Below are 144,179 nucleotides of genomic sequence, written 5' to 3' on the forward strand. Positions count from 1 at the left end.
AATAATGAAAATTCTCTAATTATTGGTATGTAAGGAATTATGTCGTTACGTAGCAAGAAGGTAATTTGTAAAAATGATAAAATTGAAATGTTCCACAATATGAATTTAAATTTAAAAAAAAATTTTGTTTGTATGAATGCTTTAATAAAAATCTTTGAAAATATTGAAGCTCTACAAGTATACTGAAAAGTTCCGTTTCTAATTTCGCACGATCCCTTACAACAGGGAAGGCTTTTAGTAGGGCAGTCTTGAAATTTTCGTAAGTATAGGTGGGACTTCCTGCTTGACTCAAGAGACTTCTGCCTTATACACTTGAACCAGTTAAGCGCTTGGCCCCTCAAAGCGCTGGTAGCTAAGGTAACTTTTTGAAATTCGTGCACGGGGTAGAGCATGAAGTGGTCATCCAATTTTTCCAAAAAACTGGTTACCGGTGAGTTTCCATTAAATGTTGCTTCTGGTTTCATCGAAGCGCGCATGGTCTGAACGATGTAACCAAATCCTTCCAGGGCGGCAGCTGGCATTTCTGGATTCTGAGCCGCTTCTGCAGGCAGCACAGGTTATTCTTGAAACTCGTCCATGGTTATTCTTCTTCGTTGGGCGCCACTATCAGGTTCAATGTTCCGTCTTACTTTCTTCGGGAACATGCAAGGACCTGACTCGGAACAGAGAGCTTACTAAAGCTATGTTCAATAACTGTGGGAAGTAGACAGGATACACAAGAAGGGTATACAAAACCCTTTATTTTTTCTCTATTTACAATAACTTCCGTACTTCGGAATACAAAGACCCACTACTTGTGGTCTAAACGTAAAAATATAAAAATAAAACTAAACTCTAATTTAACTTTAAAATAATAAACGTGGAAGATTGGCCTTATATTAACAGGAAGCCGTATGTAGTACAGAGAACTGTGAACACTACAATACGTTTAAAAATTATCAAGAGGATTAAACCTCTGGCCTGGAAGGCAACCAGCAACTGAGTAAAACTTCTAAGGTAAGCGGCCTGCTTCGACTAACTGCTTCCTCTCTTTCGCTTGGCAAAAAGCCACAACTTAAGTACTTGGCGTTCGCCAGACAAACTTTGCATAAATACATTAACGCTTATAATTCTAGCCGGAAGTAGAAAATAAGAAGTGATAGTAAAGATTTAAAATAAAATAAACTTTAGTAAAACTTAAGATCCTTACAAAATGTTACAAATGTAAATTAAAAGTAAAGAATTTGATATTAATTTACAATAATAAACAATTTGTTATTGCTATTTTTAAGAGAAAATAGAAAGTACGCGTAGTGTAAATGCGAGACTACATTGTGACGTCACAAGCTTACTGAACTTTGTTGATGCAGCCTATTCTGCGCTTTTACCAAACCATTAAAGCCCTTTGTGAAGTTAGCTCTTATAGGAGAGCATTTTTTAACAAGTAATTATATTTTCAGAATAATAGGTAATTCAAAATAACGTACCTTTAATATCACGTCATACGGTCACCATGTTACAAAACTCTATCTAAAATTTTGTTCATTCAGTCGGTACTCCATTAAAAGAAACGTAAATAGAGATTGTGATTAAGTAATACGGGCAATCCACCCAATTAATGCAAAATACCCCCTTAATGCAAAATTATGGTGCATTTTTGCTTTTATTCTAAAACATAAAAACGATACAGTGTTTCCAAACCGTAAAATTTAACCTTTAAAGAAATTACACTTATACAACCGTTGAGTGTCTCGCGACATCTTATTCTATTGTTAGTATTATCAACGACCTTTCTCGAAAATTGTACTACCATAATTCTGAGCAACAGTAAGTTATTCAGTGTGATGAGATGCAAGTAAGACATTTCACCTGTGATTTCAAGCGTTGTCCCGGTGAGTCAACATATTTCTGTCATAATTTTAGCGGATATATGTATCTTTGAAATAAATTTTGCACTTCCAAATCAGATGATGGTGGTTAAGTGAGTTTACACATTTTAACATTTTTAACAATATTTTAATTCATTATATACAGAGCGTATGCTTAGGCCACCGCCTTCAACATGAACAAACTTTATTCCTTCTGTTGTGAAATGAACTGATGTAATAACCGGCGCGAGGCGCTGCTGTTTGTAACGTCAGCATACGTGCTGAGTGTTTCGAATGTTTTGCTTGTAGACGGAACGACAACTGATCTCGGAAGAGTGATACTGTTTTGATGGAAATAAAGAATGACTTATTAAGAATTTTTTTGTCTTTATTCATAATGCACCTAGCCTCGGGTAGAGGCAGGCCCGCAACTGAACGAACTGTTTTGAATATATTTGATTTATATATTTTCTGTGTTCTTCGTAACACCTTCAACTATGCGAGCAACAGTGCCCTCTAGCCTTTTCCTTCAAATTACACAACACTCCCCAACTGAACTCGGTGGAGAGTTCATCTTTTAATAATATATTCTATAATATTCAATTAATATTTCAACAATCAATTCTAGAGAAATGGTTAAATATAACAAACATGCATACATAACTATAAGCATATAAATTTTACAAAACATTAAATGATACCTATCAGCAAGGTAAGGAGCATCAAACCTAAAAATGCAAAATACAAACATTAGTTAAGTTCCATATTACATAATAACTGTATAGGCCTTTTTAAGGTACCAGTAGCTGTTTTAATTATGCAAGATCTTATTTTACCATCTCTGCCTGGCATTAATTCCAAAATTTTCTCTACCAGAGATTTATGGGATGTTTATCGTCATGAATCAAGACAATATCGTTGATTTTAAACTGAGATGCGTTAGAGTGTGGAGGACAAATATTGGCAGATCTCAGATTAAAAAGGTACTCTGACCTCCAACGCTTCCAAAAATGATTTAAAATATCTTGATGGTATTATATCGTTTAATAATTGAATTTCTTGATTCAAATTATTTGATGTTATTTTAGTAGCAGGCAGAGATAGTAATTGTCTACCAACCAGAAAATGAGAAGGTGTTAGTGGAGAAGGTTCACTGGGATCAGTAAACACGTAGGTAATTGGTCTACAATTAATCATTGCCTCGATTTCAATGGACACTGTTTCAAGCTCTTTCAGAGTAAGGGATGATCGACCAATAATTTTGCGTAAGCTGGATTTTATGGTTCGTAACATACGCTCCCAAAACCCTCCCCACCATGGACCCCTCTCAATACTAAATTTTCAATTTATGCCTCTAGCAGAAAATAATTCTTTCACAGATGAGTCACTCAAAGTTTTGAAAATATGTTTTAGTTCTTTGTCAGCTCTTTTAAAAGTCTTGGCATTATCGGAGTACACGGTGGTACACAGTCCTCGGCGAGCTAAAAATCTTCGGAAAGCTAGCAAAAAACTTTCAGTGCTGAGATCAGTTACTATCTCTATGTAAGGCACGAGTGACCGCACACGTTAACAACAGCATGTAAACATTACCTTGCCTGTCTTTCGTAAAAAAATGGACCGGCGAAGTCCAACCCGGTCACAGCAAATGGAGGCGACTCTTGGATTCTGTCTGGAGGAAGTGGAGCGATATCCTGTACTTCTGTAACACGATTGGCGATAAATGGTTTCCAATTATTTGGCGAACCTTTAATCCAAGTAATAGCGATTTCGGAATCACTTCAAAAATAAACATTCTCAATTAAATCGCCAAACAATTTTCTCAAATATTTATACATTCGAACAGCCACGAGTGTTCCCATTAACTCTAAACGAGGAAGTGTGATTGATCTTAAAGGTGCAACCCTGCATTTCGACATGATAAAGGAAGTTTTAATTTCTGAATCGCTCGTACGGTATCTGAAATATGCGATAGCCCCATATGCTTTAAGACTAGCGTCCGAAAATAGGTGAAGGCTTATATTCATTGGATCGTCATCAGAGAAATTTCGCTGTATCGATATTTCAGTTAAATCACTAAGTTCCTCTCGCCTGTGTCCTTAATGTGTCCTTAATCTCTGCAGGAAGGACCTCATCCCAGTCAGAACCGGAACACCAGATTTCTCGTATAATAATTTTTGCCCGAATAACAAAGGTTGCAATAAATCCAAATGGATCGTATATTTGGGCGATACTTTGCAAAAGATTTCTTTTTGTAGCAAAATTGTTTCCAGTAGAAAAGTCAATTAATTTTTTTTTAATTTAACTTTATATTGTCCTCAATGGAATTCCAAATCATGCCTAAGAAATCCGATTCACTAGTTAATTTGTTATCTGATTCCTTAATCCCATTTGAGACCCATAAATCGTTTAATGCTTTAGAATTAGTTCTTAATTTTCTGAAATTCATCCCAGCATCCTTAAATATGTTAACCGCATCTACAGATAACCGATATGCATCTTCAACCGTTCCTGCTCCAAAATATAGGTCGTCGACATAGACAGAAGAATTCAACATTTGGAAACTGTCCGGAATTTTATCTTTATATTTCCGAATGTGATATTTTATAGTGGCGACCAAAATGAAAGGAGATATAGTCAAACCGAAAGTTACGCAACACATTTGCATAATCTTAAAGGAGTCATTATTTTCATTAAACCAAAGAAATTTTAGAAATTGTCTATCACCTTCAGCAATTCCTATCATCAAAAAGGCTTTTTCAACGTCTCCACAAAACGCTATCTTAAACTTACGAAAATTTAACATAATGTCTAGTATATTTGGATTTAGATTAGGTCCCGATTCAAGGCAGTCATTTAACGAATTCGTGTCCTCTGTCCTTGAGCTAGCATCGTACACAATTCTTACCTTAGTAGTTTCACTAGGTCGTATCACTGCTCGGTGCGGCATAAAATAACCCAAATTTGTATCATTATTCGGACATTCCTCCACAATTCCTTCTAATATCTGGTTCTCAATTATTTTTTTATATTCCTGAAGTTACTTAGTTTATTGTGAAGGTTTGCGAATCGTTTCTTAGCTACCTTAAAATTATTTCCTAGATTATTCGGACTGTATTTCTAGATTAAATTTGCCTCACATCTTCCGTTTTTAAACTGCAAATTTCTTTCAAACTGGTCTATTATTTCGCAGTCGATATCGGAATAATCATCAGAATCATAAATTCCCATATGTTCTAATTCCCAAAAACCTCTTAAATCTTTCAACACAACTTACCGCTAAATTTTCAGAACAATTTTTATTTGTTTTATTTTTTCGATTCCTGCAGCAACCCAACCAAACACAGAACTGACTGTGTACAACCCTTCAGATATTTTAATTCTTTCTGAATAAACTACATTCCAGAATTCATCCCCGCCTATCTCAACATCTGTGTTATTTTTCCTTGAGCAATCGGCGATCTGCAACCCCAGATGCTCCATGAAGTCTGCAATTTGTTTACTAGGCACACTGATGGGCGCCGAGGAAATAACATCGGAGATGAAACATTCAATTTTTATTTTATTATTTGTTTCAAATTCTGAATTTCGATTTCAACGACCGGATAGGAATGACTCATTGCCTTGGTCGCACCAAATGAATAAACGGAAAGTCTTTCATAACGGGTTGGAGTAAGTTTTAAATAGTCGGCCAATTTTTTCGTTATAAAGGATCTGTGACTGCCTTGATCAAGAATTAATCTAGTTAATGTTGATTTATACTTAGCATAAACTGTACAAGTTTGTAATAATATTTCCCTGGCATTACAGTCATTATTATTATCACCTTGAGGAACAGAAGCAATCAATTTTAAGTTTTTAACTTTATTTTTTTCCTCAGAATTCAAAGTCAGAGATTCAGTTTCATTTTCGGAATAACCTTGTTTCGACTTTTTGTTTACAGGAAATTTTTTAGTGCAAATCGATTCATTGTGATACATATCGCCACATTTATTACATTTAGTTTTATTTCTACATTTTTTTGATGTATGAAATGTTTTAAAACAAGAATAGCAGCGGTTTTCGGATCTTAGTTTCTTTAATTTATCAGAAACATTCACTTCGCATTTAAATGACTCGTGCAAATTACCACAAAAGATGCATTTTCAGTTAACTGCAGTATGAAATGCAGCGTGGGTGTATTTTTTACGTATTTTCTAGTTTCATATTTTAATTGATCGACTCGCGGAGGCACAGGATTTTTCCTTTCATTTAATACTAGATTTGAAACTTCCCTGCATTCTATTTCCGTTTTAATAAATTGTGTTAATTCCGAAACTTCAACGTTATCTTTCGATCCTCTTTGCCGATTAAATTCCAAAACTAAATCGTCTGGAATTAATTTTAATAATATTGGAATTAGTAAATGTCCATATGAGCCAGAAGTTACTTCTAAAGTTTCCAAATTACGGATCGAAACTTCTAATTCGTCATACAATTTACGTAAAGCCTTTGCGTTAGCAGAATTTTTAACGGCTTCTAAATTGAGAATTTTATTCATGAATGAATTAATGATCAGGTCTTTTCGACCATATCTGTCCTTTAGTGATGCTATCATAATTACTTTCTGTTAATTCAAAGCTGACACAACATTCGAAGCTTGTCCCGTTAAGAATGTTTTTAAGTAAGCAAATTTTTGTATTTTTGAAAGCGTTTCGTTTTCATCTATCGAATTTTCGAAACTATTCCAAAATTCATTCCATTGTTTGGGGTCTCCCCAAAATTTATCAATCATTAATTTTGGTAATTTCAGCGTACTACTCCCACTAGAACTGGAACTTACATGCAAAATTCCATTACCACTAGACTGGTTTAAATCAAAACTTTGGGGATTCCTCGCTGGCGGTACTGCGATAACCGCACCTAGAAACTGCTTAATTTGACTACAAGCAATTATACATTTGTCATTGTATTCTTCGCTTATACTATAATCTTCTTCAATTAAGTTAACATCAATTAACTCTTGTATTTCATCATCAAGCGTTCTCAAATTATTTTTCTTTTCGGTTAATAATTCAAATAATTCCCGTAATTCTTTAATCGAATTTTCCTTCCCTTCAATTTTTAATTTATCTTCAATCACTTTAATTAACCTAGTAACAGACAATCTCAATGTGGAACGTTTACGTTTTAACTTATCTAACTTATCTTCCATTTTATTTAATTTGAATACACCCATGACAGCAAAAATAAATACTTACTAATTTACTACAAATAATCACTAAATAATTAATTTAAGATTTCCTACCTTTATTTGGAATTCCATTGTCCCTTGAATATGAAATATCCATTGTTAAATTCAAATCAAAACACTTATATCGAACACCTAAAATCTTTACAAAGCCTTAATTTATGCCGCATGCACCATGAAATAATTTTTCATTTCCAAATCAGATGATGGTGGTTCAGTGAGTTTACTCATTTTAACACTTTTACATTTTTAACAATATTTTAATTCACTATATACAGAGCGTATTCTTAGGCCGTCGCCTTCAACATGAACAAACTTTATTCCTTTAACTATGCGAGCAACAACGCCCTCTAGCCTTTTCCTTCAAATTACACAATAATCGTCTGCTGCGTTTGAGCCGCCAATTTCTCTGATTTCAAGTACCAAGAAACTGTGTCACTATATACATATTATTTTATACATATTATTATTATGCATATTCTATACATATTATTATTGTACATATTCTATATATATTATTATTGTGCATATTCTATATATATTATTATTGTGCATATTTGATTGATCTAAAATGTTTGACAACGATGCTGCTTCACAATTGGCGCGAGTGGCAGTTAAGCCACCGCCTTTTTGTCGCCGAGACCCATCGTTATGGTTCATTCAAAATTGGATGCGCAGTTTAAATTGAGTCACATTACTGCCGACGAAACTCAATTTTATACAGCGTTCGCCGCGTTAGAATCAGAGGTGCAGCAATTAGCTCGTGAAATAATTTTGAATCCACCGGCGACGGACAAATACAAATCTTTAAAAAAATTAATTTCTGTTTGTGAAGAATCCGAGACACTTAAAATCAAGCAGCTGTTTCACGATTTACAGTTGGGTTATATCAGGCCTTCTCAATTGCTGTCTAAAATGTCAGACATAGCGGCCGGTAACCTAACGGATAACATTCTTAAAACATTACGGATGAATAGACCCCCATCTAACATGCAAGCAATTTTAGCGGCCAGTAGCTGGCCACTTAAAAATCTTCCCGAAATCGCTAATAAAATTCACGAGCTGGCCATTCCAGCGCAAATAAACGCAGTGCAGGCTCCTGGTCCAGGTATTGTGGCGTTACAGGTTTAAATTGATGATTTGTGTAAACAGGTTGCTCAGTTAGTAGCCATCCAAGCTGAACATTTTCAGCGCAACCGCTCCACATCACGTGGTCGAAATACACGTCATAGCCCACTGAGAAAACGTTGTGAAACGAACGGGGATTTGTACTCCTCGGATGCACCTCCGGGTATTTAATAACAAAATAATTTAATAACCACCACAAATTTGAAAACAAGGCAAACAAATGCCGCCCACTGTCTCATTATAACAACCAGGGAAACGAGAAGGGCCGTCCCTCGAAGTCGTGAACGACAGCGTCCGGAATTTTGCACGCCTTTCCGTCATCGATAAGAATTCGGCTTAAGGGTTCTTGTAGCCCATGAGGATGAGGGCCCTTGGACCATGGATATCTCAACTCTATATGGGCTCTTGGATCATAGATATCTCATCTACTCTGTATGAGTAGATATCTCAACAAGTTGGACCTGGGCCGGAGATCTATGTTGTCTGGTGTGTCTGTAGACACCGGAGCTGATGTTGCTTTCGTTCCCCCCCCCATTTTCAAGAAAACAAAAGAGCCTTACCAAGTTACGATTTTATGCAGCAAATGAAACTCCTATTCAAACTTTTGGTGAACGCCTGATATCTGTTGATTTAGGATTGCGCCGAAACTTCCAGTGGCCATTCATTATTGCTACTGTTTCAAGTCCTGTTATTGGCGCTGACTTTTTACAAAAATTTTCTTTGCTTGTCGATCTTAAGAATCGCCGTTAGATAGATTCCACAACCAACTTAACTTATCCGGGAGTAATTCGCAATGGTCAAGATTTGAGCATTAAACTGATTTCGGGTAATTCCTCATGCCATCAACTTCTCAGAGGATTCTCTACAATCACACGCCCAGTTATGGGTATTTCCGAGCCCAAGCACGATGTACTACATTATATTGAAACTACAGAATTTACAATTGCCGCGAAACCAAGACTCTTACCTCCAGACAAGCTTAAAGCCGCTAAAGAGAATTTCAGTACATGATGGAACAGGGAATTTGCCGTCCTTCGAAAAGTTCATGGACCAGTCCGCTCCATCTAGTTCGGAAACTGGCGCCCGTATGGCGATTATCGTCGGTTAAATGCGCCTACAATTCCTGATCGTTACCCAGTCCCTCATATTCAAGACCGTACGCACGTTTTAGAGGGAAAAGCTATTTTTACAACCCTTGATCTTAAGAGGGCGTATCACCAAGTGCCAGTTAACCCAGCTGATATTCCAAAAACTGCGGTTATTACGCCTTTTGGACTATTTGAGTTTCCGGTCATGACTTTTGGCTTATGAAATGCTGCTCAAACGTTCCAACGCTTCATGAATCAGGCGTTAATCGACCTCGATTTTTGTGTACCTTATTTTGATGACGTCTTAATCGCAACCTCTTCAGAGCAAGAACACCTATCACATTTGAGAACAGTTTTTGAACGTTTTCAAAGGCACGGTGTCAGTCTTAAATCCTTCCAAATGCGTTTTTGGCCAACCAAGAACATGAAATTTCCGCTGATGGCATTCGACCCCTTCCAGATAGAGTCACCGCTATCCGCGATATGCCTGAACCATCTACAGTGAAGGAATTAAGAAGATTTCTTGCTATGGTCAATTTTTATCGACGTTTTTTACCTCATGCAGTGACCATACAAGCACATCTATATTCTTTTTTTGGTTGGAAGTAAAAAAAAAAAAAAAAAAAAAAAAAAAAACGATAAACGTGTTATAACATGGACCACAGAATCTCGCGAAGCGTTCCAATAATGCAAAAATGATTTAATTTCGACAACAAATTTGCAGTATCACTCTAACTTGACGCATCAACAACAGGTATAGGAGCAGTTTTACAACAGAAAAATTAAGAATTATGGAGCCCACTTTCATATTTTTCTAAAAAGCTCTCACCAGCACAAACCAGATACAGCACTTAGGATCGCGAATTATTAGGAATTTATGAAGCTGTCAAATACTATTTTCGACATATGCTTTTATTAGGGACGCGTTTTCATGATCTTCACAGATCACAAACCCTTAACCTATGCTTTTCAACAGCGTTCGGATGAAGCTTCTCCTCGTCAAATGAAACACCTAGACTTCATAGGGCAATTTTCAGTATTCAATATCCGTTATATTGAGGGTTCGAAGACTATTGTTTCAGACATTTTGTCTCGTATTGAAGAACTAGCGTTCCTTCGCCAATAAACTTTGTTGTCCTTGCGGATGAACAACACCGGGATTCAGAACTCCAAACCATCTTGAAAAGCAAATCTTCCACCAATCTCAACTTGCAGCCTATGAAGCTATCAGTTGGAAAATAACTTTATTGTGATGTTCAGGATTCAAGATTTCGACCTTATGTTCCCTCCGGGTTTCGCCATGACATTTTTAGTCCGTTACATCGTCTGTCACATCCTGGCATCAAGGCTTCAAGGAAATTGATACAGCAACGTATCATATGGCCTAGCATGCAAAATGACATAGCCAACTGGACATGTTCGTGCTTGGAGTGCTGTCAGACACACCACCAGCGAACTTAAAAATTTTAATTTGCCCTCATCTCGCTTCAGTCACGTGCACCTCGACTTAGTCGGGCCATTGCCGCATTCTAATGGATATTCCTATATTCTTACTTGCATTGATTGATTTACTCGCTGGCCCGAAGCCGTTCCTTTGATAGATATTTCAGCTGATACGGTGGCAAAGGCATTTTACACCGTTTGGATTTCTCGATTTAGAGTTCCGGAGCAGATTTCTACTGACCAGGGGCGTCAGTTCGAGTCTCAACTCTTCGCGTCCCTAATTAAGTATTTGGACACTTACAAAGTGAGAACCAGCACTTACCATCCAAGTTCCAATGGAATTGTCGAGAGATTTCATCGCTCCTTAAAACAATCAATTCGATGCCACACTGCATTACAGTGGACTGGTGTGTTACCTACTGTACTTCTAGGTCTTCGATCATCGTTAAATAGGATCTGTATGCCTCTTCTGCCGAACTGGTATATGGTACTAATCTCCGTTTGCCTGGGGATTTCGTACATTTAGTCAATCCATCTACCTGCAACGTAGATCCTATTTCATTCGTGCATCAGAAACTGCATGTCAAAATTGCGACCAGTGCCTGCCAGCGCTTATTGTAAACAAACTGTGTTCGTGCATAAAGAACATAGAAACTCATGTTTTTCTCAATTGTGATGCTTTAAAGCCTTCTCTCTCACCACAATTTTCAGGGCCGTATCAAGTGCTAGGTCGAAATGAAAAAATATTTAAAATTTTGGTCAACGAAAAAAGTCGTCGTTAGTATCGACTGTCTTAAGCCGGCATTTATCTGGACACCAGAAGCCACTGGAGTGAATGCGTCTTCATCATCGCAAATTCCTTCTCAAGAACACATCTATCTCCAACGGACTTCAGTGCAAGCTGTTCCAAGCCTTCGACGGAAACCACAACTTCAGACTTATCAGATGCTACGACAAGAACACGCTCGGGTCATCGAGTTCGCATCAACCCAAAGTATTTGTAAGATATGATTAGCACTGGAGGGGGAGGACTGTGGCAACTTGCCTACTACAACTCAACGCTGACAGTCTGGTCACCCATAGCAACCAAAAACAAAATAATATTTATTCTATTGCTAGTATTATCAAAGATCTGTCTCAAAAATTGTACTACCATATATGCATTAAATTATAATGTTTTATTTATGTTTTTGTTTATTTAAATTTTCCCCACAAAAAATTTTGAAAATTACATAATAGGAATTTAAAGCTTGCTCCCTGTACATATATATATATATACTATTTTCGTTTCACTTTTATGTGAATGTACATACATGTGCTCAGACTTTATTTCCAGCTCTAAACCTTCACTACCAATTAACATGAGACAATATTAATGCCCTAAATATATTTTTTTAAAACTTTCTATAATAATTGCTTTTAAATTCAGTCCTCTCCAGCTGAAGCAGAAGAATTAATTAATTAAGTATTTCCATTTTCATTACCTAATGTGCGTATATATACATAAACAGAAAAGGCTTATTTTGATAACTTCTATAAAAAGAGATATGAATTAAAATATTTTCAATTAAAAATAATATTTTATGCATTATGCATAAAATATAACTGCGCATAGTGCATTTTAAAACAAACGAGATTTCTAATAAATTATCCATATATGACGCTGAAGAAATTAAAAATGAAGAAATAGATGCTAAAATTGGTACTTACGTATTAACGCCACCGCAGTTGCAGATTTGGCGGTTTTTTAAGTGCTGCCAACCTAAAATTTTTTCGAGAAATCATAAATTAAAACACCTTATTTAAAATCAAAGAAGTCAATCGGATTTCGGTGGAAAATGGGCCGATATAGAGTTTGACATAGATTCAAAACAGTCTCTATTTTCTTTGACCTGATGCTGTCACCATATGAACTCTGCTAAATAAGATTCTAACCGATGTCTCGCTGTCCCCCTATGTCTCTTCTTCCTCCATTTAGCACTGCCCCACATTCTCTCAACTGTTTCTGTATGAACTCCTGTATCACGAGCAATAAAATTGTATTTATGATTAACTTCAGCATGTAGGAATCCTTCTTTTTCTATTCTATTTGTTTCTTAACCTTTCCAACTGTCCGAATAAATTGTGCTACCGTCTGCAAAGTCTTCAATAATTTTATTAAGAAGGGTACAGCCAGTTCTATTAGCAACAGTGACAACAAACGAATCTTTTGTTTCTTTACATATACCACCAAACACCCACTGTTCGTACAATACTCGACCACATTTATTTTTACGCTTAGTAAACAAATTTTAATCAATTTCCACAATACAATCTGGTCCACCAACCTTCTTATTTGGTTTATTCTCCAAAACCAAGACACATAATTAATGCATGTAATTGTTCCAATCTATAACAGTTTTATCTGATAAATCAAATTGCTTTGCACAAAATTTAATCGACGTTAACTCCTCAGACCAGCAGTATATGAATCTCAAAGCTGAATAAAATGGAATTCTGCTTTCTTCAAACCATTTGTCTTTTCTAAGTCCCACTTGCTGATCACAGTGTCTTAAATTACATTTCCAAAACGTACGTTTACCAAAATAAAGTTTCATATCATGTGAATTAGTACATTTTCGTTTTTTTTTTTTTTTTTTTTTTTTTTTTTGGTAAAATATTTCGCTCCTGGAAAAATAAAATTGCATCTTCTTTGGCAAATCCTAAAGAGGCATTTTCGTAGCACTAAAAAATGGGGTAAAAAATGAGCAAAGAACAAGGCAAAAAAGAATCCAAAAGATAACTGCATGCGAACAAGATTGCTCTTTATTGGCGCATTAGAGCAACTTCTGCTGCGGTGGCGTTAAGTACCCTAATATTTTAATATTACCTGCTTTCTCCCTAAATTTGGGCATATTTAAAAATTATACAATTATATGTAACGAAAGTTCTAGATCAAAGTCGAATCACTCATAATCCAAAAGACGAAATGCATGGCCTGGAGGGTTTTCCATAAATTTTAATTAAGCTTAATATTTACATATATACAATGTTGGCTTAAATGCCTGAATCGAATATTTAAGGCTCAAAAGGCAATAACTGAATAGTTCCAGCTAATATCTAAATCGAATTCTATTGCGTAGTGCATCGAAATTCTACCTTCAAGAAGAAGGATATTTTTTAAGTCACGTGTTCAGAAGGGGAAAGGTCAAGTAAGCCAATAGATGGACTCCTAACACCATCTCTTGGCGATATCAAAGAATATTCCTTAACACACTCCCCACCTGAACTCTGACAAGAGTTCATCTAACTCAGTTATACATACAATCAAGTACATAAATCACTATTCTATAAAAATATTAAAAAATACTAATTAGTCAAACACTTCAATTCCAATACAGGTATCAAATAATAAATGTTATAACTAATAAATGAACTAAATTTTAAAATATTTTCCACTTAACTGAACAAACTTAACTAACGATACTAGACTAGAAGAGAAACACGCTAATGTGACAATCAAAATCGTAAAAAACAACCTTAAATTTAGCGTAGGTATAATGAAACACTCAATCGATTTCGAGGGCAGCTAAAGGTCCCTCCTCATCAGGAGAAAGAAATACATAATAGGAATCACAGAAACACGTGGTGCTTATCAGCACTGCACGTGGTTATAACTAGATTTTTAATCAGAGTTACACTGGCCGCCTACTTTTACTGAGCCAGGCTGTCTGATCAAGCATAAAGAAATATTAGCGAAGTTAAAATAGGGAGCGAGGGGCAAATGCACATTACGCTCAAAATCTGAACTTCAAATAATGGAAAGCAACCACTGAACGGATTTTTATACCCTCTGGTAGTACCAAGTGCGAGGAGGTAACGCCATCTATCGGCAAAAATAATTGAATTAAGGCAGTAGAATTTTAAAGGCATTAGGAAGGACTGGATTGGACTTCAAATCATTAACTAAACTTTCTAAATCTTTGTGAATGTGAAAAGACTCAAGAAAATCCAATTCGCCTATGGAAGAAGCCTTTTGGATGATTTTTGCAGACCCAAAATCAAAATTATGGTTAAAAGTCCAGCTATGATACGCTATTGAAGACTTGTTAATTTCCCCTTTTTTGACATAAGATTCATGTTCCTTGATACGAAACTTCAACGCTCTTTTTGTTTGGCCAATATATCTTAAACCACACTGACATGATATACTATAAGGTTGTTTTTTACGATTTTGATTAACTAACGATATTCAATTTAATCATTAATAGACAAAAAAAAGGAAAAAAGCATAACTAAATCGTTAAAGTTTAAAATATCTAAAGTTCAAGAGGATATAGATGTTGAACAGTACGTTTTAAAATCCCATTACCAGTTTTTAATTCGAATGATCGGACTTTACCATCACGTCCAGGAATAATTTTTATGATTCTACCAAGTTTCCATAAGAGTTTGTTTTTATTATCTCCTTCGACTAAAACAACATCTCCTACTTTTAGTTCTGGTTGAAGTTGCGGATTCTTCAAGAAATGGGCAGTTCTAAGATCTAATAAATATTGTTGCTTCCATTTCCACCACAACTGTTTTAACAGCAATTCTTGATAACGCTTTCTTTTTAACACCGTTTCTCTTGTCGTTTCGCTACCGATGATTCTAGCAAAGGTCAGAGGATACTTCAAATCAGTTTTTCCAATGTTTAAGAAGTGCATTGGAGTCAACGGTTGCGGCTCGTCATTGTCGTTGTAAACGTAACTTAAAGGTCGTGAATTAAGAACTGACTCCACTTCGACAAGTAGTGTAGACATTTCTTCGAAAGTCAACAATGCTTTTCCTAAGATTTTTCTTAAACATTCTTTAACAGATCTAACAAGTCTCTCATAAAACCCTCCCCACCATGGGGCTCGTTCGATTATAAATTTCCAATGGATTCTTTCTTTGGCAATGAAATTCTTGAATTTGTCATCTTTTAAAACTTTTGAAAAATTCTCAAGTTCATTCTTTGTCCTCTTAAAGGTCTTAGCGTTGTCAGAGTAGATGATTACGCAGTTTCCTCTTCTGCTCAAAAATCTGAGAAATGCAAGTAAAAAGGATTCTGTTGACATATTTGATACAAGTTATAAGTGTACAGCTCGGGTTACTGCACAAACGAACAAAACAATATAGGATTTTCGAGTGTCTTTAGAATTCTTTACGTAAACTGGTCCGGCGAAATCAATTCCACAGACTGCAAATGAAGGCGATTCTTGGATTCTATCCTTTGGTAAGGGTGCTGTCATCTGGTCTGCTGGTTTAGCTAAATACTTTTGGCAAATTATACAACCTTTTAATGCTTTTTTGACTAACTGTCGTCCTTTAGGAATCCAGAAGCGTGATTTGCTTTAGCTAAAGTTGCAGCAATTCCTCCATGCACTATCTTCTCATGTTCTTTGCATACAATCAGAATCGTTAGTCGAGAATTTTTAAGTAAGATTATTGGATGTTTATTATCTAGTGAGAAGTCAGAAAATTCCAGTCTTCCTCTCAACCTCATGATTTCCTTTTCATCAATGTAAGGAAGAAAATTGTACAAAGGAGAATTTTTTCCAACTAAATTACCTTCTTTGAGGGATTTATATTCTTCGGGAAAAAACTTCTTTTGCTCTGATCTTATCCAGAAATCTTCTGCTTCTTGTAACTCTTCAGCTGTGAGAGTTCCTTGAATGTCGCTAGTTTTTCTTAATTTTCTAATGAAACGTGTTGTCCAAGCAGTGACTCTTAACAGCTTCTCTAATTTGCTATATTTTGATATGTCGAAATCATCATCTGCACCTTTTTCGATTGTACATTCAAGTTGATGTATATCACCGGATCCCTTTCGGTATTCCAGCTCGTTTTCATCTATTGTTTCTTTAATATCTAATCTTGGCCAAAGTTCGTGAGGGAGTTGAAGCCATTGGGGACCTTGCGTCCAAATGGTCTCATTTATTAACTTGGAAATCTTCGTTCCCCGAGATACGAGATCGGCAGGGTTGTCGACACCTGGGCAATAATGCCAATCTTGAGGTGAACTCAATTTTTGTATTTCTTCGACACGATTCCTGACAAAGGGTTTGAAGGCTTCAGGTTGTTTCTGGATCCAAAAATAAGTAATTGTTGAGTCTGTCCAAAAATAGCACGGAATTCTCAATTTCAGTGCTTTCAGAATATTGCTGACTAACTTAACTGATAACAATGACCCCATTAATTCTAACCTCGGTAAAGTAAGGGATTTTAGTGGGGCTACCCTATTTTTAGAAGAGACAAAGGCCGTTTTGATTTCTTTATTTTCTGTCGTGAAACATAAATATGCGACTGTACCATAGGCTTTGACACTTGCATCTGAAAAGCAATGTAGTTCGAGATTTTCGACATTAATGTTCGAGTGCATGAAAGGTAACGAGAGATGGAGAATTCAGCCATTTGAGGCAGCTCTTCACACCACTTTCTCCATTCAGAGGACAAATCTTCAGGTAACGGTTCATCCCAATCTATTTGTGACAACCAAATCTTCTGTATTAAGCACTTTATTCTAACAGTGAAAGGTCCTAAAATTCCAATCGGATCAAATATCCAACCCAACACTTGTAGAAGAAATCGTTTTGTTTCTATTGGTTTAGATGTGAAAGACAATAAGTTCCGAACATCAAAATACAGTAAGTCCTTTGAATTATCCCATGCCATACCTAAGACTTTAAATGGGAAATTTTCTCTATTAAAATCTTCAGGATTTTCATCTGGAACGATACCCTTTTTTACCCACAATTCATGTAATTGTCTCGAGTTACTATGCCATTTGTGAAGCTGCATGCTTGCTTCCTTAAATATTTGGACCGATTCTAGACTCGTAGTTAATGCTTCATTGATCGTTGGTTGGCTTCCAATCACATCATCTACATATATGTTCTCATTCAAAAAGTTAACCGTTGTAGGATAAAGTTTATTATATTTTTTCAGATGATGTTTAATGGTAGCGGCTAATAGAAATGGACTACTATTTATTCCGAATAAAACTCTAGTGAACCTATATATGTCAGGAGAAATGGTTTCATCATTAGGGAAATCGGAAAACAGAAACCTGGTTGCATCTCGATCTTTTTCATGTATGAGAATCTGTAAAAAGGCTTGTTTTATATCTACGGTGAAGGCTATTAGATTATCCCGAAATCTTAACAATATTTCGAATATTTCAGGGTATAAATTTGGCCCAACATGTAGACAGTCATTTAAAGAAATGGATCCTGGGGCATGCGATGATGCATCATAAACAATAAGTAATTTACTTGTAGCTCGATCCTCGCGTATAACTTCCCTATGTGGCAAGTAAAACACGACATCCTCTTCATTTGAAATTTCTGAAACTGGTTCGATAATATTTTGTTTTAACTGATCTCTTAATACGTTCCTGTATTCGGAAAATAGATTAGGATCTTTTTTAAATCGTTTTCTAAGTCGATGAAATCTTTGTTCTGCGATTTCCCTATTATTATTTAGATTTGATGTGTCATGTTTCCAAGGCAATCTAACTTTATAGCGAGAATTTTCATATGTTATATTTGATTCGAAATATTCGACGACTTCATTTTCAGTTGAATCGAAGTTTTCGCTCTTATCAATAAGTCCTGAGTTTTCCAAGTCCCAAAACTTTGTTATTTGTTTGGAAATCAAATCTTCCCCTACAACTACATTGAAAGCTAAAGAGACATCATCATCACCTTTTCGTCCATGTAGGCACCAGCCGAAAATAGTTTCCACTGCAACAAGATTTTTGCTTAAGTATTTAACGTGTCCCATTACTATGTTGTAATAATAATCTGCACCAATTAGAATGGCAATGAGTTTTTTACAATCGGGAAAATCTGCGAGCAGGAAATTTTTTAATTGTCTGTTTTGCTTAATTTCTTCTGATTTAGGAGGAGGAATATCTGCACCTGATATATGATCAGTTACTAATAATTCAACTTCTATTCTAGAATCGGGAGAACTTCTATGTTCTAAAGTTAATTTAACTACGTCATAATTTTTTTGGATGGGAGAAGTATTCCCAAAAGTGTAGACAGTCAATTTTTCTTTTCTTATGACTTCGAGGTTTAATCTGTCCGCTAACTCGCGAGCACAAAAACATTTCATACTTCCACTATCCAAGAGAAGTCTGGCAAACACCTTTTCCTTAGCTGTTTTAACTTTTATCGTGCAAGTCTGTTAAAAGAATTGTATTATTTGCATTATGTGAAACGGCCGAAACAATTTCTTCTTTCTGTTCCTTAGTTTGTGTATAATTTTTCGAAATTGATATACTATCCTTTTTATCACTTGGTGTATTTTTAACTATCGAATTGGATTTAAAACATATGGCTTCTGAATGTTTACCTTTGCAAATTTTACAAACTTTAGTTTGGCGTTGCCGGCACTGTGAGATTTTGTGTTTAGGGGCCAAACAAAGAAAATAACGCGCTTGTTTTTTCAAAATATCTCTCTTCTCATTAACTGTAAGGCATAAACAGGACTCTGAGTCATGGTTTTGGAAACAAAAAATGCAGTTTCGATTTGATGACGCGGTTGCCATAAATTCATGTGTGGTGACAGTTTGTTTATGTTTCGGCGTCGATGGATATCTGTTAATACATTTCATTTCCGGGTTTGACTTGCGTGGAAAGGATAACGAGTTAATCTTTTCTCGCGATTCTATTTCTAATCGGAGAAAGTCTAGAAATTTGTTTAAATCATAGGTTGAAGGATTTTCAGTATTTGTACGATGAAATTCTAGTTATATCGTTCGGGACAATTTTCGTCAAAATTGGAATAAACATGTTGGAATATGTTTCTGGTTTAACACCGAATGCTAAAAGACTTCTGACTTGAACGTTAATTGTATCATAAAGTTTTCGCAATTTTGCCACTTCACTTGAACTTTGAACAGGATTTAAATTTAAGAGATTAGAAATGTGTGTATTGATAATAAGGTCACTTTGACCGAATCTATTTTTAAGAATGTCTATAGCAGAGTCATAATTAGCCTCTGAAATTGAGAGACCTTCTATGGCTGATGCTGCGTTTCCACATAAATAAGTTCTCAAATAATTAAATTTTTCTATCTTCGAAAGTGTAACATTATCATGAATAGTGACCTTGAATGAATTCCAAAAATTCATCCAATCGTTATAGTCTCCGGAAAATTTGTGAATTAAGAGTTTGGCCAATTTCACATTGCCTTCTATCTGTCTTTTGGTTTCAACTTCTGTAGATGAATTATTTAAATTCGTGTTGATATTTTGAGTATTGTATTTCCTTAAATAGCGGTTGATTTTAGACTTCGCTATTATTATTTTATCGTTATATTCCATAGAAGTGTTAATATCTGAATCTAATTTTGATTCATCTTCAATCAAATTTTGTATTTTTTCATTTAAATCATGTAGTTCCGTTTCTTTACTATTTAACAATTCCAAACAATTTTCTAACTCTTCTTGATTTTCTTCTTTTAAATACTCATCTACATTTTTAATAATTTGAGTTACAGAAGCACGTATATGTGCTCGATTCTTAATTAGTGTCTTCTGTTCCATTTTAATAAATTATCAAAGGAGACTTACCGTGAGAAGTCTTCGCTTACAAAGCTAATCCAAAAGGCGAAAAACACAAATTTTCAAATTAATCAGATTCTTTTCTGGAGCCGAGGCACCATTATATGTAACGAAAGTTCTAGATCAAAGTCGAATCACTCATAATCCAAAAGACGAAATGCATGGCCTGGAGGGTTTTCCATAAATTTTAATTAAGCTTAATATTTACATATATACAATGTTGGCTTAAATGCCTGAATCGAATATTTAAGGCTCAAAAGGCAATAACTGAATAGTTCCAGCTAATATCTAAATCGAATTCTATTGCGTAATGCATCGAAATTCTACCTTCAAGAAGAAGAATATTTTTCAAGTCACGTGTTCAGAAGGGGAAAGGTCAAGTAAGCCAATAAGATGGACTCCTAACACCATCTCTTGGCGATATCAAAGAATATTCCTTAACACAATCTCACATGGTAGTCAACGGTATTACACGCATAGAAAATTTTGTGTAAATATTGTGAACCTTTCTTTACAGTTGCTCTGTATTTTTAAAGTAACAACTATTTTTTAATTCGTTTGACTTTTTTTATTTTTTTATTACTATTATTATTATTTTTTTTTCAGTAACAGTACATTTTAGTTTTAATAATATATGTATTATTTCATTAATATTTAAGGCTTCTAGAAACGCAAAGAAATTTTTAAAATTTACTTCACCTTCTAAGCAATTAGTGATGATCATAATATGCATTATAACCTTACTTATCTAAAAATTGCTAACGTACTTTACTTTCACAGTTCATAAGCAGAAATAAAAATTTCAAAAAACGTGGAATTAAATATCTTAAGAGTCCTAATTTCGTAAGTTAAATACAGAGACATCTGGTGGCAATAAATGCAATTAACCACCGAACTTCCGTACGCATAAATACAACGCAATAGTTTAAAAGGTCTTTCGTCTGTGTTTCTCCCAATGACGCTACGCGTTCGCAACGCACTAATGGATATGGTTCTTTTAGCCTAATTGGGGCCCGAAGCAAAGACTTGTTTGTGGGCCCCCCTCTGCTTTACTAATGAAGATCGAATTTTATGGAGGCATTTGAATTTTTATAATAATAAACTTTCTATTCAATTTGGGGGACCGGGGCAACTGCCCCATATGGCCTTAGTCAATCTCTACTTGAACTCTTGACTAGTGAGACCCACCATCAACAGATCCTGACATAACGAGGACAGTAAGCTTACCTACATTAACTATTCTATATTTTCCATATTATTGTAAATATGTAAGAGAGCAGTGACGACGAACCTATGGCTCTGCGTGCCACCAGTGGCGTAACTAGTGTTTCTAGCGCCCGGTGACAACTGAAGAATTTGCGCCCCTTTCTGTGTGCCAAGAATGGAAAACATTTCTTTAAAAAATTTTGTAGCATCAATTTGTCGCCCCTTGGAAGCTGCGCCCGGGGACAGATGCCCCCTCTTGCCCCACCCTAGCTACGCCACTGCGTGCCACAGTCGGCACGCAGAGCCTCATCAGCCGGCACGCGACTAAAATATTACTTCCTTAATCAATAATCACAATACAATGATGCTATGTAATTTTAAAAAGTGTTTCTCCGTTCTTGAACGTTTCACTTACTTACTTATCGCATAATGCCACTGGTATAGCTAGTCTAGATCTAAGATTTTCATACATCGCCATAGAAATGATATACTTATTTATTGACCCAATTTATGACGTTTCAATTGTTTGAGTCAATCATATTACTTGTTACTTGGCAAAGAATACGCGAAAGTCGAAGCAGTTAATGTTTGCTAAACGAATTCAGAGTTGTTACAGACTGCCGGTGAGATTTAATACTTTCCTTGTTAAATAGATTCCAGCTTTCAGATCTAAGCATTTTGAAGTAACTTATAATTCTCGTTTAATATCTTAAACGGAATGTACAAATATAATGTAAAAACATGCAATTTGATAATATAGGAAAACATGAAAGCTTAGTAGGGAAACCAATCTTTACATGCGCTCAGCCAAAATAAGCCGAAAAGAAGCATATGAAATCTAAATTTAGTAATTTAGCAAAGAAAAGAAAAGTTACCAGAAAGTTGGTTTTTGCAATTATCTTTCTAAAACAAACCATCTAAAAACGGCCAGCTTTCAAAATTCACTGTGCCTGGCAAAGCATGGTAAACCGCTTTCCTATGGGGATTTAATCAAAGAGGTCATGTTACCTGGGAGCAATTCCCGTTTTCATGACTTCCCAAATAAGGACCAAATTAAACAACGCATCGCTGAGATGCCCGATTAGCAGAAATACTGTTTAAGATCGAGTGCTGCAGATGACAAGTGATACTAGTCAGCAGCTCACCACTGACTTACAAAAGGCAGCCTGTTACTCAATGTGCTTGGATGAAAGCACAGATACAAATAACCATGCAAGGTTAGTAATCATTTTGCGCTATTCTCTTGGCGATACGATGAGAGAAGAGCTGGTTAAATTGGCATCTTTGCCCGAAAGAATACAAGGAATAGATATTTACAATGCTTTGGTGGAAGTTTTATTTTAACAAGACATAAGACAAGAAAAAGTAGTTTCAATTACTGGTGAAGGTGCGCCTTGCATTCTGGGAACATCTGGTTTCATACAGTTCCTTTGCTGAAGAAGCAAAACATCCAGTTATTCAGTTTCATTGTCTCATTCACCAAGAAGCTCGATGTGCCAGAGACAGCTGCGAAATAATAGACGATGTTCCCAAAGATGTCAACAAAATGATGAATTACATCATGGCTCGAGCTCTTAATTGTCCACAGTTTCAAGCACTTCTTGATGAGGTTCAAGAACAGTATAACACTTTGCTTATGTATAATAATGTCCGATGGTTAAGCAGAGGACAGGTTTTAGAGAGATATATAAGCTGCTTGGATGAAATTAGTCTACTTTTGAATGAAAAACGCCAGGATTATCCACAGCTTACTGATATGGTCTGGCTTAACAACACTAGGTTTTTAACAGATTTTACACAACACTTCAATGTACTGAACAAGCAACTTCAAGCCTTGGTAAAAACGGCAGAAGGGATGTTTTGCAATATAAAAACACTGCATGTTTTTGAAAGAGATCTTCTAAGTGGACAGACGAAATATTTTCCAAATCTAAAGATGCATCTAGAAAATTCTACACAATTTGCACACAATCCTTCAAGTCATGAAGAAATCTACATGGAATTTTTTAGCATCGTAGCAGCTGCAAAGGAGAATTTTAATGGCATATTTCTACAGTTCTGTCAAATGGAAACAACCATGTGTTTTCTTACTTCTCCAGATAAATCTAAGTTTGAAGAACTTAATCTTTCTTGCTTAGAATGGTTAGATTTTGAAAATCTGGAAATGGAGCTATTGGAATTTCAAGAAAGCTCTACGTGGAAAAGAAAATTATCTGATCTGCATGCAACACTCTAGAAGATGGAGTGTAAAGAGATCACACAGGACAGCACAATTGATAGTTATAAAAATGAAATCCTTAAAGTATGGAATTCTCGGCCAAATAAGTTTAAATCAATGAAAATACTCGGGTTTCCTATTCTTAGTTTGTTTGGATCATCTTATGCATGTGAACAGCTGTTTTCAGCTTTGAATTATATCAAATGTGACACACGAAAGAGACTGACAGATAACCTGAGTGCTGCATGTGTTGCACTCAAATTAATGAAGTATGAGCCAAGGTTTGACGAATTATAAGTATGTATACAACAGAAAAAAATCCCATTAATAACGCAAAACCAATCTATTTCAGGTAATGTACAGTTTTTTGTCTCGTTGAAAACTACCTTCTTGTTTTTTCTCTTTAAGTCTTAAAACAAGCGTGTGTTCTTTTGCTAAGCCAAACACCTATTTTCAGGTTCAATTGGAGTGTTGGCACTTTGCTGGTATAACTTTGCTATAAGTATGTTTTGGTTGAATTTTGGGCACGCGGCCCCAAAAAGGTTCGCCACCACTTGTAATAGATCTTGTCATAATTTGTAATAAATATGTTTTGCATTCAAAAAATGCAGTATGTATTACACAATCTCACAAATGTACTAATCGTTACATAGAGTCATCAGTGCAACCTGCCACCAGTTACCACAAACTATTTCCTAATAAGCACCTTCGTGAAAAGACCTTTTAAGGAAAAGTGGGTTGTACATACATATGCATTGGCAAAAACCACATAAAGTTCCAAGTAGCTATCATATTCCCTGGAATTTCAACCCAAATTGAACTCCCAACATTTAGCAATTTCACTTCTCAGTCACTGGTGGGTCCCACACTTGAAAGAGGAGCTTACCTCTTTGAAGTGCAAGACAATAAATTACACAAGAATAAGACATTTTTTACAGGGTTCGCACACACTTCTGCACACGTAAATTAAGTGCTTTTAAGGACCATAAATGAACAAAATTAAGGATCTATATCTATGAGCAAATGGGAACTGAATAAATCCAATTAAAAATATTATCTATGCCTGAACTTCACTTTTGTAATACCATCCTAAATATAAAATAGATCTGTGAGTAGGATGTATTATCATTAAACATGAATTAACATAATTAGTTTGAGAATAAAATAAACTTTATGAAATTTATCAAGTATAATTAAATATTTTACACTTACAATAATTGGGCATATTTGAAAGAAGGTAAGTGACAATGATGTTTTACTAATAGTTAGCTTTATGTTGATTTTTTTTAATGCCTCATTTTGTCACATACTTGCTCAGTCTAGAGGTTTATTAAATAGCAGGTAGATTTTATGTCAAGCGGCATAGGTTAAAATGAGAAGTAAGATCATAATTAGCATGATTCATAACAAAAGACTGGATGTTGTCATCACTGCTGCTTGCCTAGAAAGAGACTTGCTGATTAGAACAAACCTAAAAAGCCTGATATAGGCACAAGTTCGCTGGGATATGTCCGACACAGTTAGTGTCGTAGCTTCATGTAGAGTTTCAGGGATTGTAACCCAGTTAATGTATTTTAAGGTTCCAATAAGCCGCTAAAGCACCAGAGGTGATAAGATGTTTTGTATTATTTTAAGTCTTACTGGATGCAAAGAATAAGTTTTACATGAATTTTTACATTTTTGTGTTTTATCTTGTGGCTATGGTAAGGATTAATGAAAGGCAATAACTCGCTTTAATAATAATTAAATATCACTTTAATTTTAAATAATAATCGCTTTAATTTAATAATATTGCTTTAATATTTAATAATTTAAGATAATTTTTACGGGTAAGCAGTTAGTTATAAATAATTAAATTAGGTAGATAACCTTAGTCATTATGGATTTACATGGCCACTATTAAATTTTATTCATTTTTTAATAATATTTGTTAAAAAAGCCCTATTAAAATTACAATTTAATAAAATTTCAGAGTTTAAAATACATGTAATTTATGCCATTGATTCTTAAATGATAACAGGAGGATAAATGATAACACATTAAAAGCTACAAAACATTTATGTTTTGTAGCAACAACACTCAATAAAATATTTATGTGTCATTTTAATTTGAAGCCTTCCCAGACTATATCAATTTCCTTCTCTTTAAGCATCTTTTCTAACAATCAGAAATTTGTCTCAATATGCAAACATGTTCTCACTAATTTCTGCATGCTTTATCTTCTAACTCATCAACCTCTCCACAATGTACCTATGATGGTTTACTTGATTTGGTAAAAGTTAAGTAGTCCAAAATCCCCCTGACAGACGTGAAGCAAATTATCACTATGTTTGAAAGTAACTAAAAAGTCACACAAAGGTTTAAAAAAGTCTCTTATTTAAAAGGAACTTCGAATATAAAGTCTCGTTCCGATGATAACAAAATCAATTACAGCTTGTAGCAATGATTAAAAAAGAACAGTCATATTCAAACCAAAAATGTGACCTAGTTGTCAAAGACTATACAATTTAATTTAAATTTAAGCTGGTTTAGTAACTCTATCATATGAGGAAACCAAAATGAAAATTATAGACAACTGGGTAATTTACATAATAATAACTGTACATATCTTTGAAGAATAATTTTCTTTTATGTCTTCAGTTTCTTTCTTCAACATGTTCCTTTTTCATTTCAGAATTTTTGGATTTAATTAAAGATTTCTGTTATTCTCAAAAAACTAAATACATTTAGAATGTATACAAAAAGCTGCTAATTTTATTTCTTTAGTAATATGAACATTTAGAGGAAATATTAAACATATATGATAAGGGCTGGTTAATCTAGAAATGGCCAAACTTTAGAATTTAGAGCAGGCATTGGAAGATGAATTTAGAAAGGCACCAGGCAGCAGAATTTTATTGCATCAGGTGGGAAAATGCCTAGTGCCAGCCCTTTGTATTAAGACATATTAGATAAATCTTTCAAATTGTCAGCTTTCAATTTCTTTATTAATAAAAATTCCTCTCTATACTGCCTGTCCATGTAACAAGATTAGAAGCATTTTTGATATTTTCCATGCTTGTGTCTAGTGAAAAGTAAAAAAAAAAAAAAAAAAAAAAAAGGCAAGGTAAACAAGCTAAGAAAAAGATTCTAGTGTCAGAAGTAAAACATTCAAATATTATGTTTTCCATTGGTCTTCCAGACGTTCTCCAAGAAGTAAGAAATTCATCGCAAGCTTTCTGTAAAATACATCTACAATGTGTTAATACCATAAAGACATTTTTCATTTTGTCATATTTTTCTGGAATCTTCTACAATCATGGGTCTATAAATCTTGCCTTCAAATCCTTCTAAACTTTACAAGCTGCAATGCCTAAAATTCCAAAGAAAAATTATTCCTACCAATTCTGTAACAGCAAAAAGCCAGAAATATTTAGGGGGAACAGAGAAAAAAAGTGTAAAATTAATTTTACAGGAAAAAAACTGAAGCATATTCTGAGAATTTTGAATATTCTGAGACAATTACATAAGAAAAACTTTAACCATGAAAACATTAAAAAGAAGACATTTTTAATTAATTACATAGCTAATTTTGCTTTTGCTAAGAATTGTTTCATAAATTGTGTTTTGCAGTACTATATCTTGTTTGTTTTTCAGATTCAAAATATTCTATACAGTACAAAGTCCAAGATCCGGACTCTTTGAGACTTCGAGAATTCCAAATTTAGGATTTTTCCGGATATTAGATCAGCAGTTTAAATCTAGTAAGATAGCATTGCAGAGACATTAGGTATTTTTTTGGAAGCAGGCAAGATGAAAAATGAGCAATCACCTTCACCGGGAATCAAACCACAGACCTCTGGAATACCGGCCCAGCGTGCAGAACCACTACACCACATTAGGAGGGCAGGAGAAATACTTTATAGCATGTAGAAATTATAAAATTAAAAATCTGAAATCATGATTTATGAAATAATGAAGCATTTATGATGTAAACAATAACAAAATTTACAAAAGAAAAGCTAAATATTTGTTTACTTTATTAAACATTTCTTTCAATGCAAATTGTTTAAGTTGCTTCGCTTTCTGTGCTAATGTTTTCTCTTTAATTCTATACACAGATATAATTTCTTGTTTGGTCACAGAGTTCTATAGTTCAAGCCCTGTTATTTCTGTGTCAAGCATTCCGAGTAAGTTGTCAATCGAATTTTTTTTGTTTCCATTAACCTCTTTGTCACTTTCTTCATTATTGGTAGTGGTATTTTCTGGATTTAGAAACATACTACAAATTTCACCATCTGTTACTTGATTCATGATTGGGGTTTCATTGCAATAAAACAAGGTAGAGAAACAGTAATAATCTTCATTTATTACCATTTCTCTACATTTCTTTACGAAATCCATTAACTGAAAAATTTCACCTTTGGTTTGCAATATCTGAAAACCTTCAAATTCTTGGTTATCATCTTCATCATCCTACCATGAAATATGGTAGCTGGCCATAAATTATGACAAGCACTTTTAAAAATATCTGGAAACACATCCTTCCGCAGTCTTACGATGCTCAACACAGCAGATTTTAAGCTAAAATATTCTTGAATAGTCTTGCCATCATTTAAGAAATTTAACATGGATTTTTAAAATGCTACGTTATATTTGTATTTCAGCGCACACACTATTCTGATACCCATAGGCTGAATGATGGACATACAGTTTGGAGAAAAGAATAATATGGATACATTATCTTTTACAAAAACATAATTGAAGTGAGAGCTGAACAGTTATTATACATTCAGGGCAAATTTTGCGTCATTAGTGCTCAAGGTCGTTTATTTTTTCCGATCATGGAAAGTTTACACTTGTGCATTCCTGCAGCATTTACGCATGTTAAAATAGTTGGTTTGACTTTGGTTAGGTTAGGTTATCTAATTATGGCAAAGCCTCGAGGGCTATCTGCCTAAAGGGAGGGATGCCTTCGTGGAGGACTTTCTAAGGGAAACTGGCTCGTATGCACGGTTTCACTTTGGAATCTTTGATACCAGTTAGAGCCTTTTCTGTTTTGTGGTACCAGTTCACGACCAGAAAAAACCAGTTTCATCAGGCTTTCGCCATTAATGAAATAAATGAATTCATCTGCAAATAGTTCAGCAACTTCAGCTGAAATTTTTAATTTCCTTTTACCATGTCGATTTTTAAATTTGGTTAACCAACCTGGCAAATGTTTCTTCATAAAATATTTCGACTTCAGTCATTAGCATTGGACCCGTCAATGGCAAGCCCTAGCTGCGATGCTGTCTGACCATCACTTTTAGCATAATGAATCATTTTTCCATTTTTAAAATTTTTCCCGTTTTCATTGCGAGTGGGATGTCAGAATCTCCCAAAAAATTCAAAAAGTTCTTTTTTTTTTTTTTTTTTTTTTTTTTTTTTTGTTTTCTTATGTCATATACAGTTGATTTCCCCTTGCCATACTCCTCAAGATTTTGAGACGATTTTTTTGCATTTTTCTCCATTTTTTTGCAGCAATTCCACTTTTTGTTTAATGAACATTGAAACATGCTGTCGCTTTGTAGATTCTGTTGCAGCTCCAGAATTATTTCGGCGTAATTGAAAGTTCAAACTTTAATTTTCATAAAAATGCTGTAATAATAACAACCTGCAAAAAATTATGAGCTGGATCAATTCAGAAAGCTACGAAACAATATCCTCTATATTAACTTAAATCAATCCTCTATATTAACTGAAATTCCTTGGAATCAGTTAAGTATAATTTTAGCCTAGCTATACATTATTGGCTATGTAATAATGAGATTGGCGACAGAAGACAAGTTGTTCCGCTTCCATCACGCACTCAAACAATTAAGCTTGCACTGCATTAGTTTAGTTTTTTTATTATACTTACGTCTATTTCTTGCACATGCTTAAGGCTTATTCGAGTCCCGAATAAATATATTTCCACATATACATAAGGCTTATTGAGGGCCGGCGCCAGATATTCTACAACCTGATGCAGTCTCTACGAGTTCTAAATTCTGCTACTAAGTTCTAAATTTTTGCTGCCTCTATATTTCGGGTTCCAGTGCTTTCCCTAAATTCTAAAAATATTTTCACTTTTTAATTTTGTTGCTCGGTGCTTCTCTAAATTCCAAAAATTTTGTCTTCCTTAAATTTGACGATACGAACTCTGGCGCTGGTTCTAGGTTTATCTGAAAATAAATCAGTTATTCTAAATTCAAACAGCACTAAATGTAATCTTTTGGTTTATGAGTATCGTAAATAAAATCTATTTTTAGCATATAGGAAGAAATTTTTTTTTAATTTTCCACGTCAACATTTCTTAGAGCATTTAACTTTAATCACTGCCAAGTATAATGTCAACATAAAAGGTTACCATACTCTTTGTTATTCAATTACTAATATAAAAAAAATTGTTTAGGCATCACTGCATGAGTCATTACTCAAGTTTTTATATACGGATAAACATGCGCTGATGGAAGCAAAATATAACAAATAATGATTTACCAGTTGGCATCAGGAATATAAAATATTAGTAATGTAAAATCAGCGATGTTTCTACGTAGAATGTTTCAGTTTGAGATGTATGCCAAGCAAATACGCAACTACAGAGCCAAATTATTGATCACACAAATTTATGCTATAATAATTGTTTCATCAATAACGAGGCATTTTATTTAATGCTGAAGTGAAATTAAGAATCGGAACTCTCCTTATGTTTCATTGTGGGAGGAAAAAAATCAAGTGCGTATGCATAAAGCATACAAAATAAACAAAAGGCTGTTGGTGGCTTTGAGGTCCGGATTTTAGATCATTCCGGATCTCGGACTTTGTACAGTAATATGTTGCCAAAACAGAACTTAATAATATGACAGTGAAAAATAAAAAAATGCTTAATTTTAATGTTAATTTTTAAATATAATTTCAGAATACAGTACAAAGTCCGTAATCCGGACGTCCATTATCCGAAATGATCTATAATCCAGACCTCAAAGCCACACACACTTTTTTTTTATGCTTTACGCATTCGCGTAATGAATTTTATGTATAACTGATGATATAAGCTAGGCTAAAATTATCTTTACTGATTCCAAGACATTGTAGTTAATGTTGCAGATTCTGTTGTTCCTTAATCTTTTTTATTGGATCCAGCTTATTATTTTGTGCAGACTTTTAGAGCAATTTTATAAAAATTAAGCTTGAACTTTCGATTATGTCAAAAAGAGTTTCCATTTCTGGAGCTGCCAAAGGATCTACAAAGTGAAAGCATGTTTCGATGCCTATCAAACAAAAAGTGGAATTGCTGCAAAAAATGGATAAAGGCATATCTATCTCAGAATTATGCAAGTAGTATGACATTGGAAAGTATGTGACATAAGCAGAAAGAAAAAGGAATTTTTTGTGAATTCCGACACCCCACTTGTAATGAATAACAAAAAGAGGGTTTGTTATGCTAAATATGACAAATATTACAAAGTGATGATTGAATGGGTCAGATAGCGTTGCAGCGAGGACGTGCCATTGGCGGGTCCAATGCTAATGGCTCAAGCCAAAATATTTCATGAAGAAATTGACTTAAACACTGAGTGCACGTATTCGACAGGTTGGTTAAGCAAATTTAAAAATCGCCATGGTATAAGACAAAAATTTCAGGTGAAAATGCTTCAGCTAACACTGAAGGCTGAACAATTTGTAGATGAATTCGTTGAACTCATTACTAGTGAACAATTATCTTCAGAACAAATTTACAATGCTGATGAAACTGGTCTTTTCTGGCAATATGTACCACAAAATACCTTGGCAACCTCTAGAGAAAAGGCTCCAACTGGTGTCAAAGATTCCAAAGCGAGACTAACAATTTTAGCGTGCGCAAATGCTGCAGGAATGCACAAGTGCAAACTTTTTGTAATTAGAAAACATGCACGACCTCGAGCATTTAAAGGAGTAATGATTTTGCCCGCTATATAACACGCAAATAAAAGAGCATGGATGACACAAGCGTTGATGAATGATTGGTTTGAAAATCATTTTATACCTGACGCTCGGCGACGTTTGAATTCAGTTGGTTTACCTGATGACTCAAAAATAGTCCTGATTGTCGACAACTGTTTGGCACATACTTAAAGTTTTAGTGAAAGGTAATGTATCCATATTATTCTTCCCTCCAAATTGTACTTATATCATTCAGCCTATGGATATGGAATAGTGCATGCGCTGAAATGCAAATATAAAGTAGCATTTTTAAAATCTATGTTAAATTTCTTGAACAATGGCAAGACTATTCAAGACTTGAAATTTTTTAGCATAAAATCTGCTGTGTGGAACATCGCAAGATCGTGGGAGGATGTGCCTCCATATATGTTAAAAAATGCTTGGCATAATTTATGGCAAGCTACCATATTTCATGGTGAGGATGAAAGCCGCGAATTTGAAAGTTTTTGGACATCGCAAATTAAAGGTGAAATTTTCCAGTTATTGGATTTTGTAAAGAAATTTGGAGAAGCGGTAATAAATGAAGATGATATAACAGAAGTTTTTCATTGCAACGACAATGCCTCAATCATCAATCAATTAATGGACAGCGAAATCTATAGTATGGTTCTAGATCCAGAAAATACCACTTCCGATAGTGACGAAAGTGACAGAGAAGTTAATGAAAACAAAGAAATTTCAATTGACAAGTTAGTCGGTATTCTCAACACAGCAATTACAGGACTTGAACAGTGGAACCTTGTAGCTGAACAAGAAATTATGTCTGTTTATAGAATTAAAGAGAAAGTATTAGCACAAAAAACGACGCAACTTAAACAACTTACATTGAAAGAAATGTTTAATAAAGTAAACAAATAAATATTAAGCTTTTTTTGGAAATTTTGATACCCTTTAGATCATAATTGCTCTTTATTTCATGAATTATGGTTTCATTTTTTTAATTGTATAATTTCTGCATGTCCTCTTACCAGATTTAAGTTGATGATCTATAATCTGGGAAAACCCCTAATCTGGAATCGCCGAAGTCCCGACGAGTCCAGATACGGACTTTGTACTGTATTACAGTTATTTTAATGAAGTTTCTCAATGTTACACTTCTGATCTTAAAATCGTCAAAATGCTGATAAGTCAGCATATTTAAAACTGCATAATAAAAGAATACACATCCCCAAAAGTGAAAAACTGTTTAAGAGCTCTTCATTAGAAAAAATTAAATAATTTTGAAATGGTTATGTTTCATTTCTTGCTTCGAAATTCAAGTATTCCACCACATATTTGAAACAAGAACAAATTATATCCCATAAATGCATTCAAAAGATAACCATATATGTCAGTGAATCGCCAAAAATATTCCTCCAAAATGCTAATTCACACTCAAAATGGTAGTCGTAAAAACAGACAAATTTCAGATGATTAAAATTAAGGACCTTCTACCAATTTCTGCCGAAATTAAGGAGATTCCAAAAAACCCTAAGGACTTTTAAGGACTCTTAAGAACTATATGAACCCTATTTTAATTACAGAGTTTTAAAATCATTTTATTTCTGATACCCACTGTATGTAACAGTACTTGTTGTTACGAAGTTTAGCCTAGTTCTTTCAGTAAACTCTTTTTCAGAGTCAACTTAACATCAGAATAATAATGCTTATAGTTTTCCTATAATACAGTCCAATATCAAAAACAGATAGTGACTTCTCTCTTTTGTTCTAATTTCCAGAAAAAATCATTTTATAGATTTCAGGTATCTGATTTTTCAATCAACCTGCATACATGCATGTGAGCATATATATAATATATATATATATATATATATATATATATACACTAACCAGACTGATCATTGATATTTAAAAAAAAATTTATCCTACATGGCTAAGCACCAATCATTCAGATACGTGAAGTTCTACTTTAATAGGTTCAATACGTAATAATTGTATATCACCACCCTAACTGTTACTACTAAATTCCAGGAAAAAAAACCTAGCAAATGATGTGATTTCATGTATATAGCAGAAACGTACAAGAAAATTGTTAAATTGAAAATATGATTTATTGCCTTAAATCAGTTGGAAAAGTATGATCCATTTGCATACAATACAGTATATGATGCTTTTACATACTACACATTTTAAATCCTACACAGGCTTTCACTTTAAAGTATTTCTTTACAAGGAACTACTCACTTTGTAATCATAATGGACAAATGCAATTATTGTAAACTTCAAATAATTTCTCATGACTGCTGTAAGGAGCAATTTCTACAGAATAAATTTAACTAGAGAGAGATATGTTAAGCAAACATTTGAATTATAATCCATGAGCTACGAATACAACTATTATATGATTATTTCAGAAAATAAAGTATTCAGTGATTAATTAGGTAAAAATACATTTTATATTTGTTCTCAATACTTCAAAATTAATCCATGCAAGTTGTATGTGACTCTGACACAGGGGGAGATAAAGCAATATGTGTTTACAGATTTCGGAATTTGAAATACGTATTTAACCTACTTAATTACATGTGAAAATATCAACAGCAGGCAAGAACAATGAAAATTTGTCCTTCAAATTGTGTAATTTTATCATCAATTATTGCTTATACATACAAATTTAAAAGTTATTTAAAATGAAGTTCACAAGAAGTACTCATCAAATTCTTTTGAAATTATATTTAATTTATACATATTAAATTTTAAAGACACATAAATCCAATGAATACAATTTGCAATTAATGAAATGATATATATCATAAAAACATTTTTGAAATGATAGAAATGCTGGCAATATTTTTGCCTTTAACTGTAACATTTAATAAAAATAATGACACATCACCATCTCTGGAACATAAAATGGTCCCAAGCTTTATGCCAACAGAAGTAATACTATATATGTGCATGTACTGCTTCGTACTTTAGATGAAAAGGGGGGAAAAGGCAATAAAAAAGGTAAAAAAATGCACAATTTATTATTTTTAGAAAGAAAAATTAATAAAATTCAAAGAATAAACAGAAATATAGCTTGACTTGAACGTAAGTATAATTAATTTTTGGAAGCACCACAATATAACAACCTGCATATATCATGACAATCAATAGAGTTGCACAGTGCACAACTTGATTCTAAATACACCCATCCACACTTCAGTAGTTCCCAGATTTGAGAGAAAAATAAGCAGAAAAAGTATAATAAAGTTAATCACAAATGTCCACTAATTTCTATATCCGCCTCTGCTGCTGCGGTTGTTACTTGTTCCTCTTGCTGCATTACTGCCTCTTGCACCTAAAATTGGATATTTTATTTAATTAGCATATTTTACCTATGTATCTTCTAATTAAAAAAATAATTTAAATGAAACACCATGCCATTAGCCAAGTATACCTGCATTTAAAAAATAGAAGTTAATGATGTTAAAAATATCTATAACTTAATCATTCTATTTTCCGTCACATTACGCTACTGAAGTGTTTAATATTCCAGAACACATAACTCTTTTAATGTATGACTCATACCGCATGGCAAATTGACAATTTACAGATGTGTTTATTGTCAATCAACATGACATACTATCTGAGCTATTTAAGAGCAACATGTCTATTTTTTAATACTTTTTATCTATTTTACTTTTTAACATTTGTGATTGATGTAATTTACAAGAGACTAATTCACATGATTTTTAACATATTACCATAGCAGTGGTTCAAATTCTGGCAAAGGTACAGTTACTTTTCATGTTTCTTGGCTTTGAAAATCTTAGTGGTCTCTACAATAATTTAAAAACATTTGCACAATTACTGTAATTAATAGAAGGTGTTTCTACTGCTAACATTGTGCACCTTGGCACAAACTGTAAAAACTTATTAATATAGTACTTTGTGAGCCATCTCAAAAAAATTTCATAACATTTCAGTTTCGAAATTTATTCAGTTGTATGACATTTTAACGAGAAAATTTCACTAACAACAAAGCAACGATGATTACAAATGCAAGAATATATTATAAAGTACATACCATATTACCAAATAACAATTTGTTCTTATAAAAAACTTACTATACTCTAACATTTTGCAAAATTGTTAAATTAAGCAAGACTTTTACTACAGGGTGTTTATAAAGTCACAGACCCATTTTGATGTTTAATTACTCATAAAATAATAAAGATAGATTAAAATTAATAACATAAATGGTTAGATAGACTCAACAAGTTTCATGACCCTTGTCAATGAACTTCCATGCGTGCCCCCTTCGTCGCACGGAGAATATTAAGTCGATATTCAATTTCACACCAGGTACCGGCAAGCATGTCGGCATCCACAGAGGCTATTGCAGTTGTAATTCTGCCTTTTAGGTCATCAATGTTTGACACTCTCCTCCTGTAAACATTGTCCTTTACAAATCCCCAAAGGAAAAAGTCCATAACATTGCAATAGTTGCCACAAACAAAAGAGAGAAAAATGCAATTAATAAGCAGACGATATTTAGAAAAGTACAGATATTTAGAATGGAAAATGAAATTATCTGAAATTAACCACACGCACAGGCGATATTTACAAAAGTAAAGATATTCAAACCTGAAAAGGAAAATATATAAGTTATTCTATCAATAAATGCCATGGGTCCGGGACTTTATAAACACCCTGTATATTCATTTAATGAAGAAAATTTTAAATATAAATATTAAGGATTTACACTTAAAAAATCAATAAACAATCACAAAAGTAGCATATTCCAAAATACCCTTAATGTACATACATTTATGCTTATAAAGGTATAAATGAAAATAACATACCTCCCCTAGAATTTAATCCTCTCTTCAAATTGCTACTGTAGCTTGAAGTATCAGAAAAATTTTCCCTATTCATATAAGCTTGACTATTGTTTGTACTTTGGTATGCAGCTAAAATATCATTTTTTTTCAATTTAGTAAAGATCTTGCCAATACAAATTATTTAATATATTTGCTTTTCCAGCAATGAAAAATATACAAGTTCTCATGCAGTAAACAAATCTGCATTAAAAATATTATTTCAATATTAATTTTTATTTGCTTACTAAAGTTTAAAGTAAATCTGTGAATTAAAAATAACACAAATCCTCCACTACATACCAAAGCTAATAAATATCTATTATGTATCATGTTATGAAGGAATCTTTTAATTTTTTAACTTAATAAATTAGATTTTGCAAAACCTATCACATTCTCATAAATTCTCATTTTTAATTCCTGATTTTGATTCCAATCCTCACTTACTCTTACAAACAATAATAAAAGGTCAAGATGATCATGTTACCACATCTGAATACTTAAAAATCTTGGTGTCCCAATCTGTTGGCCTCAATATCCTGTTTGCTCGATGAAAGTCAGCATTACAAACCCCACTGTAGACTTCAACACATTACTAGAAGCAAAATCTTTTGCCATTCCTGTTTACAAGCTTTCCGTGAGTAGTGTTATGACATGAGTAAGGCACTAAGAGCTCAACTGTCCTCAAAAGACCAAAGCAACAGATATCCGAGACTACGTTAGGTCCCAAAATACAGCAGCCTTGATTAAATGGTTATTTTTATTAGTTGTCATAATCTAATTATAATTTTGGAAGTATATGATGAGGTTTATCAGAATGCTAGCAGACCTAATTTACAGGCAGTTCCATAGGACAAGGCAAGTCCGTCTAAGTAGCTCAATGGTCTCAAATTCAAATTGCATGTAGATTCATATTCAACCACTTAAACTAAAAATAAACAAATTAAGAAATATTTTTAAGTGAAACTAAACTTGAGAATAAAAATCACAGAGCATTTCCTTTATTTTTCCCCTGGCATGTATAACAAAGATATATGTTTGTACATACACTCAAACAAATTGATAACTTCTTTAATTGTGTTCCAATTTGATTAAAATTTTCATATACTGCACAAAAAAATTACACAAAAAAAGATCGGACAAAAACAGGTTTGAGTGTAATTATAAACTTTACCGTGTCTTATAAAAACTTTCAGCTATGACACCTGAAAGCATTTTGATATTCATATGTTTGCAACCTAGGGGCAAAAGAAAACCTAGAAATTATATTCATCAGGGATTGTGGATTTGACAGATGAGTCAATCTGTTTCTTTTCTTATTAATTTTCAAGTGTGGAAAAATCTGTTTACATATAAATGTACTCTCCAGCAAAGTGAAAATTCTATTCAAATAAAACTTGATCAAACCTGCATCTTTAAATTTTTGTAGATTTATATCACAGTATAAATTAATTAGTTCCATTTGTAGATTTTCTGGAAAGTTAGTCACATCTGTTTTTAATGGTAATGAAAATTATGTATAACTAGACTCCAAATCATTAAAATCTTTAACATGTTCATCAAGCTTTTGTCATAATAATTTATCTGAATAATGCTATTTAATTGAAAGAGAAACAAATTTGTAAGCCATGCAAAACTGCTTTGGAGCCACTAGTTTGTAATTACAGTGCATATTTATGCACATGAATATTGAAATGTTTCCCTGGGTACTTACATGTTACCTTAATCACAACTACCTTCCAAATTTTTAGAATATGCCAAACTTTGGCAACCATGCACATAACCATTTTTCAGTCAACCATACTCATAACAATACTTCAGTCAAGTAAGGTTGCCATTTTCATACGTCTGGTTTTTACTCAAATGATTTACAATGACTTTTTAAAGAAATCATAAAATGTTTTGTCTTTAACTTAATTATAATGTATGAGCTAGTGGAATTTCCAAGCAATGGAAGAAACTATGGCAAAATTTCTGCACAGAAATTTTGCCATATAATCCTGTCAGAACTGAAAGATGCCATAAAAACGTGGACTTATAAAGATTCCTCTTGTGACGTGACACTCGTCATTGTTGTCGACAATCTCCTGCATGCAATGTATTATAGTTTGAGAATGTGGGCACGTTGAAAACTTTTAATTCTAATACAAACCCCACCCTCTCCTCTCTTATATTATCATGGGCCCTTTACAGTGAGTGCTCTTTGCAAATATTATATGCTGGCAATTTTTGGCACAAGTATATCACTGCCATTATGATTTATGATTTTTCAATAAATTGATCAATTTATGCAGGAAAAAAACACGCTGCCATTAAAAAATGTTCAATTTTTTTCACTGTAGCCATAACTGTGAGAGCTCTATTGTTTTAAATCATTCCAATCTCAAGCACATAATATTCAAATAACAATAACTCAAAATTCCATTTTAATTAGTTGAACAGATAGGCCACAGATACATCAAAGAAGTTTTTTTTTATGACTACCCTGTATATTTCTCACATGATGCAGTTGGATTGCTTATAGGGACATGTGCAATTGCAGTATTACTTAATGCCCCATCTGCCTCTTCATAGTAGGCCTAAACGGAAGGCTACTATGGAGGTTTTTTCTTTGACTTTGTTGCAGGCCAATGGTAAATAAAAAGGAGTATAAGCATTTTTCTTAATTGGTGTTATAAAATGTCAAAAAGGAGAATGTGCATTATCCTTAAGTGCAGTCATTACTTGTCAAGAAAGCTTCAGGAAGGCTTTGCTTGCTTAAAAGTTGAGAGCATTTTTCTATTGCGGAAATAGTATTTTGTAACAGAAGTCAGTTTTTCCCGATGAAGATACTGATTATTAAAATTATTATTATCATTCCAATACTGCTGAGCAGTTACTTGAATCATCACATTAAAATATCTGAGGAACAAACTTTTTTATACATTCTTATTTTAAATATACCTGTATGTCAGTATATTTAGTAATGATGAAAAGTCAATATGTCATATTTCACATGTTCAGAGCTGGTGCCAAAGCTGGTAAAGTTATATGAGGATGCAAAATTTTTTACATTAATGGAGATAACAGTAGAATTTAACAGCTGTTGAGACTGTGCCAAGTAACATTACATTTAACACCAGCCCTGTATTGCACTTTATGTAAAGAAACTTGCAATAGCTATTGCACAAATCAAAAAGAGAAGAAAAACTAATAGATTACATAAGACAATAAAAGTAGATGTAAAGGAGCCACAATTTTTTTCTCAGCTACAGTTCTCAAAAATTTAAGTGGCATATACAAGAAGACAAAAAGTTTCAAAATATTATAATTTTTATTAGTACTACAAATAAATCTTTATATTTCAGAAATATATAATACATGAAATTTTAGTAATTAATGTTAAAGACTGATTTGTAAGGTATTTGTAGCTTTTTGACAGATATAAGTAAAAATTTTAAATTTACCTCTATCACTTCCATATCCAACTTGGTTAGAGTTTCTTGAATATTCGTTACTATCACTTCTTGATCGAGTTTCCCTAGCACCACTCCGAGTATCACGACAGTTACCAAATGTGGCACTTGCATTTTTTACTATATTACCTATAAATTCCCAAATTATAACTCCATATCGAAACAAAATAAAAAATTCTAAACTAAGTATTGATATATTAACTTGACAGCATGGACACAGTAACAATGCAAGAAAATTTGATACATCCTTAGAAATAATATAAGTTATTACGTTTGTAGAAGAAGAATACATTAAATATAGGAATTAAATTTTGGCTTTTCAGCATCAAACGACCTTTAAGATTTTAGATCATGATTAAACAATAATTTTTCCTTACAGCTACACAAAACATGAATATTCTTTTATAAACAAACATAAAAGAGTAACAAATCTAGTCGACCATTTTAGTAACATTAATAAACTGATTCTTTATGCAAAACACACATATCTCGAAGATTTGTGTCAGATATACAAAGCGTTAAGACGACTTAAAATTCATAACTGTTTGTCAATGCTTAGAAACAGACAGCATTTCTGATATGTGAATTCTGATGATGTTCTAACTTGTATGTGGTATGTATCCTTACGTGTGTGTATAATAATTTATGTGTATGCATGTAATAATTTAGAATTTGATGACACAGTGGAAACCCATAATTATGGAATGATGGAGACTAGTGCATTTCTTGAAAAGCACATTCTTAACTTCACAGTGCAAACGTGCCCAATCAATAAACCCAATCTTGGACTCATCTGAACCTTTCTACATCTTTATAACAATTACTTTAAAAGCAGGAAAAAGCAACAGGTAGCAGACGAGTTGACAAGACAGAGGCAGATGTAGTTTAGAATGATTTATTATCAGGAGTTATTATTTTAAGGATGTAAGGAAGAAATTATTTTTCTTCTTCAGTTGTACTCCAGCCAGGCCAAGGCCCATGCCCAACCTACAGGAACAGTTCACTGATATAATCCCCAGGGATATGTCAGGCTATACCCTCCTGATGCTGGGTACCCATTTTAGCCACCTTTGATGACACGCATGGATGGGAAGGGGAAAATACCAATATTAAAATGGAGAGCCAAGAAAATGTTGCAAAATTACAGTTAATATTTAGATTTACAGATTTTTTGCTTTACATATATACATACAAGTTTTAGATTTTTACATTTAATAATTCTGCAACTTGCCTCTCTAAGCATATATTTTAAAATAATTTTCTGTGCAAACCACAAAACAATTTTTTCTGCTTTACATGAAATATATACATTTAAAAAAAATAAATTCAATTTTCTATTCAATTTCTCCTATTTTTTAATTTAAAAATTTAATTTTTTTAACATTTTAAATATGCACTGAAATAAATTTAAAGTTTTTAAATATTTCAAGTTTACTAAAAAATAATTCTGCTTCAAACAATTATATATATACTGAAGTGACAAAAGTCATGGGATAGCAATATGCAAATATACAGATGGCAGTAGTATCGCGTAGAAAATGTATAAATGCAAAGTGCTTTGGCAGGGCTTTCATTTGTGTTCAAGTTATTCATGTGAAGAGGCTTTGACGTGATTATGGCCGCACGACGAGAATTAACAGACTTTGAACGCGGAATGGTAGTTGGAGCTAGACGCATGGGTCATTCCATTTCGGATATCGTTAGGGAATTCAACATTCCGAGATCCACAGTGTCAAGAGTGTGCCGAGAGTATCTAATTTCAGGCATAACATCCCATCATGGACAGCGCAGTGGCCGACCACCTGCATTTACTGACCGAGACCAGCGACGTCTGCATAGAGTTGTCAATGTTCACAGACAAGCAACACTGCGTCAAATAACCACAGAAATCAATGTGGGACGTACGAGGGACGTGTCCGATAGGGCAGTGCAGCGAAATTTGTCTTACTTGGGCTATGCCAGCAGAAGGCCGACTCGAGTGCCTTTACTAACAGCACGACATCGCCTGCAACGACTCTCATAGGCTCGTGAGCATATCGGTTGGTCCCTAAACGAATGGAAAACCGTGGCTTGGTCAGATGAGTCACGATCTCAGTTTGTAAGAGCTGATGATAGGGTTCGAGTGTGGCGCAGACCTCACAAAGCCATGGAACCAAGTTGTCAACAAGGCACTGTTCAAGCTGGTGGTGGTTCCATAATGGTCTGGGCTGTTTTTACATGGTATGGACTTGGTCCTCTGGTGCAACTGAACCAATCATTGACTGGAAATGGATACCTTCAGCTACTTGGAGATCACTTACAGCCATTCATGGACTTCACGTACTCAAACAACGATGGGATTTTTATGGATGACAATGCGCCATGTCACCGGGCAACAATTGTTCACGATTGGTTAGAAGAACATTCTGGACAATTCCAGCAAATGATCTGGCCACCTAAATCGCCCGACATGAATCCCATCGAACATTTATGGGACATCATCGAGAGGTCAGTTCGTGCCCTAAACCCTGCACCGTCAACACGTTCACAATTATGGGAGTCTATAGAGGCAGCATGGCTCAATATTCCTTCAGGGGACTTCCAACGACTTGTTGAGTCCATGCCACGTCGAGTTGCTGCACTTCGCTGGGCAAAAGGAGGACTGACAAAATATTAGGAGGTAGCCCATGACTTTTGTCACTTCAGTGTATACATGCAGTATTAACATACAATAATAATCCAATAATAACAATCAAAATGTTGCCAAAATTGGATTAAATATAGCAGAATATATGGCAGCAGAATTTCTCAGAATTGCATTTCCCTATGGTAACTGGACACAGTTTAAGGCTCAAGCACTAGCTACAAGCAAAAAATATTAGTGTTGTAAATTTCTATAAATATTTGCCTCTTTTTCACTGCATTCCTGTTTTTGTATATTGTTGTAATGTATTGTTTTAATTACTCATACTATTTTTTTTTTCATTTATGGTAATAATTATAGAATTTATTTTGTGCATAACTGTAATTGTACCCACATGTTTCTTATATGAGTGATAATTGCTTGTACAGAATTGCAGATCTTTATCTAACAATGTTTAGGTAAAATAATTTATCTAAAATACAACATATCGGTAAAAATATTTTTGACAGGACTTGGTGATCCTTTTTATCAATTTAGTAACTTTCAAAAAATCTATGAAAAAGAAATTTGTAAAGCTCTCAGAGTGATTTTTCAAACTTCTGAAATCCCATACACCTTATAAATATGGTTCCAATAGCTAGAATGAGTCAGTTGTTAATCTGAATTTCAGATCAATCAATCAGCTGAATTATGATTTAGAATTTATTCTGTAAGTGACATTGGGAATTTACAGATATTGCTTGGATGAAGAGAATATGCCTATTATCTGTGCTTTCCTTGATTTATTTACAGTTATTTATTTTGCTACATGTCACTATTATTTACAACAAATTATCAATTTCTTCCAGTTTTATCAAGAATAGTTACTTAGAGAGGCATCCATGAACCGGTAGCTTGCAACAATTATTTTCCTATATAACACAATCAGGGTTCAGTATTTTATTTTTCAAAAAGTATTTACGATTATACAAAACACAATTTAATTACCCAAACTTCAGTACACAAAACTAAATATCATAATATGGAGTTATAATTTAATGTTGACTTTTCTCAACAAGTTGAACTTGACTCAAAATTTTTTCTTGCTTTGTTGTGCACATTTTTCACCCATTTGATACAATAAAATTATTAACTACTACTTTCAAATTTCACTTCATTCAACACATGGCAATAAAGAGCAGTTACTTTTTAAACAAACAATGCAGATAATGAAGAATGACGAACACAGGGATTTTTATGTTACTTTATTGATCTAAAATCCATCATGTTTTTCCACTTGTTATTTTACTAATTACTCTTGCAAAACTGCTCGAAAGATCAGGAGGAAAACCATCTACATTACCCACAATGGACTTATAAACAGATAATTCAATAAACAGCTATCAAACTGAATAACAGTTCCTCAATGTCTCATTGAATGCAGTTTTTCAAGGAATATCTGCTTCCAAGAACAAACATGGCTCTGGGATTCATCCTTCCTTCCTTTAGATTCGTTGATCTGCATAAAACACAGCATCAAAAGAAACTTCTCACAATTATCATAAAAAATTCGAGACTATAAATTTTTTTTGGAAGGGGAAGGATTCACTTCTACAAAAAGTTGCCTATTCTGTTTCATGTGACACCAGCTTTTGATTCTGATAATTTCAAAGCAAGGTTTCTAATGCAATTCCATCAAAATTATTGTATTCAACGTATGACAGTCTAAAGAATATAAAGTAAAACATAAAGCAATAATGCTTTTATAAATATTAAGATATTCTATTTGTAATACACAAAGGTTTTACCACACACTGACTAAATCACAGATTATTTTCAAAACACTCTAGCAAATTTATTTTTAAATATAAACTTACTTTCCTGAATTTCATTACATTCATATTGGGAAGCAGGTGCACAAGCAGGTTGAGCGATTTCTGTATTAAGTTGCTGTGAAAGTGATTATAAAAATTAGCTGTTTAATATAAACTTGCTGTAAATATGCAATAACTCTAAATATACTAAATTTATACATAATACAGTATTTGCACTTCCAAAAGAACCTTAACTTACAAAAAACAAATTTTTTAAGTTGGCAATTAAATAGTGCAGGATAGGATTAAAGTCTATGTTGGCCCTTTTGGATTTTAAGGTTATTGACTATGTTTTGTAAACAGCAGTATAATAATACAACAATACATAAATGTGTTTGGTATTTACTGAATGGATATTTATGGACATCCCCCTAATATTTGGAGCATTAATATTACTAAGGAAATATTAAGCATATTTAATACAATATAAATTACTGAAACACTAATTTTACATTTCAGAAAACTTTCTTCATAATTCAAAATACACATGGACACCCTGTTTAAGTGCACACCATCTTGGGATATATTGAGGATATCCTGAGTATCTTGATTCTCAGATGTTCTGAGAATTTCATTATTTACCATCCCAAGGATATCTTGTTTAACTCTGTTGTCAAGTATTCTGATAATATTTATTATCAGCTTTTCTAACAATCCCCCCCCCCAAATTTTTTTGAGGATGTTCTGGGAATATACTGCGATGTAGTACTAAGTAACCAAGAAGATGTGCTCAAGGAGATATTCCAAGATGTCTCAAAAATATATGCTAGCAAATTTATTGCTGAATAATATAGAATAGTAACAATGCACTGCATTAGGAATTTAAATCCTCACAACATCCCCTACCTTATTGAAAGGAATTAGCAAGGGGGAACAAATTAATTTTTTTAAGTTTTGTGTACTTATTTATTAATGACATACAAAATGTACAAAATGATAAATAGCAACTATGCACTTGTGCTTGCTATACTTTCAAGCTGTAAGAATCCTGAAGTTAGTAACTGTATCAAAATAAACAATCATTCAAATTTTATACTTCAAACAAATATCTCTTTGTAAAAGTCTGTTAATTTTTAAGCATCAAAATTTAGATCCAGTGTAGTAAACATCATTGAATGTGATCAAAGTTAATGTAATTCAGATATTGTTATCAAATTGCTGAATTCCTGCCCATTTGTACATTCGAACATGGAAAATACATCACTTATTGTGATCAACAATTTGGTTAATATTATCAAAATAATATCGAAAAAACATTTTACTGAAGTAAAGTTACCAAATAAGGTCAAACCGGATTATAATAATTAAATTGTTAAGTGTCAGAACTAATTTGCCAAGTAAGCGGTTATGTCACCAAACAGCTTGGTTCCGATTTTAGTCAACGATTTAAAATTTAAAAAAAAGGCAACCTCAGTTTGGCTTAGATTTTGAATAACTCTATCGATTTTGTGGATGATAACAAATAGATCCATCTTCTCCAGGAGCAAAAATAATTTGCAGAATTCCCCCCCCCTCTTTAAAAAAATTGCCTCAAAACATCAATGCCAAGCTAAAGTAGTATTTTTGACCATTTTAATTTAATTTGCCTACATTGGCACATTCTCTTCCTATAAATGGGTGATGCCCTCCAAGTATTAACCCTTTGCACTCAGGTGGTGAGACCTGACTCAAGAGGTGATTCTCGGTCACCACTTAATTTGATGCGATAACTTGAGAGGTGATTCTCGATCACCACTAGATTTAATGCGATAATTTGGGTGGTAATGATATTTATTTAGGTTTGGTTTGAGCGATATCACTTCATGACTGTATTCAACAATACATAAGTATAAAATAACTGCCAATCTTAAATAGGTTTTTCAGATTTATTGTTATATGCGTCTTCAACATTAGTTCAAACTCGACATTCAAGGTAACAGGAAAAGTATTTTCAAAGTTACGGAGCTCAATAAGCATGGAATATGATGAAGAAATCACTTTAAGTGAAAATGAATTCTATTTTTCGCTGATGAAGAATAAAATTACATATATGAATAGACTACTTGACGAGAGAGAGAAGGAAAGCAGTGATGAAGATAGCAATGAAGTAAAAGGTGTAAGAAGGCGAAATTTCGATGTAATAAAATAGTGAAAATGAAAGCAACGATTCAGCAGAAAAGAAAGAACATTCAGAATGGATAATGTGCACAGAAATTGAAGAAATAATGTAGAGCAGGGCTTAATTTCTAAGATTAGAAGAGCCGGAGCCCTATGGAAGACAGTCAGCAAAGAGGAACAAGAGTAAATAAATAAATAAAATGACTATTAAACTCATTAATAATTTTAAAATTAAATAGTTAATTATTATCAAATTAATAATGATTATAAATTGTTATTTAATCAATAATTATTAGATAATTAATTATTATTTATTGAAATAATTAAAGATTGAAGTAAATAAATAGTTAAAATTAAATAAAATGTAAAGAGATAAATTGAAATTTAATAAGCAATTTTTAATATAATTTTATTGTTAAAATAAAATTTTCGAAATAAAATTTCTACTGAAATTGTTATTCAGTTATATAAAAGAAGTGCCGCAGCCTTCTTATTCAGGGCTCCGGTGCGTTCCAACTAGAATTATAATTTATTACAAAAACTAAGAAGCACTGGAGCCGAGATCCGGTGGGCTCCAGCCCAATTTAAGCTCTGATCGTAGGGGGGGGGGAGAACTTCTTTTATCATCACAAAAATTAAATATACTTACAGCTGATAAAAATTTCAGGGCGAAACAGAATGAGGGTATGAACGGGTGGAAACAAAAAATGAGGGGAATCTTGGTGTGAGAGAACGTTCTTTTTGACCACGGCTCTCTGTTGATATAATTATAGCCATCAAGCAGATGGGTGTCAAGGGTAAATGAGTCTTGAATCGAACTCCTAAATGTAAAGTTGCTGATTACGCTTCCCCCCCCCCATTAGTGGATACTGTGGGAGGACGATGTTATAGGACATGTTTGAGCAGTTTTATCTCAGTTTATCACTCTTATTGTATTCGCTGTCACTTAACACACATTTCAGAACACAAACTTTCCTTCCTGCCAGGATAACTAACTGTAAGCATCGATAACAATACGCTAGATACAATGGCATGGTGAGAAATTTAGGCGTTCCTAAACAAACTCACCCAAATTTATTACTTTCCTTAAAGGGAAAGTGTTCCTCATGTGAGTGAGGGGACTTTACTTGAACGTCTCATGTTCTCATGAGTTTGTATTTCTAGGGAAACAGAGTATTGCAAAGTCTGCTTATTGTTAAACTAAAACGTTGGGAATTCTAAATTTTTTTCCCTTTAAATTGTGGTTCAATTTTATAAAAAGAAGTACCGGAGCTCATCTTATTTAGGGCTCCGGTGTTCTCCAGCTAGAATTGTAATTTATCTTAAAAATTTAGAAGTACTGGAGCCGGGCTCAGGTGCAATTTAAGCACTGATGTAGAGAATACCATTTGTATCCCGCAAAATAACCACAAGATTGCAAGTATCTTCAGACATAAAAGAACTATTATATTTCTTGCAATTGTGTGTGAATTAACTTTAAATTAGTTGTAAGAAATTTATTTAATATGCGAACACCATCTTAAGTTGCTGATTCGTCCAAGTGAAAAAGGCCTAAGTGCAAAGGGTTAAGATTACAGGTCAGTCAAACAATTTCCAAAATTCTAATGAAGTATCACATTAAAGACATTATGAATAGAACATAAACAAATTTTTTGCATTTCCTTAGCTAAAATTTTGTGAAAGTACTTATTTATATGTTTCTCCCTGGTTTTATATTAAACTAGTTAAATTCCATTACTTTTTCGAAGGATATTTTTCTCATCGTTTAATGTTATTAAAATACCCATGGACAAAACTGATCACATTAAGTGGTGCCTACTGTAGTTTATTAGGTATTTCAAACAAGCACTTTTGCATATATAAAAGTCACCCAAATGAAAGTGGGACTGTGGTTCTAGCAGCATTATTCCATACAGTAGAACTTCCAGAGGTGTGCAGTGTTAATGACAGTGAGTCACTGTGTGATGCAGAAGCCATATAACGAGTAATGCCATATTGATTTTCCTAGCTAAGCACTTGGTAATCCAATTTTTGGTCATAACAGAACCAATATTTACAGTCAAATGAAGACTTGTACAGTTTCCCAATGGTACACTGATCTTAATTATGGATATATGAATACATCTAACATGCTATGATCAGATCAAACACACTTAATCATAACTAAGGAATCAACTGCAACAATGAACTCCCTTGCAAAGAAGAATCGTTGAATAACTGCCCAGAAGACTGCAGTCAGGTTGTCACTAAACCTCCATCTAAACAAGGAGACAATACCTCAGAACAAGCCTCGATCATAGATATATTGCCTGACAGCATTTCGTCTACGCAGGGAGATTTTGTATCTAAGTTGCTCTGAATTACTAAGCCAATCAGAGCAGTCAAAGCAGATGATGTGATTTATATCCAATAACAGACAAGACCACTATCGATCTCACAACATAATAATTTGCAAAGCTTCCAATTCCTTTATTTTTCAAGGCTTAATTTTTTAAACAAGTTGTAATTTTAATAAAAATCATAATAAATACAAGGCTTAATAGCAGACAGAAAGTAACAGTGAATAAAAATGTCGGTGAAAAATGCAAAATAGAAACTGTAAAAGAGCTAAATTATTTGAAATCAGTTGCCACTGATAGTCAATTTTCTGCCATGTTATTCATAAAGCCTTTAAAAAACTTTATCTTTCCATCTTACAGTATACTGCTGCTTAAAACAACATTAATAACCTTGTCTTCTTCCATTTCATCCTTCTATCAGTTATAAAATTTCATGAATTCTCCAGAAGTTCAAGGTCATTTTCTCATTATTAGTAAAATCAATTGATTCTTGATGTTTCCACTTCTGGCTTTAATTCTAGGGGAATTTATAACATATCTTGTCTATATAGTTTGAGATTAATGGGCCAAACTAAAACAGCATTAAAACTTTGCATCAAGGAACATGTATCGCATGTCCAAAAAAGAAGATATACACAAATCTTCAAAAGTTCATCATAGTTGGATATTACATCACATCATTAACTTTGGATCTGAAAAATTATCCAAAACTTCTTCACTTGGTGAATTGGGTTTTATTGAAGCTTTTCACTTCACAATAATTTATCTTGTTTAGTTAATGACTTTAGTTCCAATCTAGCTCTTCCTAACACTTAAATTCCTATTAATTTTTCCCATTTTGTTACTATTTCTGTGGACAGTGCTACCTTCTTACTCATTTTACTATTTTGCTTTTCTGGTATAAATAAATCTCCCTTCCTTCTCCTGATGATGAAGGACCTACACCTGTTGCCCTAGACATTGATAGAGTCACAGTTAAAACATACAACAAACAGAAGTTTGCTTTTGCCTAAGTTTAATCTTACAATATATTCAACATATAGCACCAAAATGGCTCATTACTATAAATGGTTTCCCTTTATAAAAAAGAAATAATTCTGAGGAAATATCACAATTCTCAGAATTTTCTTGCTATGCTTCAGAGAAAAAGCATAATTTTCTTTCCCATTACAAAATTGTACATTTAAATCAAACTTAAGTGAAGCTCCTTAGTAAAATGATAACATTATTTCAAATGAAAAATTTGGGGGTATGAAAATTTAAATATAACAACAAAAAATAAATAATCAAAAACCTAAATGATATCTTGCCATATTTGCAAAATGCAGCATTTTTATGATAATAACTGTCAAGTGAACTCTAAAATTTGTTTCTTTTTTATGTTGAACACAAAATTCTTTTAAAACAATTTTTAATGGTACATATTCTGTATATATCTTTTAAGATTATTTATTGTATTCAATATATTTTTATATTATATAAATCTATATAGATTTTAAGTCAAAATGTTTTGATACTCCCTAACATATCAGATAAAAAAATCATTAAAAACAAATCTAAAACTAATACATGAAATTCAACTGAAGTCAAATTTATGGATTTAATTAGTAATCTATCACATTAAAGCCTGAAGTCGGATGAGGAACAATATTTTCTACACTTATTATTTCTTTTATTCTCATAAAGTGTTTTTTTCATAGCATTTAGTTACTTGAAAGGAAAATTATCTTCTAATTACTAATATAATCTTCTAATAACACTAATTTATATTATATATCACAATAAGTGAGAGTCACCTTTAGTAAAGAACATTTTTATTAGTGAAATAACTTAATCACAACAGAAGCAATTTTTAAAATTTATGTAATTTTAAGCTTAATAAATATACTGCTTTCATATTTTTTGTTCTTTAATTGGCCTAAAATAAATTTGTGCAATGCATGTGATTAGCTCATTAATTAAAAAAAACTATTTTGAAAAATATAATTACTCTAACTTACAACTACTTTCATAAAAATTACCAAAATAAATGAATGTGAAATATATATATATATATATACATAAAGATATTAAAAAATATTCAAACTTCTAAACTGGAATGATACCAAAACTAACAGAGCTGAAATCATAGATTGATCGAGGTGTACAAAATGAGGAGGAAACTAACATAAATACAATAGCAACTCATCTACAAAGACTAATTCTACACAGAATTATATGCTAAGTAATTAAACACAAAGAGGTAAATGACTAATTATATATATATATATATATATATATATATATATATTGTTTCAATATATATGAGAAAACTGAAAATTTTTATCCACATTAAAACTTTAGAATTTATATTACTGGTTTATATAACAAAATTTTACTGCTATTTTTAATAACTTATTTAATAAAAAAAACTAAAAATCATCCTCACATTCATTTTTAGGCAAAGCGAATAGATGTTCGCCTGTTGAGAGAGTGCTGACGCAAGTCCACTCACCGAAGTGTGTGTTGGTGTCATCGGTAAAGTATTAGGATTTGACGCCATGGATGACACAGTGCTTCTAGGAGGCAAAGGCTGTACAACTATATTTGATGGTAGAACATGCTGTGGTGGAATTCCATGAGACAGAGTCACGGGAACATAGTTCTGAGACACTGCAGCAGCCATCATTGGATGGATTGCTGACGAAAAACTTTGATTAGTATATGTTTGAGTAGGTATAGGACGAGCAGGATCAAAATCAATAGCCTGGCTCGTTGGCTGCATTGGAACAGAGGCTGGAATATTCTGTGCAACTTGCTGCGGCTGTAAAGATGCTGAGTTAGGCAGTACTAAGTTTCCAGTTCCAGGAGGTGGGTGACTGGACATTGCTGCTGCTTCTTCACTAGGCCTTCTTGTGCGATGTTGAGATGTCAGGCCAGAAGATGTTATTGGCTGAGATGCTATTGAAAGTCGTATGAGAATATATTTTCATAATTTATTCAATACAAAAACGTTCGTACTTTAGAAAAATATAGGATTAATGCTAAATGGTACATAATAAATATTACAGAAATTTAATCTGTGTATAATTTTACTGGCAGTATTGGGAGTACAAATGCCGTGTATATAGATATATATATACTCATAAATAATTTGAAAATTTTAAGGAAAAAAATCAAACATCAGAGTACAGGTCGACTTATATGCAGAACCTAAAAAAAGATGGGCTGATGTAGGCATTCATGAAATCTCTCTCATTGCCTTCTGTAAAAATAAAATGGATCAGAAGAATTAGAAACTTGGGTGGGTTGCAAAAATTCTGCAGGGAGACGAATAGCCTGCCATTCTGCAGGGAGACGAATAAACCATTTTTGAGCAAGTTCCTCTCAGATCATCTATGCATGTTGCTTGAAGACAGAGGATAACTGGAAGGCTCATTTCCACTGGACATTATTATGGCACATTAACACTTGTTTTAGTGAATGATGGATTCTCTCAAGTAATCCATTAGCTGCAGAGTGGTATGGAGAAGTCCGACTTGGGTAAACACCAAGAATAACAACCTTGCATTTGGTGTACATATATTAAAACACTCAATTGATTTCGAGGGCAGCTTAAGGTCTCTCCTCATCAGAAGAACAAAATTACTAGAAAGGGGAAAAAGAAGAAAAATAAAGCATTGGCAAAGGAGTCTCAGAAACAGGGTCATTCGAGGTTCAGACTTGGTGCGTGAAGCTGCAGTTGCCCCCTCGCTCCCTATTTTTTGACTTCCTTGATTTGTTTGCGTTTTAGTCTCTGTGTTATATGTTTGATCAGATAGCCTGGCTCAGTAAAAGTAGGCGGCCAGTGTAAATCCGATTTAAAATCCCGTTACTACCACGTGTGTGCTGATAACGACCAAGTGTTTCCGAGACTCCTTTGCCAATGCTTTACTTTCCTTCTTTTTCCCCTTTCTAGTAATTTCGTTCTCCTGATGAGGAGGGACTTTTAGCTGCCCTCGAAATCGATTGTTTTAATATATGTATACCAAATACAAGGTTGTTATTGCGATTTTAATTGTCACATTGGCGTGTTTCTTTTCTATTCTAAACACCAAGAATTTAATTAAGAGTAGTGAAAATGCATGACTCGAATTATCAGCCTTGATCGGTACTTATGGTAGTGGGAGCAATTCAATGTGTAAAAAATGCCTGAGCAACAGTTTTTACTGAAATATCTTTGATTGATATTGCTTTTGGCCAAAAGGAGAATCGGTCGATGAGGCTTACAAGGAGTATCCTTTTGAAGGTGGCAAGGGCCTGACTATGTCCAAATGCACATGCCCAAAATGTTGACTGGGTACAGTGAAGGGCTACAATGAACTGTGAGCATACCGTATGACTAGCAGTCGATGCAAAGAGATTCCAAGCAACACAGTCTTTTGACACAGAAGGCCACACAAAATAAAAGAGAATGAGACTTTTTGGTGACCATATGCCTGTATAGTCCATGGAAAGAAGTAAACACAGCCTTTTGAAACTGGTTCAAAACAAAAAGACAGATCTTGTCTCCACTTACATCACAGTATATATTTAACCAGGGGAAAGTTCCATCTTTTGTAGTTTTAATGATCTACTTTCTGTAGGCAGTAACTGACTCAGTTCAGAATCATTCTGTTGAGACTGAGCAATCTGTACAAAGCTTGTTATATCTAGCTTACTGATAGCAGAGCTGTCCATTACAATGCAACTTGCCATGACATTTTCTGGTCCAGGAATGTGTAGCATATCGGTACTGAATTGGGCAATATAATTCATATATCTTATCTGCGTGGGGGAAGCAGAATCTGAATTTTTTGTAAATAAAAATATTAAAGGGCGATGATCTGTGTATATTGTAAAATGTTGTCCCTTGAGATTATGTTGAAAATACAGTGCGACAGATAGTGAGTAATTTTCTATCATATGTGTTTTACTTAGTTTCAGCTAGAGTCAGTTTTCGAGGGGGGGAGGGAGCTAGTGGTTGACAATGTTTATCGCGTAGCGAGTGCAAAGCAGCTCCAATACCCACATCTGAGACATCAACCATTAATGACAGCCGCTGAGCAGGGACATGGTAGCCAAGTGGCACTGCATTTGCCAGATCAGTTCTACATTTTTCAAAGGCCATACTTGTTTCTGCTGTCCAAAGAATAGGATGTTTATCATTTTTCTTAGAATCTTTCAAAAGCACATGAAGTGGCACTTGGGTAGTTGTTGCTTTAGACAAAAACAGCCAATAAAAATTCAACATTGCCAAAAATCTCTTTAGTTCAGACATTGTTACAGGTTTAGGGAAGTTATAAATGATTGCAATTTTTTCAGGAGGTGGCCAAATACCAGAAGGGATAATTAAACAACCACGAAATGATAACAATGACATTTCAAGAACACATTTAGCAGGATTCAATTTATATTTCTTTAGTCTGTCAAAAATTTTAAAAAGTGGTTTTCATCCACTGAAGCCACAAGTTGATCATAGAAGTAAGGAATACAAAAATCTAAACCAGAAAATACTTGATGAATAAATCTTTGGAATGTTTGAACCGCATTTTAATACCCAAACAGCATTTTAAAAAACTCAAATAATCCAAATGGGATGATTACAGCTGTTTTGGGCATATCCTCTGGATTAACAGGGATTTGATGGTATGCCCTAGCCAAATCGATTGTTGAGAAAATATTTTTCAAAAAATATCAGTGCACAATCTTGAATATGCAGTACAGGACATCAGCCGGGAAAATAGGACATCATATTTTCCAGTAGCGGGAGGTTTTAAAATGATATCCCCAACAGAATTAAGTACCAGAGTCTACAGCAGCACGTTTAAATTTTGTTAAATCTGAAGTTATGTCAGAAAGCGAAAACTGCAACTCCAATCTGACAAACCATAAGGCAGAGCTTCTTTTCCAAAAAGACGATGATTTTATGGAAACATGCGACTCATGTGTAGCTGCTGCACTTTCAGTCGCATAATAAAAATTCATCAGCAGAATTTTCATGAAATCATAAAATATCCACTACATAAAAGAATACTGTACACATTGATAAGGAAGGAAAAATCAACTCCCAAGAACCAGTCCTACCTGCACTACGAAACACACGACAACCTGGGGAAAAATTATCCAATATCATCATCAACACATTAAGTAATAAATACTTTCATTAAACTATTCCTGATTTATAGCTCCACAATGGAATCATTTGCAGATATTGCTGCCATGGAATCTCAATATTCAGCTTCTTCGAGCACTTCACTCTGGTCCAGCATAACTGGAGCATTCTTCTTGGATCACCAAATATGGCAATGGTTTAATGCCACAATACTCCAAACTTGTCAGAAGGTTCATTAAAAGGAAAGCCAAAGACTAGTAAAGCATAAAATTAACTTTATTTAAAATTAAAAGGTAAAATATGAAATTGAAATACATGATGATAAGCTGACTCCAAATGTCAACTAAGAACAAGCAGGAACAGTGAAGTACAAGTGCAAGCGAGTCTCTCGGCAAAAAGTTTAAGTCTTTATATTCACATTATAATTAGTGCACACAGGTAAAGCGCAGCAAACATGGATACTGCATGCAAATGTTAAAAATATGAATATGCTCGTTGGAATCCAAATACTCCACACAACAGCATATCCGTCAGGTGTTCTTGCTCATGGCCAGAAAAATGGTTGGATGGATTTAACCATTTTTCTGGCCACGAGCAACTGGTTAAACCAGTTGCCTTAAACATTAACTGGTTTTTAAATGTGTATGGTGCAAAAAAAAAAAAAAAAAGTGTACTTTTGGGGGAACCTTCCCTTTCGGTTTGGGATATGTTTCAACCACATTGTTCAGAAGTGGTAAAAAAGCATGCAGGAAGTTCAAAAATTAAACTTTCTGTTATTCTAGGAGGGCTGAGATCCATTTTACAAGCACTGGATATACACTATTATATAACTGGATGTCAGCATAAGTAAGCCATTCAAGGTCAATATGTGTAAGTATTCGTCCGAATGCATACAATCTGATTTGCCTACTAAAACCAAAGGTAAGAATATTAGAAGACTGAGCCTAACTTTAATTGCACAATGGGTGAAAGACACTTGGACATGATTCCAGCTAAATTATAATCAAATCACTCAGAAAGTGTTGCATTTCCAATAACTTGGATGGCCCAGAAGATGATGCAATCTATCCAAGTGACGATAATGAGACTAGCTACCGATGAATCAAGTTATGAAATTTATGATGACTCGCGAACGACTGAAAAAGAATTTCAGAGTTTATGTGGTAATTCTGACTCTGAATCAGAATTTGAATAAAATTCTTCGAAAATTTTGTTTATATTTAAAAATTGAATCATGGACTAAAATCGAAATAAAAAAAAATTGCTAAATCGCAGATGAAATTTTATTAAGAACATCAGCATGCTGTTGTATCGGCGTCACTTATGAGAGAAGTTTGTTTATCTGAAATTTTTTCTAGAACATGGGGGCGGGGCAGAGGCAACTTACATATGGATATACGGTAAGTCTCCGCTGTTTGACAAAAAATGGCACTCCAGTTAGTTATGGTTAAAATTGTCTAATGTTAAACACCATATCATTAGGCTGGACATCTGCTAACAATATAACCTTGAAATATTAACAATTCTGCTACAGGAAAAAATCTGTTGCAGCAGCAGCAATTAATGTATATAATTAAATAAATGTATTAAAACTATTTTCTTATAAGACAGAATACTGCATACTTTTAATTTAAAAAAAAAATATTCCTTACAAAGAGGACAAAAATAAAATGTATTAAACTATTTTCTTATAAAACAGAATACTGTATACTTTTGACTTCAAAAAAATATTCCTTACAATTAATTTCTATTTGCGACTCTTGCAAAAAATTTAAATTGCCTTGCACAGATAAAACTTCTTGAATAGGATGATTCTGCTCAGTATATAAGGACGAACTTTCTATTTGGTAATATGACCTTTCAGTAGGGGCAGTTGGTAATCCACTTTGTTGAGGCAACACAGAATCTTCAACCTAAATATTAAATACAGAGGACAAAACTCGAAATTTAAAAAATAAATTATAAACTGTAATATTCATAACTGTATGTTAATTTAAATACTACAGGAAACAAATTTATAACCTTTATTATATATATTTTATAATTACAAAAATTTAAAATATATATATATATATATATAAACATGCTTAGTATTTTTGCATATTAAGCCACTGAAAAATTATCAGTAAAAACACAAAGTAAGAAATTTTAGAAGTAATATTTCACCAAGACCAAAATTGAAATTCATAGTTAATAAATTTCAAATAATCCTATAAATGCAAAGAATTTAAAAAAAGTTAAAACCAAAACTTTAGCAATATCCCAATTAAAAAAATTAATTAAATGAAAAACAGAACATAACAGAAAAGGAATCCAATCAACATTAATGTCACTTTGTCAAGGGGGAGGAGCACTGAAATAAATTGAAATCTCTCTTCTACAAAAATCCTTGCTTTTCTGTATCCAGAATTAGCTGATGAACCATTTCAATGTATTTTAATTAAAATAGTTCATGCGAAAATTCTGGCACTTCCCCAAAGCAAGGAAGAAACAAAGTAAATTCTAATTAGAATAAAGCGATTAAATAATAAATCGCTTTATTCTAATTAGAATTTACTTTGTTGAGAAATGAATTGCTTTTTTATTCAAAGAATTGAAACCGAAAGTGAAAAAATACCTCAGTGAAAAATATAAATCAAAATTTTACTTTTAAACATACACCACATAATCCAAAGAATATAAACTTTTAGAGAAATTATAGAACTTAGGTAAAAAGAGTTAAATTAAAACACACAAACAATAATTAAAAACTTTGAGCACTTTCATTAGACCTCAATCGAAATTAGGAATATCGCAACCGTAATGAGTACAGGCTTGCCATTTTGGCTTCATTGGTGAAACTAAAAATCCTTGACGAGAAAGTAATCACTCAAAAGGCTAAAATTTGGAACAAAAGATGGAATTTTGAAAACAAAAGGAAAACTTTTAAATACTTCATTGATGTTCTTTATTCCCAGTTTTGTTTTAAAAGAGTCAGAATTTACTTTAATTTCATTCAATTAATAAAGTAATCTTTTTCTTTGTCAAAAAAAATTTTCATTGAAGTATTTAAAGGTATTTAATTTCGCATCCCTGTAAATCTCCAAACTACTTACAAATTTAATCATTTTGTCTTCATACTGTTCATGTACACTAAATATCTTTTTTTTTTTTGCATTTGCTTTCATTCACGGTGTTACAATTTTAATGGCCAGCATTGTATCATATGGAAGGAAATACTTGTTTGCAGGAATGGGTTGTTTGAAAAGGCAACAAAAATTTAATAGCTTTATTCGAAATGCATTAAAAAAAAAATCCCCCCCCCAGTTCAGGCAAATTTAACTTTTTTTTTTTTTAAATCTTCATTTAGAGCTCGATCACAGGAAATTTCTATCAACTGTTCTTTTTCTTCACAAGATAAAATTTCAGGCACATTTGAACAAAACTGATTTCTAATTCAATTTTCTTTTTCATAGTCCTTGGGGAATTACACGTTCAAATTATTTATCAAATAAAAACAGATTTTTAATGTTGGCTGCTAATTCTTCTTTTATTTTCAAATTATTTTTGGTAAAAATATTATTATCCAATTCTTCAATTATTAGCTCCTTTTTTTTTATCATTGCATTTATTTTATCTCTAAAACAAAACAAATTAACAGTTTGTCCTTGTAATCCTAAATTTTGTTCATTTAACTTTCCAAAATTATCAGCTAAAAATATGCTCAACGTACCCAACCATAATTCTCTAAATAAACATTTTTCCAATTCAAAGATTTTGAAACATAAAGGAAAATTTGAATTTCTGACCGTAGTTCAAAAAGACTATTTAAAACTTTGCCTCTGGATAAACCACCTTACTTTGGAATGCAACAAAAGCATCTCATGTTCACTGTCCATCTCCTGGCATAAAATCATAAATATTCTTTAATTTAAAGCTCAGCTTTTAATAAAAATTAAGAGCTTTCACAGCTTTATTCAAAACAAGTTTCAGGTTTTCGGAGATTGTTTTGGCTACTAAAGCTTCATGATGAAATGGAGAGCAGCGAGAAAATTTAGTTTCAGGTGAAACTTTCTTTGTTTGAGAAATAACACTGGAATGTTTCTTTGTTAGACCCCGAGCTCTGTCATTGCATATGGCAATGCACTTATTCCAAGGAATATCATTCTCGGACATAAAACTGTCAATTACTTTGAAAATTTCATTTGCAGTAGCTCTATTATGAAGAGATTCACAAAATAAATACTCTTCAGCAATTTGTTTATCTTCTTCGAAGCGTACGTAAACTAATAATTGAACAAAGTTCATGATATCAGTACTTTCATCCAATTGCAATGTGAAATATTCACTGTGTTTTATTTATTATGTCTCTTTCATGGAATTTGCCATTTCATGAATTCATTGATTTACTGTATCATTTGATAGCAGAATAGTATTAAATTCATTTGCTGCTTTTTTGTTAAATAATGTTAAAATGATATCTTTAGCTGCTGGTAATATATTCCAATAGTGTGAGCCTGCAAAGTCATGGCAACTTAGGCTTACTAGGCTTAAAGTGAAAAGTGAAAAAGCTAAGTGAAAAACACTTGAAGTAACAAAACCTTTCATTACTTGTTTACTATTTTTGAATTCCGATAATTTCCTCTTAAAATATTCTTCACATTTATCCTCCAAATTGGCAAGCTTAGATTCAAGATATCTTTTAAGAAACAATGGTTTCATACTTTGGATAATAAATAGTTCACCACAAACAACATGTTGAGGATCCATTTCATCTCCATTTCAAGTAAACCAATATAAATAATTTTCATTATACCTTTCTATAAATATTCTTTTCTTTTTAATATTCTTAATGCTAGTAGATTTTCCTAGATCCATTACCTGTGAATCACCACTATACTACTTAGTCAATCCTAGCCATTTTTCCATTTTGAGAACCTAGGTTTGTTTTATTATGTTTTCAGAAATATTTAAATGCACAATATATTATGAGTTTTCCAAAAATAAACAACGATATTCGATATTCGCAAACTGCGCAGAAAAATAAGTAAGAAAAATAATAACAAGAAGACAAACTACCTGCTGTTACAGCAAATCGAAAGTGTAGACATGCTAATAAATTAACTGAAACAGAATTAATGAGACACTATTAACTTTTTATAGGAACTATTTTTATTTTCTATTAAATACAACACCCATTTCTATTACTCCTTTTAAACATATCATTTATGACAAATTTTGTTATGTCTATGGCTAAAAGAATATTTGTGAAAATAAAAACGGATTATTTTGCTAAAGTCTATGAGTGGCTATTGACCTTGAACAAAGCTCAGATAGCATAAATTTACAAATGCTAGAAAAAAAACTTAAACAGGATGTTGGAGTATTTAATTTTTAATTTAATAGTTAAAAATACTTCCTTCACATTCCATCTATTTTTCTATTGTGTACCACTGGTTGAGAATCGCTGTTATAACCAATCTCAAATTTTTCTGTTGTGTACCACTACTAGAACACATACCACTGGTTGAGAATCACTGTTATAACCAATCTCAAATTTTTCTGTTGTGTACCACTACTAGTACATGTACCACTGGTTGAAAAGCGCTGTTATAACCAATCTCAAGATATTTGTTAAATCTATGCCCGACTCAAATTAGTATGATAACATACAGCACCTCGGGGTTCTAAACCTTTTTTGACCCATGCACCCCTTTCACCAGTGTTAAATCCTCCCCTTCTGTCCAAAACTAAAAAAATAAATATCTTCATTTATCTAGGTTTATATGATTTTTCAACATGTTTTATAAATTAAACAACAAAAAGTGTTTTGCCTCCATATTTTAAAAATAGCAATTCGTTGAGCAATTACCATGAGCTGTTCTAATGCACTGTTGCAAGACATCTTAGGAAGCAGAGTTCATGGAAATGTCCTCAGATGTAGACAAACTGAGCTTGCATGTATCACCATGACAATGTACTGACCCATTTTTCACTCACTGAGCATCATTTTATGACTTCCATGAGCTCATATCTTACTCTCCATGCTTCTTACTTAATTTAACCCTCGGCAAGTATTATTTTTTTATATATATTATCTATTTATCTTTTCCCTAAAAACGAAGTGAGAAAAAGATACGAGATATCAAAAGAGATCACGATAATGCAAAACGCAAAGAAGGAAATTACAGAAAATGATTTCCATAGATGCTCTGAAGCATTTAAATTTTACACGGCATAATGCATCGGTGTAACAGAAGACTGTTTTGCAAGAGATGAAATTACTAAGATTATTATGAAAGTACACAATTTTAACCTTTTTAACTGTCATGCCCGAGATAATCTCGGGGACACCATTGGTACTCCAAAATGTCCCGCCCAAATATTACTTGGGCTGATTTTTTTTTTAGTGCATTGTATTGTTATATACAAATATATATCGTGAGAATTTCATTTTGGCTTCAAATGGCAGCACTTTACAAAAGGTTTCAAAGGATAGAGGTTAAAGTTCAAAGTGCGCAGTTTTTTTTTTTTTTTTTTTTTTTTTAACTTTTATTTTTTTGATTGATAGGAAAACATTTCATTTTTGGAATTAAAAAATTGACAATTTATGCACCCAAGTCATCAAAATAACTTGACAGCTAAAAGGTTTATAAAATAATTCTGGGAAAAAGGACTATATGCCAAACAGTCAAAGCTATACGTTTAATTGTCTTCGCAACAAAAAAGGGGGTGCCTTAATTCATAAAAAGAACATCAGAACAGAAGTGAACATCAACAGTCACACATTCTCTTTACTGACGACTTGAGGTTTAGTTTAATATGCGATTTAAAATGTACATCTGGATTTAGTACAATGTAATTTACATCTGGATGTAGTAAACAATGTGAAATCTTTTCTCGAACACTATGGAAAGCGATTGAATCAGAAATACAAGTGTAATGGTATGGGGAGAAATAATGATTGACATATGCCCCTATGCGTTTTCAACAGCGGATCAATGACCAGCCAGAGATATGTATGATGTTATGCAATACTTTTCAGAGGTGTATATGGATCTGGCTTTTTATTTATGAACAATAATGCTTGCCCACATTCAACAAAACTAGTTGACCAATTCCTTGAAAGCAAGGACACTGAGTGAACACTGTGTCTAGAAAAATCTTCTGATCTTAACCCAATACAAAATTTATGAGACTATTTTGGAAAAGCAGTTACATGCAGAATCCTTCTCCTAGAGATATAAACGCCCTGAAGACTTAATTCCAGAGGAATGGAACTTATTTCCCCAAACACTGGTCAATAACATTACTATAAATATGAAAATACACTCTATCAAAAAAAAATGTATACACACTGAAGGAAACGAACTACTATCTTGAAACTTAACATTTATGTAGCGTATGAGAAGATAAATTATTAAAAATTCGAATAAAAAAATCGTTAATTAAATCAAATTACAAATCAGTAAATAGACAGCATCTTTGGCAGCTAGACAAGCCGAAACACCAAGTGGCATTGAATCATTAAGTAGGTCACCTATCACACCCTGCGGAAGATCATACGATAAGCTTTGCAACTGGGCAGTTAATTCACTAATATTCCACGATGGTTGCAGTTGCCTTGCAAGCATGTCCCAATTATGCTCTATTGATGAGAGGTCTGGTGACCTAGCAGGCTACAGGAGTATATCATATCTCTGAAGCTACTGTTGGGAGAGTCACGTAGTATGTGGACGAGTGTTGTCTTGCTGATAAATGGCACCTGGGCAACGTGATAGCACAGGCAGTACAACCGGCATTAAAATGTCGCCGACATAATTGTCTACCATCATAGCACTTTGAAGGACAATTAGAGGTGATCAAATATCTCAACAAATCGCTCCCCACACTGTCACACCTTGTGTTATCACTGTATGCTGCTCAACAACAAATGCCAGATCAGACCGCTGGCCTTGCCACCTCCATATGCACGTGCGCTGGTCATCAGCACTGAGACTGAATCAAAATTCATCACTGAAGATACACGCTTCCAGCCGGTCACACTCCAGCTTGCACAAGTTCGGTAAAAATAGACACTGCCTATGATGTGTGGTCAGTGCTAATCATCTTAATGGATGTCAAGTCATCTCCAAATGGTTTCCCTTGATACAGCGGGATGCTTGGAAGGTGGTAAATGACATCAAATCGATACTAGTTACATTGTTAGTGCAGAAGTGAGTGCTCTTGTAATTGAGCGATCCTCATGCTCATTTGTGATCCTGGGATGGCTTGATCCTCCACGACAACAGACTATTCCTTCCGTGAGCCACTGTTATCAAGACCGAGCAACTATGTGCCTGTTTGACCAACCTGCTTCTCAGAGGCCTACTATATGCCCCTTCTCAAAGTCCAGCAATTGTTTGTATTACTGCTGGTTACACTTCAGATAATTCTCTAGTCACAATACCATCCAGCCAAGTCGAGAGTTTCATTTGAATAGCTTTGCGGCACGAGCAATTATGCTTTTTAACTCTCCCAGCTGCACATCTCAGGTGTTTATAAGAGCACTTACCCTTGTCTCATTGCCCTCGAAATTTTAATCATTTGTAAATCTCTTACAAGACTACATTTCTGCCTAGTTTAGTGATTGTGGCTCGATTTTGTCCGAATGTCTTTTTTTTTTTTTTTTTTTTTTTTTTTTTTGTGTGTGTGTGTGTGTGTGTGTGACAGAGTGTATACTGCAATATGTGTTTACAAATTAGGGTAGATTATATAACATAGCTATAAGCCTTTTTCCCCGCTGAATTATTCTTCTACCCCTAATTCTTTTCATAACATATTATTACCATTTTTATAGTTTTATGCTACAGTTTTACATCCTATGCAGTGCTCTTAAATTTTTTTCTTTGTATTTATGTGTTATGATGTTATGTAATATTTCACAAAAATTCACAAAATTACAGTTTAAAATTTCTGAGAAATACTTAATTTCATATATGTAAAGATAATTTTGGACATCAGTGTATATGCAACCAGCATATACACTGATGTCCAAAATTATCTTTACATATATGATTTGGGCATTAAGGATAGTAGTTTAGAAAAGCTGTTTCTATTATTAAGTAAAATAAAAAATACAATTAATTAGCTTCTAATTGATTGGCATTTTAATACAGTGGTTATATGCAGCCGATTAATAGATTACAACTAAAGTTAATATTAAAATATACAATGTAATTAGATATTCAGATAAAATATTTAATGGTGTAAGAGAAAGATAAATGTTCTAAATGTGTGTGTTGGGGGGGGGAATCCCACACATAGTTTAATAAACAATCAGGTCCTTTTTTTAAGAGATACTGCACCATAAAATTTCTAAAAAGGTTACTTTAAATTGCTCTGAATAAATTATAACTTCTAGCATTTTACCTCAGAATGCTGATTGCCATCAGATGATTGCCCATACTGTGGTTCAACAAAAACCTGAGGTTCATTTTCTTTTTCTTCAGATAAACTTGTATTTGATTCTGTCTCATTGGGAATGGTATCAGTTTTATTGAAGTAAGTACATGTATAAATTTTCTGAAGTGTTTCTTTTAAAGATTTATCTAAACATTGGTTAAGAAAACATCATTCAAGATAAAGAAAACTGTAATTGCCAAAAAGAATTAGCTACACAAATCTCATTTTATGCATTAAACAGACATAAGAAAACACAAAATAATTTTATACTTTTGATCCATTTGGTGATTAGCATATTAATATTTTGAAATCATTATATATAAAATATTTAAAAATTAATAAACTGACAATTTACTTTCTGGAATTTGTGGAACTTAAGGCATTAAAAAAAAATATTTTTTACTTTTATCACTTAGATGCTTAACAATTCTGGAAATTTTGTTAACATCTTTTTTTAAATTTCTCTTTTACAAGTTTTCACAGCCATAACCCTATATGCACAGAAAGAGGAAGATACTCAAGATAACTAACTACAGCAGATAGCTAAGCATAACTGCTAACCCTGAAACATAAAAAAATTAGAAGATTTTAGCATTGTGCTCTGACACTACTTCAAAAAAACTCCAGATCAATTTGAGTCACTTGGCAATGAATGCACAATTTAGATTATTAAACTAGTAATGTGATATAAAATATATTAATTTAATACTTATTTCTTTATTCTAAATTTAATTTTACTACAGTTCTAAAATTAATTAAGTTCCTTATGTTAGAGCTTTAGTTAGAACTTAAGTTACTTAAGATCTATAAGTTTAATTGTACTTAAGTAGTTCTTTAAGTTCTACATTTAGACTAATTTCATTCTATTTTATACTTTTCTTATAATGTTATGCTAATGAAATCCTAAGCAAGGAAGAAAACTTTTTATGGTAAAAGTATATTTTAGGCAGAGTCGCAGCTAGAGTTTTCAGCGCCCAGGGACAACTGAAGATTTCGCACCCCCTACTGCTTGCCAAGGATGGAAAACATTTGATTCTAAAATGTCCTAACATCAGTTTGGCGCCCCTTGAATTCTGCACCCGGAGACAGATGCCCCCCTCTAGCTACACACTTGATTTTAGGGTACCCCTTTGAGAAACTAGAGATGTGTACATGGATACCAAATTTGTGCAAGTCTTTTGACTTATTATTTATTAGTTTGGCTTGCGCAGTGGCGATTTTTGAGGCAAAAAGTATCCATGTACACATCGACCTATTTTCACTTTAAAAAATATCCCAGAATTGCACAAAAATGGCATTGCGCACTCTCTTTACTTTATCCATGTACACAATGGCCAATTTTCACTTCAAAAAACATCAGAGAATTGCACAAACTAGGCTTTGTGCACTCCTTTGATTTTGCCCATGTACACATCGATGTATTTTCACTTAAAAAGTCAAAGGAGCACCCAATTCTACAGTAGCGGCAAACAAAAAATACATAATCTCAATAAACTACATTTTAAACCAAACAATAAAACAACATTAAAAAAAAAAATAAAAAAAAAAACCTGTTATGCATTTAAGCATTACACAAAGCAAATATCCACTTATCTCTGTGGCGCACAAAATTCCTTAACAGCATCCAAAAACTTAATAAAATTATCTGAACTAGAATCCGTATATCAGCATCGCCACATAAATTCACAAAAATAAGAGTAAAAAATATCCTACGTATTCCGAACTGTTCATAAAATGGCTACTACAGTCAAAAGTCGTTAATTCGGACACCCATAATCCGGAATGATCTATAATCCGGACCTCGAAGCTAAAAACTTTCTGCGCATGCGCCGCGTTGGCACATGCGCACAGGCGTTTTACGCGTGCGCATAAGACCTTGACTACTGCGCATATGCATGTGCGCAAGTGCAGAATACGTTTTCGCCTGCGCGTTTAATGTATAACGAACGGTGTAAGCTCTAATTATCTATTTCAGTTAATGTTAATGATTGCGTTGTTCCTCAATCTTCGAATTGGATCCTGCTTATTATTTTTTGCAGACTGTAAGAGCAATTTTATAAAAGTAAACTTGAACTTTCGATTATGTCAAATAGAATTTTCGATGCTGGAACTTCCAAAGGATCTACAAAACGAAAGTATGTTTCGATGTCCAACAAACAAAAAATGGATAAAGACATGAAGAATGTGATAGAGAGGTTAGTGAAAACGAAAAAATTTCGATTGACAAGTTAGTCAGTATTCTCGGCACAGCAATTAACGGGACTTGAACAGCGGAACTTCGTAACTGAACAAGAAATTATGTCTGTTTATAGAATTAAAGAGAAAGTATTATCACATAAAACGAAGCAACTTAAGCAACTTACATTGAAAGAAATGTTTAATAAAGTAAACAAATAAATATTAAGCTTTTTTTTTTTTTTTTTTTTTGTAAAATTTGATACTTTTTAGATCATAATTGTTCTTTATTTCATAAATTACGGTTTCATACTTTTAATTTTAGAATTTCTACATGCCATCTTACGAGATTTAAACTGATGATCTATAATCCGGAATCGCCGAAGTCCCGACGAGTCCGGATTAACGACTTTTGACTGTAAGTAAACCTTCATTTACACACCAGTCAATTAATACACTTTTCCCCTTTTGTTCCAAATCGTACATAGCTTCAAATTAACATTACTACATTCAGCCATTCTACCGTCTAAACAATGAAACAAGGAATGTACTTCCTAACCACACACACCTCAAAAGCCCTTACAAAACATCTCATGATTCAAAATTTAATGGAATATTGCAAACGATTAAGTCATAATAGGGTTTCCATAACATTAAACCACACAGGTTACCATAAATGAAACAACAACTTGGTGAAAATACAAGGGGTACCCTAAAGTGAACTCTAACACTTTTTATTAAGTACTTTTAAATAATATGATAATAAAATTAAATGAATAATTCATGTTATTTTAATCATCAGAACAAAAGCAGTGGTGAATCATTCAAAAATCTGAAATAAAATTAAATGCAGATATTTAATGTATTAAATGTTAGTTTAGTTTATTTGAATATTACAAAGCACGTGAGAGCTATCTGCCTAAGGGTCATGAAGGTAGTGGTCGTGCTAGTGGATTTCTGGCATAAAACATTAAAGGTTATATGTGCCAAGTACAGGTTTCATACTTTCACACACAAATAACTGACAAACACACACTAGGTAAAGGCAAGTTTAACACGTTGAGCGCCACGCGTATTTCTTAGGCAATCCCATTCAGGGCAACGCGCGCCGCTTAAAAGCGCTGCTATTGTAGGACCAGTGATTCTTATAGCAGTAAAAGATAGTTTACATTTGGAATGTGATTCCTATAGCATTCATTCAACATGTTACGCGCCAAGTCTGTTTTGTAAAAAGTTACATTCTATACAAAGATATTAGGAAGCAGAAAATTAGCATTACTGAATTCCCGAAAGAATTAGAGTTATCTCTTACAAGTTGTGAAAAAGAAGACATTCTATCGAACAGAAATGCAAAAATATCTAAAAAAACGACAACATAAACTTCAAAGAAAACCAGGAAACGCCTCTGAAGTACGGAAATATTGTAAATTATGTTATGAGAAAAAATGCAACAGAAGCTGGTAGAGTAATGGCCAGAAAAAAGACTAAGAAAGTTGTCACATTTTGTAATAGCTGTAATGTAGAACCGTTTTTATATTTACTGCATTTCAATGAAATCCATTGATCCTGTAATGAATCAATTATGGACTGGGTTACATTTGTAATTGTTCACAATCTGCCATTGGAAAAAGTACATCAATATTACCCCTGGGTAAATCGGAAGAGGATTTACAGGCTGTATCACAAACAGTCCATGTCTTTACTTACTATAATAGGGTATTAATTCCATAAAACCGTGTAAATTTTATAGTTATATATCATGTTACACGTTGTCAGCCAGCGACGGTCGACGCGGCCTAAACGGAAAATCTAGTGTCAGCCACAGATAGCCGACGTGGCGCTCAACGTGTTAAAAAACAGAACACTTATAAAATCAACAGACATAAGAAAATGATAAAAGCTGAGAGGAATAATAAGATACAGATAATGGTATCAGATTTCAGAAGCAAAATCCTAAAACAAGAGATACACTAAAATACATAGCATTAAACCATGACGCTATACCAACACAAAATCAAATTAAATGACAAACAGCCATCTCTTTTGGATTATAAAGCCTCAAACTTTTAGGTATCATACACTAAGTCAGGGTTTCTTAAACTGTGGGTCGGCAAAAAATTTTAGCAGTTTTGATATTTCTTTAACTTATTATAATAATTTTACAATTACCAAATATTTCTGCACAATGTATCTGAAAATAGATAAAGACAATACAAACAAAGGGGAAAAAAAAGAAAAAGAAAATGTTTCGACGCATTCTTTTTATAATATAAATAAATGTTCAATTTCCTTGCTTTACACATGACGTTGTCATTTTGTCTGTTACTTATTTAAAATTTTCACATTGTTATATGTGTTAAAATTAGAAATTAAAGTTAATGACCTAAAACTCCAATAGTATATGACAGTACGAGTGAGAAAATTGACAGTTTCACTCACGTATGTGTTGGATTTGCGCAATACTTATGGGGTCCCACAAAATTTTTGTAAATATTATGGGGTCCTGTGGGTCGCGAAAAAATATCAGTGATAAAAAGGGGTCGCAACTGAAAAAAGTGGGTTACAGAGGCAGTTTCAATAAGGAGGTCTCCAGATTGAGGTTATTTGATATTTCTTAGTTCTCCAATAGAGTAGATATATTTTTATATTAGGAAAGGAGAATTTTTTTTAAGATCACCTTTAAAATTATTTATTACAAGAAAATGGGATGGACGAATTTAAGCATTAGCATTAATTTTTTTTTTTTCTTTTGAGAATGAAATGTTTTTAACATTTGTTTAAGGTGTTAGAGGCCATATCTGAAAGAAATAAAAGAATCGGACCCAGCAACCAAACCCACTATGAAGTCGAACAAGAGGATGCAGAGTCCTGTGTCAGGGTTAACCGGTTCATTACACAATCTGAAGCCTCACAGTCAACTTTCCTGAAAGCAGGAATTCCTAAAAGCTTATCCCCAAGCCAGTGACCCTAAGAGCAAGTCACTAACTGATTGACAACATCAGGAACAGTTAAGTTTTCTCTCCTTGAAAGATAAGTAACAGAATTTCATTTTGAGACCCAACCTCCAAAGGCAAACTATGAGCCTGGAAGAAATGGAAATAGAACAGATAAGGAGAGGCAAATAAAAATGGAGGAAATATCCCTAGGGTTCCAAGATCATGACCCCCCAAGGTGATCTCTTAAAGGGCTATGGTACCTACGGACTGCCAGTGACCCCTGATGAGTGCTTCATGAAGGATGCATTCATTCATTTATAAGGAAAAATGGCTCACATTTATAATAGAAATCAGGAAAACCATAAAAACTAACCATGCACACTGCCCATTAACCTGGGTTCGAACCTGGGACTAACTACCAATATTCAGCAGTCTTACCATTCGACCACTGCTGCAGCTAAAAGTTAGTTAAGCTTCTATAATAAAGTTATACAATCCATAATGAATTTAAACAATTCAAACTAAATACAATTAATTATAAAAATTGTGCTGAATATTGCTAAGACAGCAAATAGTATTTTAACAATTTAAGTTTTTGTACGAAATAATAATGTTATCTTAAATAATTTAAGACTACGTTATCTAAATTTCATTAAGAAATGCCAATATTTCTTAATTAAAGCTTAATTTCTTTTAAAGCTTAGCTTTTTTAAAAACTTATCAAACTACTTGATAGCATTTCTTTTAATAATCAATAGTTCTTTCTAAAATTGCATTTGAAAACGATGATCTAAATTCATAAAAATTAAAAACCATGAGATGTAATGAAAAACGAGAAATCTGGTTTTAATGGGAAGGTCAGCTGCTTTGAATAAGTATTACAGGCAGAGTGAGATATGGATTATTTGCCTCTTTTTTTCCCTGGCTGTAATGCTGTAAATAAGGAAAAAACATGATATAGTACAAAGTCTGAAACCCGGATGTCCAATATCTGGAATCTGGACCTCAAAACCACCAACAACGTTTTACTCGAAGGCTTTATAAATGCCCATTTGATCCCCCCTCCAGGCATAATAAAACATCTGGAGAGTCCTGATTCTTAATTTCACTTTGACATAAATAAAATACCTTGTTATTGAAGAAACAATCATTTTAGCATAAATTCGTATGATCAGTAATTTGGCTATCATTGATCTGACACCAACCTGGTGAATTATTATTTATTATACTTTCCTTTCATCACTGCAAGTTTATCAACACATGACAACTTGAATAATGACTCGTGTAGCGATGCTTAAACAGTTCTTTTTTATGTTAGTAATTGAATAATAAAGAAGTATGGCATCCTTTTACGCTGACATTACGATTGGCGATGACTACAGATAAAGTTAAATGCACTAAAAAATGTTGACAAGGAAAAATTTAACAAAAATTTATTTCCATATGCTAAAAATACATTTTGTTGATGATACTCATAGACCCAAAGATTACATTAAGGGCTATTTGAATTAAGAATAACTGATTTGTTATTCACATAAACCCAGAACCAGTGCCAGAGCTTGTATGATTGCACTGGGTTGCAGAATTTAGGATCCACGGAGACTGCCTCAAGCGGTACGATATCTAGCATGAGCCCTCTATAAAGCTTAAGTATGTTTGGGAATTTATTTATTCAGAACTCTGATAATCCATAAGCATTATTTATTCAGAACTCTGATAAGCCATAAGCATTATTTATTCAGAACTCTGATAAGCCATAAGCATGTTCAAGAAATAGACACAAGTATAATAAATAAGTAAACTAATACAATTCAGGTTTAATTGTCTCAGTGCGTGATAGAAACAAGATAAAATTTAATAGAACAACTTGTCGTTAGTCGCCAAGCTCATGATGCATAGCCAAATATGTAGAGTGAACGACAGCTAAATTTGATGATGATAGCCGCAAATTTTAAAAGTTTTCGGATATCATAAAACAAAGGTGAAATTTTCCAATTAACAAATTTTGTAAAGAAATGTGGAGAAGCGGTAATAAATGAAGATGATATAAAAGATTTTCATTGTGATTACAATGCTTCTCAATCATCAATCAATTAATGAATAGCGAAATCTGTAGTATGGTTCTAAATCCAGAAAATACCACTACCGATAGTGAAGAAAGTGACAGAGAAGTTCCTGAAAACGAAAAAATTTCGATTGACAAGTTAGTCAGAATTCTCGACACAGCAGTTACAAGGCTGCAACAATGTAACTAAACAAGAGATTATGTCTGTCTAGAGAATTAAAGAGAAAGTTTTAGCACAAAAAACAAAGTAACTTAAACAACTTACACTGAAAGAAATGTTTAATACGGTAAATAAATAAATATTAAGCTTTTTTTTTTTTTTTTTTTTTTTGTAAATTTTGATACCCTTTAGATCATAAATACTTCATTATTTCATAAATCACGATTTCATATTTTTAATTTTATAATTTCTACATGCCATCTTACTAGATCTAAACTGATGATCTAATATCTGGAAAAATCCCAAATTGCCGAAGTCAGGACGAGTCCAGATTTTGGACTTTGTACTGTATAGTAATTACTGAAGAATGTTGGACATGCATACTGAAGAATGCTGGATATGCATATTGTACAGCTGGCATGAGTAATTCACCAAATTAGTTACATGCGTTCATTGCAAGAATGCTACACCAAAAAAATATATATCAACTGGCCATGACTACACTTTCTCTTTATACTTTAGCTTCAGCATCACCATCTTCTGTGCAAGATTCAAAATCTCCATTACATAGATATAGAAGTCTAAAAATATATATATAATTCCTTCACATCAACTGTCACACAGAAATGCCCACATGAAACATACTCGTTTTGAGACAGCTACGCTTGCATGATGCATCGTTTTCTCGTTCACCCCCACCAGTCACATATAGGACTCAGAGTTTTGGAAGTACAAGAGAGTGTTATATTTCCATAGGATTTGAGATGCATGCAGATTTGACCTTCTACTTGAAATGTGACAGAGATGATTCACGAAGTCCACTTTCCAATTCAGAACTACAACTTGTGTACATGAAATATTTTTGTTTTAAGCATTACATTGTGGAAGCGTTGGAAAACAAATTATGTGAATCTAAATCAGATTATATCTATAATTTTATTATTTGTGCGAGAAAAGGAAAAGAGTTAAAAGAAAGTTCAGGTTTTTATATGGGGAAATACTTGCCAAATCTCTTCTTGAAGAACTTTCTGGTGAAGGATATCATTTATATACTGAATGTTTTTCCATGTCTCCATCACTGGCAGATGAACAAAACCTGGAACTAATACTTATTGGACTATAATGATGAGAAGGAAAGAAATCACTGAAAATTCTTCTGCAGCCTAAAATGAAAATTGATGAAATACTGATTTTGCAGAAAAAGAACCAAAACTGAACTGCTTTCAAAGATAGACATGAAGTGCTTTGTTCAAAAGGACGTGAAAATACTTCCTTTTTTCAAGTTCCTGAAAACATTCTTCCAAAAATAAATGAATAGCTACAGATATAAGCTTCCTAATAGCTACAAATGAGCTATCAAGAATGCAAGAACTGTGTAGATCCATGCTTTGAAATGTATCACAATAAAAATGAATTTTAAGTAAAATGTTCAGTTGTCAGATGTATAATGCTAAAAGTCACTAACAAGTAAGTAAATACAGGGGAAAAAAATGTGCAAAATAAAAACTATTTAATTAAAAAAAAACATGTATATGAAGTATGTAAATAAAAAATATATAAAGCATATATACTCTACTCTACAGAACATTAATAAACAATACATTCACTTTTCTGCACTTTCACGGATTTAAGCTTAATAGCGAGAAAAACCTCCAACCCAGGAGAGAAGCTTGTGAAACAAACAGCCAGCCCCAGCAATATGTGTGCATTTGCGCCTTTCATCACAAAAAGGTTAATTGATAAAAGCAATACTTTCTATTACTTTTCCCCGCTTAAAACAGACATATGAAATAAATATTTAAAGAACTTAACTGTAAATTTTTATATTAAATGTTAAAGATATGCCAATTTCAATATGCCTCATACAATGCTAATTTAGAAAGGATACATGTAGTTCCAAACACTTCTTTGTTCTTAGCATCTAGTAGAGCCTGAACATGTTCTGCTGCTGCAGAAAGCACTTGATCAAAATTAGAACTATTTTCAGAATCTGCTTCTCGTTCAGGACATATAGCTTTGTACAATTCATCAAGACTATTCAATTCTTCTTCAGTTAATTTCTGCAAATATTTTCCTTTTAAACGTATAAATCTTCACGAAAAATTCAACTATTGGAAAATGCACATAGCATATGAAATTAGTGAAACAAAGACCATATAAAGTACATACTTTAAAAGAATTTAATAATTTTCATGCAGAACTATTAAATTAAAATTATACTTCAGTACACACCTTATTAAAAAAAGAAAAATTCAAAATCGAATTAAAAAAGGAAACTGCATCTAGGACACTGCAAAAAAGCTTTTCTCTTTTAAGATGTTTCAAATATCACAAATTAGGATTAGTTAAAGAAATATAGGAAAAAGGATACAAAAGTAATGCATACTATTATTCTTAATAGATGTTAATAGAGATTATATATGTATATATAGATGGTCTGTACACTGTATATGAAATGCAACCACAAGTCATATATTCTTCAACATAAGAATAGAAACATAATGCACAAGAATAGGCATTTCTACTAAATGTAAATTACAGCAAAAAAAAAAGTCATTAAATTAAAGCATAAAAATATTGTGATTTTCACTGCCATGTATATCAATGAATTATAGTCACCCTCTTCTTCCCCAGCGAGACCAACTGGATAATTTTAAATGAAATTTTTGTACTCTCATTTGTTATGTACCTTGAAAAGACATAGGACGAGCCTTGTCTACTGAAGAAATCCAACCATCACCACACATAATCAGAAAATGAACTTTGATAAATATGGCATACTAAAATTGATAGCATGATAAAGAAATGTCTTGAAAATATCGGTTCTTATACTGAAAAGTAGCAAAGATACACAGGACTGTGTTTTGCTTTAGCTACTGAATTTTGGGGAAAAAATTAAAAGTGCATTACTTTTCAATCCTTCCTTATATATTACCTTTTTATAGTACATTTTTACATATGATGAAAGTATATATTATTCATAACAATAATTTAAGACAATATGACATACATTTTGCAGTTAAAATGTAACTGTTTTATTATTAACTTGTAACCAACTGAACATGAATACTGATTAGAACTTAATCATATTTTGATCCTATTTTTTAACTTATATATAAAACAAAAAGTAAAATCTGTAAAATTAAAGTATTTTTTCCCATTTCTGCAAATACTTACAACAGCACCATTGTTTCCATTTAAAAAATCTTGCCTAACATCCTCACCACCCATACTGTTAAGTAGATCTTGATAAACCATAATTTCCTTTATCCTTTGTAGCTCTAATTGTTGGCGCTCCAGTTGTTCTCGTTTTGCAGCTTTCTTCTGAGCTTTAGTGTACTAAATCAAAATAATAAATGAAAATATGTATTATCTACAAATTTTAAGTATCATTCTAAAATTTATATCATATATTGCTTTATTGCATAAAAAATATGACTTTGCTTTTCTAATGGAGGCATTATTAAAAAAGAAAAAAAAAAAATTATATGGACACCACATGACTTCCTTGTACAGCCTACTAAATTATATGTATTTTTTTTTCCCATTTCATTTAAACTTATCTCCTCAAATTATTCTAACTTAATTAACCAATCCCTCAAGGCAAGTTGAATATCATATAAAAAATTGCAAATTTTGAAATTACATATTGTGGTCAACTTTTGTCATACGTCAAACTACTTGTATTTTTATTTTTTTATAACAAGCATAAAACTTTCTCAAATATAAGTATAGGAACTGGAAGACCACATTAAAAGTTAGACTTTGTCCTTTTTTTTTTTTTAATTTTATATTACCAAAGCATGAGTATTTCCATCATTTAAAATACTTCTATAACAGGAAGTTTATGAGTATCACAAACGATTGCAAACATAAAGGCTGGGTATATACAGGGTGACCCTAAAGTCCATTAGCAATTGAAAGTTCAATAATTCACGGAATAATGTACGTGGAGAGGTAAAACTTGACACACATGCTTGAAATGACATGGAGTTTTATTGAAAGCAAAATAAATAAATAAAAAGCCAACATATGGTGCTGGGCAGCAAAACGTCAATGATATTGTATGAGAAACATATATGAAATGAGCTGTAGTGAGGGAGCGATTTTTTTTTTTCCTTCATGACTTAGTCACTTTTCTACCCTCGTCTCCAGGTGTTGGTCAAGCTGTGTAGATTTATCACATCAATTGTGATCAGATCCTTCTTCTTCTTCAAGGAAATGTGTAGTTTTGCTATTCAGACTATCAGTGTGACGGCTATGAGGTAAGCTGATATGTTACAGAATTGCATCATTCCTAATCTGACTGGCCCACCAGCGGCCGAGCGGTAAAACCGCTGAACACTGGTAGTTCGGTCCGAGGTTCGAATCCCGCGAACGGGCTGGCTGCATGGGCGTTTTCGTGGTTTTCCCCATGTGTAACATGTATACGAGCCAGTTTCCCTTAGAAAGTCCTCCACGAAAGGCATCCCTCCCCTTAGGCAGATAGCCCTAGTGTGCTTTGCCGTATCCTCAATACACCAACACCTAATCTGACTGATAAACACCTGTTTGGGAGGTATGACTTCTATGCAAGATGACGCTCTATCCCACACTGCTACACCTGTGAAAGATTGCTTGCACACATCGTTTGATGAGGATCGTGTGCTGAGCCGCTACTTCCGTCATGCTTGGCCTCTCAGGTCCCCAGATCTCAATCTGTGTGACTACTGGTTGTGGGTCACCTGAAATCACAAGTCTACCACGGTCATCCAACCTCATTAGGGATGCTAAACAACAACGTCCGATGGCAATTTCTCACCACATTTACAGATATGCTGCACAGTGCTATTCACAACATTGTCCCTCGACTACAGGTATTGCTGATGAACAACAGCCAACATGTTGAACATTCATGACAAAGAACATAGTCTTTGCACATAGTCAAAAAATCAACTGTTATGCTAATTATTGCTTTTGTTATCATATAGAGTGCCATCTGTTGCCCATTTTAAGCCTTTTTTATTTTTTGCTTTCAATAAAACCCCATAACATTTCAAGCATGTGTGCCAGTTTTTACCTCTATATCTACATTATTCAATGAATTACTGAATTTTCAAATGTTAATGCAAGTTTCAATAGGTAAGGGTTTTTAAATTACTTTGGATTTTAACTCTTAGTTACATTAGCGATATACTTTAATTAATAATTTTGTTTCCCACTTGATTTGTTTACTAAATTTCTTGAAATTCTTTAACAGTTAAAATTTCTTTTTTAAGCAATTCACTAAATTTGGTTTTTACTTTTGGTTTTGAATAATACTTTACCTGTGCCTATATGGATGATGAAATACAAATTGAGTAATTGAAGAGTTAGGTTTGGAGGCAACTTGAAAACCCTTGAAAAGATCTGTCACCTGCCTGCTCAACAATTATTCACTTTATGCAAATTAGTCTTGTAAATTCATTAATTTTTTGGATTATTAAATATTTTTTCATGGTTTTAGATACTTAACATATGCTCTCTGAATTCAAATGATATTGCAAATTAGTTTGCAGCAATAATTAAAATTTTATTTGTATACAATCAAAATTTCCTAATTTAAAATTTAAATTAGCTTTTTACAAATGAAAAAATTTGTTAAATTCATATATATATATATATATATATCTAGCTACATTGCAATAAACAAGAGAGGTGCGCAATTAAATATTATAGCATTCTCATATACAAAATTTCAATGTTCTACAGCTAATCATTTTTTAGTTATGTCAGATAAGTACATACATCACAAAATTAATTTTACAAACTACTTTGGAATAAAATAGTCAAAATAGATATTTCTATTGCAATCTGACAGCTGAAATATTTTGCTATTACAACACTTCTTTTACTTCAGAGAAAGAAGTAAAAAGGAAATGGAAAAAACCCAAAAATTCTGAAGATCTGAATGAACTCATTCTATGATTCAAGGGTCAACAGGGCTCAAATCAAAGAAATATGAAAATCCACAAGAAAGCTAAATAACAATTATACACATATTTCATACTTTAGTTAAATATTTTCTGTTCCTTATTTCCTATGAGTATTTTTATTTCTTTGGTTATTTAACAAACATATAATTATCAATATGTATAATACAAACCTCTTGTATTAAAGTTTGAAATTGCTTCTGTAATTCTTTCGCAAAGTCTAAAATTTCAACAACTTGATCATACTTTGCTACAGCTTTCTATTAAAAAAAAAAAAAAAAAAAAAAAAAAAAGTTATTCATAAAGAATTTCTCCCCCTCCCCAAATTTTTACAGTTAAAAAGGAATTTTAATTTTAAAAAAGTTAACACCAAATAAATATTTACATAAAATTTATACCACAACATGACCAAAATAACAGCCAAACTTATAATACATAATTGGAAGTAATAAAATTCGAGTTGAGAGATATTTTATATGTAACGCACATTTTTTGCTCACATTAACCTAGTCAATCTAAATAAAAAATATAAGCAAAGAAATTTCCAAATAGAATACTTTTACACAAACCAAGATTTTAGAATTTTCGAGCATCTGATATCACACATTTCCCTACCATGCTGATTTACTTTTTTTTAAAAAAAATTTCCTGTCATATTACAGTTGAGGAAAACAAGTTGTTCTTATCTTGAATAAAAAAGCAAAAAATATAATTCTGCCATATTCACTGTTAATTAATTTGATAAGCTTTTTTTAACATAATCCTATCTATTTGAAGTATTTTGTTAGTCATATTGAGGATATTCTAGCAATTACAAAACAGTTTCCATGCTGTTACAGTTTGAAGAATAGAAAGGTAAAATTTTTCAGGTAGAAGAGGGGAAAAAGTCCGATTCCATTAAAATGAAATATGTCTTTAGAATAGGAAATTTGGTTATAAATGATTTTTCAAAATTTCAACTCTCAATTAATTATTGCGTCCTTCCAAAAAAAAAAAGTTTCACCAGAATTTTTGATTCAAGTTTATATTCCTCTTCCAATTATTCAACCTAGATATTATTAGAATCAAAATTTTCAAAAGTGAATATTCTTACCATTTCTTGTTTTTTTTTTTTTTTTTTTTTTTCTTTTTCTTTTTGAAAGTTTAGAATTTGAAATTACCCTTATTCTTGTTTATATAAATCATCCAGTTTATAGAAATACAATGTTAAATTTTCGAACCTCAACTTCACAATCTTGTAACTTCCAAGAATGGTATTTATCGAAGTTACAAAATTTAAAATGCTCCTTAGGCTTGCTTTTTAAACTATCATATTAATGATGGTTCCCAGTTCTGATAGGCAGATAACCGTCATGGCTTTCCCATATTCATGTTGTAGAGTCGTGTCATTCATGTAGAGCCACATTAATGTCACATTGTTTTCTTGAAGCAGGAGACTTAAAAAATATGCAATGCCCTTGCTGAAACTCTAATCCTGGACCTCTAGAATACATGCCAAGTGTGCTTCCGATTACACCAGGAAGGCTTGCAGAAAGGAGGAAGAAAATAATTTATGTACTCTCCCTTTTAAAGGGTGACTGAGGATGAGGTTACCCAATCAACAAATCCTTGAGATGACAAATTAACGTCCACATATTTTAGTTTGGAGTCATGGTAGAGTTATTAGGTTTTTTTTTTTTTTTTTTTAGCTGGAGACGTGAAAAATGTGCCACACCTTCACCAGATTCAAACCCCGGACCTCTCGAGCACATGAGTGTGCTAGTTACACCAAGAAGGCATGTGGAAAGAAGGAAGAAAATATGGTCCGATATTAACCACTTTACCAGTCATGATGGTCATCTGCTTTACCAGTTTCCCATCTTTTAACTTAGGGAATGCACAACCTGTGACCCGGCGAGACCTTTCAAAACATTTGTTGCGATTTGGCATATCGGTTGTCTCTAGAAGGGGTTGCAAGCAAAAAAAAATTCACTACTTTGCCCTTTATTACTCATTCTACTCTGTCCCCTCAAAGTGAGATTTGGCACTGAGCCAAGTTCCCGGCATCAACCAAAGCACGTATCCGCTGCCTAGCTTGTAGGACCAACACCTGTAGAAGATTGAGAAAGAGTCTGTGGCATGACATAGCACGAGTGTGTTTGCACGCATGCACTAGTAAACTGGAAGAGAAAAATATTTGCTCGGATCTGAAGCAGTGTATTCATTTTCTTAGTGTCGTTGCACTTTTGGCTTTGTGACTATACATTGTTTTATCACGTGTGTGCTTATTTTTTTCTTTTCGAGAAGATTAAGAGGTTTCACGTTTTTAATATTTCACTTTTTTGTTTATTATTTTGAAAGTTGAACCAACGTAGAATTTTTACAATTTTTGTTCCATGTGGTTTTGATAGTTGCCATGATGAATGGATGCAAAATGTAAAAGAAAGTTAGCGGACGACAACAGGAAATTTTCAGAGGTGCAGACTTCGAAATACTTTTTTGGTGGAGCAAAATAATAGAATTATATGCTTGATATGCAATTTTACGATTAGTGTTAGCAAAGAGTATAACATTAAGCGACACTGTGACACAAAACACTCAACATTTTCAAAGCTTGAGAGACAGGATTGAAATCGTAAAATCGAATCTCTTCGCCGTTCTCTCGTTGCTCAAAGGAATGTATTTACAAAGGCATCTTCACAGTTAGATAACTGTGTTGAAGTTAGTTTGGGAATTGCAACCTTAATTGTTAAAAGTGGCCACCGATTTGCTGATGGCGGATTTGCAAAGCAACGTATATAGTTTGGCCCCAGTAACACATGCAAGGAAAAGGGGAAAACCCCATCTCTCTTTGCTTACATACATAATGGTCTCCAAATCAATTTAAATTTGATATGATACATGTCTGAACTGCAAATTAAGCGACTTATTGCACTGACTCCCCTTCCCCTCCCCAAATCTAGGTAAAATGGGCCAAAATAAATGTAGGTCTTCTAATGATAATTTTTTAGAAGTATTATTAGTTTCTTCTTTTAATATTCTTGTTTTCAATCTCTTTCTAAGCCATATCACACACACACACACGAAAAAAAATTGTTTAATAGAATAAAAAATTACACAGAATTATGCAAAACATTAAATGCTTAAAAATTTAATTGAATTTGATTTATTTCTTAACTAAATTTACAGTTTAAAAAACAGAAAAAATCACAAAAATCCTACTTAAACTTTGTCAGTTTACTTTAATAATAATCCTATTTTTAAACTGAAATAATTAATATTTTATTTTAAAAAGTAAACTTTATACTTAGGACATAATTATATAGTTAAGACATGCAATATTAAGGCGTTGCAAGTACAAGCAAAATTTTGAGAAGTAAGATTTCCTTCCTTAAATCTCTGCATACGAACACATGAACTGCATATGCATACTGTGAATACATACACTATAGGTAGGCAAAACTGCTCTTTCATGTGATCAGATCAGAAACATTTACTCGCTGAACTGAATTGTTTCTTTTTTCAAGAGTTCCTACTATGATGAGTAAGATTAATTAACAATTATGAGTAAGATTGGGAATGGGAAATGAATCATGACTGGTGAGCAAGGATGGAGCAAAGGGTGGAAAGAATCTAACAAGCAGTGGGATTAGAAAAACTGAACTGAACCCTGCACTAATTACTTTAAGTTGTAGTTTTCAGGTTTCCTAGGCAATCTGCCGAATTTCATTAGTTAATCAGTTTTATACTAGATGATGTCACCTCTTTTTCAGACTATTTTGTTTCTAAAAGCAATGTTAATGATTATCGTTTCTTTCACATGCAATTTTTCTGTTGAATTTGCGAAGAATTTTTAAAATGCTGTTGTGATGTATGGGTGATGCCAATCAATAAGATGTATAGAAGGTGATAGCTCTCAGTGTGAGAGACACCAGGGGTTTTGTACCGAGGAGAGATACCTAGAGAGAGGTCATAGAAAAGGGGATGGCGCATGGCAGCCGTTAGTTAAAAAAAATACAGCTGTGTACATGCAGATGGAAGGTTTGAAAACATCCCAACAGGTAGTGATATGTTATTAGAGTGATTTTAATGAGTTTGATTTATTCCCTGCATAATAAGCTGATGTACTGCATTTGGGAAAATTTAAAATAAAATGCAACATTTCAATGACAAGTAGCATATAGTATAAATAAATTCAGGCAGCATAAGAACAAATTAAATGTGCAAGAATAAAATTTTTATGAGAGCAGATACAGGAAAAGAACACAAGCCACAAAAGCTACACCTCTAAGAATTCTCACAGAAAAGCTGACAGTATATCAATTAATACCTGTATAATAATTGAAATAGCAGTGGTACGATACCTGCTTATAAATCACGTAAATTCTCTGGTTAAAAAATAAAACAATAATTGAAGCAAACACAATATTATGAAAAATATGGATTACCTGAAAGTGTGTAATTATTTCAAATGCATTAATCTATAAGATTCTCATAACTGCTCATTTTTTTCAAATGCCATATTTCAGGATATCATGTTACAAAAGGAAAAATATAATAAAAATGAAAAATCTTACTTTCTGGTCGTCATTCAGTTCTTTTCCGTTTGCAGAATCATGTCTATAAGAATCTAACTTGCCCTAAATACAAATAAAATATTTTGACATTTTGCACATATTTGTAAAACAGTATTTAAAATTACTATGGTACACATAGTAATGTAACATGTCATTAATACCGTTAGCTGAATCTATTAAGTATTGTAATAAATTAATGTAATAAATAAATGTATAATTTGGTAGTCCATATAACATATCTGAAAAGCTACTATGTCACATTATAATACAAAGATTGCTAGGAAATAAGAATAGTATATATTTTTTGCAGAATTTATTTTTGTAGAATATTTTTTGCAGAAACGTTTTAGAGTATATACTAATTTTTCTCAAACTAACCCCCTCCACACACACAAAAAAGAAAAAAAAAAAAAAATTCCTTAGAACTGAAGAAATTTTGAAATTTTAAAAAAGATGAAACCCAAACCAACAAGAAACATAACACTCATAAAATATCTTTAAAGTAATAATATCATTTATAACGACTTTTACATATAACACTGAAACAGAATTTTATGCCATAGTTTTTCTTCCACTTTCTTGGCTCTTACAAGCTAAAATTACATTTCTTTTTGGATAATATAAAAAGGCCAACAGCAATGGAAAAATACCTTACAATGCAGTAATTTAATGATATATAAAGAAATAGGAAATTATACCTATGAAAAGTTCAGAAATTAATTTATTTCAAATAAAACTTAGTTACTGTCGAACAATCACAAGAATATCCCCCAATAAAATAACTGTCTATGAGCTCTAACCTATTTTTGAAAAATTGTACAGTAAACGCATGCGTAAACGCATACGCATGCAAGTTTGTAGTTTAGCATGCGTATGCGTTTACGCATGGGCATAATACCTTTACGCATGCGCGTTTAATGTATAACGGACGGTGTAAGCTAAGCTAAAATTGTCTAATTATCTATTTCAGTTAATGTTGCAGATTACGTTGTTCCTTAATCTTCTAATTGGATCCGGCTTATTATTTTTTGCAGACTGTTAGGGCAATTTTATAAAAGTAAGCTTGAAATTTCGATTATGTCAAATAGATTTTCCGATGCTGGATCTACAAAGGGAAAGCATGTTTCGATTATGTCAAATAGATTTTCCGATGCTGGATCTACAAAGGGAAAGCATGTTTCGATGTCCTCAAACAAAAAGTGGAATTGCTGCAAAAAATGGATAAAGGCATATCCTTTGTTTCTCTAACCATTCCAAAATCTGTTTATCAATTTCACGCTCCTCTGCAGGCGGGGGGGGGGGACGTCGCGGCGCACAATGAACTGGAAGTTGATCTGTCAGCACTATCCTCATCTTCAGGGCAGATGCTTTTATTTTATTTGGCTTATAATTCCTTACTAAATGTAGTATTTCATCTCGATATACTCCATCTTTGATATGATTTAAATCAAATTCCTCGTCATTATAAATATCACAAATACATATCAAATAGTTTTCTGGTTGCAATTTTCTAATTTCGACTATGTGTAATGTATGCTTTATGCATGCGCGCGTTGAAAGAAATGTTTAATAAAGTAAACAAATAAATATTAAGCTTTTTTTTTTGTAAATTTTGACACCCTTTACATCATAATTGCTCTTTATTTCATAAATTACGGTTTCATATTTTTAATTTTATAATTTCTGCATGCCATCTTACCAGACTTAAATTGATGATCTATAATCCGGAAAAACCAATAATTCGGAATCGCCGAAGTCCCGATGAGTCCGGATTAAAGACTTCTGACTGTATTAAGTTTGCTCTTTGCTTATATATAGATTATTATAGATCCTCTTTGATTTTTGATGTAAATACAATACTCACTATAGCATGGCTTTATTTTTTGCACAGCCAATATTTATCAAAATTAAAAAAATAAAACTTTCATCTGACTACTTGAAGTGCATAAAGCCTGTGACTATAGTGACTGTTTTCAGTTAAACGTACTGGCTAGAATAGTTCTCACGACAGATGGACTGGAGTAATATGCTTGTAACTCATTAACTGTAATGTTAAAATTCTGTTCTGTAGCTTACTTTTGTCATCAAACCTGTGATTAAATTCCATACAGAGACTTTGATAATATCAGCAGAAGACCATAACCCTTAACAGCATTAATCGTAGTTTAATGGTTTGAAGGAAATCTGTCCTATTTAAAAATCTCAACAGAATATTTATAGAAAAGTATCTTTATAGAATAAAAGCACACACAAAATCTTAATAGGCTATGAAAAGCTGCGATACTGTACTACAAACTTTACACTGCTATAACTATGCAGGCTACTATATATAATGCAGGCTAAGAAATGAATCAATCTAATTCACATTTATACAGATGAATAGTTACAGTGCCTTACTTAGTGATAGCACAGAATTTACAGAATTACAATTTAATGTGTACAAAAATGATATAATGAAAGCATTTCTATGAAATAGTACAATTTAAAAAGTCAGAAATATACTTAACACTTAATATTAATAATACTAGGCCATCAAAATATATTTTACATTATCAGAGATGACTGCAACTCCATTTAAAAAATCCTGAAAACTATTCCAAAGTACAAATCCAACATAATTACAAATAAATAAGAATATTAATATGAAATACACATATATATATACAGACGGAGGACAAAACAATACGATCAATCAAAATCTTTATTAATAGGGGGTTGGACCATCCTTTGACTGAAGCACAGATTGAATGCGACATGGGATAGATGCATAAAGGACATGGACCATATTTAAAGGAATATTAAGCCATTCCTCCTGCAGAGCGGTTTCTAATTCCGAAAGTCCGGATGGAGGTAAAAATCAGGAACGAAGTTTAGACTCCAAATTTGACCATAAATGTTCAATAATATTTAAGTCCGGAGACTGAGGGAGCCAAGCGAGATGTTCAATTGCATCGTCATGCTCTTCGAACCATTCTTGAATACACCTAGCAGTGTGGATAGGGGCACTGCCGTCTTGAAAAAGCAGTGGCTCCCCAGGGAATACAGTCTGGACAAAAAGATGGACATGATCCTCTAGAATGTTTAGATAGTGATCGGATGTGATCCTCCCATGCAGAATAACAAGTGGCCCAACACCACGCCAAGATATCACACCCAATACCATAATGGCACCATCCCCATGCTTTATAGTCGGCAAGAGTCAGTCAGGATGAAACGCTTCTTTGGGCGTTTTCCAGACATAAACACTTCCGGTCATCTGAAATAGGCTGAATGACGATTCATCTGACCATATTACCTGTTGCCACTGTTGTGGGGGGCCAGCCTTTGTGATCTCTGCACAATTGGCGTCACTTAAGCATTAGTTGCTGTCACCAAGGGTTTATGAATTGCCTTTCTGCCATAAATGTTTGCAGCATGAAGTTCCCTTTTGACAGTTTTTGTTGAAACGGGGTACTGGAGATGACTGTTCATTTCGGATATTATCTCGGATAATGATTGCTTGTGCTTTCGGCTACTATGCACTTCAAGACTTGTCTATTCCTATCAGCCAGCTTTGACTTTTGGTCACTGTTGTGCTTTTAAGACGGCGTCTTACCTCTTTCGTGTACGCTGTCATAACAGCTGGGCTAATCTTTGGAATATGGTAACAGGTAGTTTGGCGACATTTTGGTAAGGCGATAAAGTTTACTAGCTAGGACTTCAGCAGTGTACACGGACAAAGTCAAGAGTGTGCGCAATGCCATTTTTGTGTAATTCTGGGATGTTTTTTTAAGTGAAAATAGGTCGACGTGTACATGGATACCGTGTATGTGCATTTCTTAAAAACGCAGCAAGCAGTTTGCTATTCTGCACTTTCTCCCAATTTCGCACCTAATCTTCGTCATGATTAAGCACTTTTGTTCCATAAAAGTTCTAGCATAAGCGTAATTCGGCTAGCAGATTGTTGAAAAAAAAATGTTGAGTAAAAAAAAAAAAAAAAAAATGCCTTTACTTTGTGAAAACAAAATGGCGTCCAAACTAGCAGGTTGCTGTAGCAGGGTTTGTTGCCAAATTTTCGCCAAGTTACCATAATCCATAAGATTAACCAACGGCTGATACCATACTCCTTGCCCACTCCACAAGGTTTGCTGTTTCCGTAACCAGTGCTCCACTTAAACGCGCTCCAACTAACATTCCTCTTTGGAACTCTGACAGATCTGACATTTCAACTTCAATTCTTTCAGTTCGATCGAAGCATGCAACACAAGTGATTGCTGTTGAGAGACTGACCTTCCTCTTCTCGCTCACTAAGTGGTAGATTTCTGCATATATGTATCATATGTACATATTTTCGAACAATTTCATAAGTACAACAAAATTTTTTTATATATTTTATTATTTATTAAGGTACTCATATATTATGCTGTCAACCATGAAATGGTTGCCAAACAGTATGATTTAGTGCTAATTCTGGATAAGCGTGACATAACACAATCATAACATTGTGCTTTCCTCACAGTTGTGCAACATGGTTGATTCTTGATAAACATCCTTTTGTTTTTTATGAACAAGACTATAAATTTTCATTATTTTTTTTAATTAAAAAAAATTCCTGCTGAAGATGTCCTAAAACTATAGAACAGCAAGCAGGGAATCATTTTCAAATTTATTAGCTTCAGCTATCAAAAAAGTGAGTAATAATGGACATGATGTGGCCACTTGAATATGGCTGACAAAACAGTAATAAACTGGAACAGTTACTTGCAGGAAATTTGTACTAATAGTAACCTAAACAGAAATTCTGGTAAAATTGGAGGGTTTTACAAAATAGCCGAAACTGATGAAAGGGTTTTAAGAATGACAAAAATGAAGCAGTGTGAACACTGATTGTTTATTAAATAAAGAGGCATCAGTTCTTCAAATTCCATAGGAAAATATGGCACAACTTTGGTAAGATTTCTGCCAACTTTCACAGTTTGTTGATAGCCAAATTTCCCAGTCAATGGGATAATACATAAGTACTAAAATTAATTTACATTTCAGTACATCATTTAAGTCATCCACCATTTTGGTCTTTAATAATTTTAAAAATAGCAGCTAACTTTAATATCCTTTTTAGGAAAGAGAGGATAAGTTTTGAGAACTGCTACATTTCAATTTTTCTTTGACAACAACAATTTGCTGTATGATGACTCTAGATTAGAATTTGCAGTATGCACATTAATAGGTGTTGGAGCTAAGAAACCACCAGAAAGACTAGAATGGTTCATGAATGTAAAGAATTTCGACAAATTATCCAATAAATTATTCCTAACATCTTTACCAACAATGTCTTCAGAGAGATTTCTAATCCAAAAGTTGAATATGTATTTTTATGAATATTTCATAATCAGTGTAACATGTAGGTTATCAGCATTCAAGGATGTTCTACACTCTATCATAATACCACCCATATAAATAAATGAACTTTTAGCACAGTGCCCATGAATATGAATTAAAACAGATTTAATCAGTTTTCTATTTTTTCAGATTGACTACATCAGCACAAACATCAGTTTCTTCCCCCCCCCTTCCCATACATAATACAAACAACAAAAAATCTTTTCTGTGCAAGAGAAATTTCTCAGCAAACTCAGTTTTCTCATATAAGAAGTTTGACCTCTTACTGAGCTACATTACTTAGTTTTGGAACTGTATACAATCTAAAATTTTAATTTTTACACAGTCTGAATGATATATTTGTTCTGAAACTAAATTTGAAAAAGATTACAAGTCTATACTTCACAAATCTAGATATTCTGCAAGAGAAAGTAAAAAATTGAGACCACAATCACCCTGAATTATCTGAGTAAACTAGAACGAATATTATATCATTTTAGATTTTCAACTGAAAATCCTGCATTCTAGTTCTAATGAGATATACATATTTTTCCCTCCTCATTAGATAAAAAAAAAATTCTCATTTAATTTATACTTTAGACCATAAACTTATATCAGACAAAAAAAAAAATGCACAGATCATTCATCATGCACCTTTTCTAAGAAATAGAGGGAGATACAGTTCAAATAATTTACTAAATGAAGAGGATCATGAATAAACTAAAATTGAGAATATTTTATTTAATATGTTCTGTGTAATGAAAACAGGACACATGAAAATTATAGGAATACTGCAGCACAATTGAACATATTTGGCGATTTTTCCATAGTAAGAGCATTAGATGTCAAACTACAATCAAGTATATTTTGATTAATATCACATTCTCAAAAATATGTTCATGAACCTGAAACTTTTACCTAAAACTTGAAAAGATGCACATCCATTATGACTTCAGCTCAATACAACAGTACGAATATTTAAAACTTTTTTAACTTCAAAACTTTATCAAGTTAAATCTCTTGACATTTAACTTCAAAACAAAATTCTGGGGTTGAAAACTTAATTTTACCATACATATTTATAATATACTGAATTTCGTGAATTTTACCAGCTATTTATACATTTAAAAAACTATAATCATGCTGTTTAATAATGTATGGATGAGGAGAACTATTTAAAATTTTATATTAGGCAAAAATTCACTTCAGAATGCTAGTTTCACAGAAAATAACACAATTTCCATGCATTAATGCCAATATAAAATGAATTTCAGCCTAATTGTTTAATAATGTATGGAAGAGTAGAACTATTTAAAATTTGATATTAGGCAAAAATTCACTTCAGGATGTTAGTTTCACAGAAAATAACACAATTTCCATGCATTAATGCAACTCTAAAATGAAATTCAGCCTAATTTTAAAAATATACTAAAATGCCTACATTACATAAGTTAAAAGCCAGTTTAGGATAACTGAACCAATTTTATTAATGTGAAAATTTGTCTCCCTTCCTTTATTTCCAGTCTGTGGATTTAATGCTTATGTAAAGGGAAAAAAAAAAAAAAAGTACAGTTATTAGAACCAATAATTATATAAGATAAAAATATTATAAAAAGAGCTATTTCAAATTTTAATTTAATGAATATTTAATTTAAACTTTTCTTCCCGAGAAATGAATCTACATACATAGCTCCTGCTTTCTGCAAAATTCATCTACAAATCTGGGTGATCTGCAATTATTCCCGATGTCAACGTAACACATAAGTAGTTAGTATAAGAAAATACAACAGTATAAGAATACTTATGTTACTGTGTAAAATCAAATTAGATTTTTAAAATGATAAATATGTAACAAAATGTTACATATTAATTAGAAAAATTTACAAACTACACGACAAAGGACGCCCCATACTAACTTTCCGTTTTTCTAAATTTCTAACTTTTTTTTCTACAATTGTAAGCACTTGCTTCATAGGATCTAATGCGTCAGTTGACACTTGTTTTTCGAGCTTTGCAGATGCTGAAGGCATGCTTAAAACACTATTTGCTCAAAAACATTTAGAAGCTTCAGCGCAAATAATATCGTAACAAAAACTTCGTATTGTAGGAACTGGCAAATACGTTTTTGTTGCCACGTTTCTGTTATGAATGTACAAATTAAATTGAATGCTTAGGAAGTGTCCAGCATGATCTTTTTGCTTGCGAAATTTTATTTTAGAATTCAATTCAAATAATTACTAATGCTGTAATATTTGAAAATGTCAACATAATATTAATTTCGCAGTCAAGGAAATTTCAAAATAGGCAAATCAAATGAAACATATGTCATTTTTTTTTTTTTTTTTTTTTTTTTCTTCTTAAATCAGTGACAGACTAATTTCTTCTGAAACTAGCCAGTATTAGCGTCTATCTTCTCCGAGTGGTGCAAACAACCAGGACAGGATTTAGATTTGACGAGATCCTAAGCTTTCTCAGATATGGGACCCTTTATGAGGGATATGGGTCAATTAGTTTTATATGGGATATGCTACAATTTTTCGGGAGTCCAAGAAAGTCGTGGCTCTAAGCTATAGCTTGTTCAGCTTATACGTAAATCCGGCACTGCAAACATCGGAGTAACTGGTCTGTGGCGACCTACCTCCATCGAGTAAATAGTTACTTTCAAATTTACTGCGAAGTAACAAAATTGCTTCTAAATGCTGAGGAATAGTCACTAAAATGGCAAAATTTCTAAGCATAAAAATACTACTGTCACATAACTTTTCTCTTACAAACGAAACACGTAAGGCGAGCTTTCGAACGGGTGAACATATAAACAAAAATAAAGTTTAACATGTAGAGTCAATACGAATCTTAAGGGCATCATAACAAATTTTAAAATAATACAAAATCGTAAGCGGATTAAATGCCAGGAAATTGTGAGTACTAAATACACATCACTTTCTTAATTAATGAATATGTGCCAATATATACAAAACCAAGCAACTACTGATAACTTCAGCATGTATGAGTAACCGTATTGTGGGAAAAAAACATTTTAAATGAAACTCCCCAAAGTTACCTCATTGAAGACTTATACAAGTATATTAAATCATACAAACATTTTGTCAATAGCAGTAGGGGCTTCCCTTATTAAGTCTACTAGTGAAAATTTTGAATACATCACAAATTTGAAAATCCGGAAAAGATTGCCTTAATTTCATTGTAAATTGCGTAATTTCATTGTAAGTAGCAGATTCGCAATCTGAACGCATTTATCTGAAGGCATAATTTTTCTTCACAGCGGCTTTTTCCTCTCAGAAGTTTTAACAGCGAATAATCTATTATTGCTAAAAATTCTGCATTCCTCTATTCCAGATTTAGATGTGTCAACACGAGAAACAATTTCTTCGGCGATAGTTTCTCGTACTTGTTTATTTAATTGTTGCTCCTCGCCATGCGGTCCAGAGCTGTCCAGCACATGGAAAAATTGGCGACATGATCGCCGCCCCAGTTGCAGTAGGTCAGTTTTTAGATCCAATTTGTGTGACAATCCGAAATTTTGTGTGGGAGAGCACATTTTGGGCACCTCGGAGCAAGTTTAACTCATCTAATAAATGACAGAAATGTTGGCAGTTATGGCACTGGGCCACCTCGCCCTTAAATTTGTATGGTTCTACAAAGACCTTCAAGAAAATAGGTTTTCCATATTGTAGATCTTTTCCAAACCCGGTTCATTTACGAGATGGACCTGGAACACAGGCTTAGGAACACGTGTTTTGAATTTTATCATCTGTGCTACTTTGAGCACGTTATATCAATCACTAATTAATTCATCTTTTATTTCGTCTGTAGTAGAATCAGCTGGAATACCCCTAATCACAACTTTAATGGGTCTGACCTTTATTGGATGTACAAGATAATGTTAAACATTGTTGTCAGGTAAATACCTCGAGATAACTTTGTGATCATTCTCACCAGTGAGAACATTTTCAGAAAGTCATCGGTTATTTTAGCCGTAAATACAGACTTAGTTTCCTCAGACAAGTTTTTAACAAAGTCGTTAAATTTTAAATTAGGTATCACCTTAATAGGCTTTATCCTAGTAACTGGAGCTTGCGCTCGAAACGGCGCATTACCTTGCACAATAGCATTGTTATCGACGCAGACATTAACTTTACAAAGTACACAAAATTTATTGCTGACATCAACATCCAAAAATTGTTTACTGACTTTCTTGAGTCGGGATTTGTTTTCGTCCCTCGTGGATGAAAGCGTTTTATCTCATTAGGTCAAGGTGAATAAAATTTCTTGATTCAGACCACAAAAGTGCAAAAATGAACTCTCTGAACAATATCCGTTATTCCTAAGAAGCCACTATTAAATTCCAATACTAAATTTCTACCGGACACGTTTCACTTGTTAGGTGGTTCGAAAAATGAGGAAAAAGTCCAATCCAGCTAATTTAGACTTCCATATTCAAGATAACCCAGACTTCGAGGCAGCTGCTGTGGAGACCAGCACCTTAAAAATGCTATTTCTGGCCTACAAGACACTCTTATCAACAGAGGTGAAAATTTCAAATGAAAAAGGTTTGCTCTTCACTGCCTTAATCGAAGAAGAGATTAAGGCTAGAAATGAAGTTCTCACACTAATCTACAGTACACGTGAAACTTATTTAACCAGGATAGATCACTCTGAATACTGCTTTTTCTGCAAACATGCTTAACCTTTTCACAAACTCCTATCATGTCCCCAACTTCTGGGACCACCACTAAAATAAACTCGAATAATACCCACAATAATTTAACCATAACCAGCTTCAGTTTAGCGATGCATTTTTATACCAAAACGTGTAGAGACGTTAGGCATTTTTGGGAGCAGGGGTGATGAAAAATGAGCAACGCCCTTGACGGGAATCGAACCATGGACTTCTGGAATACGCGCCCAGCGTGCAGACCACCACACTACGAAGACACGCTTAGATGGCTGGAGAAATACCTTATAAGGAAAGCTGCCTAAACGTATAAAAACAAGTAGTCCTTAATTGTATTTGCAACAAATAAATATTAGCCCTTAAAAATATTGTGATTACTGAAAATATGAAAGATTCTATCGTTGACCAATCCTTGTACAATATTTACAATGTCTTCTCACAGCCAATGGCGCAAACTGACCAAGATTATCTTTCCATCGTCTAAAAAATGAAAAGTGAATGTAATGTCGAATTTATTCGTCAGAATCATGCTAACTTTTTAGTTATTCGCGACTCGATCCAAGATTATAATTTTGATTATTTAACCTACAATGATGTTGAATTTCTCCTAGATAAAGTACATATCCGAGAAACCAGTAAAGCAGTTGTTAGAGATCTTCCCATTAATTGACGTCCCAATGAAATTAACCATGCTGTAAAAGAACATAGTTAATAAATATTCAAAAATAATCTGCTTCTCAACCCTAAAACTCAAGTTTTAATACCCATTTCTGAAATCCAAATTATGCTCAATTTAGCCTCCTACACTTTGTATAGCAGACTGAAAAATTGAAATCCACCAGAATCTAAGCTACTCATCTGATGACTGTATACTTAAAAGAAGTTGCTAAAAATATCTGCGCTCTCCTTTCTCAAATGAATGTTAATTTAAACATGTCTAAAAAACAGTTCATTTTAATTGTTACGGACTTCAAGTATCCAGTTATCGTGATTGCCCTATATTCAAAATAATTAAGCCCAAAATTAACTTAATAATTAATTAAGCCCCAAATAAACTCATTTCGGAGCTATCCTAACTTGACTAAACTTGCTTATTCCACATCCATCAGACAATGTAAAAATCACTGACTGAAAAAAAAAAAAAAAAAAAAAAAAAAAAAATACTAGAACTGGAAAACAAGCTAATCCATTCTCAGAACCTTTGATCCCAATCACAAACCAAATACTTTTAGATCATGGACCTATGTTAAATGATACTGGAGGTCATCCATATTTACAATATTTGTAACTTACTCGGCGATATGTATATCTCTAAATTTATCCAAGTACACCAAAAATATTGTGCTATGATTTTCCAAACTGATAACAAGGTATAAAGAATGCTAACCTTGTATACCTGTATAAGTGAATACTAACCCTAGCATATTTGTACATTTGGAATAGGCCCGTTTTTAATCTAAATATGTAAAGTTGCTTTAGCCCACTCTATCGGCATTAATTCCCCTCTATTCTCTTCATCCTCTCTTTCGTCTACTCTTTCCTAAAAATATGGCTCTCGAAAACCCCATTGCCTCTCTCTTATTGATCCGTATGTGTTAGTGATTGGTCCCAAACCCTTCTTGCTCTGTGGCCGTGAATAATGTCACTCCTTGCTTCTCTGCGGTGGTCTGCACGCTGGTTGTGTATTTCAGAGGTCCGCGGTTCGATACCTGGCTATGGCGTTGCTCATTTTTCATCTCTCCGTCTTCCAAAAAATACCTAATAGCTCTACAATGACTCATTGTAAGGATTTCATTTATTTTCACCACATTCAGTTTCACATATTTACCTCTATATATTTACCTCGAACTTTATCATTACCTGCACTTCTGCCCTCTGACAGAGCACCTTCGACAGCAGTTCTTTTCTTCTGACTACATCAAATATCCTGTGAATAAACTGTTTACGGATTATTACTGCAACAAGGGCATCTTAGAGATAATGAAGCAAGTGAATGAAAATAATTATATCCAAGAAACTAAAGATTAATGTAAAATGTAGAAAGGTGAACTAGCCTAAGTTAAGAAACCGAAACTTACCTGACAGCGGCCTTTTTAATGATCCTGATTAATTTAAGAATGACAGAGGCTGCAATGATAGCAATCTTTTCAAGTAAAATTTACATTAAATTTTACATCATAAATCTAAATGTATTGAATCTGAAATAGTTTACATCTTTTCAAATTTATGAAAACTATAAATTGTCTTCATAGTTTCTAAGAGTGTACTTAAAATATCACTTTTCACACACTTTTAATGCTTTCGGTAAGAAAAATAATCTATCATAAATGCTAAATACCATAATATAACGCCGAATAATGATTGGAGAAGTCAAACAAGAACAGCATTTTATACTTGTAAATCTTGCAGGACTAGTTTCGATGGTTTCACTAGAGAACCATCGAAACTAGTTCTGTAAAATTTACAAATATAATGTTGACTCTTGTTTGGCTTCTCCAGTAGCCGTAATTGCTCGCCAAGAAAAAAGAGTCCTAATTTTAAATTATTAAAATAAAGTAGAGGCTAGTTTAAGGTATTTTCTCCCTCCTTTCTGCATGCCTTCGTGGTGTAACGGTAGCACACTCGTAGAGTATTCGAGAGGTCCAGGTTTGAGTCCCGACGAGGGTATTACTCATTTTTCTCGTTTCCTGCTTCAAAATATTCTAATGACTTTACAAGTTGTTGCAAAACGTCTCATATTTATGCCACATATTATTTCTTTTAACGAATTCATAACGACGTCAAAGAATAACACTAAAAAAGAATGTGTTGGTTTCTATACATGAGGAAACTAAGTTAATTAAGAAATTCATGAGGAAACTAAGTTAACTAAGTTTTTATTAATACCAATTGAGTATTAATAAAAATTCAATTTTAAATAATACAAGTAACTGAATGAAATAAAAGTACACTAGAGCTTCAGATAACCGGGTGTTTATCAGCCGAAATCTCTGTTTACCAAGCCGACAATTAATTTTAAAAAATAGTTGAAAAAATGTAGTATTATTCAAAAGGGTGAAGCAAAAATCAGTACTATTCGCGAATTTAATCTATTATTGATATTTTGTTATTATCAGTACTGGTTCATTTAATTGCTTCCTCGCGTGCATTTCAATAAAATATGTAGCTTTATTTATTAAAAATGAAAGCAGCGTTAATCAGGACTCGAGCCCTGGATCTCTCGAATACGCGTCGTGTATGCTTCCAATACTACCAAGAAAGCATACGGAAAGGAGAGGGAAAATACCTTATATACTCCCCCTTTAGAAGGCGACTGGGGATAAGGGGATCCAACTGCTAAATCCTGGTGGTAACGAATTATCGCCCACCATCTTTTAGTTCGAGCACCACTGTCGGGTCATTAAGTTATTTTTGAAGTAGGACATGGGAAAAATGTGCAATGCCCTCGCCGGGACTCGAATCTACACCTCTCGAATACGCGCCAAATGTGCTACCGTTGCACCACAAAGACATGCTGGAAGGAGGGAGAAACTATTTTATGAGAGAACAAAATTTTCGACTTCTAAGTAACGATGAAATCATTCGCAGCATAGATTCTTAGAATAATAGAAATTGCTATGATGCTGAAGCAAAAAAGGAGAAAATTAGACATGCTGAAGTCTTGGTTTATTTTGACTATGACAATGCGCTCGAGGGCCCTCCACTTAAAGGAAGATATACTTTTGTGTAACACATTATAAGGGAAATCGGCATATGTAACATATATAAACATTTGTTATATATGAAGAAAACTGTGAAAACTTCTGGGTAGTCAACTCATCCAGCCAGAAAAGGTCTAAAGTTTTATCGGGACCAACAGGCAAACATTGCATCTGTCGTTTCGGATAATTTTAGGGTAAAGTGCGGCATTACCCAATTTTATCCAAATTTTGACTGAGAATACCCAAGGAAGGAGACAGATTCGAAAGTCTCTTATCTTTATCTCAACAACCAGCTTGCCCAGAGAATTTTCGGCTTAACGGTGTTTCAGGTGCCTTCATACCGCAAACACACTCCGTCAAACATTAATTGTTAAATACTTGCTTTATTCAGAAACATTACCGTAAACATTACTGCTCAAAAAACATTACCGTTCAAATTATTATCGTTCTGAAAAAAATAACTGTTGTTGCCAATCGGGAAAATACATTTTAAATAAAATTCACTAAATACTTATAAACCCTTGCCTTTTTCGGGATTCAAACCTAAGCCTAAAATTTTATTAAAAATATGGCTGTAATATATAGTTTGACTTCTATAGGAATGATATAGCCAAAATTGTGGGAAATTCTGAAAATGCTTCTCCTTCTGAATAAAAATGCTATAAAAGAAGCTTCGTGAAAGCTGTATTCCATTTGAAGAGAGAAATTAACCTATCTGAATGTGAGTTTTTGGTACTTAACAAAGTAGCTTCAAGTTTTACTGTGAAATTTTAAGTTAAGGATTAGAATTTTCAGTGTGAAATTACTAGTGATTTTGGAAGCTATTACCCTATGTTTTCAAATTAAATTTATGGAATTCCGTTTCTTATTTGTTGAAGCATTTTTGGTGATATCTTCAACAATACTGTTCTAACAAACTTTCAAGGGATTGAGTTGACGATTCATTATTACGTTCCCACTATATTCGATTTTTGTTCTATATTCTCAGTCTACTCTAGATTGCAACATTTAGAATTGAGAATTTTGTAACTTGTAAATGGCATCTGATTTAAAATGTGTAAATATGACTTAACAGTGCTGTATTATTCTGTAGAATTCTCTATGTATAAATAAATAATTTTAGGTAGTTAAAACTGAACAATTATTATTTTATATGGGGTCAGAAGCAATTTTTTTTTTTTTTAAATGGCAATTTTAAAGTCAGCAGAGCCGATGAATTTGACAGAAATCTTACCTTCAACTGGAAAGATAGCTTCAGTCATTTGAAATTTAATGAAAAAGCAAGAAAAAATAGAACTAATACTTCTCTTCATGTAATAAGAATTCGCGGTTCTGAAATACATAATACATTTTCTTTAAAAGATAGCAAAAAACTTAAATTAAGACAAAATTTGCAGAATACTGTGTACCTAAGAACCTTTTACGTATATAAAAGATATTTACTTTTTACCAGAAATCAAAACGGCAACGGAAACCATAGATGATTATATAACTGATCTTCGAAACGAAGCTAGATTATGTGAGTTTGCATAGTTGTAAGGATCTTAAGTTTTACTAACGTTTATTTTATTTTAAATCTTTACTATCACTTCTTATTTTCTACTTCCGGCCAGAATTATAAGCGTTAATGTAATTATGCAAAGTTTGTGGCAAAGTAAATAAATGTGGGGGCACTAAAATCTTTTAAGTGCTTAGGGTCTCGAAAGTCTTAATTAGATGAAGGCATAAGGTATTTCTCCCGCTTTCTTGGCATGCCTTCATGGTGTAGTGGTCAGCACACTCGCCACATATTCGAGAGGTCCGTGGTTCGATTCCCGGTGAGAGCACTGCTCCTTTTTTTATCTCTCCTGCTTCGAAATAACCTAATGTCTCTTCACAAGTTCGGATAACAAGAAAAGAAACAGGACTGTAAATAAAAAATAAACTTAACTTGCAGTTAATACCCGAGCAATGTGCATTACTATCACTAAAAGCAAAGTAAAAATGTTGAACTTTCTGACACAGAAGCTGAAATTAAAAGATCAGTTACATATATATACAATATAACTAAAACATATAACAAATATAACTAAACAAAATATTGATTTTATAAGCCAATATTTGCTTTAATGATCCTTTTAATATAAAAATTCTATCAAATGTTTCCGTCGTTATAAGTGATACAGATAAATGTTTCTGACAGATGACAAACGATAATTGCGGATGTTTGTAAAAGCACAGCTTTCTTCTAGTCTGAAATTATATAAATAAATGCCTTGTTGAGTAAAATAACTGTGACGAGTAAAATGTGCATCCATATTCTATTACAGCTGAGTTCTTAACTGTAAGAACGGTAGAAGAAAGAACAGTATAAAGAAAAGTAAGGCTTTAATTACGCTTCAATATTAGAAATGGCTCACCAGCGGTCGCGCGGTAAAATTCCTGAACACTGGTAGTTTAGTCCGAGGTTCGAACCCCCCGAACGGACCGGCTGCATGGGTGTTTACGTGGTTTTGGCCATGTGTAACGTGTTAATATGAGCTAGATTCCCTTAAAAAATCCTCCACGAAGGCATTCCTTCGTGTATTGCTTTGGGCGGAACACGTAAATAAAAATATTATTAGAATTGTAAAGTTAAAAGAATTTGAAAGCTCTTTTGTTTTAATAAGTGTTTAAGAAATTGGTATACTTATTTTTAATCGCTTTAATTAACGCAGTGTTACATGATGATAACCTACTAACAATGTAACGATCAAAGAGAAATACATTGAAACTTATTTATTTATCTATTTCTGTTTTGGTTCATCATGATGCGTTTTTAAATTCTGTATTTATCTATTTCTGTTTTGGTTCATCATGATGCGTTTTTAAATTCTGTGTACTTTTGAATTCCATTTTACATGTTTATAATGTCTTGCATGTTTTTGCACTAGTGATTAGTCTTTTGTCAAAAAGTACTGCTAGAAATAAGAATTTCCTTGAGACCTTTATAAAATTTTATCCGTCATATCTAATTACAGACATTTTAATTAATTCTAAACTACTTTAGTTTTCCTCATCTGTGATGTGAATGACAGCAAGTTTTGCTTCACAAAAACATTCCATCTGAAGTTAACAGATATCATTTGCTTTATAGCAATATAAATTAATGAACCAACTAATTAATATCGTAATCACATAATCGTGACTAATACCTGTTGGAGTGAAAGTTTTACAGTAATAGATAGTCTTTCAAACGGTTATTTTCTTTTAATTAAAAAAAAAAAAAATTATATAAAACGTTTCATTTTGTTCATACCCCACAAGTTTAGATAATTTTAGAAGATGTGAGAGAATAAAGATAGACTTTTTTTCTGCTTTGGATTCTGTCTTCTACCCAACGACTTAAGCACTAAGCAATTGTTTACAAAATTCCTCCAAGTAATGTTTCTAGAAAAGAAGAAAAGAAAAACGAGTTCTTTACACAATATGTAGTAAAGAACATCCCTCGAGTATTTTCGCGGGAAGACCGGTTCGGCAAATCAAATGCAACTCACTGGAAAGGATAAAAACGTTTTCTATCCCAGAGGGTATTGAAGACGTCAGTATGAATGCTGATTAGAACATGGAAGGGCAATTGTTTTGCGTTTTTGCAGTTTATTGCAAAATACAATTTCCAATACAAAGTTCCAACTATTGTAATTATTAGTGCGAACTTTCCTCTCCATTGCTGGACGCGTTGCTTGTTGTGAAAAACGTTTTCCAAATAAAGTTCATTTAAGATGTGTTAAGAACTGCTAATGTATGTTTTTGCATTTAAGAAATCGGTCTATACTGTCTATGTAACAGCAACAGCAATCAAATTTTCACCTCTACAGTGTCACTGATGGCTTCTCGAATAAAAAAAAAAGCAAGAAGAATTGTAATAAAATTTTAAAACGTTGAAACTAAAGATTTTTTCAGAAATAAACATCTTATGTCAAAACCAACGACATGAAAGTTTGACTAATAAGTCGTTTTGACATTTTTTATAGTTATTTATTTGCATATTAAGAGAGGCGGCAAATTCAGAGACTGTCTCTGGCGGCAATGTTTGGATTTTAAAAAATTCATTAGTAGGTCTGCTGGATTTAAATGATTATCATTCGTACAAAGAACGTCAGATGTACAGACATTTCTTAGAAATCTTTGCGTAGAATTGTGTAAGTTTTATCTCTGTATGACTGGGGAAGACATCTCTGCATCACTCGAGCACGTGCAAAGTACATCCATTGATTATTATTCCTCTCCATATCACCCCATTTGAATTATAAGGTACTTTCCCCGCCTTCTTAGCATGCTTTCTTGATGGTGAAATGGCCAGCACACTCGACGCGTATTATTAGAGAGGTCCGAGATTTGTGTCCCGGCGAGGGCATTGCTCACTTTTCACTTTTTCCTGCTTTAAAATAACCTAACGTCACTACAGGATAGCTCTAAGAATTTTATTTCCTCTTGCTGGCGGAAATATTGCAAGTTCCTTCTATCATCCACGTGAAAAAGAGCTTAGAATCGGCTGTTAAACTTTACGTTCTCTGAATAGAGAAAGTAGATCCATTGTAGTAGATTTGCTACTTGATATTCTGTACCCCAATTAAAGCTTCTTTTGTTCTCAGGTCTATAAAACGCAATATATATATATATATATATATATGTCATAATCTAACGCGTAGAAGAAAACACTAGAACTTTTAACAGCTTTCGATATCCGTCAGGCTGAAAGTTGAATGCGTAATGATGAAGATAACAAAACTAGATTTATACAAATCACTAATCTTAATTTTCGCACATCTAAAAAATCATACTTTTGCAGACAAGATAATTTTTAATCATAGAATACAATAATTTTCATGTACACGGTTTTTAAAAGTACGACGCAAGCACTTTGGACAGGACAAGAATAAGCGGCGCAAATCTCTTTGCAGGGAGGAAGCTAGGGAAAGGAAGAATGACGTAATAGGATTGTAACTTTTCTTCTGGCATCAACTTCTAAGAGTTCTAACCAGTAGTTAAACATTTTACCAAAGGCCCTTAGTAATCATAATAAAATAAGAGGTGTATTGAAAAATACACCACACCCGAAGGCGAAATCGAAGTCATGAGATAAACTCAGTAAATAGTAATTTTTAAATGCAATTAAATGGCATGCCATTAGCAGTGGTCGGTGCAAAATAAGTCCTAAGTTTCATAAATTTGCTGAATAAAACGTAAAATAAGACTGTAGAAGTTCAAAAAGGCGAATTTGAAGAGATAATAATGTCCTTATTCTTCAGAAACACAATTCGGGTACAGTACAATAAATTAATCATGCAAGAAAATTTATTTCCTTAAAGTTGCAGAGTAAACACCACGTGATGCGAGATGGCCAGTAGCAAGTGAAGGAGTCATAAGACCGCGAATTAAAATTTTTCACTCTAAGCAAAGTCTTTGCTATAAAACACTACACAGTACTAAATAAATTCTTGGTTAAATAGAAATAATAAGTAAAATAAGTAAGTAATATAATAATAGTCTATAAGCTTTGTCAAAGCATAGTCCAAAACATAAGCAAAACTTGATTAAATGGAGCGTATTAAAATACGTCAAATAAGTAGAATAAGATATATATACTGCACATTATTTTAGGATCTTTTCCAGGTTTCAGGATATTAATAATGATTGAATGTTTCCACTGTGAGGGAAAATAGCAGTGACGAATGCATGCATTGAAAATATTGGTGATAAGAACTATACATCTGTTAGGCAGTGCTTGTAGCGCTTCATTTGAGATATTATCAAAACCTTTGGCTTTACGTTTTTTAAATTGCTTGATAATTGATTTAACTTCGCCTGGTGAGGTAAGGTCAATGAAATCAGTATTCGGGCTATTGAAAATGCTTGCTATTGAGTAATTTACATCTTTTTCAGTTTCAGAGTTCATATTATTATGTTTTTCGAAAGTTTTACTAAGTTCTTCGGCATGAATTTCCGCAATTTTTTTTTTTTTTCCGAATGGTACATTTGCCCCACATGGCATTAGGGGTGAATCTGATTGGTGGTAGTATTTCTTAGGGATTTAGAAATTTTCCAAATAGTATTTGGTTGAAGATCAATATTTTCCAACAGGTTCTCCCAGACTTTAGAGCGATGTTTAGAGATATCTTCTTGAATTTTTCTATTAAGGTAATTGAGGAGTCTTTTATCATTAATATGGCGGGTAATGACGTAATTACATTTGTGAGCGGTATTTATACCGAATACATGCAGAAAATGCTCTCAGCTATGATTGGTTAATTTTAGTTTTAGTTACCTTTTTTCAAGCAGTGTTATGCAACATGTAAAGATCTCGAATTTGGGAGAACCTATGAATTTAGTGAAATGATATTTGTTTAAATCAATTTTATATAAATGTAGTGTGAGGGAGCTGAAATTGTTAGGTTGTTATCATAATTTTGTTTTATATCATGGTATTCTTAGTAAAAGTTAGGATCTTAAATCCTTGGCTGAAGAGTTAGGGGAAGAAGTTAGGCCTGAACTTAGGATATTGGAATTGAGACAGCTGATTATGGGAAATGAATCCTATGAGGAGGAACTAGTGAAATGCCTGTTAGAAAATATCACTTCAACGAGACCTTGAGAGAGAAGAAAAGGAGCAGGAAAGAATTAGGAAGGAAGAAGAAGCGAGGAAAAAAAAGAATTAGGAGAGAAAATGCAGAGAGGCAGGATAGAATCAGGAGAGAAAAAAAAAGGAGCAGGAAAGAATTAGGAGAGAAGATGCAGAGGAGCAGGATAGAATTAGGAGAGAAGAAATGGAATTTGAATTAGCGAAGTTAAGAATACTAGCCTCTAACGGAAATGACTCTGTAAATGGTGGGAATGAAGAAAATGGGCTTAGGAAAAGCCGTTACGATATAAAAAATGATGCCAAAATTTGATCCTGAAGTGAACGGATTCGATCTCCCAGTTTTGAGAGATACCTGGTCATGCATTGACATAATATGCAAGAAATATCCCACTCCTTCGATGTTGAGGGGTGAGACGGTCTGGGTAAAACAAAAGTTTGATGAGGCCCCAATTTGTTTACCCTTAGCAAACGTTGCAATAGAAGGAACAATTGGACGAATAATGACAAAGGCAGCGGTCATTCGCAATGAGTTGAATGAAGGCCGTTATGTCCTAAAAAATCGCACCGCCGAAAAATTAGCGGCAGATCAAAATGATAAACTTTTCTTTCAAGTAACGCGGTGGAGACTTGAGCTCCGAGTCAATCAAAGAATGAAATCTTTAAAAGTTTCCGCAGGAATCTGAACGCGGCGAACTCGAACCCTCAAACGAAGTTTCTCCCCTCAGTATAGAAAGGGGTGAAGTCTTGTCTGAAACAAACAGGGTGGAGAAAACCAATTTCCCTCTGCCTGAAACGAAGGTGAACGAACTGTCACTGCCTACAATAAAATGTTCTTTTGTAGCAGACCTACAAAAGAAAAGTGATGTTGTAAAACTATCTTTTGACTTAGTCGCGTTAGACGATCACAGTAACTCGTTGGGAAATGTGTACAAGTTAAGAATTTTCTTTTCGGTTCGGCACGAACAAGAAACTGTAGATATGACAAATGATTTTTCGTACCAACCAGACTCGGAAGGTTTGCAAATGCCTAAAAATTCCGTAGAAGAATTGCTCAAAACACCGAGTAGTGTAAATTTAACAAGGACAGTAGAAGAATCCTCAGTTCATCATTTATCTATACTAGTGCCTGATACTGAAGGGTCAAAGGGGATTAAATATAGCTACTTCATGAATGATGTAAATCCAACTTGTAATGAAGTAGTTTTTTCTGTTGTTAATGCCAAATTAAATGTACATGTTTATTTTGAGGTCAAATGTAGCCGTTCTCATACAGCTGTTGGGTTACCATTGAGAGATTATCAGAAACGAAAAATTAAAAATATGTAAGGTTTCCCTTTTCAGCCTGGCTAGATATATAATTAATATTAAACTTAGAATGTATATTGTATATTACATTTTTCAGAAAATTATACGTTTTTTATTTGTATGTGTATAATTTAGTTCACAGTATTATGTTGATTATATGTTTTTTTACTGGCCTCAATATAGTTCTTGTTATGTTTATCCTAGGTACTTAGCCCAGCGTTGTGAAAAAAAAAAAAAGTATTAGTGCTAAAAATTATTAGTTAGTTTTATTATTAAGACTTGCTGTGGTAAGGTACGAGGAATTGGAGTTATGAAACTCCCACCCCACTCCCGAGGAGGATAGGAGTTGTGACGTTCAGACATATGCACCCTCGGACTTCCAGGCGCTTAATGAGAACTTCCTGTTTCGTTCAGAGACAAAATGGACAGAAGAACTTTGAAGAAAGGTGCAGCGGAAACCCCCTAGTATGGTTTCCGGCCATAAGGGACTGGTTGTTCTCTTCCCAAGTTTTTAACAAAACGAGGAGAGAGCTTTGTGTAAGAAAGCTTTTGATGCTATAAACGAGTGAAAGTAAACACGTTTTAGCTTCGTTGCCGCGTCAGCGGCCTTTATATGAATTATGGCTAAATGACTCAATTATTTTAATATTTATTCAAGAATTTCTTATTAAGTTTTCAAAATAAATATTTTAAAAGACAACCTGTCTTTTCTTGCGCCCAATACGGGTGTTCTGACGTTACAATGTCTTTGTGGTGTAATGGTCAGCACACTCTGCGCGTATTCGAGAGGTTCGTGGTTCGAATTTCGGTGAGGGCACTGCTCATTTCTTCAGTTTCCTGACATTGGAAATTTCTAAGTTACTCTACAGTGGCGCCTGAACTAAAAAGGGTGGTGGATGATAATTCTTCACCACCAGGATTTGGTGATTGGGTCCCCTAATCCTCAGTTAACCTTTAAAAGGAGCTATATAATGTAGTTCTGCTGTCTTCCTAGCATGCCTTCGAGGTGTAGTGGTCAGCACACTTGGCGCGTATTCGAGAGGTACGTGGTTCGAGTCCCGGCGAGGACATTGCTCCTTTTTCATATCTCCTGCTGCGAAATAACCTAAAGGCCTTAAAAAGTAAATAAAGTTTGGGGCAACCAGTTTAATGGAAAGTAAATATATGTCTCACTGAAGAGATCGTTAAGTCAAAGTAAGGAAAGGTTATTGCCATTAAGCATTAAGATATTTTTACTAAATAGTACTGTAGAATAATAATAAAAAAAATTACACACTAGTCAAGAGAAATGTTCTTAAATAATTTTAATGAAATTTAATTGAAACAAAAATATAAGATACCACTCTTTTTCTTTTTTTTTTTTCCTTTTTTTGCGCGTGCATATGCATGTGTAGAGGATGTGCTTGTGGAAGGAGATGTAAAAAATATCAATAGATAGGATTTTCTCGCTTATTTTACAAAAGTCGAAAAATAACGTTTTGCAATTAATTAAAAAAAGGGGGAGAGAAAAATTATCAAAGGGCCCTTTTATGATAAAGAAGATTTCAGATAGCTAGATTGCACATGCTATGATGATAAGATGATAAGTCTGAGTATTTTCAGATTCAGGGTTCGATATTAAGTCCGATAACTTATTCAAGCTCAGAAATCAGGCGATTATAAATTTCTGCAATACTGGATTTTTTAGTTAATAATTAGGTTACAAGAGTCCCTTATTATTATCTCATTAATTAGTGGGTTTCGGAAAAAAGAGTGTATGAACACTCGACGAGACTTTCAAGAGGAAAGAGCGAAGAGTAACATCATTTTTTTTTTTTTTTTTTTTTTTTTTTTTTGAAAGATTTAAACGTATACCTAAATATAGATCTCTCCAAATTAAAAAAAAAAAAAAAAAAAAAAAAAAAAAAAAAAAAAAAGAGAGAGAGAGAGTTTTAATTTTATTGATAAATTACAAAATTAAACATTTACTTATTTTATTATTCGTAAAATAATATCAAGAAAAACTATAATTTACATGATGTAAATTCCGAGCGGTAACGTCGCTGAACACTGGTAGTTCGGTTCGAGGTTCAAATCCCGCGAACGGGCTGGCTGCATGGGCGTTTTCGTGGTTTTCCCCATGTGTAACGTGTATACGAGCCAGTTTCACTTAGAAAGTCCTCTCCGAAGGCATCCCTCCCTTAAGGCAGATAGCCCTCGAGTGCTTTGCCGTAATCTAATAAAACTAAAACCAAACCTTAGGCATTTAAGAGAAAAACTATTAAAGAAACTTTCCCGCCCTAAATTCCGCCGCCCGGTGTGGCCGCACTGGTTGCACCAAATCTGTGTACAAAATACGTATATAATTTGAATCGGAAGAGAACACATTGGCTTCGCTCTGCATAGCCAGGGCTTGATCAAAGGCTGGGGGGGGGGTGGCAAAGCCAGGGCTTATAGTAAGCATATCCTTAGATCGTCAGGGAAAGGGGCAACATAGAAATTTCTCAATTCTTAATTTACCATAGAATGTTTGGTGCAGAACTGTAAATGCTATATGTAAACCAAGACAAGAGGGAAAAAAACTAAGTTCTTTTATATATATTTATTTTTCTCACTTACTGTTATATTCTTGTCATTAATAAGGATTAAGCAGGAAGTTTTTGGTAGTATCATGTGCAGCAGAGAAGGAAAGATTAGATTGTTTTGGATTTGCAAAGCACTTGGAAGACTACCTACCTTAAGAAAATTATTCTTTCGTCGTGAAGAACTTTTTAAGAAATGGCTTGCATTCGTGTTATGCATGGAGAAAACTATGAAGCCTACTCGTTCGCCTAGATTTGAAAGCGAATCAAATTACCAGTATTTAGCAATTTTATTATTTGGCCATCGGTGGGCTCAAATAAGGAAAGAACTCTTCTCTCGAAAATACTGCGAATCTATACTAAGAGATAGACCACTTTGTAGTTTGATACGTTTTTTTAAGTTGGAAAACTACTGTTATTGTGACACGTACCGATTTATGACCAGTAATTTCTTAATCTTTTGCCATTTAGTATCTCATACGGCATAATTAATAAAACTTAAGTAGACGAATTGCGCAAAAATAAGCCATTTTTAGAGCTGAATTAGGAGAAATAACAAGTAACAAAAACTGCATCTAATATATATTTATTTACTCAAATATTTAGCTTGAAGTATTGTTAAATATATAAATATTTTATGAAAATATCGGTAATTACTTTTTATGGTATGACTTTAGTATAAACAATAAATGCAGCAAAAATAATTTTAAAAAGTGATTTTGAACAGTAAAATGAGTAACTTATATATTTTAATGCTTTTAATGAATGAATTCAGTTTTGTTACTTCTGACATTTTATACTATTTAAAGTAATATAATGAAACTATAGTCATTATAATTGGATGATTCAATCTAGAAAAATTTATTTTTATTTGTGTTCTGAAAGAATTTTATAGGTAACTGCGATTTACTAAACTCTAAAATATCGCTTTACTAATTTTTCTTCAGCAATTTTTTTAAAGTGCTTAATAATATAAGAATTGTTAGTATTTATTATTATTTTTTCTTATGTCTCTGAAGTTAATACTAAAAAACTACCCCAAAATGATTGATTTTCTTTAAATAGTTACAGTTTCTTACAGTAAAGGCGAATTTTGATTCAGTTAACTCATTTTTGTGTTATTATATATTAATGTACATATATACATACAATTCAGATGTTTATGCTAACAGTAAGAGCCGATTTACAAAGAACTAAATGGACTCGTTACAGACTGAGCAATTTTAAACAGAGACACAGCTAAACTGGCGCAAAAAACTTGTTTTTACTCGAATAGTTAAATGCATGGATATCTTTTCATATTTTCGTTTTATGCAAGAAAGTTAAGCGACGATAACAAAGCGCAAGTGCAATGAAATGAGAAAGGAACGATGCACAATTCATATTTCGGTGCTCTGGTATTAATGTTTTGGTGCTGTGGTGTTATTCTGATACACAGCGAATGTTTTTAGCACAAAGAAGCAGTAGCTCAGACGGCATTTTGTGGCGTTTCACTACAAACGGCGAATCCCTTTTAAAATTGTTGCCACCAAATATTATCACCTTGTAATATATTTAAAGAATTAAAGGAATTAAATAATGAAGAATCTGAATAAATGCATGCATGTTTCTCTCACCGTAAAAAGACGACGGTACTTAGAGCCATCAAATTTTGAATAGCGTTATCCTCCACCCGTACATGGGCACTTGGACGCCCAAATTAGGAACTTGGATTTTGTTTTATTAGCTATTTTATATTTTGTAAAACTTTAACGAATTTTTGATTAACAAACTGAACGATTTCAAAGGGAGCAATGGCAACACTGTACAAAAAAAACAAATTATCTCCAGCGCTTCAGACTCTACCGAAAATTCCAAAGAAATGCTGTTTTTAAATACTTTATAATATTGCTGTTGAATTGAATTTTATGTGATTCAAGTGCAAAGAATATTATATGTAATAACTAAAGGTAACACGCGTATGAGATACTAAATGGCAAAAAAAAAGTCCCTTTGGGCGTATTATAAAATCTGAAAGCTTTCAGATTTTTTTTTTTCTCTTGTCAGAAATCTTAAAGACACCCGTTTAGAGCTTGGTTAAAAGTTATTCAGCGACGGTTCCACAATTTTTATTCGATTTCATTTTGACTGATAGGTTAAATTTCAAATTCGACAAAATAGATATTGTGAGTGGCTGAAACGTAATGCAAGTGCCTGCTTCATTAGGGCTGTATAAGAACATGCGAGAAGGATTAATTTTAAATGATACATTTTTGAGCATTTTATTAGGTTCTAATAAATACAGCAAAAATAGGTCTGAAAATGGTTTTTGAATAATAAAAGGATGAATTTAAATTTCAGTGCTTTTATTGAATGAATTTTATCATGCTGTTTATCTAGCATTTCAGAATATTTAATTTAGTGAAACAGCAATCGTGATTACGGATGGATGAATAAATCTGTAAATTTATATTTATTTACTTGTTGCATGCTGAACGAATTTGAATAGCTGCGGTTTCCTAAAAAGTCACTTTAAGTATCTTTCTTTCACGCGAGAATTTTTTTTTTCAATGTCTACCATTGCAAGATCGGTTGCTTCTGAGATTTATGAAATACATTTCTGATTTACTATTATGACAATTCTACATAAGTAGCTTATGTATTAAATTTTTTAACTCCGTAAATAAAATAAATAATTTTTATTTATAAGCCTTAATATTAAAAACATATATTAACATTTCTAAAAAATATTAAAAAATAAATTCAGAAAAGTTTTTAGCCAAGAGGAGTTGTGGTCCGTTGAAATTTTACGTTCTGTTACATGCGTAAGGTTTAGTAATGGATTGAATGCATGCAGAGCCCATGAAAACTTGATGATTCCCCCCCCCGAAAAAAAAACTTTACGGCTGTTGAACTTTTCCCACAAAATACTCTGACAACCCTTCTCAGTATGACAAAAGCACAATTAATAGTTAGCATTTCGGACTACTAAGAACGCTGAACACAAAACAATGAAAAACACCCCTAGAAGCGAATCCTGCAAGGTGTTTTCTCAATATTCTGAACTCAACTGAGCACTGGACTTGGACTTGATGTGAATTGTGATGGAGCAATCGCTCCTAGATGCGATTTTGCCAACTGAAAACTGATGTTGAAAAACTGCTCTCTCCTGTTCTTACATAGTTTTGCCCAGACCGCCGGGGAACTTCCAGTACCTTCGATTTCTTGAAATTTCTGGAATTCATATGAAGTACAGTTTCATATAGAGATGGATACTGTTACAATTACATAGGAATTAGACAAATTACAATTATACAGAGATCGGACAAAAATGTCTCGATTTTTGATTAGTTCTCCATAAACATAGAGACAAAAATTAGTCTCCAAAATCATCGCAAACTTGGCATTGGCGAGATAGCCATTTACCTCAACATGCTACATGGATTTACCTTGTTACTATATTTTTCCTGAGATGCTTTGTATTCTGACACTTTTCATACTACTTATACAAGAAATACGATAATTTACATCTAATTTCACTAAGATTTTTTAGACATATATAAAATTCATAACAATATTTCCTCTTGCATCTCCCATTAAACGGTTTTTGCTTTCCTTTCGGTCTATTTCATTCTGAGCATCTCAAACATGAAAGATATAACTTTTTTTATTCATTTGCTTTCTTACCGTATCTGAACCGGGCTCACTAAACTCTATATATTCTATATGCGATCGTTATTTTTGCACTCTTAATCATAGACATAAACCTCCAATTACTAAATTGTTTTTAATAAAAAAAATACTATTATGGCGTATTTAAACTAAAAAATCAATTCTGAAGAAATTCCGAAATCTAACTTTCCCCCTATAGTTATATTTAGCAACAATTACTAAAAATTAAATTCAACTCAGTTTGACTCCCGCAAGACTCCTACGATTTGACTCCCATAAGAAAAAAATTAACCGAGACGTTTAATTTTGAAATCTAAAATCAAGTTCAAGGCTCGTTCACAAACTGAAGAAAATGTTTGTATTTGCATGTAACTTAAAATATGCTTTAGAAAATGACTTCATATTCATAGATTAAGTAGAAGATTGCTGGGTAGACTGTTGTGAAAGATGATAGAATGTGGTCTATCGATGTAATTTTTTCCGAAACGAAGACCTTATTCAGAGAATTTAACAGAATTCATCGTCTAGGACAGGAGTCCTCATTCTTTTTGTCCCTAAGAGCACATTCTAGAATATCTGTTGGACGACGAGCACCATTTGCTTTTTCAAGGAGAACCATAAAGGGCAAAAATATTTTCTTATAATGTTTTTACTTTATTTATATATGTGTAAGATAAAGAAACGTGTAAATCAAAATATTAACATTAATTTGCTATAGTCCCTTTATTCTCGATTTTATTTTGGGTATTTCCTCTTTTTGTTCTAGGAATAAAAATTGCTTACAATGAAACTCTCTAAACTGTGTCATTTCAAAACTAATAGCAATGCATTATGACTCTTACATAATGCTAACGACACGTGAAAGGTGCGTCCATAAAATATCAGGAAAAATTAAAAGATCAAGTGATGAAATGGAAAGTGAAAAATAAATGTATGTTTAGGAAGAATGACACTTCAACTCGTCTTAAAGTACATTTAAGCTGGTATTTTGTCGTTTGCGTATCAATATGCTGGAGTGACTTTCATTTACTGAGAAGACATATTGTACGAAAAAAAAAAAATTACTTTGAGATGGAACAAGGTAATAAGATTAAATTTTGTTATAAATTAGGTAAATCTGCTGTCGAAACGTTAGGATGATTCGAATAGTATACGATCATGCATCGTTATCAAGAACACAAGTGCATGAGTGGTACAACAACTGGCCACGAAAGCGTTATAACCAAAACAAGGCATCTTTCAATTTCAAAGAATGAGAAAAATGTGGAGAAAATTTCATTCTTTGATAAAAACCGATAGATCTGTAACAACTCAATAATTTTCAGACATGCTGGGATAAGCAAAGAAATCTGTAGGTTAATTTTAATTAAAAATGTGAAACTAAGGAAAGTTTGCGCTCGATCTGTGGGTTAAATTTTGGCAAAACAACAAAAAGAAGACAGCTGTGAAGATTTAATGGCTACTGCGAGACAAGACAGCAGTTTCTTAAAGTGTATCATAGCCAGAAATGATCCCTGGTGGTTATGGGATGGCCCAGAAACGAAACAAAAAATGTACTGTGGAAAGGAACGTCTTTTCCCATACAAAAAAAAAAAAAAAAAGAAAAGAAAGAAAAGAAAAAATGGGCACGGATGTTGAAATCAGAGACTAAGGTGTTAAGGTTATACTGACCTCATTTTTCTGCTACAAAATACTTATTCATCATAAATTTATAACGCTCACGGTAATGCTAGACCGCATACTACAGTATTGTCACTACAACAGTATCTTGCTTAGCATTCAACTAAAGGGCTAAATCAGTCGCCATATTCTCTGGACTTAATTGCCAGTCGAGGTTTCACTTTTATCGAAGTTTAAAGATGGCCATGAAAGGACAGAACATTGAAAACGTCTTGAATATTAAATCAAATATTATGCGTATTTTGCGATTGGTTAGTTTCAACACCTATAAATGACGTTTCGATGACCTAAAGAAACGTTGGAAAAATTGTAATGACACTTATGGCAATTATTTGAAGGGCATAAATTTATTTGAAGGTTACTAATTTGTTTCTTACTTCTAAAAATTATCCGATTACTTCATGGGCATACCTTGTGTAATGCTTTAGGCCGTAATAATTTTAGACCTTTAAAATTAACGAATAGGAATTAAATCAACACTGAAACCAATTCTTTCTGACAGAAGATTTCGTCTTCAACTCATTACTCTTTCTTTCTGTTTCTTGCCCTAGTTAAACTGTTGCCTCTCCTCTTGTTGCAATATCAAAAATGTAAAAAGTTCTAGAGCAAGCGTGCTATTGCTCCAATTTATTTATGTTGGCTTAAAATTGGGTGTCAACCAAAATAAAAATGATATTTAATTCAGTCATAACAACAAGCTTCATGACACATCTTTTACGCCATGCAATATGAACTTCCCTACTTCTCAACTTTTGAGGGAAATTTTAATTCTAGCCAGAATGTAATATGTCATGAATGGCATGAATGCAAGTTTGTATTAAACATTCGCCTTCAGATTCAAACCTTCCTTTTCAGCTCAAGAGAAGACAATTTCTTATCAGGCTTGCATTCTGTATGACAATTAATATCACAGGGACAGACAGTGAAGAAAGTTGGAATTTATTTACCGCAACCACTTTTCAGTCACGGAATGCTTTACGTAGATTTTTCAAGATGTTCTTCAATGAAAAATATTCGTGTTTTACTAAAAGACACTAAGAAGCAAGGCCATTTGATACCCAGTTGTTCTAAAGTATTCACACAAAATATTGTTTACAGAGAGGTTTTTCAGTAAAGAAATGAGTCAAGACTAAGATAAATCTGAAGTTAGTCAAGCCAGCATAAAGCTGGAGTATTTTATATTGAAATTTTTTTATACATTTTCCTTTCATGTGTATATAGAACTTATAAATTCTGCTTTGGCCACTGCCACTCATCTGAGAGGGGGGGGGGGCTTCCCCGCTACTTAATTCTTAAATCACGAAACTAATCTTAATTGTTCAACTCAGTATTATTTTAGGTGTTAAACTAAAATCTACGTGTAAAATTTTTAAAACATAAAAAATAATTAAAGTTAAAAAAATACAAAATTGCTATTTTAAGCTTCCTGTTTTTATAAGTTTTTAAAATTTTATTTAACTTTTTGCAACCATAATACTAAACTTTTCCAACATTTATTTACATTACAAAACATTTATTTATTTCCGACATACTGTTGTGTGCATATACTGTTGTCCGACATACTGTTGTGCGACATACTGTTCGTTACGATATGAATGCACAAGTCCGATGAAAAATGAAGAAAATTTATTATTATCACAACAAATATGATTAAATGTCCTCGAATAATCGTGCAGTATCACAATATATCACCGTAGTATCTTCTAACTACTCAAACGTTCAAGAGAACTTAATTCAAAACAGCTAAAGAAAGCTAATCCGCGAATTCGCTACAGTCAACAAGAGCAGTTTTCTAAACAACAACAAACTAAGTAACTACGACGAACTGAGAGGTTGTCCTCCTTTTATAAGATTTTAAAATCGCACGCGAGAATTTTCTAGTACTTTCTCGAAATCAAAAAGAGATATTTACTAAATGTTAAATGCACGCGCTCTTGTATTTTCAGTTTTCCGGCTTAGCTTTCTTTTAATATTAGTCACGCGCTGCACTGCTCCGGAAATAAAATCATTTAATTTACAATTCAACTAACGTTAATTATTTAAATGCCAAATTCGTAACAATACATTTATTTAAATTTAGATGATTTTTTGACGGTACAGCAGAAAGCAGGGGGAGTCGGGTTGAGGCCGATGCTATTCGCACCAGCGGTGCGATTATCCGCTTAAGCTATTCGCATCAACATTAACCACGCATGCGCATTGAGTTGTCGGATCCGTCATTTGAACCCAATCGAAAAGAACGGATTCAACGGACGCGAACTAGCTAAGTGTTGTAGTGAATCTTTTTTTTTTTTTTTTAAAGGCGGGTTACTACCTTAGCGTAGTTTATCTTTTTTTAAACTTTGGCGACTTTCAAAAGTTTAGAAAGGAAAATGGGTTCCTTTTCTTATAAAAAGAAGGACCGCATTTCCTTTTATTAAAGTATATATAAAAAAGGGTAGAATTTATGTTCGCAGTGTTTATCATCTTCTTGAACGGTTGGAATAGTTTAAATGATTGATTTTTTTTAGAGGGGACAAAATCCTGTTTTCATTTTTTGTACTTCTTAGAATACATTTAGCTTCAAAGATGTGTTTTGCGCAATCAAGACTTTAATTCATTCCTCTTTGAAAATTTTCGTCCGAGAAAAGATAATAAACATTAGACAGAGGAATTGTGTGTAGAAAATTTAAACATGAAATAAGTTAAAAGCGATTAAATCAACTATTAAATGAAGAAGTAATCATATAATACTGGTTATTAAAAATTCTGTATGCCTGTTTATTTTTTTATGGAAATACTTGGCATTTTCAGGACACAAAAAATACTTTGAAATATCAGTACAAACACATTAATAAATTAAATTGAAATAAATAATGGGATGTAATTTAAAAGACAGAAATAATTTAATGTAAGAGGTTTAGATTTAAAAATTTGAACACATAAATGATTTGTCAGATTTTATAAGGTTTTATTTCATAAATAACTTTGATTTTGAAATATGGCATTTGAACCTATAAACATGTGTGGATACTGAAGAAGTGATGAATATAAAAGAATATTATAATTTTCAGTACGTTTCCTTATTGAATAATAAATTCTGATAGTCCTATGCTATAAGACTAGGGTCTAAGTTTACATAAAACTTCCTCTATTAAATAAAAGAATTTAAGCAATTTCTGTAACCTTTTTGTCATTACATTAAATTTTTTTAATTAATTACACGTCCTCGCTTGCAATTAGAACCATCATTAAATCCCTATTTTATCAAATCCTTTCCTGAACATTATCATGTATACAGATTGACCTCATCTTTGTAAGTGATAATTATTACTTCCAAATTATTCTCTTGCTGGTGAACTATTAAGTTAACAACCTTCGCTCTCGCTACGGCCTGCCTTACGGAAATCGGTGTAAAATGCTGGTATCTGAGCTGATTGTGCGCATGCGCGAACGTGGTACGCTAACACTGAGGTTGTGCGAATAGCCTCTTAGCTATTCGCACCGTCGGTGCGATTAGCCACTGCGAATGCTATTCGCACCAGCGGTGCGATTAGCCGCTTTAGCTATTCGCACCAACATTAACCACGCATGCGCTTTCATTTGTCGGATCCGTCATTTGAACCGAATCGAAAAGAAGGAATCCTAAATACGCGAACTGCCAAGTCTGTTGTAGTGAGTCTCTCTCTCTTTTTTTTAAAGGCAGGTTACTACTATGACGTAGTTTATCATTTTTAAGCGTTAGTGACTTTCAAAAGATTAGGAAGGGAAATGTGTTCCTTTTCTTATATATATAAAAAGAAGGAACACATTTCTTATATTTATGTATACATAAAAAAGGGCAGATTTTTATGTTCGCATAAATTATTCCAGCCGTTCGTTCTCCTGAACGGTAGGAATAGTTCAAATGACAGGTTTGGGGGGTGACTAAAACCTTGTTTACAAAAGGTAAGAAAAATAAAACAGAGTATGTCTGCATAGAAAATTTAGACATGAAATAAGTTAAAAGCAATAAAATAAACTATTAAATTAACAATTAATCACATAATACTGTTTATTAACAATTTTGTATGCCTGTTTAATTTTTATATGGAAATAGTCTTCATTTTCAGAACACAAAAAATATTTCCGAAGGTCTTTGAAATATTAGTACAAACACATGAATGAATTAAATTTTAATAAATAATGAGATATAATTTAAAAGGCAATAATTTAATGTAAGAGATTTACATTGACAAATTTGTACAGGCAAATGAATTATCAGATTTTATTTCCTGAATAGCTTTGATTTTGAAATATGGCATTTGAACTTATGTGCGGACACTGAATAAGTGATGCATATATAATAACATTATAATTTTCAATAAATTTTGTTATTGAATAATAAATTCTCCCAGTTCTATGCCATAAGACTAGGGTCTAAGTTTGCATAAAAGTTTCTATGTTAAATAAAAGAATTTAACTCTTTATGAATATGAATATAACTTTTTATGATGACTGTTTATGAATATGTCCTTTCTTACATTCAATATTTGCACGACACCGTTTCATGATGTTTATGACCCACGTGAAATTTTGCGATCTCGTTTTAATCAAAACAGCAAAATTTAGATTTTCATACAGTTCTTTTGCTCTTTCGAATTCAAAATATGTGGAAAACTTGTTTCCACACTCAGTGCTAGCGTACCACGGCCTAAGCAGCCCACTAAGAAATCTAAACGTAATTCAGAAGAGCTACAGGACGCCGATGGCTTCATTCAGCCTTAATAACAAATTTGATAAATTAAGTGAGAATAATAATAATGTTAATAATGTGAATGTCAATACAGATGGTAATAATATGGAAGTAGCTGATGAGGATGAAATCGTAGAAATAGTGCAGCCGAAAGTTAAACCGATAATGGTTAAGCCGGCTATTAAATTCTCTGACTTCCTTAAGAAGCTCAAAGATGATACTAAGTTAGAATTTGCAGGGAAAGTCAACGGGGAATTTTTAAAAGTATTTCCCAAGTCAGAGACGGATCATAGATCCATAACTAGATATTTAGAGGATTAGTGTTGATCACTATATAATTACTAGAAAAACTGAGAGGCCAGTTAAAGTAGTCGTAAGAGGACTGCCAATAGATTGTCCCCCTGAGGACATTTTTGAAGAATTAGAGCATATGAAGTACAAACCACGAAAAGTGGTTCAAATAAGAAAAACTAGATCTAGGGCCCCGATGCCGTTATTTCAGGCTCACCTCGATAACATACCATGGGTGCAAAGCATTTATGATGTAAATAAAATATTATGTTTTTATGTAGAAGTACATCCATACAAGGTGCGTGGAGGTGTTGTGCAGTGTCACAACTGCCAACACTTCCACCACTCTAGTGAGAATTGCAAATTGCAGCCCCGCTGCGTAAAACTACAAAGTGTAATGTTAAAAAATTAGAAACGCCAGTTTGCTGTAATTGTTTACAATCAGGGCACACGGCAAATTACTGTGGTTGTCCTAAATTTCCAGTACGACGCACGGCTGGCGTTAAGCCAGGTAGTACAAATAATGTTAAAAATGCTGATGTCAAGGCACCCAGTGCGCTTCAGTCTGCTATGGTGGTCCCCGGCCGAAGCTACGCCAGTGTGGCCAAAGGTTCAACTGTTAATCCTGTTGCGGCTTCCGTAGCAAAACAAGATGTTGTAAAAAATGTAAATAGTGTTAATCATATTAGTACTAGGACTGTAAATAACAACAGGACTGATGTGGTTGCAAGTAGCAGCAATGTTAATGCTTTTACGGATATTTTTAAAGTGTTTAAAGAAATTTTTGACATGTTCAAAGGAACTTCCTTTGTTACTGTCTTAGCAAAAATCTCCGCAGTAATGCCTGAGTTAAGGGCAACGGAGAACACTATTGATAAACTGTTCATCTTGTTTGACGTGTTAGATGATGTTTTCAGTTCTTCTTTAACTGCTTAATTATGAATTGTACTGTATATAGATATTTAAACATAATTACTTGGAATGCGAACGGATTGTATCGTAAAATCAATGAACTCAGGGAGTTTGTAAATGAGCACGCCCACGACTTACTTTTCCTACAGGAACACAAGCTTGACCCAAAAATACGAATTAACATTGAGAATTATAGCACCTACACATCTAATAGAAGTGCCAATGCTTTACGACCAAGAGGAGGAAGAACAGCGCTCCTTATCAAACGCGGCACCCCCCATAATCATGTAACAATACCACAGCTTTCGGTCATTGAAGCCACAGCTATCTGCATCACAACAGACGCTAACATAACATACACGTTTGGTTCCACCTATATACCACCAATGAAACCAGTGGCTGCTGTTCAGGCAGACCTTGAGACGTTACTGACACTTGGAACACATATTGTCATAGGTGGAGACTTAAATGCACGACACCACGCGTGGAACTGTTAAGACCCATTTACACTAGCGGAACTTTGAGCCTAAGAAACGCAGGCGAATTTGAAGATTCGTTTGAGAGCTTCTTAACAGCATTTTTTTCGTATTATGAGGGAATATTTAACTCTTAAACTCTTGAATAATGTTATAAGTTAGGCTGTTTATTTAAATGTGTACATATTCAGTTTCAGTTTAAAAAAAACAGTAACATTTTCGCCATTTAGTGAAGCTAGCAACTTTCGCGTGCATTTCTTAGGCTCAAAGTTCCGCTAGTGTAAATGGGCCTTTACACCTCAAATGCTACAGGCAAATTAATTTACAGTTTAGCTGGTTCGGCTCGATTTAATATAGCAGTTCCAAAAACCCCAACACGGTATGTTGCTGGGTCAGCTGCAATAATTGCCTTCTTCCTGCTCAGAAACACCAGCAGTCCGCTGGATGTTTCTGTGCTGGATGAATTGTCATCTGATCATAATCCGGTCAGAATTATTCTGGACCTCAGCAGTTTTACTACAACAGACAGAAGAACTTTTCGCACCGACTGGCAAATTTTTGCCAAAATTCTAACCAACATTCAGTACACGATTCCAACGATACATTCGGGGGATGAAATTGATAATTTGGTTAAGGAATTCACCTGCCAAGTTCAATCTGCTTATGAGAAAGCAACGATAGAGGTTAAACCTGAGAAAGCCTTCAAACCATTAGAGTTACGTCTATTGTTAAAACAAAGGAATACAGCCAGAAGGCAATACCAGAGAACAAGGCACCCACAAGGCAAACGGCACTTCAACCAACTGTGTGAGGCAGTCAAGTCTCTTACAAACAAACTTGCACAAGATCGCTGGACCAGCTACCTGGGATCATTTTCCTGTGAGGATAGCTCTATATGGAAAGCTGTGAAAAGGTATAAAAATGATACAAGTTCATTCCGCCCCTTAACGGGCCTCAAGTGATCCACTACACCGGAGCTGAGAAGGCAGAACTTCTAGCGCAGCATCTGGAATCTCAGTTCAGTATGAACAACATTTCAGACAACAACACAGATCAGCTTATTGCTGACTTTAATCACATTTACACAACAAGCCCATACATCGACAACATAATCTTAGTTATGCCGTCGGAGGTCTGCAGTTACATCAAAAGGCTAAGAAGGAAAATGAGCCCTGGGTTGGATGGTATATCCAATCAGATGATCAAGAATTTTCCACCAAAGACGATATGTTATTTCACCAAGCTGGCTAACTGCATCTTACAGTGGCAACACTTTCCGGCATGTTAGAAAACTGCTCAAATTACTCCAATACTGAAACCTCACAAACCAGCCACTGCACCTGAGTCCTATCGTCCCATCAGCCTCCTGAGCTCTGTCAGTAAACTAATGGAGGCAATAATACTGAGCAGATTGAATAAATATCTGGAGGAGCATAAGGTCATCATTCCATACCAATTCGGTTTTCGTCAGAAGCACTCAACCACCCACCAGCTTTATAGAGTTGTGGAGATGATCAGTGATGGCTTACAAAGAAGCAGAGTGACTGGAGGTTTGTTTCTAGACATAGCTAAGGCCTTCGACCGTGTGTGGCTAGATGCCCTCACATACAAGTTACACAACCTGGGGTTACCAGGCTACATCACTAACACGATCAAATCCTACCTAACAGGTAGAAACTTTGTCGTTCACGTTTCTGGCACATTATCCACCAGCCGCCCTATAAGGGCTGGCGTACCACAAGGATCCCTTTTGGGTTCCACTCTATTCAACATTTATGTGAACGACATACCCACTACACCCAACACGACACTCGCAATGTATGCAGACGACACTGCGATCCTTACACAAAGCGCATTTGTTGCTAAATTCACGCCATACCGCATGGTTTTGTTCTAATAGGAACAGGTATGGTATTAGTCTAAATTCATGGTGCCAGAGTAACCATGTACAGATCATAGCTCCTACCCTCCCGACTTTTTACCCTGTTAGAGGGTCCCCTGCAGTTCTTGATCTGGCTGCCTTTTATAATATATTTTTTCGGCATGAGATAAAAGTGATTCAGGAATTGGACTCTGATCACTACCCCGTTTTGATAACCCTAGATATTCAAAATCGATACTCAGAATTAGAGGAGCAAGTCTCAACAAATTGGGACTAGATTTATTTTGGAAAAAACTTCACTCCCTCCCATCAAAATTTCCAGCAATTCGGACTTTGACAGGCATATTAAAAGTTTGGAGTCTTTACTGAAAGAAGCGAGAGCTGCGGCTTCAAAACCACGCAAACACCCAGGTGCTAGGCTCCCACCTGAGACTAAATTCAAAATTAAGCAGCGGAACTACTTGCGAAGAATTTGGCAAAGGTCACGAGATCCCAATATCCGTGCCCAGTTTCGCAAGATACAGAACGAGATAAGGACCAAAACCCGCTTATTAAAACAAGCGGAGTGGAAAACATACATTGAGTCCCTAACGACTGAAGACAAATCGATTTGGCGCGCAGCCGCCCGATTACGCAAACATAAAGCCCACATTCCGTCCCTTCAAACGGCCGATGGCGCACAAATGGCCTACACTGACTCAGAAAAGGCTAATGTCATAGCTGACAGCCTGGCAACTCAATTCACACCAAACCACGACTCCTACTGTAACCGCCCGGTTACACAGGGGCGCATACAAGCACGGATTAAAGATTTTTTTACCACAACCTATCACAACTGAACTCAGACCAACGGACCCTACTGAAGTCATGGTTTTCATTGATAAATTGAAACCTGACAAGGCACCTGGCATAGATTCTATTTCGAATCACATGATCAAAAACTTCCCCCCTATGTTTATCGTATGGATCACGGTACTCATAAATTTAATGCTCAGGAGAAGTTATTTCCCCGACTGTTGGAAAATTGCAGCAGTCGTCCCCATTCCAAAACCGGGACAAAATTTAAACTTACCCGTCAATTACAGACCCATAAGTCTGTTATCTTCTCTCTCTAAGATCTATGAATTTGTCTTACTTAATCGCCTGAATGAATTCTGTCGGGATCAAAATTTACTAATCCCGGAACAATTCAGCTTCACCTAAACACTCCACGGTACACCAGTTACTCCGTGTAGTGGAATTCATTCATGAGGGCTTTCGTAAGCGAGAGAAAACTGGTATTGTCTATTTGGACGTTGCCAAAGCCTTTGACAGGACTTGGCACGACGGGATTATTTACAAGTTCATGCGGCTTGGTTTTTCGGCTCATCTCATTAAAATTATTAACTCGTATTTGACCGGAAGCAGTTTCCATATTCTCCTCTCCCCGCCCAATCTATGCTGGGGTAGCTCAAGGTAGCCTCCTTGGCCCTTCAATCTTTAACCTTTATGTAAATGATATTCCTAAGGCCCCAAATATCGATCTTGCGTTATACGCAGACGATACAGCCATCATTTCACAACACTCCATCACCCTCCAGGTAATCTCACAATTGCAGAGTTACCTTTCGACCTTAGAACTCTGGCTCGGTCTGTATAAAATCAAAATTAATGTCGCAAAATGTGCTGCCACTATGTTCATCCGAAGAAATATCCCAAGTTTACCTAATTTAATGCTCTTCGGTGAACCCATTCCCTGGGTCTCTTCTTACAAATATCTAGGTGTTTTACTAGACTCAAAATTAACTTGGCAGCCTCACATCCGCATAATCATAGTGGGGGCGACAGCTGTCAAAACCGCCCTACGCCAAGGACAACTAGATATCTACAGGCCTACTCCACCGATTTGTGACGTCACAATCGAAGGCGATCGTTCCCACGGTAGACGCAGCCGACTGTTTCATTTATGTAGTGCGCAGCGTTTTATTTCCAACAGAAAAGTCAAGTCAAATTAATTTTTACAACTAATATTTCGAATTTTAGGAATAATAACGTACTATGTTATATCGTAATGATATTTAAATACTAAATACCGATTTATTAAACAGAAAATAAAAATAAGATTTGAGTGATATTGTAAATTTAGCAGAGCTGATTTAAATTAAACTGAAACATATCTGAACTTTTATACGGAAATAAAATGGACACAAAAATTATTTATAAAAATTATACGGTATGATAATATCAATGAAAATATAACATATGTAATGAACTAAACATGAGATGTTTTCATTTTGTAATAAAAAGAAAAAATATGTTAAAGCTCTCAGATGATTTTATATTGCTTAAATTATGAAGACTGATTTATACTACTTGAATACTAAACAAACACATATAGTATTTCATAATAAAATTAATATCAATTCATTAATTCTAATATAATATTGCTTTATAATTGTTTTTGGTGCAATGATATTGAAGCAAAATGAACTCTTTCTTTTCTTTATTCCCATAAAGATTTTTCAAGATTCAATCAGAGATCCTAAGATGCTTTTTAATAATAAATACACATGTGGACATTAAGTGAAATACATAAATCTTATTAATACATTAATATATTAAAAGTATATCTGAAGTTTAGTCTACATATTGAAAAAAGATTCATTCTAAAGATGTTTTATAGCAAAAACATTACACAGAATATTCAAAAATATATTTCAAGTTCTCTTAAAAAAAGCAAGATCATAACTACGCAATCAATCCCAATGAGCATCATATCATGCTCCAAAAAATTCTTATGAAAGAAAATCTTATTAAAAATACACTCTTAATACATCTCATTAAAAATACACAATATTAAGCAATGAAAAATCCTGCGAGTCATTATGATAGTATAAGATACTGATTAGCCAGTTGAAATTATCATTTCACGTCTGCAATAAGTTGTCATTTGAATTTTTTAAATATTAATAATGGAACATTATTATTGCAGACTCTGATGTGAGGTCCACAAAAATAAACTTCATAAACTTGAATAAGTTTCTACGACTCACTGATATTACAATATATCATCTATATCATTCTATATACCAAAATGGATATAGTTTACAGGTGCTTAGTATTCAATTAATTTAGACATTCTTTTTTTGTCTTTTAAAAATATTTAAACTCTTTATACACCACATACTACTACATTAATTTGTATTGCTTAAATTAATTAGATTGATTTATACTGCTTAAATATTAAAAAGATATGTGATATTTCATAACAAAATTCATAAACATATTAACTTAAATAAAATTTTGATTTACATTTATGATTTTACATGCAATTCTATTGAAGCAAAAGCCATTTTTTTTTCCTTTCTCATAAAAACATTTCAACATTTAATCCAATATCTTAAGGTACTTTTTAATTATAAACATACAAGTGAACATTTTGGGAAATATATGACAAAAAAAGTTTTATTTTAAAGATGTTTTAAAGCATGAACATTATACGAGAAATCTTGTAGCATATCCAAAAATATATTATAAAATTCCCTGAAAACAAAGTGAGATCATAACTATGCAATCTACCCCAATGAGCACCATATCATGCTATAAAAAATTCTTATGAAAGAACATCTGATTAAATATACACTGTAAATTTATTTGGTTGATCTTTACATTATGGTAACTTGGCGTTTTTTTGGCGAAAATTTGGCGACCAACTCTTCTACAGCAACCCTCTATTTTTTTTCCCGCCGCCATTTTGTCTTCACGAAGTAAAGACATGTTTCTTTTCTTTTTATCTACTGAACACTTCTTCCAACAATCTACTAGCCGAATTACACTTATGCTAGAAATTTTATCTAACAAAACTGCTTAATCATGACAAATATTCACTGCAAAATTGGGAAAAAGTGCACAATACCATACTCCTTACGCGTTTTTCAAAATAACACATACACATAAACCATGTACACGCCGACTTATTTTTACTTAAAAAAAAATCCCAGAATTGCACAAAAATGGCATTGCGCACACTCTTCACTATATCCATGTACACTGCTTTTTTCTCATAAATTAGAAAAATTTCATGAAAATACATGACAATTTTCTCAATCTTTAAACCCGGTAAAAAGAACATATATGAAATTACCTGATCGCAAAAAAGTATTTACCCTTTCCAAATATGAACATTTCCACATATAAAATAAATAAAATATCCAAAAACTTTTTACCTCTAAATCATCTATTACATTATACACGTCACCAACGAATTCATACCGCAAGCATTACAAATACTTAGTATCAAATATTTAAATTATTTCCATGCACGTTTACTTCAACTTAAACGTGTACCAAATTCCTACAAACATAAAATTCACAAAATAACTATCATTTAATTAAAATATCACTAAACCATGTACACGTCGACTTATTTTTACTTAAAAAAACATCCTAGAATTGCACAAAAATAGCATTGTGCACACTCTTGACTTTATCCATGTACACTGCTATTTTCTCATAAATTACAAGAATTCGCACGAAAATGCAGGAAAATTTTGTGAATCTTTAAACTCAGTAAAAAGCACATATATGAAATTACCTGATCGCGAAAAAGTATATACCCTTTCCAAGGATGAACATTTCCACGTATAATATAAATAAAATATCCAAAAACTTTTACCTCTAAATTATGTATAATAAACGTCACCAATGAATTTATAACAAAACATTAAAAATGGTTACAAATACTTAGTGTCAAATATTTAAATTATTTCCATGCCCGTTTACTTCCACTGAAACATATACCAAATTCCTACAAACATAAAATTCACAAAATAACTATCATTTAATTAAAAGATCACTAAACGATGTACACGTCGACTTATTTTTACTTAAAAAAACATCCCAGAATTGCACAAAAATGGCATTGCGCACACTCTTCACTATATCCATGTACACTGCTTTTTTCTCATAAATTAGAAAAATTTCACGAAAATACATGACAATTTTCTCAATCTTTAAACCCGGTAAAAAGAACATATATGAAATTACCTGATCGCGAAAAAGTATTTACTTTTTTCAAATATGAACATTTCCACATATAAAATAAATAAAATATCCAAAAACTTTTACCTCTAAATCATCTATTACATTATACACGTCACCAACGAATTCATACCGCAACCATTACAAATATTTAGTGTCAGATATTTAAATTATTTCTATGCACATTTACTTCAACTAAAACGTATACCAAATTCCTACAAACATAAAATTCACAAAATAACTATCATTTAATTAAAATATAATTAAATTCAAAAACACTACTTAAAATATAAATGAGCACATACATTAAATTAATACATACATAAATACCCATTTCGAATTCACTTTAGTTATGGCCATGGGATCCAAAAATTCACGAACACTGTTTCACACAACACAGAATAAAGCCAAATACAAAATTTCCAGATTTTTTCCCGATTCCCCCCCTTTTCCGATTAAAGAACCGTAATTCGTCCATTAATATCACATGACATATCCCATGATCTCTCATTTCCCTCACACAAAATAATGCGTAATTGGAACTGAGTACTGCTCACATTATTACCAAAGTGCCAGGTAGTAACCTTTAACGCCTCCAAAATGTCGCCAAACTACCAGTTACCATATTGTAAAGATCAACCATTTATTTAATAATAGACAAATAGTAAAAGATGCATGCAGTATTAAGCAATGAAAAATCTAGCATATCATTACAATGTTATTAGATATTAATTATTAAGTTAAACATCATTAATTCACATCAACAAAAAGTTTGCCATTCAAATTTTTGAAATATAAATGCCAAAACAGGCTTATCATTGTAGCCCCTGATTTGAGGTCTACAAAAATAAACATGATTTAGCTAGTTGATTTGGCTTACGGCAAAGGATTTCGATTAACGTGACTTGAACTACTACTTCTTTTTTTTTTATCCAATCTATTAATGCTTGACAGTCTGAATCTCATTTAAATCCAGGTGGTTGTTCCATATAAATTGGTTTATTCAAGTATCCATTTAAATATGCAGTTTTTACATCAAAAATCTTATTTTGTAGTTTTCGTAAACATCGTAATTTTCTTATTGATAGATCTTTCAACTAATTTCCAGACTTCATGAGCCTCCATTGAACTTAGTTCTTCTATCATTTCATACATCATACTACATAATCTTTTTTCATTGTTCTCGCTCGTCTTTTCTTCTGCTTTAGTTTTGGTAAAAATTGCTTTTAAATCATGATCTACAATTTGTTTATCTTAAAGCTTGTATAATTGAAGCTATATCTTTCTCTTTATTACTTTTGATAACTTTAACTACAATCAACTTTAACATCCTTCTAGTATGAGGTAAATTAATTTTTTATCTCTTATTTCATCCCAACTTGAATGCTTTTACTTTTCAGAATTACAGCTGTATTCATGTAAGCATCTACAGATTCGTTTTGACTCATTTTCAGTTGAGCTAATTCTTTCTACATTTGATATGAATATCTTCTGTTCTTGCCGCCATTTCATTTTTTATTTTCTCCCATCATTTCTTTGTATTCTGTTCATTCACATATTTTAATGCTTATGGAGCTGTCACAGTCTAATTCATTAGATTTCTTGCTATCGCATTATCATCCCATATTTTCCAAGTTTTTATTTCACTTTTAAAATTAACATCTTCCTTTTTGTTGGTTCATCAGCTTCTATCACACTTGTCAATATTTTCAAACTTAATTAACTTTTGATTCTATTTGATCATATAAGGTAATTATGAATTCTATTTGCCCGTATAAGGTAATTATCAGCCATCCCGTTCGCCGAGATTGGAACTCCAGACCAAACTATCAGTTTTCAGCTATTTTACCACTCAGCCACTAGTAGGCAGCAGCAAGTTTCTATGGCTCAGTTATGCACAGTTTGCAAATACTAATTATTTAACTTTAAAATTACATAAAAAATTCACCTAAATTCCAGAATTATTTAATTTACCCATTTTTCTTTTTTGGTCATTGGTTTCCTTTAAATTGTTATTTTTAACCTTACAGTAAATATTCTGCAATATATTGGAAATGCATGTGACACAACTTTTCAACAAATCATGCAATGATTTGCCACATTCACAAATACTATCATTCCAAATAATCCTGTTTTCAACTTTCTCTGTGATGAGACTTATTAATATAGAATGTTGATTTTTTGATGAAATATATAATTTCTCATACATTTCAGATATTAGGATTGAAAATATTTTAAATGCAGAGGTATTAATGAAAAGCACGAATTCTGTTGGCCAAAATAAACCACCTCGATCAATAGCAGCTAAGTACGCAAAATCTTCCCAATATTCAACTATAATTTCTTTGTCAAGAATTAATTTTTTCCCGGAGAGATTACAATTTATATGCTTCAATACAGATCTACAAACATATCCAGAAATGTAAATTAGACACATTGTATCTTTTTCTGTAACATTAACATCGTTGGATTGATGCAAAACATCACCAAATTCCTTATCAATAAGTTGATCATGATTAAAATCTTCAATATCATTACAAGAAAAATGTTGTAAAATAAATGAACCTTTCTCAGAAATTGCATTTTAAGCAAACTAATTAATTTTAGTTTTCTTTCCGACTCTATAATCTGCTGTAAGGATACATTATAATTACAGCCACTCATTTGTTGAAATTGACAAAAACGTTCCTCAAGGTTATCTGTCTGAAATTTTCCTGAAGGAATAAAAGGTAATTTAAATTCTTTTAACAAATACTTTGAAAGTTCATTCAATGTTGCTGTTGTATGGAGAAGAGCAACTTGGGCTTCTTTTGACAGTTTCCCCAATTTGTGACTTGCAATTTTTTGTTGTTGGGCAAAAATCGTTCCATGATATAAGCCACGAACAAAACTGTGATAAACATTCTAAGCTTTTATCTTCTGTTGTCCTTATAGGCTGTATAAATACATCTCGAAACTGTAAGGATTTTTAGAGTGTTTAACATTCACAATTTTCCACCAATTTAAAATTACATCAATAAAATGTTTAGTTCTTAAGACATCTTTTCCATACCGAGTTCTATTATTCTGCGATTCAATTTGCAGAGCAGCTAAAGTCTTTTCATCAAAAAGTTTAATAGCAGTACTTACATTCTGTTCCTCTATAGAAGACGGAAATAAAACTTTCCTTGATAAAGTTGGAGCCATTTTAATATTATCATTTTTTTCTATTTTATACAATTTTTTTAAATGTAGAACACTGGAATTGTAAACAATATTTGAGTTTTCAAATGACGGTATAAAAAATGTTTGGTTTGAATCGTTCTGATTGAACCAGTTATTTTGTATACATTTCGATAAATGAACTGGCTTTAGTGTAGAATTGGGTGCCCCTTCGATTGGCGACATTTTAAAAAAAATTTTGGCGATAAAACCTCACTTCTGGTTACCACAATAGTTTTAAATTTGTTTTAGCTTCCCGATTTTATTTAAATGAAAATAGATTGATGTGTACATGGACATATTTAAGGCGCAATGCCTAGTTTGTGCAATTCTAGGATGTTTTTTTAAGTAAAAACAGATCGATGTGTACATGGACACAGATCTTATGCAATTCTTCGACTTCTTATTTTGGTTTTGTGTAGCGGCCATCTTGAAATTGTGACTTCCTGGCGCCGATCTTGGCGTCAAGAAAGAATCGCCAATAAACGAGGGGCACCCAATTGTAAACTTTTACCAATGAACTGTATCAAATAATGTAAATATAGGAAGATTATGCATGGTAGGGTTTATAAATGAGGATTTTAATGCACCACCACAAAGCATTTTGAACATATTTCTGTTAATTCTATTATCTTATATTAGAGTTATGATTCGATAGCCACAAGACTGTACATGGTCAATTACTTGTTTTGTAAATATTAATAATTGATGTGATGATAAGTTTTTTACGGGAAACATTGCTACAATATCTCTGTTTTTTGCTAATATAGCTTATCATAAATGTTTGCAGAGTTGTGGCCTCCATCTGCGAATTATCCGAAAAACCTAAAACACGACCACTTTTATACGAAACTTGTGGTTTTATATATATCACATCTAATAATAAATTGACAATTTTTTCAGAATCATTTAAAATTTCACATTTTTTTTTTTTTTTCAAATACATCCAGTGACTTGTTTGTAATCCAGAATCTGCTTGGCCAATTTTCAGAGATAACTTCCTTAAGTATGACGGATGAGGCAATATAAAATACTTACTGTTACGTATAATATTGTAGCTGTTTGGATTACAATAAAATATATAACAAGACCAGGCCAAGAATTCTGCACTATATGAATGCTGTTTCATTTGCATTAATTGAATCTGTTCATACAAAAACTTAAATTTCTCAGAATGTGGATTATTTTCTGTTTCTGCACATTTCAACAGTAGTTCTGATATTTTATCTAAATTTAAATTGCAGTCATCATGAATATCAGAAGCAGAAAAACCATCCAAATGGCTAATCACTGTCTCAAGTTTAAACCATTTATCACATAGTTTTTCTTCTCCAAATATCCATTTGAACTTTTCAATGGGAATTTCATTTTCATTGAAAAAAACTCTTACATTTAAATCGTCCAATATTTTTAAAGATACAAGCACTTTTGAACAGTTTAAAAATTCTAATTTCGATAGCCAAAAGATCTTACCTTTGGTTATGAATATCCATGAAGAGGGAAGATCTATTTTGTTGCAAAACCATTACTAATGCCGTTCCATCATCACGAACAGCTTTATCTTCTCGAACGAAAAATTTTTTCTTCAAAATGCATTATGCATACACTACTGTGTTTGCCAGCTACAAAATCTTTGCGATTAATATTTTTTATACATTTCTGAGAGAGTACAGGATACGAAGGAAATTTGAAAGTCGACACATGTTCATTACTGCTATCGTAATTTGATCGGCATTTAGGTACACTACACTTTCTTGGCATTCTAAAACACACTTTTTCTTATAAATTCGAATTCACAATATAATATTTTACTTTCCGGTAAAATACAAAATTTTTCAGAAGAAAAAATGCATGTAAACAATTATCTCACTAGCACTAGTCCTACGGCGAAGCAATGTCAACTTACAAAACTGAAGGACCAAGGTTCTTTAATATACTAAGGTTAGGCCAGGAACGGAAAAAGCGTGCCATTGGTTGCTGGTAGTGACGTCACCCGGGAGACAGGACGCATCGGCCGACGCGTCTGCTACATGATTTTGGTAATGGAAAAAATGTAAACTAAAGCAAAATGATCATTTTATATGTGGTAGATACACCGGAAATACCGGGTATATACTTTCCGATTAAGTATTTTGTTAAAGAAAATGTTTATTTTATGCATAGAATTCGTACGAATGCTGAAAATAATTATAAACATTAAATTCTTTTCGTAAAGGGAAGCCTTAGAAAATGAAAAACGATATTTAAGTTAACTAAGGGAAATAAATATTGTAAAACAAGGTATTTTTCAATATTTTTTCGTAGTATTGTTTGCACTAAATAAATTTTGTTGAACAGAACACATGATGGCATAACTGCTAAGACCATGGTAAAAACATAATAAAAAAGTATTGTTCTATTTATTTTCATTGCTCATGCACTTTTTTTAATACAAATGAACTTTGACATTCCATGAGAAAGATATGATCGTGATTTTCAGTTTAATTTACATATCTCAAGCAAAAATATATATAAAAAGATTTGACTTAACAAATTCATATTTAAATACCATAAAATTCTACAAATTTCTTAATATCCGTCATTATACTTTTAAATAGTATACTTATCACATTCTTTTTAAAGTGAAAAGTCACTTCATACTGATTCACTTCAGATTTTAGCAGAAGTGCATATTTTTTCAGTATAATCTAAAAGTACTCTTATAACCCCTTACACTCCCAAGATTTCTATATAACATTTATCCTGACGTGATTATTTGCTATAGTAAATAATCTTCGATATCGGCATCCTATTCTTCCTTCCATACATTAAAAATGGAACAATTAAAATACATTTTCTTAGACATATACGCATAATAATAATAATAATAAACTTGCCATACATCTTAGTTTAAGCCCACCAGCAGCTGAGCGGTAAAGTCGCTGAACACTGGTAGTTCGGTCCGAATCCCGCGAACGGGCTGGCTGCATGGGCGTTTTCGTGGTTTTCCTCATGTGTAATGTGTATACGAGCCAGTTTACCTGAGAAAGTCCTCCAAGAAGGCATCACACCTATTACGCAGATAGCCCTAGTGTGCTTTGCCATAATTAAATACACCACCACATCTTAGTTTCAATTCAGCCTGTACACAAATTAAATATTTTTAATTACTAATGTATTTTTATCAGGTTGTTTCTTAAAATACTTTTGTTATACTCAAAATATGTGTTCAATATTAAATTATTTTTCTTTCTCTTATAATTAAAAACAAGTTATATGGAATCAAAATTAAAACATATGCAGCAGTTAAATAACACTGAAGAGTATCTACTTACTCTTTCGCTGTTTGTATTCTAGCATTATACACAGATTTGTTTTCCTTCAGAGTCAGCTATGTGTAAGTTCATTTAGTTATATCAATTAAATTACATCAGACATATGCATCAGTTAAACAACATTGAAGGAAATATGTTGCTCGCTCATCGATGTTTGCATCATAGTGTGGTCGAGAAATTGTTCTTTCTTCTGAAGCATGTATCAGTTTACTTAGTTCTCAATGCTTAACCCAGACATTGCTTCAATACATAGAATTACTTTTGGGATGTAAAGAAAGTAACCAAAACATGTGAATTAACTTGGATAAGCGAATTTATCAACTAATCATTCAGGTAGTCACTATTGGTAAACACGACACTGAGATTAAATATCTCGCTATAAGTCTACTTCATAAAAGGAAAATTATGATAAAATGAATAGCACATATTCTGGCATTTTCGATGTTGAAATTATCTGCTCTTTTGCAGCGAATAGTCCATAACTTACGATCACTTGGAAAACGATGGTATGTGATGACTTTTAGTTTTCCTTCTATAATTCTGACACAACTTGCCATTTCCGACTAGGTATAAAAGCAAATTAACAACACAAATCAAATGTATCCCAGATCAAATGCAACGAATGTAAACAAACGCCGAGAACTAACGACTGTCACCCACATGACGTCATGCGCAGGTGGCATAATTTTCTCCCTGCACTACGCATCGCTCTTGGGCCCCCCCTGCTGAAGGACTAAGATTATGACGTCAGATCATGTGATCATTAGATTGGAGTAGAGCTACTAGAGATACTTATATATATTTATAGTAGCCTTAGATTGGAGCAGGCCTGTAGATATCTAGTTGGCCTTGCCTAAGCCCTCTTTTAGCTAGTAATAGCGACCTGTCAACTGATAACAAAATCTTGCTCTACAAATCAATGATTAGGCCGTTTCTTACGTATGCGTGTCCCGTCTGGGGCCCATCTGCACTGACTAACAGAAAACATGTCCAAAATTTTCAATCTAAAATGCTTCGGCAAATTTTAAAAGCTCCGTGGTTCGTACGGAACGAAGAGATTCATAATGACCTCAAAATTATGCCCATTAATCGCTATATACAGCGACTTTCGGAAACATTTTTCAAAAATGTTCAACGTGTTGCAAATCCTGTGCTTCATATGCTACCCGTATAAAGTCCGTTACAATTATGCGACTACAAACGCTGACGGTTTACGGAAGTTAGCGGGTCTCACGTGACTGGTGGCAACAATACGTCACAAGCTATTTGTCTGGGTTACTATAATTGGCTGTTTTCCACTTTTTTATGTGAATTTCGAGAAGTTTAGTTTATAGAAAATCCTTAATACCGTGATGTAAACAAACACCGATGGCAATAAATTATTTGGTAACTACATCCATTATGTATTGATAAATGTTTCTACATGATTAAATATAACTGCATTAATAACCAAATAAAACAAACTTAGATTACAAATGCGTTGTGTAATGGAGCATGTAACTAAAACTTCAGAATTGTAGAATCCGGAAGATTTTTTTTTTCCGAGTTAGAAGTATAACAAAATACGAGCAGTGTTCTAATAAATTTTTAAATCTTCATATTCTTTAATATTACTGCTGTTTTTGATAACATGATCATAACATAACTGATAATTAATTATACTGCTGTTTTTGATAACATTAACAACTTTCGTTGGTGTTAAAATAAAATCTAGTAATTCTGCTGAATACTGCTTTTCATGAAAGCACGAGAATATTTTAATGGGATTATTAAAGTATCTGTAATAAAGAAAAAAAAAAGTAGGTTAGGAATAAACAGTAAGTAAAAGGAAGATTACTAATAATATATATTAACAATTGTATATATGTGTAATTTTGTGAATTGTGAAATAATGATATTTGTTCATTTTATAATTTAATAAATAAAAATTGTGAAAAAATTATATTTGTTCATTTTATAATTTAATAAATATTATGAAAAAGCTACGTACTTTTTAAAAAATCATTTGCACTTGTTTTTCATTATTGCATTTAAGTTTTATTCATTATTTAAATCAATATGTATAAGAATATAAGAGAATCATATACATTTTACAAGTAAAATATTATACGCAGTATGAATGGAGATATGTTACTGTAAGATCCTAAAGTCTGGTAAATCCTAGGTTTTACCAGTAAAACCTAGCTTTTACCAAAGTAGCTTGTTAAAAGCTCGAAGTATGCTTTAATATGATTCCACTTCAGCCTTTGAGGTAAAACCGAGGAGTTACCAATGCCTTCTGGTAAAATCCTGAAACGAGGGATTTAAATCAACCTTGAATAAGCCTCCGCACACAAATTCCGTCATGACACATTTCTGTTCCTGCCTCTCCTTATTTGCACCATTCACAGTCTAACTTGGACATAATTTTTACAAGTGTAAGCAACTACGATCTAAAAAAGAAGTTTGGGCGCAAGTGCAGAATCGCCCACTTATCGATGTGCACATGGACAAAGTCAAAGGAGTGCGTAGTGCCAAGTTTGTGCAATTCTCTGATGTTATTTTAAGCAAAAATAGGTCGTTGTGTACATGGACACTGAGTTTGTGCAATTCTTAGACTTGTTATTTTCAAGTTGGCGATTTTGAGAAATGCGCTAAGCAGGGGTGATTCTGCACTTTCCCTGAAGTTTGTTTCCATTTTTACATACTTTGCTTTTTTATTTTGCTGATGGGAAATGAGTGATGTTATGCGGAAAAAGATTATGACATTTTGTCTGAATTTGTAAAAAATAAGCCTGATAACTGCTTTTATTTAACAAGTGAGAAATGTGTGATGGAGAAACAAACAGTTCATTACAGAAGGTTGAAACGCTGTCGTATTCTAAGTGGAGGAAAGGACAAACTTATAATATCACTATTTGCAAATATCTTATATTATGTTACAACTGATGAAGTCTTCAACACAGCACTCATATTGCAATTGGCCATGGTGAAAGAACTTGCATGATTGAAGAACTGAATCGTAAGTACAAGAATGTAACAGTAGAACCTATCTTCACATATTTAAGACTATGCGAACCATGTCAGAAGAAACAAAAAACTGTGAAAGAGGGGATTGTAATTAAATCAGTTGTGCATAGTGAAATGAATTCTCGATGCCAACTCAACCTAATAGATATGCAGTCCAATACTGATCGTGATATGAAATTCATTTGAGTGCATCAAGATCATCTTACACAATTTGTCCTACTCCGAAGTTTACACAATAAAAGAATTGTTGAAGTAGCATATCACTTTCTGGATATTTTCATAGCTTTTGGAGCCCTGAACATTCTTCATTCTGATAACAGGAGGGAATTTTGCAACCAAATCAAATCGTAAACAGTTTATGTGAAATGTGGAGTGATATAAATATAGCTCACTGAAAACCGAGACACAGGCAGTCACAAAGTTCTGTCGAACGGGTGAACCAAGATGTTGAGAACATGTTGGAAACAAATAAGATAGGAAATTGGTCAGAAGGATTAAAATTTGTTCAAAAATAAAAAACAAAGCATATCAGGAGGGATTCAAATGTTCATCTTAATGAAGCTATCCTGTGATGTCCTGCAAAGTTGTCCTATGAAGCTAGGACTTGCTAACTCAGTTTTGCCACATAATTTGATTAGTAATATGACCACTGAACAGGATTTAGAAAAAAGTTATAAGTATGTATTACTAATGAATGTGTGGTTAATACAGAAAATGGGAAAACTAATCTCGAATCAACAGTTGATTTAGAATCGCAAGATAATAATAATGCATATGAAAAATAATCAGGCATAACAATGGAAGAAGATACTGAAGTTTGAATTGAAATGAAAGAACCAGATATATGCTCTGACACAACGGGTGCAATTATCAAGAAAACTCAAAGTGTGAAAGTGTTTCGAGAGACAGTTAAGGAAGGACTTCAGAACCAGGCAAAGAAGCTGAAGACTGTGTCTACTAAAAACTTTCCGAAACCTACATTTGGACAAATACTTTTGGAAAAATGTTAAAATAAAAGTACCTGATATTGATAGATCAAAAATGGATCCAAAATCAATAATAGCCGTTATTAGAGATATTTAAGATAATGAGTTTTTATGTTTTTGATAGTAAGTTTGGTAAATTAAAATCGTTGTAAACAGGAAAGCAGTTTATTTTTTGTAAAGAAAAATTTTTTGAACATTGAAGTTGGTATAGAAGAAGTAAGTGTATGTGAAATAGTAAAAAAAAAAAAAAAAAAAAAAATTTCTTTAGTTGGGGGACAAGGATTTAGAAAATGCAGCTGTTAAAAAAAGTGTACTACGAACATCTGTTTGTGCAAATCAGCTGATCTACTTTGTAAATCCAAATGCCATAACAATCAAACTTGTTGTAATAGGTAATAAAGTGTATTAACACTTTAAAACAAATGTAATAATAGAGATACAAGACTGAAATAATGATTTTGTTTCTTACCTGCTTTAAAATGAACACACTGTATGTGAGTGTTAGACTAATATCAAATTATATGGAACTAGAAGCATATCTTCTGTCCTTCATTTCTTTCCAAATTCAGTACCAAGCATCATTTCATCATGTGGTGGAATATGTGAATTAAACTGTTGGTCATACAGGTATAATTCCACTGTGCTAATGCTGCAGCCATCCAAATTTTGATAGGGAACACCCCTGGGGATACATCTGAGGATACATTCCATTTCTCGTTCCCTGCCACCAAACCACTCAAGAGGACTTTTGGCTCACTAGTCTTTTTAAATGGCCGCATATCACACACATACTATTACACTAACAAACATCCATGCACTCTCTGGAATTTGAACCCAGGCCCAAAGTAGTATACTTTTAATGAAAACATAATTATAAGGTGGCAGATGAAATTTTGGTAGTTTGAATTTATTTGACATTTCCTATGTTATTAATTTTATGTGTTCAATTGTTATTATTTTCACTTCTATGTGCGGTTTTTATTGTTTCTTTTTTGTGCCGAAGAATTCAATGAGTTCATAGTACAACATCAGTAGTGATGCAATGACTTTTTTTTTTTCTCACAGTTTACATAAATACAACTTTGCAATGTTTGTAAATAATGCTTTTATATTCAATTATCTGGATTTAGTATTTAAAGTAACAATACTTTTCCATTATGTGCCTGCCACCCTTTTTGACACCTGTAAAAGAGAAGCTAAACACATGTTGAGACCTAATGGTAGCATTATTGGTGGACTGTGTGTATGAACAAGAATAATTAAATACCCACATACTATTACAATAATACCTATAAGATATGTGGCAGATGCATAATGGAAAAGCACTAAAGTAACTTCAATTAAGAAGAAGAGCTATCAAAAGCTCAACATTGGCTGGGAAATTTGTGAAAAGTATGTAATATTGAGAGAAAAATTGTGAGATTTTGCATAAATAACTAAAATAAAATAAATTGATATAGTTCAAGAAAAATAACTGCAAAGGCTGGAGGTAAAAATCCTGAGTTCATGACAGTTACTTCTGACTATGATCCTAGTATAAAGTGACCACATTTTCATTGAGACAAACCGGGACAAATGGAATGAAATGAAAATTGTAATTTAGTTATGAAAGCAGACCAATAATTCAAAAAATATATTTTATTGTATACATTCATATACTTTTCTATAAATATACAAAAATATATTTATTATTAAGTATTGATAACTATAAAATATTTGCAAAAAACAATAATTTGAATATTATATTTTTTAATTAATTTAAAATTATATTTAAAAAAAATTATGATTTTCATTCACAGTTATATTTTTTATCTGAGTGAATACTTTGCAATAGATTCGGATCATTTATTGAAATGTCGTGAAATTTCTCACATGAATTGGTCAAATTATATTTTATCCTTAATACAGATTTTAGAGTTTTAATGTTCAACTGCATTTTTTCAATTGTCCATATTTTATTGATACTAGAAAACACACGTTCTGTTGCTGCATTTGTTTCTGAAAGAGCGCGTGTTCTAAAGTTTTCAAAATATTTTCATAAGGAATATTATTCTGTTCAAAATGAAGGAATAACTCCGTCCATTTTTTATCTGTTTCCGCATTTGCAGACAACCAACATTTCATTTTTTCTTCAGTAACATATCTTTTTACCAATGACACCTCATCAAAAAGACCATTTTCGCAAATATTATTTTTCAGAAAATGGTTACTACTATATTAAAAAGATTTTTCCACATATTCCCATAAAATCTCCTTTTTTAATGTCACCCAATTCTTTTATATTCAATTTCTACGCTTTCACAAAAATCCTTCAAACTTTCAACATGTGCAGTTATATATATAAAAATATGAATAAATTTTTGCAATAATATTTTCAAGATCCACTGGAAGTAATTCAGATGCTGTTTGAATAGTACAGTCAAAAGTCTTTAATCCAGACTCGTCGGGACTTCGGCGATTCCGGATTATCGATTTTTCCGGATTATAGATCATCAGTTTAAATCTGGTAAGATCGCATGCAGAAATTATAAAATTAAAAATATGAAACCGTAATTTATAAAATAATGAGCAATTATGATCGAAAGGTATCAAAATTCACAAAAAAAGAAGCTTAATATTTATTTGTTTACTTTATTGAACATTTCTTTCAACGCGCGCATGCGTAAAGCATACATTACGCATAGTCGAAATTAGAAAATTGCTACCAGAAAACTATTTGATTTGTATTCGTGATATTTATAATGACGAGGAATTTGATTTAAATCATATCAAAGATGGAGTAGATCGAGATGTAATACAACATTTAGTAAGGAATTATAAGCTGACTGAAATAAAAACATCTGCCCTGAAGATAACGATAGTGCTGACAGATCAACTTCCAGTTCATTGCTCGCCGCGACGTCCCCCCCCCCCCGCGCAGAGCAGCGTGAAATTGATAAACAGATTTCGGAACGGTTAGATAAACAAAGGATATGCCTTTATCCATTTTTTGTAGCAATTCCACTTTTTGTTTGATGGACATCGAAACATACTTTCGTTTTGTAGATCCTTTGGGAGCTCCAGCATCGGAAATTCTATTTGACATAATCGAAAGTTCAAGCTTACTTTTATAAAATTGCTCTTACAGTCTGCAAAAAATAATAAGCCGTATCCAATCCGAAGATTAAGGAACAACGCAATCATCAACATTAACTGTAATAGATAATTAGATAATTTTAGCTTATACCGTCCGTTATTAAACGCGCACGCGAAAACGTATTCTACGCTTGCACAGACGCATATGCAAGTCGTAAAGGTCTTGCGCGCACGCGTAAACGCCTATGCGCATGCGTCAACGCGACGCATGTGCAGAAAGATTTTAGCTTTGAGGTTCAGATTATAGATCATTCCGGATTTTGGGTGTCCGAATTAACGACTTTTGACTGTATTGTGTAGAATGTGTGCTGGACAAGCTACTCTAATAATTTTGTGGTTCAAATGTTCGTTAAGTTCGTAAAAACGTTATTGATGCTTCTTCTAGCTTTTCCACCAAAATTTGCATTAGTGTTATCCTCACAATAGGCAATGATTTTATAGTTCAAATTATTATTTTTTAAAATAGTACTTATTGAATCAAAAATTATTTCTGAAGTTTCACCCGGCAGTGAAATAAAATCTAATATTCTAATTTTAATTTCTGTTTCTAGATCAAAAAGTTTAACAATTGTGGAAAATAATTTTAAATTTTTGTGGTTGGAAGCATCATAATATATGGATATAAATGTGCATTTAAAATCTAATTGTTTCTGCAATTGTGAAAAGAATATAGTGAAAAAATATTACAAATAATTGCTTCAGTTTTTGTCGTTGCATCTGCAAATTTTTTGTCGTACAATGTTTTGATCATTTACAATGTACAATCAATTGATCTGAAACTTTGATTGTGGTTTATAGTGTGGAAAGCAAATAGCCCTTCAGCTAATGCTAGCTGTTCCTCCATTAACAATAGATATTCCTTGACGAGACGTAACGACAATGATCGAACATCACCGAGTAAATCTAACTCGTTACATCACCTATTTTAGTGTACTCTGCATACATTTTATGTGTTTTTTTATTTATGTATTTTTATTTCTTTATATTTACTATAATAATTAATAAATAATAGGTAATATATTTTAACAGTACATTTAAAATAAGAAATGCAGATGTTTTCTAAAAAAGCGGGACATTTTTAAAAATCTGTATGGCACGGGACAGTCCTCCAAAAAGCAGGACTGTCCCGTCAAAATCAGGACGTGTTATCCTAGTAATTTTGACATTAGTAATAATGAGAGCAATAATTGAATTGCTTTAGCATTTTTCTCTTCATAAAAGAGATTGAGTAATGTACTTCAACATTGATGTGATAAGATAGAATCCTTCTGTAAGTGATGGCAAAGAACTGAAAGATCTGCTAGAGAAAGGAGATAATTATTTTATTTTAGAAAATATTCACCAAATCATTGCAACAGGGACTTGAACAATGGAGATCATAATTAATTAATCATAGTGAAGAAAAAGACCATGCATTTTGCTTCTGTTTTAGCTGTTTTTCAGTAATAAAAAATCACTCTCTTATGATGGATATAAGGACTTGGAGCATTTACATCTGCCTCTGAAATGAAATAAAAGATGTCTAAAAACCACCTGAAACCTCATGAGAGCTGGCACTAGAATCTGTTCGGTCACACCAGATGACATTATTTAGAAATAGGAGCCCACCAGCGGCCGAGCGGTAAAGTCGCCGAACACTGGTAGTTCGGTCCGAGGTTCGAATCCTGCAAACGGGCTGGCTGCATGGCCGTTTTCGTGGTTTTACCCATGTGTAACGTGTATCAGTTTCCCTTAGAAAGTCCTCCACAAAGGCATCCCTCCCCTTAGGCAGATAGCCCTCAAGGCTTTGCCATAGTTAAATAACCTAACCTAACATTTAGAAATAGTTGAGATTACAACAAGTGGAAAAAAAATCTAGTGTTGAAAAGGCCTAATCGTGAATCCCATAAGAAATGATTCACTTGTAATCTAAAATAAGAGACAGTAGATTTGATGCAATAAAATTATTAAATGTAGGCTTTAGTGTACAAAAGCATAGCAAAACATGTAATGGCCACTTCCCAAAGTTCAGCTGAACTTTTATATCCAAATTGTTACTGAAAATATCTAAAAGACTACTTTAAATTATTTCAGAAAAAAACATTAAAGTAAGTTGGTTTATTTCATTTCTGGGACTAAATAAAAGAAAATAATTTATGCAGAAAAGCATTAAAATATAATGATTTATTTTGTTTCTGGGAAGATAAAACAGAAGAAAAGTTATGCAGTCAGGATTGCTAAGTAATGCGACATATTTTTAGATAATAGTCATTAAATGATATAAGCAAAATACATTATAAGGTTTCTTAATGTGGATGAAGGTATGTTCCATGTATAAAAATCTCTGAAAATTTCACATATGAAAATATATTCTGAAAATTCAATTTAAACTGAATATTTATATTAACAAACATTTATCAGATGCAAATATTCTTGTCCCAAACATGTGTGCTCAAAGTCATGACAATAGATACCACATGAAAAGAATACATTTAGGAGTTCCATAAATAATGCATTAGGGATTTGAAGCACAGACCTGATTTTTATATTATCTCTTTACATTCTCTGAATCATAAGAACTGATTGAATTAAAAATAATGCCTCAACGTTTTCTGGTGAAAGGTCTAGAAATTATGTGTTTTTATAATTATAAATATCAATACATATTTTTGAAGTTACACTGAGGAATTTTTAAAACATATATTGCAATGCTGACTCTAACTAAGTAGAGCATTACGTAGATATTTTTTTGCCTTAAGCAGAGGCATACCCCTATGTTTATTGAAATTAATCATATTTATACGCTTTCATATTCATTGAAGATAAATATTTCAAATCACAACATTCTAACACTTATAATATGTTCAATCATAGCTTTATATATTCAGAAAAATTATGTTACGAATAATGATCTATATTTATAAACTGAGAAATGTTTAAAAAATAGCAAATATCAAAGAAACAATAGCAATGTAAAAAATGCTGTACTAATTATGTAATTTTATATACAGTCAAAAGTCGTTAATTCGAACACCCATAATCCGGAATGATCTATAATCCGGACCTCAAATCTACAAACTTTCTGCGCATGCGTCGCTTTGACGCATGCGCGTAAGACCTTTACGGCTGCGAATATGCGTGTGCGCATGCGCATAATACGTTTACGCAAGCGCGTTTAATGTATAACGGACGGTATAAGCTAAGCTGAAATTATCTAATTCAGGTAATGTTGCAGATTGCGTGGTTACTTAATCTTCGAATTGGATCCGGCTTATTATTTTTTGCAGACTGTTACAGCAATTTTATAAAAGTAAGCTTGAACTTTCGATTATGTCAAATAGAATTTCCGATATATATTTACTAACATGTAAAGGATCTACAAAGCGAAAGTATGTTTCGAAGTCCATTAAACCAAAAGTGGAATTGCTGCAAAAAATGGATAAAGGCATATCCTTTGATTATCTAATCATTCCGAAATATGTTTATCAATTTCACGCTGCTCTGCGGGGGAAGGGAAACGACACGGCGCGCAATGAATTGGAAGTTGATCTGTCAGCACTATCCTTATCTTCAGGGCAGATGTTTTTATTTTATTTGGCTTATAATTCCTTACTAAATGTAGTATTTCATCTCGATCTCCGTCTTTGATATGATTTCAATTAAATTCCTCCTCATTATAATTCGCTTCCGATACTGAAGAAAGTGACACAGAGATTATTGAAAACGAAAAAATTTCGATTGACAAATTAGTTGGTATTCTCGACACAGCAATTATAGGACTTGAACAGCGGAACTTTGTAACTGAAGAAGAAATTATGTCTGTTTATAGAATTAAAGAGAAAGTATTATCACATAAAACAAAGCAACTTGAACAACTTACATTGAAAGAAATGTTTAATAAAAAAAAAACAAATAAATATTAAGCCTTTTTTTTTTATTTTTTGTAAATTTTGATATCGTTTAGATCATAATTGTTCTTTATTTCATAAATTACGGTTTCATATTTTTAATTTTATAACTTCTGCAGGCCATCTTACCAGATATAAACTGATGATCTATAATCCGGAATCGCCGAAGTCCCGACGAGTCCGGATTAACGACTTTTAACTGTATATAATTTAATTCTCCTTACCTTTATAGAACAAAATCATCAATATTTTTTCCAGAAGGAATTTGATAGCTTAATTCATATCCTATACAAAGAATAGATGAAGATGTTTCATAATTTTTTATTATTTTAAGATTATAGAAGCTTCTCTTACCATCAGCAACAGTAACTGGGAATATTAGCCTTATTTCAGCTTCAAATTTCATTATGATTGAACTAGGCTGTAATTAGAGAATTATCTTCAAACGATTTAAAGCAGGCTTACTGTTCAAATAACTGGTTTTTAAAGCTAGAAAGTTGTGATGAAATTTTTATTTGTATATCATTTAGGTATTTAAATGCTAAATTATAAGCTTCTTCATTTGGATAGCTTAAATTTTATTAATGTTAATTTTTCACTGATTAGAAAATGAAAGTCAAAAGATAACTCGTTAAATTTACATATCTCAGTTTTTTTTTTTTTTTTTTTTTTTTTTTGTTGTTGTTGTTGTAAGATTAAAACGTATATTACTTCTTTCATTTCTACTACGAGAATTCCCCCCCCCTACAAAATTAGTTCTTTTATCAATTTATTACATTTTCACCTTCTCTTCAGATTAGGTTACTTATATTTAAAGCTAAATATCAAATTTCTAAAAAATGTTTTCAGAAATAATTTTATGTCTTCATTCTAATCAATGACAATCCCTCTTTTTTATATTTATATAAATAATTCAATTCAGTTGTAGATTGTCAGGATTTCTTTGCTATGGGAGATGTGAAAAATTAGCAATGCCTTCGCCGGGACTCGAACCTAGACCTCTCGAATACGCACCGAGTATTCGAGGTTACATGAACACCACGAAACATTACACCACGAAAGCATGCAGAAAGGAGGGGGGGAAATATCTTAGGGAACCCAATCGCCAAATCCTGATGGCGAAGAATCATCATCCACCATCTTTTAGGTCGGGGCCACTGTAGAGTCATTAGGTTATTTTCGAGCAAGAGGATATGGGAAATGAGAAATACCCTCGTCAGGACTCGAACCTCGTCCTTTCGAATACGAAACGGATGTGCTAACAGTTACATCACGAAGGCATGCTGAAAGGAGGGAGAATAACAAAGCAAAATAAAGGAAATTTTCTCCTGGGAAATTCGAAATAAAATTTAGAATGCAAAAGTGGGCTATTGTGGTAATAATTGGCAATTAAGAAAGCATTTTTAGATTTGAATATAAGCTACCAGATAATAAATAAAGGTACAGCAGTGTAAATAAAAACTAAATAGTAGAGTAAAGGAGAAGAATTATTGCTGATTCCATGGACAGATCCCGACTTTTTAAGGGGA

General features: G+C 33.0%; 1 protein-coding gene across 3 annotated transcripts; it reads right to left on the bottom strand.

The window, feature by feature from the left end:
- Positions 1-33,750: 33,750 nt before the first annotated feature.
- On the bottom strand, positions 33,751-89,747 carry LOC118205115 (caprin-1-like). 3 transcript variants are annotated; one of them, XM_035377410.2, is made up of 12 exons: positions 89,546-89,746; positions 82,272-82,334; positions 77,889-77,975; positions 74,942-75,103; positions 73,653-73,824; positions 64,396-64,574; positions 56,744-56,918; positions 51,388-51,833; positions 44,461-44,533; positions 39,973-40,110; positions 36,512-36,619; positions 33,751-35,004 (listed from the first exon to the last, which is right to left on the bottom strand). In XM_035377410.2, the coding sequence occupies exons 1-12, from the start codon at positions 89,657-89,659 to the stop codon at positions 34,934-34,936; spliced, it is 1,788 nt and encodes a 595-aa protein (XP_035233301.1). In that variant the 5' UTR covers positions 89,660-89,746; the 3' UTR covers positions 33,751-34,933. The 3 variants fall into 3 exon arrangements, with proteins under 3 accessions (XP_035233301.1, XP_035233300.1, XP_035233302.1); XM_035377409.2 differs by having other exon boundaries at positions 51,322-51,833; XM_035377411.2 differs by lacking the exon at positions 36,512-36,619 and having other exon boundaries at positions 51,322-51,833; positions 89,546-89,747.
- Positions 89,748-144,179: the final 54,432 nt, after the last annotated feature.

The sequence above is a fragment of the Stegodyphus dumicola genome, chromosome 2 (genome assembly GCF_044657685.1).
Source record: "Stegodyphus dumicola isolate Sdum_Otavi_A_Nest chromosome 2, ASM4465768v1".
NCBI classification, from domain to species: Eukaryota; Metazoa; Arthropoda; class Arachnida; order Araneae; family Eresidae; genus Stegodyphus; species Stegodyphus dumicola.

What these genes read in the sequence shown, in the direction of transcription:
- LOC118205115 (XM_035377409.2), bottom strand. Translation starts at nt 89,659, where the DNA reads ATGCCTTCAGCATCTGCAAAGCTCGAAAAACAAGTGTCAACTGACGCA. An exon ending in ATGGCAATCAGCATTCTGAG is followed by an intron (nt 56,919 to 64,395) that starts GTAAAATGCTAG and finishes TTTAATATTTAG; the next exon opens with GTTGAAGATTCTGTGTTGCC. An exon ending in GTCGCAAATAGAAATTAATT is followed by an intron (nt 51,834 to 56,743) that starts GTAAGGAATATT and finishes GACTTTCAATAG; the next exon opens with CATCTCAGCCAATAACATCT.